General features: G+C 45.9%; 11 protein-coding genes across 19 annotated transcripts; 8 read left to right on the top strand and 3 right to left on the bottom strand.

The window, feature by feature from the left end:
* Nucleotides 1-3,712: 3,712 nt before the first annotated feature.
* On the top strand, nt 3,713-27,109 carry ELAVL3 (ELAV like RNA binding protein 3). Of its 7 annotated transcripts, none has more exons than XM_053464683.1 (8): nt 3,713-4,707; nt 15,209-15,416; nt 15,831-15,934; nt 19,503-19,656; nt 19,977-20,202; nt 20,798-20,821; nt 21,817-21,855; nt 24,056-27,109. In XM_053464683.1, exons 1-8 carry the CDS (start codon nt 4,699-4,701, stop codon nt 24,381-24,383), a joined length of 1,092 nt encoding a protein of 363 aa, XP_053320658.1. In that variant the 5' UTR covers nt 3,713-4,698; the 3' UTR covers nt 24,384-27,109. The 7 variants fall into 7 exon arrangements, with proteins under 7 accessions (XP_053320658.1, XP_053320659.1, XP_053320660.1 ...); XM_053464684.1 differs by having other exon boundaries at nt 15,212-15,416; XM_053464685.1 differs by lacking the exon at nt 21,817-21,855 and having other exon boundaries at nt 24,035-27,109.
* Nucleotides 27,110-29,255: 2,146 nt separating this feature from the next.
* PRKCSH (protein kinase C substrate 80K-H) lies at nt 29,256-38,033 on the bottom strand. Its single transcript, XM_053462274.1, has 17 exons — nt 37,894-38,033; nt 34,794-34,910; nt 34,516-34,611; nt 34,284-34,341; nt 34,067-34,184; nt 33,851-33,980; nt 33,682-33,766; nt 32,719-32,797; nt 32,488-32,574; nt 32,263-32,403; nt 31,953-32,028; nt 31,803-31,872; nt 31,111-31,200; nt 30,758-30,832; nt 30,333-30,432; nt 29,883-30,028; nt 29,256-29,567 (listed from the first exon to the last, which is right to left on the bottom strand). The coding sequence occupies exons 1-16, from the start codon at nt 37,976-37,978 to the stop codon at nt 29,891-29,893; spliced, it is 1,545 nt and encodes a 514-aa protein (XP_053318249.1). The 5' UTR covers nt 37,979-38,033; the 3' UTR covers nt 29,256-29,567; nt 29,883-29,890.
* A 1,658-nt stretch (nt 38,034-39,691) lies between these two features.
* On the top strand, nt 39,692-46,979 carry ODAD3 (outer dynein arm docking complex subunit 3). The gene is made up of 15 exons (XM_053463207.1): nt 39,692-39,981; nt 40,277-40,367; nt 42,158-42,279; nt 42,435-42,512; nt 42,756-42,932; nt 43,346-43,381; nt 43,674-43,775; nt 43,924-44,049; nt 44,200-44,322; nt 44,567-44,710; nt 44,918-45,078; nt 45,275-45,431; nt 45,534-45,689; nt 46,321-46,405; nt 46,786-46,979. Exons 2-15 carry the CDS (start codon nt 40,283-40,285, stop codon nt 46,914-46,916), a joined length of 1,683 nt encoding a protein of 560 aa, XP_053319182.1. The 5' UTR covers nt 39,692-39,981; nt 40,277-40,282; the 3' UTR covers nt 46,917-46,979.
* Nucleotides 46,980-48,494: 1,515 nt separating this feature from the next.
* RGL3 (ral guanine nucleotide dissociation stimulator like 3) lies at nt 48,495-63,976 on the top strand. Of its 3 annotated transcripts, XM_053464882.1 has the most exons (19): nt 48,495-48,590; nt 48,925-49,048; nt 55,609-55,707; nt 56,109-56,305; nt 56,682-56,756; nt 57,150-57,331; nt 57,411-57,526; nt 57,863-58,078; nt 58,466-58,569; nt 58,950-59,034; nt 59,186-59,269; nt 59,483-59,569; nt 59,878-59,910; nt 60,299-60,420; nt 60,819-60,908; nt 61,907-62,042; nt 62,131-62,319; nt 62,847-62,961; nt 63,586-63,976. In XM_053464882.1, exons 2-19 carry the CDS (start codon nt 48,929-48,931, stop codon nt 63,678-63,680), a joined length of 2,145 nt encoding a protein of 714 aa, XP_053320857.1. In that variant the 5' UTR covers nt 48,495-48,590; nt 48,925-48,928; the 3' UTR covers nt 63,681-63,976. The 3 variants fall into 3 exon arrangements, with proteins under 3 accessions (XP_053320857.1, XP_053320858.1, XP_053320859.1); XM_053464883.1 differs by lacking the exon at nt 48,495-48,590 and having other exon boundaries at nt 48,752-49,048; XM_053464884.1 differs by lacking the exons at nt 48,495-48,590; nt 48,925-49,048 and adding an exon at nt 51,486-51,754.
* A 2,692-nt stretch (nt 63,977-66,668) lies between these two features.
* SWSAP1 (SWIM-type zinc finger 7 associated protein 1) lies at nt 66,669-68,194 on the bottom strand. The gene is made up of 2 exons (XM_053464182.1): nt 67,734-68,194; nt 66,669-67,274 (listed from the first exon to the last, which is right to left on the bottom strand). The coding sequence occupies exons 1-2, from the start codon at nt 68,082-68,084 to the stop codon at nt 66,804-66,806; spliced, it is 822 nt and encodes a 273-aa protein (XP_053320157.1). The 5' UTR covers nt 68,085-68,194; the 3' UTR covers nt 66,669-66,803.
* Nucleotides 68,195-71,880: 3,686 nt separating this feature from the next.
* Nucleotides 71,881-77,888, top strand: EPOR (erythropoietin receptor). The gene is made up of 8 exons (XM_053464816.1): nt 71,881-72,350; nt 74,327-74,453; nt 75,270-75,451; nt 75,700-75,845; nt 75,985-76,135; nt 76,693-76,774; nt 76,862-76,949; nt 77,059-77,888. Exons 1-8 carry the CDS (start codon nt 72,233-72,235, stop codon nt 77,797-77,799), a joined length of 1,635 nt encoding a protein of 544 aa, XP_053320791.1. The 5' UTR covers nt 71,881-72,232; the 3' UTR covers nt 77,800-77,888.
* Nucleotides 77,889-79,402: 1,514 nt separating this feature from the next.
* PLPPR2 (phospholipid phosphatase related 2) lies at nt 79,403-85,251 on the bottom strand. Its single transcript, XM_053463543.1, has 8 exons — nt 85,092-85,251; nt 83,604-83,698; nt 81,886-82,074; nt 81,275-81,398; nt 80,934-81,184; nt 80,429-80,605; nt 79,891-80,015; nt 79,403-79,734 (listed from the first exon to the last, which is right to left on the bottom strand). The coding sequence occupies exons 1-8, from the start codon at nt 85,099-85,101 to the stop codon at nt 79,629-79,631; spliced, it is 1,077 nt and encodes a 358-aa protein (XP_053319518.1). The 5' UTR covers nt 85,102-85,251; the 3' UTR covers nt 79,403-79,628.
* A 1,744-nt stretch (nt 85,252-86,995) lies between these two features.
* On the top strand, nt 86,996-91,518 carry TMEM205 (transmembrane protein 205). Its single transcript, XM_053463135.1, has 4 exons — nt 86,996-87,048; nt 89,950-90,050; nt 90,406-90,569; nt 90,811-91,518. The coding sequence occupies exons 2-4, from the start codon at nt 89,951-89,953 to the stop codon at nt 91,111-91,113; spliced, it is 567 nt and encodes a 188-aa protein (XP_053319110.1). The 5' UTR covers nt 86,996-87,048; nt 89,950; the 3' UTR covers nt 91,114-91,518.
* A 2,306-nt stretch (nt 91,519-93,824) lies between these two features.
* Nucleotides 93,825-100,724, top strand: RAB3D (RAB3D, member RAS oncogene family). Its single transcript, XM_053463496.1, has 5 exons — nt 93,825-94,089; nt 97,792-98,019; nt 98,480-98,598; nt 99,101-99,225; nt 99,744-100,724. The coding sequence occupies exons 2-5, from the start codon at nt 97,792-97,794 to the stop codon at nt 99,920-99,922; spliced, it is 651 nt and encodes a 216-aa protein (XP_053319471.1). The 5' UTR covers nt 93,825-94,089; the 3' UTR covers nt 99,923-100,724.
* A 7,409-nt stretch (nt 100,725-108,133) lies between these two features.
* DNASE2 (deoxyribonuclease 2, lysosomal) lies at nt 108,134-111,551 on the top strand. Its single transcript, XM_053463495.1, has 6 exons — nt 108,134-108,309; nt 108,595-108,772; nt 108,981-109,053; nt 109,547-109,708; nt 109,797-109,994; nt 110,975-111,551. The coding sequence occupies exons 1-6, from the start codon at nt 108,218-108,220 to the stop codon at nt 111,310-111,312; spliced, it is 1,041 nt and encodes a 346-aa protein (XP_053319470.1). The 5' UTR covers nt 108,134-108,217; the 3' UTR covers nt 111,313-111,551.
* A 22,313-nt stretch (nt 111,552-133,864) lies between these two features.
* LOC128491549 (uncharacterized) lies at nt 133,865-134,884 on the top strand. Its single transcript, XM_053463868.1, has one exon. The coding sequence runs from the start codon at nt 133,865-133,867 to the stop codon at nt 134,882-134,884; it is 1,020 nt and encodes a 339-aa protein (XP_053319843.1).
* Nucleotides 134,885-142,701: the final 7,817 nt, after the last annotated feature.

The following is a 142,701-nucleotide window of genomic DNA, read 5'->3' on the forward strand; positions in this document are numbered from 1 at the left end:
CTCAGGGTAATAAGAAGTAATGACGAGGGAGCTGGTTATCTGCACAGATACAATAAGTCCTAATATTAGATCCATCGATAGTCATAGATCGATAGATGCAGAGTCTGAAGCCCCTGCTACAGTAGAGAAGGAAGGTTAATAACTTAATATAATATACCCCCCCCACACCCCTCCTGCCTGATTGAGATTCTCTGGGTGGTCAGATTGAAGAGGGTGTGTGGGGGGGGGTGACAGATGTATAGTCCTAGAGGTAATTAGTGGCATATGGTTCTAACCACAACCGTAGGAGGGTGGGAGGAAAGGACCCGACCATCTGATCCCCAAAAAAAAGAGAAAGCAGAGGAAACTGCAACTTGGTCAAAGTGTCAAATGAGTAAAGGTAGCCGGTTGCAGCGATGGCTGCCAGGAACATCTGTTTGATGGGGGGGGGGTTACACATACACGGGGTATATTCTAATATCATATCTCCATAACTATTCATTTTGCTGGACGTTCCATGCCGTCGACGTGATCTCTTACGGGCTGGATTCCTGATTCCCTGCTGGGATCTGCCCACCGGCTAACGAGCCATCCGCGGAAGCAAACACAATGTGGGGTTCAGCGGGCTTTGGCTTTTTTTGGCGCTTGGAAGAAAAAGATTGAAAACAAATGTAATAATTCAAGAAGAGTTACCTGCCCGGAGAGAAGATCAGAGGAACGGCTGTGGATTGAGCAGATCTGTTCCTTGAAAGTTTAATCTGCTGCATACAACATAGAAATCTGTACGTTTTCCTGCTGATATGGCAACAATACCTGTCAACGTACCAGTGCTCTCTTTTATGACCACAGGCCAGAATTCAGCATACCCTGAGAGAATAAGAAGGGGGCTGAGTATGAAAAGCTTAAATAACTCCCCCAGCGCTGTATAAAGTAATATAACCCCCAGCGCTGTATACAGTAATGACCCCCAGCGCTGTATACAGTAATATAACCCCCGGCGCTGTATACAGTAATATAACCCCCCAGCGCTGTATACAGTAATATAATCCCCAGCGCTGTATACAGTAATATAACCCCCAGCGCTGTATACAGTAATATAACCCCCCAGCGCTGTATATAGTAATATAACCCCCAGCGCTGTATACAGTAATATAACCCCCAGCGCTGTATACAGTAATATAACCCCCAGCGCTGTATACAGTAATATAACCCCCCAGCGCTGTATACAGTAATATAACCCCCAGCGCTGTATACAGTAATATAACCCCCAGCGCTGTATACAGTAATATACCCCCAGCACTGTATACAGTAATATAACCCCCAGTGCTGTATACAGTAATATAACCCCCAGCGCTGTATGCAGTAATATAACCCCCAGCGCTGTATACAGTAATATAACCCCCAGCACTGTATACAGTAATATAACCCCCAGCGCTGTATACAGTAATATAACCCCCCAGCACTGTATACAGTAATATAACCCCAGCGCTGTATACAGTAATACCCCCAGCGCTGTATACAGTAATATAACCCCCCAGCACTGTATACAGTAATATAACCCCCAGTGCTGTATACAGTAATATAACCCCCAGCGCTGTATACATTAATATAACCCCCCAGCGCTGTATACAGTAATATAACCCCCAGCACTGTATCCAGTAATATAACCCCCAGCGCTGTATACAGTAATATAACCCCCAGCACTGTATACAGTAATATAACCCCCAGCGCTGTATGCAGTAATATAACCCCCAGCACTGTATACAGTAATATAACCCCCAGCGCTGTATACAGTAATATAACCCCCAGCGCTGTATGCAGTAATGTCGGTCAGTGTCAAAAACCTGGTTTTACCTCATTTTCTTCCAATAAACTCCCTTTATCTGCAGACCTGGAGGCGGCCATTGCTGTCAGTCATGTGATATTTTGGGTGACTTTCCCACCTCAGACACCACACTGAGCCGATGCTTTATGGCGATGCTTGTTCCTCTACATACATTTCATCAGTCAGAGTGTCTGACTGGGTGATTAACACTGAGCCATTCTATTGTTTCCCCACAGGCAGTATGAGAAGGAGTCGGGATGTTTGTCTAGTAGATTTGGATCAGATAACTGATATGCAGCTGCCTGGAGTTCCTTTTTGGAACCTGACCATATAACTGTCTTCGGAGAAGTAAAAACACATTCAATAGAGAGAAGTTTAGTAAACGCAGTTGGGTTAAACAATGTTAGTTGAGGGTAACGGGTTCTCCGTGATTATTAGCCTCTATTGCAATATCATTTTTTTGATGGTACTGAATAAAGAAATTCTATAAAGAGTCCGTCGGTAGACGGCGTTTCAGTATAAATGTGATATTAGCCCTTTTAAGATTATCAAGGTCGAAAAAGCAACCGTGGGGAATCAAGCCTAACAAAAAAATGCAATCCATTGAACTTCAGATAGGGGTTTCTGGCATAAAATGAGAGTTCATTTCGTGTCGATCAGGCTCTTCCAGCGGAGCAGATGTTTCTCTGAACGGGCACCTGAAGGCTGGATCACCAGGACTTCTGAATGAGAAACGTGTGCGTAAATGGAATGGCCTTCCAGTAGATGAGACAATTCAGGAACTTGAAAACAGAGTGAAAACAAAATAAATATAATGTCCAAGGCAGAGAATTAATTAATTAGAGAAGAATGAATTCTTCAATCATGTAAGACTTTGCTTCATTTATCATTTTTGCCGGCAACCCTTATTTGTCACGTGACACAGAAAACAGGCACTGATAGGTTGTAGCCACGGAAAAGGCTTCTTAAAGGCTTCATTGTTGTTTTATGCGATTAATGGGAAATAATCAATCTGGTGAGGTTGTTGTGTTTTGTTTTTTTTTGCTCAGCATACACGAGAGGGGTCGATTAATGTTTTGTCTAAGTGGAACAGCAGCTATAAGACCCCATAACATTGTTAAAATGACCGCTAGGCGGGGGATGTGTTCCCCGTCATCATTCATACGCCCGAAAATATCTTGTCTTCTCGCCTTTTCCGCTCAGCGTGTGCCGATTTACTGCGATTTGCTATTTGGTTTAAAGTTAGCGGAGCCCTTTGAAGGAACTGAGTTGGTTTCTATGGGTTTTTTTGGGGCTAAATCTCAGCTTTTAAAGGATCTGCATTTGAATGATGAATGGGAATGAGGTGCATGCGAAGGAGAGGGGTGAGTGGCAGGTGTCTGCCAAGGGAGTTTATATTGGAGTGATACAGCTGGGGTATGAATGGGCTTCACCCCCATCCCTCCACGGCCAGTGCCCCCTATTGTGCGCAGTACAATGCTGAGCCTTCTGCGGGGAGTGTGTCTGCACGTGGGGGTTGGGGGGCCAAGTTGCAAAGCTCTGCATCTTTATGTATATCAATCAAAGTGAGCCGGCCGCGCCGGCCCGGAGAGCGCAGCCTTGCATAATAAGATGCCGCACTCTCAGGCGGCTCTGGAACCTTTACGTCTACTCCGCTGCTCTAAATTGAGTGTGCGAGAGCGGTACACACGGGACCACGGCCTCCCGTGTACACACAATTAGCGTGTTCCTGCCCTCCTCTTTCTTCTTCACTGACACCTTCTCCTTTGCATGCATCAACGGGAAAAACCGAGGTGCGGGCAAGGAGGCAGAAGAACAAGGGAGCGGAGGGTAAGGGACATCGCTGATGGATTAGAATAGAGCGAGGAGCGCAAGAAGGAGCGATGGTGACGAGGAAGGGGTGATGGGCTGAAGGGGTGATGGGCAGACAGATGAACAGTGGAAGAAGGCAGATGGGCAGAACGGGAACAAGACAGATAATTAATTATTGGAACAAAATATGGGGCGAGAGTGGAGAAGACGCAAAAGAGAAAGCGGATGCAAAGAATGCAGGATATTGGGAAGTAGGACCAAGAGATCCAGGATTTGGGGGCAGCTATATGGACGGGTCGTATATGGGAGATGGAGGGAGGCAGAATAAGATGTATAGAGGTATAAAAAGCTGGCTGGCAGGTGTGACAGACCCCCTCCTCTCCATCCCTCTTCTCAGGGGGCCTGGAGCAAAGAAAGGGAAAAAAAAATATATCACAAGAAAAGAGGAGGGAGAGATTTACCTCCTCCTACAACCCCCTCCTATCCTCGCACCCCCCCTTCTATTCTCAGCCAATGGCAGAATGAGCTGCACCATGCACAGGACCGTATATAAGACACGAGAGGGGGGACTGGGTCGTTCAGAAGCAGAGAGAGACCGAGGTGACACCACTTTGGGATAAAGACACTGGCAAACAATTAGGACCTCTCCCTTCTCCCTCTCTCTCACTCCCTATTTCCAAAATCTAGAACCCCCCCTCCTACTCTTTCCAGACAAAGACCCCCCTCCCACCGTACCACCACTACCTCTTCATCCTCGCCTCCGCGGCTTTCTGCACCATTCGCTTTTAGATGCGATTATAAATATATATTTCTATTTTTGGATATTTTTTATTTCACGGCTGATCCATTTTTTTGGAATTTGTTCCCCAATTTTTTCCTTTCCAATTTGAGGGAATATTTCGATATATATATTTTTTCATATTCCGGTTTCTTGTCTCGATCCCGTGACGGCCGCCGGGAGGGGGCAGGGGAGCGGCGGGGTGGGCAGGCGCACCTCGGACGCCAGAACGTTGAAGAAAGGGACACGGCGGCAAGAGAGGCGCAACCGAAAATCTACAGGGTCCAACCTGCGTTCCTTAAGCATGGTGACTGTAAGTGCCGCCATCTTTTTTTTTCTTCCATACCTACTGATTTCTTTTGATCTGTGTCTTTTTTGTGTAGTAGGGGGTTAAGAAGGAGGTTACAGAGGCTCTGCGCTAAAGGAGGAGGAAAGGGGGAAAAAAAAGAGGACAGAAGGGTGGAGGGAGGCAGGGAGAAATCCCAGGGGAGTCCCATTTGGGACTTGAATGCGTCTTACAATGCAGTAGAGGAAAAAGGACTGGTGTTGTAGTGGTGAGGGAGGTGGTGGTGGTGTGTGTGTGGGGGGAGACAAGAGGGATGAAGGAAGAGAGGGGGCCAGAGCTACAAGGATGCACAGCATGTCCTTGGTGGCACAGAAAAGAGCAGTGATACAGAATGATGGATTCGCATAGTGTGACCTTGCACACAGCTTATGGCTATAGCTATGCAGCTATGCGACTTCACATATCCCCGCCGATATACATACATTAGATATATATATGTGTAAATATATTATATGTATTGCTTTACTACGGGGGGAGGCATTATAATTTATTGATGGAATGCATAGATCGATGGAGAGAGACAGGTGGATGGATGGATGGACAAAGATTGATCTGGGTGTTTTCTGTAAATCTGAACGGGTCTCGATACACGTATGGCACACGTATGTGTTCGCATACACGTCTGTACTGCTGGAGGCGCAGGTGCTGGATGGGGAAGGCGGCTGGAACTGGGCAGATCCCGCAGATACCCTGCCCGTTACGGCTGGTACCCACAGGCGCATGGGGGGGGTGGTGGAGGAGAGGAGGAGAGAAGCTTCTTGAGAACAATAGAGGAGACATGGCAGGTCTTGGGCGTGTGCTTGAGCACGCGTGTGAGCACGCCTGTTTGGGGGAATCTATGATGGGTATGTGTCCTTTATGAAACACAAGCAATGAACATGCCATGGAGGCGTCTTGATGGGCTTGGTCTTTTAAAGCTTATATTTCTTCAGGCGTTCTTCTTGGTATTTCTGTCTGAATTGTATTAATTTTGTTTTATTTATTAAGCCCCAGGCAGACACCCTACTGGGGGGGGGGCTCCTCGTGGATCCTTGGACACTACTGCCCCATAGACAGACACACTGATAAACCATTGTACAGCGCTGCGGAATATCATGGCGCTATATAAAACAATAAATAATAATAATAAAGACCAATACATCAGAGCTTCCATGTTTCTCAATTAAAAACTGCAAGCGTAAGATTTGGGTTCCAAATATTTAAAGTGTCAGAGTCAGCGTCTTGTATTTAATATACGCCATTTTCGTGTATTAATTGTACAAATCTAGTCACTTGAATCTAAGACGACACCAAAGACTGATTAAGGTTTGGAGTTTTTACAGACTAGATGGCCGGAAGGTTCTGATCCGCCGTCACATTCTATGTCTTATGTTTATGGTTTGAACTTTCTAAATCTGAGTATGTACAGAGCAGTCAGACTATTCAGCCTTGGGTGGCCCATGCCTTACACTATTTGGCCTAGGCCGGCCTACCTTACATTATTTGTCCTAGGCTGGCCCATGCCTTACACTATTCAGCCTAGACTGGCCCATGCTTTACATTATTTGGCCTAGACTGGCCCATGCCTTACACTATTCAGCCTAGGCTGGCCCATGCCTTACACTATTTGGCCTAGGGTGGCCCATGCCTTACACTATTTGTCCTAGGGTGGCCCATGCTTTACATTATTTGGCCTAGGCTGGCCCATGCTTTACATTATTCAGCCTAGGCTGGCCCATGCCTTACACTATTTAGCCTAGGGTGACCCATGCCTTACATTATTTGGCCTAGGCTGGCCCATGTCACTCACTCTGACTCCCAGTTATGTATCACACGGTGTCTTCTACTGGTGATATACTACCCGGCAGGCAGCCCTGCGCCACACACAGCGCCCAAGGCAGTTTAAAGCACTCTGTGGCAGACACAACATACAAGTAGTTTGTAGCTCTACATATATATAGTAACAAAAAGCGAGTGGAGCCTTGTGCTGAGTGTGAACTAGTGCCAAGGGCAGTGGCTGTCACACCTGTCCTATGTGACACACGCTTCCTGTGTCACACTGACACTATGACTGTCACACACTTCCTGTGTCACACTGACACTATTACCGTTACACACTTCCTGTGTCACACTGACACTGACTGTCACACACTTCCTGTGTCACACTGACACTATTACAGTCACACACTTCCTGTGTTACACTGACACTATGGCTGTCACACACTTCCTGTGTCACACTGACACTATTACCGTCACACACTTCCTGTGTTACACTGACACTATGACACTTCCTGTGTCACACTGACAAAATGACACTTCCTGTGTGATATTTTGCACTCTCCCTGGAGTCATATTGTGTAACATACATTGTGTTTTATCTTGGGAGAGACTTTAATCCTTTAACTCTTGTGTTAATCAGGAATATCCATCTTTTTTGCACAATTATTTTACCTTTGGCTTCACATAGAAAAGAGAGCGAGACACACACAGTCGAAGCGAGAGAGTACGAGAGAGAGAGAGCGCTTCCACGGCTGTGTGCAGGAAAGGAGGTCTCGTGAAAAGCTGCAATGAGGAGGGAGGAGAGGAACGGCAGGAGATACAAATGGAGGGTGGATACTGAGAGGAAAAGCAAGCTGGATGGGGAGGTGGATGTGGAAACATCAAATGGAGGGTGGAAAGCTAAATGTAGGGAAAGGTGGATGTGGGGGTGAGGGATAATGATTAGAGGGAAGAAGAGAGATGGGGACCATTGACGAGGTGAGCGATGGATGGATGGAAAGGAAGCGTGTGGGGGATCTGTGGGTCCAGCAGGGAGTAGGGGAATAGTGTGTTTGATCGTGAGATATACGGAGAGAATGATGGGGGCTTTAACGAAGTGATGGAGCCTATTCTGATTCAGAGATGGCGAGAGGGGGAGGACCAAAGAGATCTGAGATACGAGATGCGGAGTGGATTGAGGAAAGAGGGGAATGGAGGGAAGATGGAGAAAAGGGAAGGAGGAATGGAGAGAAGATGGAGAGAAGGGAAGGAGGAATGGAGAGAAGATGGGGAAAAGGGAAGGAGGAATGGAGGGAAGATGGACGGAAGGGAAGGGGGAATGGAGAGAATATGGACAGGGAGGAGAAGGCTGGGAACTGCATGGGATACAGAGAACAAACTGTTCATGGTGAGCGATGGAACAATGGAATATTGGCAGCTAAAGACAGAGAGATGGAGGGAGGGGAGTGGCAGACAATGGGGTGGCAGAAAAATGGAGGGAGCATTGGGGTTGGGGAAGGAGGCAGAGATCGGCTATAATGCCGTAAATAACTGTAATGTGTGATTTGTCGGGGGTTCTGTACCCACACCAGCACGCTACAAACCTCACAACCATCATCATCAGCAATCAGAAGTAACAATGATCCTGTCCATGGCCCAGGCAGTAGCCAACCAGGATACAAGTCCACGTGTCAGGACTGCCCCCCAAAAACTGGACCCATTGGCAACTATGCATATCAATTGAAGTTCACCAATTTTTTGAGGCTGTTTCTATACCCAGTTATTATCAAATTCCTTCTTCCCCGTAAAATAGGAATTCTGGGTCCTCTTGGCACGGGTGTGTGGGGGGGTAATTTGTAATGCGGTGCGTTCGGTCCCTGCCTCCTCCGCTGTGCGCTTCTATGCTATGACTTCCTTAGAGATTTAATAGAACATCGGGGGAGGAAAAAGACGGAGATCGGGGACCGTCGGTGGTGAATAGGGATACATGTAAGAGCTCATTGCTCAAGATTCCACACAACGGCCAAGCAGTCTAATTAAACGGCGTAGCTTTGTTTAGATTAATTACCGTCATCATCCTCTCTGTGACAGAGAGCCGGCACAATGAGCTCCGCATGCTGAGAGTCTCTCAATAACACTTAACTGGAGCGCTGTGACCTCCGGAGGCCGCGCAGGATTATGTGCCGTGCGGTCGGTGGCTGATGGGGATCCTTCTCAATATATGTCACAACGTATCACGCAATATGGGAGAGGGGGAGTTCTGACCTCATACCCATGGAATATTAATATTAATAAAGCAGAATGATGGGCAGCTTCGTAGGGTCACACAGCCTCCAATACTCTTCCGGTTTAATGATCACAGCTGAAACCCCTGCTTGAACACAGGTGGCTTCATTCAGAAGCGAGTCGCTGCAGCAGAATCTTTGTGATGGACTTCAATACTTAAAAGAGTTTCAATGAAGAATGTTAGAGTCTTGAGAAAAGTCTCAGTTCCTGAAAATGTGTTTAATCTGAATAATGATTGGTTGTGGACTTTGACGCTGTCACCTTTGGTCAGGGTTAGCTGTCCATGCGCGAGGCATGTCCTCCGATGCTATAATCTGATCGTTTCCTACAATATTGCTCAATAAGGGGCTGCGTTGTCTTAATATCACGCCTGGTGGAGTAGATTTGGCCGTTGCCCCCTCCGTGGTATCTGTTCTTTCCGGATCTCTCTCTGCGTTCTCTGCCTCCTTTCTCTCGCACTAAAGCTTCCCTCGTCACCCTCCATTCCTTCTCTCTATTCTTAGGCTGCTCCGTTGAAGCGTAAAGAGGGAGCGTCTATTTTAGCGCGCCGGCTTTACACACAAGAGTTATTTTTATTCGCTTCTAATTCCAGCATTCACCTGGATAACGGAGACGGCGTAGACTCCGACGGAGCTAGCGCCCCGCCATATATATATACGGAGACACCGCCTACCCATCACACACGCTAACCCTACACAACATGACATATATATACGGATACACCGCCTACCCATCACACACGCTAACCCTCTGCAACCTGACATATATATACGGAGACACCGCCTACCCATCACACACGCTAACCCTACACAACATGACATATATATACGGATACACCGCCTACCCATCACACACGCTAACCCTCCGCAACCTGACATATATATACGGATACACCGCCTACCCATCACACACGCTAACCCTCTGCAACCTGACATATATATACGGATACAACGCCTACCCATCACACACGCTAACCCTCTGCAACCAGACATATATATACGGATACACCACCTACCCATCACACACGCTAACCCTACACAACATAACATATATATACGGATACACCACCTACCCATCACACACGCTAACCCTACACAACATTACATATAAATACGGATACACCGCCTACCCATCACACACGCTAACCCTACACAACATGACATATATATACGGATACACCACCTACCCATCACACACGCTAACCCTACACAACATTACATATAAATACGGATACACCGCCTACCCATCACACACGCTAACCCTCCGCAACCTGAAATATATATATGGATACACCGCCTACCCATCACACACGCTAACCCTCTGCAACCTGACATATATATACGGATACACCGCCCACCCATCACACACGCTAACCCTACACAACATGACATATATATACGGATACACCGCCTACCCATCACACACGCTAACCCTCCGCAACATGACATATATATACGGATACACCGCCTACCCATCACACACGCTAACCCTCCGCAACCTGACATATATATATGGATACACCGCCTACCCATCACACACGCTAACCCTACACAACATGACATATATATACGGATACACCGCCTACCCATCACACACGCTAACCCTACACAACATTACATATATATACGGATACACCGCGTACCCATCACACACGCTAACCCTCCGCAACCTGACATATATATATACGGATACACCGCCTACCCATCACACACGCTAACCCTACACAACATAACATATATATATGGATACACCGCCTACCCATCACACACGCTAACCCTCTGCAACCTGACATATATATACGGATACACCGCCTACCCATCACACACGCTAACCCTACAGAGCATGACATATATATACGGATACACCGCCTACCCATCACACACGCTAACCCTACAGAGCATGACATATATATACGGATACACCGCCTACCCATCACACATGCTAACCCTCTGCAACCTGACATATATATATACGGATACACCGCCTACCCATCACACACGCTAACCCTACACAACATAACATATATATATGGATACACCGCCTACCCATCACACACGCTAACCCTCTGCAACCTGACATATATATACGGATACACCGCCTACCCATCACACACGCTAACCCTACACAACATGACATATATATACGGATACACCGCCTACCCATCACACACGCTAACCCTCTGCAACCTGACATATATATATATATATATATATATATATAGACTGCCCTCTCGTAGGAGCCCAAAAGGACCAATCACAGTGCGTCGTGACATTTAACACTTTATTTCTCAAGGCTTTCATTTAATAATATACCCCCAACATTTCATCTGCCCTAGGAGGGGCAATTTTGTTTTAGGGGGTCGTTACTCTCCATATAACTAACGGCACTAAGTAAAGGCCGGATGTATTTTATTCGCGTAAAATGTATTTGTTAACCCATATCATGCTGTTTCTGTACACGTTATCGGGGCTTTTTGGGCTGTAGAACCCTGCGATACCCTCATACCCAGCAAACATTCCGAGCTCCTAGAAAAGAGGGGGATCAGGGGAGGAAAAAAGACCTCCGAACAGTGCAGGTAGGATGCAGGCAGCGCATGCACGCAGCGGGCCGTGGTAGTGCCAGTCTGCACGGCACACAGGGCAAGCTATTGTTGGCCCATACAGAGATGTACGATGATATCCGGCGCTGGTGTCAGGCGGCGAGACCTCTCTGACGTGAAAGACCCATTGTGGCCGTGGAATCTCCAGCACTCCTCTCCCCGTTCCATTTTCTTCTATTTTATTTTTCTCTTTTTTTCCACTTTTTGGCTCTGATAACCGTTTCCCCCATCCTCCGCCATTTTTTTTATTTATTTTTTTAGAAATAGCCGGTTAGGTCGATATACAAAAACGGAGACAAAAGAGAAGCTTCCGAAATGGAATTTTTTTTTTAACGATTCTTGGCCGCTCGGATCCTATAGCCCAACTATATAACCCAGTGATATAGATCCCCGCCCCCTATAAACACGTAACATAGACACGTATGGCCAGAAATGACATCCATGCAAACGGAAGGCAAACATATGATTTAACCTACGTTTCCAAACTTTGGTTTTAATCCCGGCATTTTTATTAAAACAGGCTGTATTTTATTTATTAACTTTAATTTATCAAGTTGAATGTTATGGTAATAGGGCTGAGACACTGTTTAGCTTCCATGCGTTAGATCCGTCAGCATGCGCCGCGCGCTGACAAGGAGGTTAGCAACTTGGGCGTATGGGAGCTCCGGCTCGTATCGGAGGATGCTCTGTTTCTATGGCAACGGGGCATTTCGGGCCAATGGAGGCAGATGTCAGTAAAGGAGTTGTACAAGTATAGGGGGAGGGAACCCTTTGGCTGCCGGAGGGAGTAAATATCACCTTGCAGGGTATCTGCAATATTTCTCCCCCCTCCCCGGGTATATTTCAGAGGCTCTCTGCTGTATATATATATATATATATATAGTTACCGGGAGCAACAGACGAAACCTCACAAAGTTTGCACAAAGTGCCTCGCACACCACACAGCTTTGTTGGAAGTTTGCGTACATCTGCCAGTGGGGTCGCTGGGGTAATTTCCGATCCCCTGCCCGGTACATCTGCCCTACTATTGTCTTTAAGGAACGTCTATCGCCCCCCCCCTTTCTTAATTATCCGTTAGCATAAAGGTATAGCGGTTTCCATGGGGCCGCACTTCCCCAAGTGGCTCAGTCAGCACTTGACATTATACAGGATGCTTAGAGATGACACAACGAGCTGCGGTAACCAGGGAAAGGCAAAGCCACCGAGAGGTTTATTGACAAGAGAAACGGTGCACGCAAAAAAATGCAATCCTTTATTTGGACAGCTATCTATATTAAATAAAACGATATTACTAAAAAAAACGTGCTCCGGAATGTTTGGATGTGGTTTAGAAGTGTAAGCGTGTATATGTGTGTGTGAGCCAGAAAATGTGACACTACGTCTCAGGGTATTTGCCCCAATCTCAGGATGAATGGGGTAAATTCTCAGGGTCACACAGTCTGCAGATGACTCCTTCCTATTCTACGCTGTTGTCATCATATATATATATAAAGATTCCCAACAGGTGCTTCCTGCTCCCAGTATATCATGGCCGATATCCCTGCTTGAATGCAGGTGACTCAGTGAAGTTTGTCTTTAAATAAGGAAGGTTTCCTAGAGGACTGGTGTTTGAGGCATAGGGGCGAGCCACTGCGTAGAACTTCAAGATGGGCCGTTAAAGGGTTAATATTTCTCAGGGTCAGCTCGTGGGGTACTCAGTTGACCCCCATGCGAAGGTGTGATTTAAATGAGCGCACGTATTAACCCACAGCATGCCGTCCTGACCCCGTGCTAAATGTGGATCAGAATCCAAATTCATTTTCCACCGTGTCAAGTATGGAAGCAGCTGAGGAATATCTCATACTCAGGGCTACCCCAAGATGCGCCGCAGCAGCCGAGGTCTTTCATTTCGACAAACGCTGCTTGGCAAGGCGCCTAATAATTTCCACTCTACTTGTAACGTGGGATGGCGTGATATCTGGGTCAGCGTGAAGACAAAAAGCCGCCTGTCTTCTCCCTTTAAGAGATTTTTTTTTTCTCCTTGAGATAATGAAGAAGGGTGGGGGTGGGGGGGTAGTTGATTTACTGTGGATCGGTTAACCCTTCACTTCCTGCAAAACAGAAGCTGAGCTGATAATGAGTTTAAGTATTTGATCTGCCCCCCCCCCCGATGCTCCGCGTAATCCCACCCGGGAAGATGAGAAGGGTCTTTAAGGCATAATGCAGCTAAAATCTCGTTAAAGATGTCCCTGCTTATTCCCGGCTGCCTTGCTAATTATAGGAGGCGGATGGAAGAAGACAGATGCTGTCGCCCCCTGTACCCCCCACCCCAAACTGTCTCCCACAATGCCTTGCTCCTGTCGTTTACCCACTCATAGAATTCCTGTATAATGTTATCACTATATAATAGATTGACAACGCACACATACACAAATACACACACACGCACGCACATACATACACACCTTCACACACACATATACACGCTTACACTACCATTTAAAAATTCCTGGCTGTAACATAATTTGCAAAAGGGCTTTCTAACAATCAATCAGCCTTGGATCAGCGAACACAACGTGCCAGTGGAACCCAGGAGTGATGGGAGTGAAAAGGGCCATTGGAACACAGGAGTGATGGGAGTGATAAAGGGCCATTGGAACACAGGAGTGATGGGAGTGATAAAGGGCCGTTGGAACACAGGAGTGATGGGAGTGATAAAGGGCCATTGGAACACAGGAGTGATGGGAGTGATAAAGGGCCATTGGAACACAGGAGTGATGGGAGTGATAATGGGCCATTGGAACACAGGAGTGATGGGAGTGATAATGGGCCATTGGAACACAGGAGTGATGGGAGTGATAATGGGCCATTGGAACACAGGAGTGATGGGAGTGATAAAGGGCCATTGGAACACAGGAGTGATGGGAGTGATAAAGGGCCATTGGAACACAGGAGTGATGGGAGTGATAAAGGGCCGTTGGAACACAGGAGTGATGGGAGTGATAAAGGGCCATTGGAACACATGAGTGATGGGAGTGATAAAGGGCCATTGGAACACAGGAGTGATGGGAGTGATAAAGGGCCTCTGTACGCCAATGAAGAGATTCCATTAAAAATCAGCCGTTTCTGGGTACAATAGTCATTTATAACATTAACCCCGTCTGCGCTGAATTTGCTTTTCTTTCAAAAACAAGGAATTTTCTATGTGACCCCAAACTTTTGAAGGGCCTAGATGTCTTGATTTGATTGGCTACCAGCAGGGCCCCCATCAGAAATCTTGGGGCCCTTTGTCCCATCCCACCACCGACACAGGCCGGCTATGGTCTTATCAGGTCTTATCAGTGATATTAGTATTTATTGTTTAATATAGCGCCACCATATTCCGTAGCGCCGTACAGGACATGTAGTTTATAACACAACAACTTGAGTTACAGAAACAACAGGTGAGGAGGGCGCGGCTCAAAGGAGCTTACACTCTAGAGAGTGTGCACTTTAAAGGTAAAGTGGGGCATCACACATGGTTAGATCGGGTATCAGTGCATTATGGCATATTTGAAGAGAAGGGTTCCTTGCCCAAAGAGCTTGCAATCCACCTGTATAGCTAGTGATCGTTAGAGGTTAATCACTATGTCAAGTGATGATTTGTTTGAGATGTTTTAAATTTAATCTTCTGAGCCTAAAGATGTAGATGACATCAGAATGCATCAAAGCCTTGGTTACCGGCAGTATGGATGACATCATACAGACCATATACTGGAAGTTCTATTGATTTGGCGATAGGAATGACCGATGACTCGGGATGATGGGTGAGAGGGATGTGTCCAGGCCGTGTGGATGAGACCTGACGTTCTGCTCTCTTCTCTCCAGCAGATAATCAGCACCATGGAGACCCAGGCCAGTAATGGGCCGGGAAGTGCCGGGATCCTGAACGGCACCAACGGAGCTGCCGACGACAGCAAAACCAACCTGATTGTTAACTACCTGCCGCAGAACATGACCCAAGAGGAATTCAAGAGCCTCTTCGGAAGCATCGGAGACATCGAGTCCTGCAAGCTGGTCAGGGACAAGATCACGGGTGCGTAAAAAAGGCATTTTAACACATGTTCCGGGGCCGAAATAGAGGGGGGGGGTGTGGAATTAGAAGAGAGAATCCAATTCCAATATTCGGTTTAAAGGGAAGGGACTGGGCTAACTCGATAGTGGTCAGCGTTCCTAAACCTGTCGCGAACTCGCCTTAACTTCTGCCTTAACTACAACCAATCAGTTTCCAGTGACTTAATGGGGAGGAAAAATCATTGTAAAAATGGTTTGCGATCGTGGCTATCATCAAATGATTTTAAGATGTATAGAAATGATGATTTTTGTCAGGCTGAAGACGTGCCATATCTAGTCCCGTATATACAGCATGTGTGACACAGCTCAGGATGAAGGCATTTGGGGGGGGTGCATATGACATCATCTGGTATTCACATAAACATGTCTTCTGCAGGTCAGAGTTTGGGATACGGGTTTGTAAATTACGTGGATCCCAACGACGCGGATAAAGCCATAAACACCCTGAACGGCCTGAAACTACAAACAAAGACCATCAAGGTGAGAGGCAGCCGGACCGCTACGCGGGGGTCTCGTTATAAGCATTTATAGTGTGATTTGGGACCTGTCACTGTCTGGAGTCACCTGCCCTGGGTACAGCCTCCCAGCGGAGGAGGTAGCTGGGCTATAACATAGCACTGAACACATATATCAGAGTTCCGGCGGTCTCAGTACCCTCCGTTAGTATACCGGTGCTTGGTGTTGGGACCCCCAGCTGCTTGGGGGGTTTCCTTATGGACGTGAGTTACTTTCACGCAGTCATTATAGGAATTTAAATTGGCTGCGATGACACCAACAGATTGTGCAGAGAAATCCTATACCTCCCCCCACCGTCACACGGAGTCAGATGCCCCGCAGCCGCCCCGCAGCCGCCCCCCACATACCCCTTCTCCGGAGGCAGCAGGTCAGAAGGAACGCAGGGGACATTTTTGGTGCTTTGTTGTCTTTTGTCATTGAAATGCATGCCCTTTGGGAAGACGGCCGAGATGAATAGGAGGGAGGAGGAAAGGCAGAAACAAAAGCACTCAGCCATCTGTCCTCTCCCTGGCTAATTATTGGGTATTTCCCCAGGAGAGTGAGAGGGGGCATGTTCCGGGGTAGCGGGGCAGCTGCTCTTATTAAATCCCAAATCAGATCCACACAAAGGAAAGTGAAAGTGCGGCCCCTGTGTAGCACCCATGTGTCCTAATCTCCCGTAATGGGCTAATGGGGACAGCACCAGCGGGGGCCGTATAACCCGATTACACTGACATGTTTAAAGAGACAATGGAAGGCAAGTAGGTTTTACTGGTTGATGAGTGGAACAGCCTCCCAGTGTAGAGGGTAATACAGTAAGGGGATTTAAACATGCATGGGATAGACACGGCGGACACTAGACGGGGGCCGATCTGACGGCAGATTCGGACACACTGACAGTCTGACCTTAGACCCTAGAACCTGGCGCCACTGGGGTCCCGTTACCATATATTCGATTTAAGAAATGCCGCAGGCAGCGGGCAACGCCGTGTGTTTCTGACATCCTTTGGCAGATGAAGGGTTAAGAACGGGGGCCACTCAGTGGCCCTCTATTGCAATTGACACAAATCTGTTATTAAATATAGTAATACAGTGTACCCGCGGGGCTAGACCTTCCACTGGGAGACTGTTTGGGCGCCTTCTGAATATAACTAATACACAGCAGAGTGGAACAGCCTCCCAGCAGAAGTGGTAGAGGGTAATACAGTGAGGGAATGTAAACATGTATGGGATAGACATGCGGATTGTGAATCTAAGATGAGACCAACGACTGATTAAGGTCTTAGCCTTATTAATAATAATAATAATAATAATAGTGCTGAAAATATGTTTTTTAAAGCGTTCGGTGAATCGGGCTCCATCTGCTGTGCCCTTAATGATGCTTGCGGATGGTGCAAAGGCTCATGGGAGAATCCCTGGAGGGCCCACACATTTCTAACCGCGTGCTGCGCATGATAAACAATCCTTCCTCTCCAGGGAGAAAGCCAGATTTAACCTCTTCCCTGCTGCCGATATATATATAAATATTAGACCCCGCTGCCAACACATTTTAAATTGAAAAAATTGGGCCCGCTCCACGCTCCCTAGCACTCCCTTCGCTCCCACCCCCAAAAAAGATATTTGCCACACTGAATCAGAATCAGACATACAAACCCTGTATTTGCAGGTATACAATAATAATGTATGGAAACGTAACATTGCAGGTATAGATCAACAGAACACACAAACGCAGCATTGCAGGTATAGATCAACTGGAAATCACATGTAAACTCAGCACTGGGGGTATAGATCAAATAAACACATGGAAACAGCACTCCAGGTATTGATCAACTGAATAAGACATACAAAGCAAACCCTGTATTTGCAGGTATACATAAATAATGTATGGAAACATAGCATAGCAGATATGGATCTACAGAATAACACACAAACCCAGCTGTGCAGGTATAGATCAATTGGAATTCACATAAAAACATGGCATTAAAGGTATAGACAAAACCCCCTAAATTACAGGCATAGATCACAGGTCGCACAACCCAAAGGCCAGCACTGCAGTCCACACTGCCTACATATAACCTGACCAGCACCCAGATAACACACATAGGACCTGCTATCTTTCTCCCCAAACAGCCCAGCATGAGTCAACTTTGTCTCCAAACTGCCCAGTCTTTGTCCCATAAACACCCTGCCTGTGCCATCCCCAAGGCTCAAAAACTCTGCTTGTGCCATCTTTGCCTTTCCACAAATCAATTATACATCTATGATACACACAAACACTTTTACAGTCACTCACTAATTCACACTTTAATTCACATAATTCATTCACACAATAATTTATTCTCTCACTCATTCACACAAATCATTTACACATATTCATGAATGCATTCTCACAAATTCATTAATTTATACTCTCACTCATTTAGACAATTCATCCACACATTCATTATTTCATTTTCTCACTCATTCACACAATGCATTCATGCATTATTTCATTCTCTCACTCATTCTCACTCTTTATTTCAATATTCTTACCACCCCCTTTCTCACTATCAACCCCTCTCCCCACCTTTTCACTATCTTCCTCCTCTCCATCCCTTCTCACTATTATCCCCCTTTTCACTATCTTCATAGATAAGGATTGGCACTCCTCTCTCTCCTACGGGTCAGAAAAAAAAGGTATTTCAATTCCGGGTCAATGCATTGTCCCGGATTGAGGCTGCCCGGGACCAGGGACTTAAAGTCCCATCTGGGACATGTGGTCACCCTACTCCAGCTGCCCCTTAAGCCGCTCTTCTTGATTGGCAGGTACCTGAAGGCATGTAGGATTTTATACTCAGTAATGATTGGCTGCGACTTATCACGTGGTGTCATGTGATGTCTAGGCTCCTCCTACTGGTGTGACAGTGATGATGTAATTTGCGCCCGCTATCCTGCCATGTGCTTTTCCTGGCTAAGCAATAGCTTTGTTATTCTTAAAAAAAAAAACGTTTTATTTGTGATAAAAATTGCATTTTTTTTAATCTGCGGTGCTTGAAAATAAGTAAAACTATGTATAAAAATGTATTGATAATGACCTAAATCGTTATATTTCAGAGCAGAGACCATGTGATGTTTTGATTATGGAATGATTATGTCCAACTACATGAACTAAAGTATTATTATGGTGTTTATAACTTTCTGGGAGAGGGTATTTAGAATGAAAATCGGGGGGGGGGGGGGGGCGAATATGACATCATATTTAAACGTCACCTATCCAAAGACACATTTTACCTAATGCCTAGCCTCTGGTAGATAAGCGGAACAGCCTTCCAGCAGAAGTGGTAGAAGGTAATCCAGCAAGGGAATTTAAACATGATTAAGGTTTGAGTCTTTACATCAGGACCAAATGGGTCTGATCTGCCCATTAAGAGGAAGTTTTGGTCACTGTGAGCTGGGGAGGAATAAAAAGGGAAATCCAATGGCTCATGAGCCTTTGTATGTAAAGGCGATCATATGACTACTCGTCTGTCCGTATGTAGCTAACGTGTTGATGCCATGTCTCCCGTCGGCGCAGGTATCGTATGCCCGTCCTAGTTCAGCCTCCATCAGAGATGCCAATCTGTACGTCAGCAGCCTCCCAAAAACCATGAACCAGAAGGAGATGGAGCAGCTGTTCTCCCAGTACGGCAGAATCATCACGTCCCGCATACTGGTGGATCAGGTCACTGGTACGTACCGCCGCTGATAATAATTAATAATAATAATTAATAATAATAAACAATAATAAATAATAATAATAATAATAATGAATAATAATAATGAATAATAATAAGTAATAATGAATAATAATAATACTTAATAATAATCAATATTTATTAAAAATAATACACAATGATTATTAATAATAATGAATAATATGACTTAATAATAAACAATATGAATTAATAATACTAACAATTAATAATTAATAATATTAAACAATAATAATCATTATCTCAGGGTTCCACTTTTTGTGCCCGGAACTGACTATCTTTTTCTCTTTTTTTAGGTGTCTCGAGGGGCGTGGGTTTTATTAGATTTGATAAAAGGATAGAGGCGGAGGAGGCCATTAAGGGCCTGAACGGACAGAAGCCCCTCGGTGCCAGCGAACCAATCACAGTGAAATTCGCCAACAATCCCAGCCAGAAAACAGGACAGGCGCTGCTCACCCACCTGTACCAGACCACAGCCAGGAGGTACACGGGACCCCTGCACCATCAGACGCAGAGATTCAGGTGAGTGGATTTCACTCCCCACTCCCCACTACCACGCGCTGCCCATTCCAGCCGCCATCCCATCTTCTTTAACGCGCCCCCCCCCGTGTGATGTCAGCTCGCCATTCTCGACCAAAATGTAACATTCTTACTCATTTCTGCCCTTTTCATGGTTATTCGCGTCACTAATGCGATCCTTTTTATGTATCAATATAACCGCAACTTTGTGATCACCCAGAGAAATGGTTAAACACTTGCTGGCGGATCAGGCCCATTCGGCCCCCATCTAGTTGCCTGTTTCTCCTGCTGTAAAGACTCAAGACCATAATCAGTCGTTGGTCTCGTCTTAGATTCAGGAGCCGTATGTCTGTCCCATGCATGTTTAAATCCCCTCACTGTATTACCCTCTACCACTTCTCATGGGAGGCTGTTCCACGTATCTACCAATCTCCCTGTAAGGGAACGTGTCACTTGCTAGACATTTGGCGTAGGACTGACCTTTTACATTACAAAACAATAAGTACACAGCTATCAAGCTTTATTTAACCCCTTCCTATCCCTTATTCTTACCCTCTATTCCTTTCCCTTCTCTGCCCACCCCTCCTGCTGGCTCCAGCACCCCTCCGGCCTCGTATACAAGGTAAGGGTACATCTCGCAGCCATCTTCTCCCACCCTTCATTTCTGGTTAATGCTCGGCTACCAAACAGGCTTTTTAATGAATAAAACGCTGACTTCAATCACATTCGCTGTCTCCGCGGTCATAGAGACAGGGAATTTTACAGCAGATCGGCCCCCATTCGGCCCCTGTCTAGTCTTCCCATTTCTCCTGCTGTAAAGACTCCGACCTTAATCAGTCGCCGGTCTCGTCTTAGATTGAGGAGCCGTATGACTATCCCATGCATGTTTAATACCCTCATTGTATTACCCTCTACCACTTCTGCTGGGAGACGGTACCACTTATCTACTATCCTATTAGTAAAATAAGGCTCTGACCTTCTAGTTTAAGCTTATGACCTCGATTATTTGGGATTTCCGTGACTAATGTGGACTGAGTGTCTATCTATCTATCTATCCATCCATCATCTATCTATCTATCTATCATCTATCATCTATCTATCTATCTATCTATCTATTAGATCTGTCACTCTATGTACTTTTCTATGTATATTTTGCTCTGTCTGTCTGTCTGTCTGTCTGGGTTTATTTCTGTGTATCTGTTTGCAGGTATTTGTGTAGTTGTGTAGTCGTGTTGTGTGTTGTCTGTACATACAGTTACATGTCATTTATTAATGTCTTCCATGTTTATTGCATGTTTCCATTACTAGCAAGAAAAATCCACGCATTCCTCGCCTGAAATGAATATAGAATTGCCCGGCCGCCCTGTATCTACTCTGCCGAGCCACAAACACGCATATCACACGGATAGACTATATATATATGTATATGTGTATATGTGTGTATATACATATATATGGTCTGCTTGACTACACCTTTCTAATCTATTAATAACCCTTTATTCCCACTAGTGCCCCCTCTCCCCACTCCCACTAGAGGATAGCACTGTGCCCCCCACCCTCCGCTATTCCTGCGCTATTACTAACACTCCGCTCCCTCTCCTGTCCCTTCTCTCGCAGGCTGGACTCTTTAATAAACATGGCGTACGGCGTCAAGAGGTAAACAAGAGCCCCCATCCCTATCTGCCCCAGACTACCCCCACCCGGCGCAGATCTTTAGTTTTGCGGTTTAATGCGCGGGGACGGGGAATAGTTCTATACGCCCCCCGCATCGTGGTATAGATACTTGGTGCCATTATACGGCATGGCATTGCGTCGCCTACAGAAAGCCCTGTGCTCTGCATCATTGTATAGATACTCGGCATCACTATATAGTTAATAGTGAACAGTGGTGTAGAACATGCAGCATAATCACACACTGCAATCTCCATGGAAACAAGCCAAAATCTCCTATTAGCGCCTTTAACCCCTGCTTTGACCATCAGCGCGTAGCTTCCCAGAGCCGGGAAATATACTCGGCACCATTATATGGCTGCTCGTGTTTACCGTCATCATATATGATTATGGCTTCCTGTATGGATTGTTAAAGTAATCGGCATCCCTGATTCTTCTTTAAAAGTCCCTTCCTGGAAACACTGGGCTGGGCTGCTACCCCTTTTCTCACTACACCATCCCAGCTTATATTATGATGCCACTAGGGGGAGCCGCGAGAGAAACTGTATTCTTAACCGAAATACTACCCCTATCACAGGGAGGCAGATCCCTGTATAGAAAGAATCTACCCCCTTAACACTATATAGAATAGCACTCTATATAAAACAGATGACAGAGGCTCCTTGATATTCACTATTACGCGGCCGCAGTATCGTTATACAATGATGCACGTGGAGTACAGATCTTTAAAAATATACCCCATTATTTTAATTCATGGGGCAAAATTCACTCTCCGGGCATTAAACCGAAGCTCCCTCGTACTTTTCCCCCCACTAGATTACTTTTATATATATTTTTGCACTTTTTTGGCTGTTTTTATTTTTTTTTTTATGTATATTTTTCGGTGGCCCTCGGGATTCTTCGTATTTTGTATTTTTCCCCCACTTTTTTGGTTATTCTTAATCTCGTTGTCGCTGTAGGCTGTGCGATGTAGTGCTGTCCACGTGGCACATTCTGGCCTAATCCACAGGGGGGTGATAGTCCCTGGAGGGCAGATTGCCCCTCGTGGGGAGATCATGCCCCTCGGCGCGCCTCTGCTCAATGGGCACAGAGCAGTAACAGGCTCCAAGTGGCTTTTAGACATGGAGGATCAGGATATGATGTCATATCCCAGCACTCAGCAGTGAGGATGGCGGCCATGGCTGGAAGTGCTGTATTAGAATGCATTGGGGTCCGTAGAGAATTGTTTCCAAAGATGCAGTGTATGAGAGAAGCTGCCATTTCCCGGCAGTATCTTTACCTCACTCAGGCAAGGTCACCTCAGCTTTTTTCTTGCCGAGGTAGACTCTTGCGGACCCCGCGGAGGCGAGAGAGACTCATATTTCCTTTATACTGGCCGGGTAACTTCTGTGCGTACATACTTCATTGTTTTATTGTTGTAGTTTATACACACTTAGCTTAACATTGACAGGACAGGAGGATTGTTTTGTTAGTTGCACTTTGTACTTCCTGTTTCACCACAGCTTTCTGCTCAGAGTGTTTTCGGGAAGTTCTCTTAAAGCAGGCACAAATAAATATAAAACTATTACTATTCTCACCTGCCAGCTTCAACACTGGCTTTTGCGACATATCCACAGCTACACCAAAGCAGAAATAATAGGCCGTGTCCACATACTGCCCTCTTTCCATTGTCCTCAACCTCTTCTGCTGCCTTCACTTTCTTCCTCATACACAGTGCACCCCGGCAGTGTCAAACTCCAGGCCTTGGGGGGCCATGATGACCAGGCCTGATTTTTCCGGATATCTCAGTATGGGAGCTGGCAGCCGAATCAAAATGGCGGGAATTGATTAAATATCTTGAGTTTAAAGCCAAGAAATGCTGAAAACCTGGTCTGTTTTGGCCCTCAGGGCCTGGACTTCCACGCCCCTGGTGTACGCCATTGTTTTCAATCCTACGGACCTAGTCCACCAAACGCAGGAGCTTCTCTTCAATCCTTCTTCTCCACGTGTTCTTATTTCACACAACTCCTTCTTCTTATCGTTATATATTCCACCTCTCACTTCCATCGTCTGTCTGGGCTGCCTCTTAGAGGACTTATCTCCATCTCTAGTGAAGTTCTATCCTTCTCCTTCCTTCTTCTCCTGATTTCCTCTCATGAAGACCTATTCCTCACACCCAATGTAGTCCGCTCTCCTTCCTCCCCAGGTTCTCTCCCATCACCATTGACAGTGTTACCAACCTTGCCGGCGTCAGCTTGACGGGTCCCACCTCCGCCGGTTGGTGCATCTTCGTCTACAACCTGTCCCCGGAGGCAGATGAGAGCGTGCTGTGGCAGCTGTTTGGCCCATTCGGAGCAGTCACGAATGTCAAAGTTATCCGGGACTTCACCACCAACAAGTGCAAAGGCTTCGGATTCGTCACCATGACAAACTACGATGAAGCCGCCATGGCGATCGCTAGCCTGAACGGATACCGGCTTGGCGACAGGGTGCTACAAGTGTCATTTAAAACCAGTAAACAACACAAAGCGTGAAGAAGAAAAAAGGGGCAGGAGCTAGGGTGGGAAAGAGGAGCTAGAGAGGGAGAAAGATGGAAGACAGCGGATGTTAGCATGGGGGTAGAAGGGGAACAGATCATGGAGAGAGCAAAAACGATATCGATACCACGTCTCCAGAGCTGATACAGAACGTATTTGGCTAGGACTTTTTATTGTGGGCACATCAAGAGCTTGATACGAAATATCAGGGGCAAAGTACCCAGGGTCCAATTTTTGGGATAAGGGATACAGAACAATATTTAGAACTTGGCCTGGTGAGACGTTACAGAAGAACGTAGGTAGATTGGCTTCCAAGCCACTGTAGAATATTCACAGACTGGTGCATTTGGAAAGTAAATGTATAATGATAAAAAAACAGCCTCTAGTGGTGGGGACAGGTACTGCAGGGAGGGTGATAAGACTAGAGCTAAAATGCCGACACAACATGGGAACGGACAAAGACTCTGGCACCTCTATGGCTGGCACAGGGGGGTACAGAACATTGTAGCCCTAGAGCAGGGCGCTGGTAGGGCCAATATCTACTGCGCTCTCTCACCAGCAGTGAACCGGTTAATATTCTACCAACGACAAAACAGAATCTTTAACCCTTTCACTGCTCCCAAACTCTCGCTCTCTACTCCCTCGCTTCTCCCTAAAGAAAGATAATAAACGAAGAAATGAGACGGGCGCAGAAATGAAAGAGATAACAAAACAAAAAAAAAAGAAAAAATATCTATTTTTATAAAAAAGGTGAAAAAAAAAATCCCGTGAGCAGTTTAAGCTTTTTCACACTTGTCCCAAAAAACAGCTTGTCCATTCATACTTTTAATTCCCTAATATGGGTCCCCAAATTACGAAATTCTATTTTTTTTAAAATAGACCAATAAAAAAATATGCCTAACCTCTCTTTTGTGAGTGGTTTTTAGAGGGGCAGTGTTACATTGTCTTATCCGTCAATACAAGTTAAAAAAAAAAGTCCCAGTTTGTGGGGTTCATTAAATGCCTTTTCATTCACATTAAGTCTTCATTTCTTTTACATAAAAAGTCCCTAATTTAGGGAATTAAAACCAATGGAAAAAAAATTAATATATATATATATATATACGTACGCATTTTAAACCCGAAAGAAAATCCAAAAATGGTGTATTTTTCTTAACGTTATTATGGAATTATGTACCAAGTTTGGGTAGTAAAAATGGCTGAAAGTTGGCGATTATAGCTTCAGCCCCACTTATCCGGGAATTTACTAAAAAATAAAATTACAATCAATTCTTCCAGTCGAACAAAAAAAAAAAAAAAAATGATATATTTTTGAGGGATTTGTTTCTTAAGTCTTGAAAAATATAATTTCATTTGAAAACCTGATATGTAAAAATCCCTAAGCAGATAATAGACAATGTATATATAAAAATTCTAATTTTTACAAGTTTCACGCCGGCTCTCGGCAGCAGACGGCATAAGATTTGGCAACTCTGCGATTGGCGATTTTTCGGGCCGAAATTGTGTTAGTGAATCTTTGCTCAAAGGGTCTTGAAAAGATTGAATATCCGAGTGGCTGGTTTAAGGGCTTAAATGTAAGATTTTGGAGTTTTTTGGAGTGCAATGAAACAGTTTGTCCACATATTTCTTGTTTAACAATGATGTCATTTCCCCTAAATGATTCTATAGGTTGGATTCGATTTAATGTCCAAAAAAAAAAAATTTTACTATTTTTTTTTTGTGTTTATTTCAAATAATAGGTGGTCTAAGCCAGGTTGTTTAAAAAAAAAAAGCCTTGAGCCGGCTCGCCAAAAATTTTTATGACAGCAGCAAAGGATTAAATTGTAACACGGAAAGTGGGACTGCAGCCTTAATTCAAAGCAGATATTCGTATACCATTCACGATTATAAGATTTGCGTTCATTTATTGTATACCAGAAAATACCTAGTAAAAAAAGAAAATTAGGTTGTTTTTAATTAAGTTTGCGTCTGTTCTATAAATCGTTTTCTCGTTTATTTTCGGTCCCCCTCCCCCGAAAAAAACAAAAACAAAAAAAACCCTCTTTTTTATTTTTTTTGGATGTTTTGATTTAAATATTATTTATAGGATTTTTTTTTTTGTGTTTCTTTTAAAAACATAACGTAGTTTGGGGAAGGGAAAGGGTAAAAAAAAACTTTCTCTTGTCCCTACAATTTTAGTTAGAGCTTTGTGTTCTAGTTTCTGTGTGGTTACTCTGGCTGTGTTTAGTAGAAAGTTGTAGGATCTCTTGCAAATTATTTAAAAAAATAAATAAAAATAAAAAGAAGAATCGACAGAGGTTTTAAAAAAAAAAAACTGAAAAAAAACTGAAGAAAAAAATATTATGAAAACCTGGCGAGATCTTTTGAATTGTTGTTTTTAACTTATTTCGAAGTATTTATTCTTTATTTGTGTGGGTATAAATATGTGCATAATTTATGTTCTTTCTGAGCCTAAACAAACAAGGATTCTTATTTCTTAAACCTTCCTCCTTCGGAGGAGACGGGTTTAATTTGGTCTCGAGGATAAGGTGATAATTTATTTAACGAACGGAAAAAAAGGGGGTTGAAACATTGTTTAAAAAAAAAACAAAATAAAATGTAAAAAAAAAAAAAAAAGAATAATGTGCATTTTTTTATAAGCTGGTTTGAAATCCAAGGAGCTGAGAGCACTGAATAATAAAAAAAAAGTATAAAAAAAGAAATAAAAAGATAATTATTAATAATTCATTGTTGCCTGTTTATTTATGATGGACTGGAAAAATGTTTCATGGGTTGCGACTGCAATATATTGCCCTGAGTGTTCATTGGATGTGTGAAGGGCCGACCTGGCAACGATGAGGCGGCCGTGGCACTTTAAGGCCGGTGGCCGCCTGATCACATAAGTGTGGCCAATGGCTGGCTATGTGCCAGATGGTCGGCAGGTTGGGTGACTGTGTGGCACGGTTGGCCAATGGCCCAGTGGTAATTAGCCCTGGTGTGCCAGATGGCCATTCCGGGCCCGTATATATATATATATATATATATATATATATATATATATATACATGCTTATTATAATCCCAGTGGTGAAATATTTTTTTATGAGATGGAAAAAGTTTTTGATTGGCTGTAAATCCATGTTCCGTATTTAAAATATGAATTTATCCGGCTCAAACAGAAAGTTTTGATGTATGGATAACGTATATATAATGACCAGCCAGTCCGGCATAAGCGTGTTGCAGGGAGTGGAGCTTTAGAATTCTTATGTGAGTTATTGACCTATTGATAACTTTTTTTTTTAGCAGAATATTTTATTTCCCCTGCTCTGTATACAGTAATACCCCCCCTGCTCTGTATACAGTAATAACCCCCAGAGCTATATACCATACTATAGCCCCCCCAGCACTGTTTACAGTAATAACCCCCCCCCAGCGCGGTATACAGTAATGTAGGTCAGCATTGACAGAAACTTGGTTTTTTCTCATTAGGTTCCCATAAACTCCCTACCTACAGACCTGGAGGCCGCCATTTTTACCTCCACTGAAGTTCAAACTCTTTGCAAGTGAGGCCTTTTTTTTAATTTATCTTCTAATTCATTCCCACACTTCTTATAATGGAGCTGAACATTCCATGCGAGGCCCAGCTAATTCATGAACGCTAATATTCTGTCCAGCAGCTACTCGCACTCATAAAGATAGCCTCGTTTGTCTATTCAGTGATGTGATTTAAGTTAAAAGTCTTTAAAAGGGAGGTGGGACCCAAAAGGTCAACCCGCCTCCCCACCCAAAAAGCTGAGTCTTCATGGACCCAGCCCCACTGGGGAATTTTGAGTGGGTGCAGGTTCTGTGAACTCAGGTAAATGGGGTGTCACACACGCACAATATGCCGTTAAAGCCCCAGCCCATGGCCAAGCGTGGAGGAATGGTCTGTGTATTTGCGCTGCTCTCACTGATCTTAAGGTGTTCCTCGTCACCTAAACACAATGCAAGTGCGGAGAGCCCAGGGAGACCTTACTCCCCATACGGACACCTTCCCTGCGTCCTCTGCCTTTATGCCATACGATGAAGCCTCCCCCTCGCGCAGGTACTCGCTTCATCTTGGTACTGCGAGGATTCGCTGTCTAAGTCACAAATAGGATTAAAGGGTCTAAATGTTCCGTGCAGTCTCACCATCAAAGACCACACGGAACTTTAAAGGGACCTCCCGACCATCACACGGTTAAGCATGGCTTCCAAAACGGGTTGATTCATCAAATTCCACAAGGGTTCTATCCCTGATAAAAAACATACAAATCTGTTCTGCTCTGTAGCACCGGCCTGATCACACGCACCGCACCGCAGAGCTTACACTTCACTAGCCTGGATTTACTGCACCGGAACGAGCGAGAACGGCCAAAGGTCAAACACAACAGGCCGTATAAACTCCTCGGGCGTCACGCTCTACGAGCACAAAGCCAACGGCTTAAATATTATACAGGAGGAGCGCAAAACAGCAGGCGCCGGGGGCAATATCCCCGTAATTCACTGACGGGACTATAGTCCGCCAGGAGTCTAGGAAGGGTTAAAATCTGTGATTGCACACCAGAGTAAGACAGATAAAGTTTATTTGCATAGTATGGCGACGTTTAACCCTTTGACTGCGGAGGTTAGGACACATTTTTTAACCCCGTGGGAGGCCAGGCCAACACGTTACCTGAACACACGCAGGACAGGTTAAGCTATTCACATACCCAGTTTAAAGAAAACCGCACCAACAGATAGTAAAAATAACAGAAACGAAGTCATTTTCTTTAAAGCCCCCACCTCAAATTGATTGTACATGAATAGACTGCACACGCAGCCCATGTAGGCGACAGGATAGGCAGGGTGGAGGACTAAATGAATCATAAGATTGGGAGAAGTGTCATTTAATTAATAAAATGCAACAACACACACTATTTCCAAAAAAATATATGTACAGCGGCAGAGAACGAGCAGCGAACGAGGAAGGGTCTGCTCGCGGATGGATGGATGGAATGTGTCTTCTGGTTGCCTGTGTCCTGGTTCTGTGAAGGGATCCAAGGAGAGTCTGGGGGGGGGATGGCGGTAATCAGTAGGGACGGATGCGGTCACTACAGGAGACGTTGGGACACCGGAGGGGCGAGGGTTCCATTCCACTGGTCACATTCCCGTGAAAAGCAACACCAAGTCCTAGAGGAGTTCTCTGTTGGAACACAAAGGACTTTAAACCACATGGGTCGATGTGCCGACATCCAAAGCCAGCACACCGGGAACGTTCAACGCTCCCGCAGTCTCCCAATCTCGTAAATACACTCATCAGACTTCTTTAGCGAGAGAAAACGCATTAAGGGTCTTACACGGGGACACTGCTGGAGGTCTAATGATAAGGTTGACAAGGTATGACATCATATCTCAGTATATCCCAGCACAACACGTCGATTTAAAAGGCGACACTCACTCACTCACTCATTAAGTGTAGCCACTCATTACTATTCTGTGTGGGTCTGTAAATACCTACATCAAAAATCACAGCTCGTCGTGGTCTCCTGTCTGGGCCTGAGGTGGGTGACAAGCTGCAGGGGTGAAGAATTCCATGAGGTACTCGCAGCGGCTTGGTTCAGACGTGGAGGTGACCGTCGTCTCCTTGCCACAAGACAGCTTTACCTAGAAGACAAAAGAACAGAAACCTGGAGCGTTAGCAGCAACCCACCCACACCTCTGGTCATCGTCAGATGCCAAGGATGAAGCTCCCGCTCCAACGCCAACGAAGCATCGCCATCTTCTAGGAAAGAGTCAATGTCCCGCAGCTTAGGCCGGTAAAGGACAAAACCACAGTCCACATCTCACAGACACCGCTCAGAACCACAATCAGGGGGTAAAAGCCCACGTTGCTCAGCTCAATCAGGTCGGGGTCATCCAATAACGCATGTGGGCCAAAGCCTAAGCCCTGCCGCAGGCCGTCACTCACCAGCGTAGAGCGGCTTGGACCCTGCCAGCATGACGTCCCTTGCTCGTACTTCATTGCGCTGAATTTATTATCTTCTGGTCCAGCCCAGGATCCCCAGGTGCTGTGGATGATAATAACAACGATCCGCGGTGTTACAGGGAAGTTCGTCTGCACGGATCTATACATTATTTAGTCCTGAAGGAACCAGGCACCGCAATATCGCCCTATTGCTTAGATGAGGTATATGAAGAACTACTTTATGCTATATGGTCATACTGTAAACTTGATTTAGTACCCAGCACTTTTGGGGTGGTCTTGGGAGGTCTAGTGTGAAGCAGGGACAGATCTCTCGTTTCCCTGCCTTGGAGACGCATGTTCCTATAGACGAAGTTCTCCAAACAGAAACCAGGCTCCTTCAGGTACGGCAACCTGGAAGAACGTCTTACCCAAGGTTAGTCTCTGAGCCTCCATGCTTGGGCTTCTGTGTCACGCGGTTAAACGGGCAGAGGCGATAAATATACCTGAAAGGGGAGAAAAAAAAAAAAGTAATGTATCTCTGTCCGTCCCGCTGCTATTCCCATATGAAGCATTCAACAGTCCAAGGCCACCGACTTTCTTACTACTCCACAAAGTGTCCATTAAAAAAACACTCAGTTACCCAGTTACCAACATAACACCAACTCCCGCTGGAAATCAGAGTTATCCGTACCGTGTCAGACAGCGTCCTGCATTCATACCCGAGCGCTTACGTCAATTTCAAAGCTACCACGCTCCATAAGTCTCCCTACCAACAACTTACTCGCTAGTTGAAAGTTCATAACATTGTCCATAGAGGTAGGAAAATTCCCCTTCTGGCCCAAAATCCAGAGAAATCTCCTTCTCTAGACTCCTGAAAGACAAGAATATGAAAGTGAGAGGCTACACTAAACTACAAAAAGACTGCAGTACAGAGTAATAAGGCACTCAGGGGCAGGGTTACTGTAATAAGAAGTTACAGGGGTAATAAGGCACTCAGGGGCCGGGTTACTGTAATAAGATGTTACAGGGGTAATAAGGCACTCAGGGGCCGGGTTACTGTAATAAGATGTTACAGGGGTAATAAGGCACTCAGGGGCCGGGTTACTGTAATAAGATGTTACAGGGGTAATAAGGCACTCAGGGGCCGGGTTACTGCAATAATATGTTACAGGGGTAATAAGGCAGTCAGGGGCCGGGTTACTGTAATAAGATGTTACAGGAGTAATAAGGCACTCAGGGGCCGGGTTACTGTAATAAGATGTTACAGGAGTAATAAGGCACTCAGGGGCCGGGTTACTGTAATAAGATGTTACAGGGGGTAATAAGGCACTCAGGGGCCGGGTTACTGTAATAAGATGTTACAGGGGTAATAAGGCACTCAGGGGCCGGGTTACTGTAATAAGATGTTACAGGGGTAATAAGGCACTCAGGGGCCGGGTTACTGTAATAACACGTTACGGGGAGACTACACACCTAATAGTGTCCTCCATTTCCCGCATGGACTTGGCAGCTTCCTCATACTGGGATCGAGCTTTTTCAGCAGCTGAGAAGAAAAAAAGATCCTCAGAAAAAGAGAATAAACTGGAAACATGGAGAGAGAGGCAGCTGGAAAGATCCTATTACCATCTATCAGTGCCTGGGTGGCTTCATCGTATGGTGGCATCTCGGTGTCCTCTCCATATGTCTTGGATGGCGGACCCTGGAAGAAAGAATAACGACAGTTTAGTTCCTCTGAATCCATGCGAGACCACGTCTAGGGGTCTAGGTTTAGGATACACGAGGGCTGTGGAACCCGAAAGCCCTGGATTACCCTAAAAACCGTACTATTTAGGTTGAGGTCCTCCAGGGTGTGGAAAGCTTGGATCGGCTGGCTGTGCCCCAGGGCAGCTTTGGAACAAAAGGGGATTGTAAGAAACATGAACTCTATCCTCACCCTGTGGTCTTCTTCCACCTGTTCATCATCATCATCTTCATCACCCTCTTCTACATCTTCATCCTCCTCCTCCGGGGAAAGTTCTGGATGAGGCGCGGTGCCTTCTTCTATGTGGGGAGGAGGTGGTGGTGGTGTTGCACTCTGGAAAATAACATGAAAACATAATCCTAGGCACCATCTGGTTCCTTGCACCCCAAAAGCCAGCCCAACCTTATAACTTCTTACCTCTGATTTGTATTTCTCACGGATTTGGGGCCAAACAGAGTCCTGGAAACTACTAACATCCAAAGAATATGACCCTCCCAGGATAGCCTGTTAATGGGAAGGGAAAAAGGAAAATGAACAACGTTATAGACTCTAGAATGAGTCTAGAGAATCCAGCATCGCTGAGGGAGTTCTCTGGTATTAACTTGCAGATCTGTACAGCATACTATACAGCTCTGGATAAAGCCTCACCAGCGCCTCTTCATTAGAGAAAGCACCGTCTCCGTCGGTATCCAACTCCGTGTGAGAGAGCATCTCCGGGGCGGACAGCCTGGGAGACAGATATCACATTTTGATTGACAGAATCTGTATGCTACATAATTCTCAATTCCACAAAACGTATCCATTAAGCCATTACAGGCTTATTGCTGATGTGTGTGCTGGCTGGGCAAACTCAAGCTACAGTCGTGTGAAAAAGAATCTTCGAATTCTATGGCCTTGCATATCAGCATGACAACCGTCTGTTCCTTAGCAGGTCTACAAATTAGGTAAATACAACCTCAGACGAATACATGACATATTACACTGTGTCACGGTTTATTCAACAAAAATAAAGCCAAAATGAAGAAGCCATGTGTGAAGTTCACCCTTACTGCCTCCGCAGGAATTAAGATGGGTGTAGTTTATTTTTCAGATGACTGTATGTAGCTTTGGTCGGGGGACAGCTCCTGTAAGCCTCTGACACATGCTAACCAGCTTAAGACAGAATAGCTTGGCCCGTAGATCACATGATTTAAGTGAGCAAAGGTCACAAAATCAGTTCAGAGTCGTGCAATGATTTAAAGGGACACACCGGTGTCCCAGGCAGCCCTTTAAACAAATACTGCATATTCATTTTTAAAAATATGCATTTTTTTTTTAAACCTGTAATACAAAAATAATTACTTACCTTTCAAACCTTACAGCCTCCATCGTGATCCGATTTGTGCCACTGACTCGCTGCTTAAAGCGTCCAATCAGTGGCAGGAAAGCGCTGACCCCGCGTCAGGAGATGTCTTCTGACATCTCCTGCATTGCAACTAGCAGGGGGGGGGGGTTGGATGAAGAGCAAGGGAGACAACACCTAAATGTAAAGGGACCACCAAGCTACGGCACGCATCAGAGAGGATGAAAATAACATGGTTGGCGATTGAAACGATCTATCTGCACACTCACATCCCGTCGGAGTCCAGGTCCAACTCAGTAAAAGCCTCCAGGGCCCTCTGCTTCTCCATCTCGGCTTTCTCTGCCTCCTGTCGCTCTGCAATGTACACACGCGTGTGTTATGCTCACATGCGCAGGTTAAGCGGCTGTAACGCGGCACCGTGCCGTGGACTCGGGTTACCTTCCCAGGCTTTCTTGTGCGCCTCCTTGGCCTCCTGCTCCGGCTTCTCGGCCTCCTCTTTCTCGGCCCGTAGAGCCTCCACCTGTTCCTGCAAACCCTGGCGCTTCTGCACCATGTCCTGCAGCTTCACCTGCGGCAGAAGGAACACGGAACGTAAGAGCGGCGCGATAAAGAAGAGCGTGTCCGGTCACTACATTAAAACAGTGTGATCAGCACCTGGTTCTCCTCCCGGCCCTTCTTGGCCTCTTCGATATACTGCTGCTTCAGACGGAAGCCTTCTGTGGCCACCTCTGCTTGCTTCTGGAGCTCCTCTCGCTCTTTCCTCCCCATCTCCCTAAGGAAGAAACAGAGAGGATCCTCCAATCACCTTCACCCTTCTTCCACGTGGCAACATAAAGCGCGATCCGACTGCGCAAAGCAAGGAGTATCTCACCTGCAGGTATTCTGGCAAACGGCTCCGCTGTTATACTCGTCCGTGGTGTCGCAGCAATCTACAGATGGAAAAAGAGTGTCAGCTCTGCAGGGCAGCCCCCTCGATAGAATACCACTCTTCCCAAACTAAACCTATTTCTACCTTACTTCCAGCTGCATGTCAGACTATAAAGTCATCAGACCTCTTTGCATCAGCATTAGAGTGTAAGCTCTGTGGAACAGAGTCCACTTACCACATATGCCGTCGTTGACCCGCGATGACGGGATGTACTGGGGCTTGAATCCGGCGTTAGTGCAGTGAAACCTCCCGTTGGAGCACGCCGCCGTGCCTGGAGCGGGGCAAAAACAGCGCACAGAAATAATACATTCCGGGGCCTTATTAACCCCACGTGAGATACCCCATAAGAGCGTTACCCGGGAAACGCTCAGACGGGAATGCAGGGATAAGCTTCATACATCGCCTGCTAAAGGCGTAGTCTATCCTTTTTCACCACGCCCAGCGTTCTCTTACCAGGTTCGTCGGTTCCATCCGAACAGTCACAGTAATCGTCGTTCACCCGATCGAACGGAATGGTGCGGGATCCGTCTAGACAGGTAAATGGCTTGGAATCGTCATAGAAACCGCGATCTGAAAAAGGAAGAAAGAAAACATTTGGAGATTTATAAAATAATCATAAAGAATACAGCTGTGGAGAAAACCAGGAACTCCGTGTGGATCTGAAAAATAAATATATATATATATATATATATATACATACACACAGCATATGGACAAAAGTATTGGGACACCTGACCATGACATCAGCAGGGACTTTGACGACATCACATTCTAAACACAAAGACATTATATGAAGTTGGTCCCCCCCTTTGCAGTTATAACGGCTTTCACTCATTTGAGAAGGATTTCCAGAGGTTCTTCCTCCACAAACCCATCCAGCCGTGTCTTTATAGCCCCAGACCATTATCCCTCCTCCATCAAACAGAGAAGCGGGATCCGTCACCCCGCAGAAGACGTTCCCTCTGCTCGGGAGTCCGGTGGCGACGTACTTTATGACACTCGATCCGACGCCCTGTGTTGTAGGTTTTTGTGCCGATATTAAAGCCGGTGGAAGTTTGGATCTCTTCAGCTATGGACCCAGCAGAGCGTTGGCGACTTCTACGCATCTCGACACTCGGGGACCCCGCTCTGTGACTTTACGGGGTCTTGTCACACGTCCTGTCACAGCACCCACACCCCCCCATCACAGCAAAGTCACAGAACTCTTCAGAACGCCCCTTTTTTTTCATAAATGTTTGTCAATACAGGCTGCAGGCGTGTGATTTTATACAACTGCGGCCGAGATTGAACTTTATAATGAATAGGTGCGTCCCAATACTTTTGTCCATATAGCGTATATACAGTAGGTTTCTAACACACATTATATATATATATATATATATATATATATATATATATATATATATATGAAACATTTTAGGTTACGGGCGTCAATATACATTATATACAACATACAGCGTGCATTACGAAGAGACAACACCAGGAAGTAACTTTCGGCAAGGAGGGCGGAATTGGCCCCGCGTAATGCATTATATTATATTATATACGGTATATACCTCCTGGAGGGACAGCTAGTACCCCCCGGTACAGGAGACGTATACATTCACAGAGAGGAAGGACTCGGAAAAAGCAGACAAGGCATTAAGGATCTCAATGTGTCCGGCGTGGAGAGAAGAGGGGGAGGGGACGGGATAGAAAGATTTAAATACTTAAAGGGATTTTTAACAAAGTGCAGGAGGGACGTTTATTCCAAAGAAGGAGAAATGTTACAACTAAAGTACCTGATCTTAAAATCGGAGGAAGTTTTACTTTATTAAGAGGTTGGTAGATAAGCAGAACAGCCTCCCCGCAGAGGTGGTAGATGCCAATATATAAATGCACGGTACAGGAATTGAAGACAAGACCAATTACTGATTAAGGTCGGAGTCTTTATATCCGGGGAAAATGGGCAGATCTGCTGTGGAATGTTATGTTTTTATTATAAAGGAAAGAGATATGGTATAGGAGGGTGCTATTGGATGATTAATGCTGTCATATACCATAGCAATGTATAGCGGCAGAATGATGGCCGGCGGTTGTGAATGACAGCCGCCTCGTACCTCAGTGCACATACATGTATCCGGCGCCGTGTGTCTCACCGTGCGCCCTGTCACATCGCAGCGAGACACGCGTGGGGGAATAAAGGGACGCGACATTTCTGTTTACTTTACTGTATACGGCCAGAGACAAGAGCCGATCTATAACGGGACGTCAGCCCCACATCAGTCAATAATAAAAACAACAAATAATCAGGCAACAATAATACAATATATAATAATCTACCCAGATGTGCAATTAACTCTTCTTGCACCATGCATATGACAGGCGATATATATATATATATATATATATATATATATATATATATATATATATATATAGGATCCAGATATTGTCGATCTGTGATTGACAGGTGCATGCGCAATACATTTTGAATACAGATGTTGTGCTTCCTGTATACTGGGATCACAGACATGCTTTCTGTTCCAACGCCTCTACTTGTAGCAAAATCACGCAATAATGTAGCAGTATTACAGAAACGGTTTTGAAATTATTATGATTTCCCTACATACTGGAATCATAAACACAGACGGACTGACGGGCAGAGAACACGGATCTAACTGAACCATCGGACGTTCACTCGCCAAACCGCCTGCAACACAAACACAGGACCTGCCGGCAGATCAGACCCCGTCAACTCGCTCGTTTCTCCTGCTGTAAAGACCTTAATCAGTCGTTGGTCCCGTCTTAGATTCAGGAGCCGTATGTCTATCCCATGCATGTTTAATACCCTCACTGTATTAGCCTCTACCCTCTTCTGCAGGGAGGCTGTTCCGCGTACCTACCAAGCTCTCAGTAAAGTACCATAAGCAGGCAACAACAAGGCACAAGAAACATGGATTAAGATAATAAAAATAAAAAAGAATATATGGCAACAGTAAGGTATTAGTAGCCTGGGGTAACCCAGTCCTGTTACTTGGCCTGCAGCAATCATCATGGCGGCAGAGGGGCTACCCCACACATAACGGGAAAAGCCATGACATATTCGATGGCCAAATCCTACAAGTGATCAGCGGCCGACAAGCGATCAGCAACCCAATCAAAAGCATGTATCTGGAGCACAGCCTGACGGAATACGGTATAAGTATGACCACTCTCCACCGTTTATTATTGGGGAGGGGACTTTATTATATGATTATTCATTTATTATAAGATCATTAGATATCCTGATCACAGATTACTCCTGATCTCTAGATTACGCGCTCGACCCTCTTTACCTAACATACAGCTTCATCTTAGTCTGTCAGTTCTAGTTCTGTCAGACCCTTTGAATGTAGGGACTGTAGGAAGCGCTGCGGGAACTGTTGGTGCTATATAAATAAAAGATAATGGCTTTATAAAAGGAAACTATTACAGTACACTTATAATAATTATAGAAATAGATTAATATATATAATATATATATGTTTTATGACCCTGTGCAGAGACTAATCGAAATGAAAGATGAACTCACTGGACAATGAAACCCCTCGGGGTCGGTTCACCTCCACGGCTTTGCACCCCAAAACCCCCAAGATCAGCAGCATGATGAGCCCCATGTTTCAGTGCACACGGATACCGGTAGAGACAGCAGTCAATGGACAGCCTATCTGATAACGCCAGCAGCAGCATTGGGCTAAGCGGACTCACTTCCGGTTTACGTCATATCCGTGCGGGCGTGTAAGGACGCCATCTCTGATGCGGCGAATAACCTTTTTTCGCTAGAAATGCCATCTGAAACAGCCTTCGCCGAGATAGAATGTCATTGAGGTCCCACGCTGCCGCTGTCGCGATGTGTAGTATAAGCACTCGATAATGTATCGCTGTTTGGGAAATTGTATAGTGGAGACGCCATCTTGTGGTTGGCACGAAGACACAAAGGAAGTTCCTGGTTTGCACTGCAGCCCAATTTTGTTTTATTGGGCAAAGGATTTAAAGTGGTTTTGATTTAATAACCTTGGTTTTCTGCAACCTCCCGAAACGTTTCTCTGAGAGTTGCTTTTTGGTGTTAAGCCCGCGGGTGGTGTGTCTACAAGCTTCCTGTGAGTGGGGATGCTTATGGAATATGTAGCCTTCTGGGGAAGCCGTACCCAAATAAAACAGGGTGCCGCAGGGTTCATGGAACAATTTTCTCCTTGAGCATAACCCCCCAGCTCTGTATTACCCCCCCCCCCCCGGCGCTGTATACAGACACCGAACTCATTCTTTATGGCAATGCTAATGAAGTCTGTTCCTCCATAGACTTTCATTGGTCACAATGTCCAGCTGGGCCCTTCTATTCATTACCGCAGGGAGTATGGTAAGGAGTCAGGGTGTCCGTCTAGCCAGCTTCTTAGCTGAAAGAGGATTATGGGAGATGTAGTCATGTGGCAGCTGGAGGGCCACACTTTGGAGACCCCTGGTTTAGTCCATTGCGGCTCAGATAACAGAACGAGAACTCTCTGCCCAATATGCAGCTGCCTGAAAATATCTTATGGGGCAAAAACAAGAACTGTAAAAAAAAAGAAGAAAGCAGCGCAATGTTTTAAAGTAATTCATTTTAATGATTTTACTATTTAATATGTTTCAACACTAAATAATAAAGCGCTCAGTGCCACGGACACTCGGGAGGGGATGATAGTTCTTATGTATCTTATTTGGGGTATAAACATGTTTCTCAATTAAATCTTGGAAGGATGTTGACAAATTGGTTCAGAAGGTTCAGAGGAGGGCGACTAAAATGGTTTGCAGGATAAAAATGATCAGGAAAGACTGAAAGATTCCAATATGCACGACTTGGAGAAAAAAAGAAAGAGAAATAAATCCTAGATATAATGTATCGATGTTTTATTTTAATCAGATGGTGGTAGATAAGTGGAACAGCCTCCCAGCAGAAGTGGCAGAGGGTAATACAGTGAGGGGATTTAAAAATGCATGGGATAGACATACGGCTCCTGAATCTAAGACGAGACCAACGACTGATTAAGGTCGGAGTCTTTCCAGCAGGAGAAACGGGCGAATAGACGCGCCGACGGGTCTGATCTGCCGGCACGTTCTGTGTTTCCGTTCTGGAATTGTGAAATGAAATACATTTTAGGACCTGATATAAAAAAGCAGCAGCATTATTTACCCATAGAAGGATATGTGACATACAGTACACAGGGTGCTATAACGAAACTATTGCCCCAAAGCCGCAAGATGGACAATCTATCCTCATCGCGGTCATAGAGCGGTAGAAGTTATGTGATATTAATATTTATAGGACGGGCCTAGTGGGGTAGCAGCATGGCGACAGTCTCCGCGCTTCTAGGGGAAGTAATATGGCTGACATCATGCGCTGAACAGCAACGGCTTCATGGGAGAAGCAAGATGGCCGCCGCACACGTTCTGCTGCAGACGCAGTGTCCGGGAGTAGTAATATGGCCGTCAATACAAAAAAAGGCACACGGCAGAGTAACCAATAAGCCGGCTTGTGTCCGGTATCCATGGAGACGGTTGCTTGGGGCTCATTGTAATCAAAAGTTGTGTAGAGCAGCAGAGGGCCGGAGTCTCCATTTACATTACACACGGGAAACCAGACAAGGTGGGTGAAACAGATCGTACAACAGCAAAATGATTGAAGCGTGCCTTCCAACTGTCCCTGTTTAGGCGCACCAGTCCCTCCTTTTCCTCCCCTGATGCCCCCCATGTTTGCTGGGTATGAGGGGATCGCAGGGTTCTAGGGACCTGCTATACGGCAGGAAATGGGTTAATATTTTTTTTGTTCTAAATAAAATACATTATTTTTCTTCTGTGTCTCACCCAAAAGCCATGTATTTTACACAGGAATACCGAGTTAACGTAAGGTTGGGGTTTAATCTTCTTGCCGTTTGCCGCAGGCGGCCATGCCGAGCACGGTGACCCTCGACGCCGTGAAGCCCCCGATACACGAGCAGATCGCAGAGCTTCAGAAGAAGATCCAGCTTCTGGGTGAGTCTGCCTTCCTGTAATACGGCCGCGTCCCCTGCAGAGCTGACACTTTTCATAGCTGCCAACAGTCCCGATTTGGTTGGGACAAATCTAACAGCGGTAAAAACAGTTTAAAAAAATATACAGTATCATTTTCTGTTTCAATCTTGAAATGCACTGTTTGTAGCAACTATATAGTTATGTGTCCTAGCTCTGTTATTTAGCCCAATAAATAATAATAATGATAATTTTAATAATAATAACCCCTGGGTCTGCTGCGCATGCACAGCATTCAGCGCTGCGCACGGGGCAGAGGCATTGGTGTATTTGTATGTATTGTCGGTGAAATTCACGAATGGATCAGGCTGGTGGACGCCGTGTGTCTGTTTTGGGGACGCTGCGTGTTGTAATGAAATGATCACGTGGGGGCGTCTTTACCAGCGAGAGGGGGGCGGAGAATAGACCCTGCAGGGAGCTGTCCGTCATCATCTCGTCATCATCAGCCTCTAACCTGAAAGAGCATTATGGGAGATGTAGTCCTGCAACAGACACCCTCAGTGCTTATCATACTGCCTGTGAGAAACAATAGAAGGGTGGAGCAGACTTCATTAGCATCGCCATAAAGCATCGGCTCGGTGTGGTGTTTGAGCAGGAAAGTCACCCAAAATATCACATGACTGATAACAATGGCCGCATCTAGGTCTGCAGATAGAGGGAGTTTATTGGAACAAAATTAGTTAAAACCAGCTTTATGTCAATGCTGACCTACATTACTGTATACAGCGCTGGGGGGTTATATTACTGTATACAGAGCTGGGGGGTTATATTACTGTATACAGAGCTGGGGGGTTATATTACTGTATACAGCGCTGGGGGTTATATTACTGTATACAGCGCTGGGGGGGTATATTACTGTATACAGCGCTGGGGGTTATATTACTGTATACAGCACTGGGGGTTATATTGCTGTATACAGTGCTGGGGGGTATATTACTGTATACAGCGCTGGGGGGGTATATTACTGTATACAGCGCTGGGGGGGTATATTACTGTATACAGCACTGGGGGGTATATTACTGTATACAGTGCTGGGGGGTTATATTACTGTATACAGCGCTGGGGGGTTATATTACTGTATACAGCACTGGGGGGTTATATTACTGTATACAGCACTGGGGGGTATATTACTGTATACAGCGCTGGGGGGTATATTACTGTATACAGCGCTGGGGGGGTATATTACTGTATACAGCGCTGGGGTTATATTACTGTATACAGCGCTGGGGGTTATATTACTGTATACAGCGCTGGGGGGTATATTACTGTATACAGCGCTGGGGGGGTATATTACTGTATACAGCACTGGGGTTATATTACTGTATACAGCGCTGGGGGTTATATTACTGTATACAGCGCTGGGGGTTATACTACTGTATACAGTGCAGGGGGTTATATTACTGTATACAGCACTGGGGGTTATATTACTGTATACAGCGCTGGGGGTTATATTACTGTATACAGCGCTGGGGGTTATATTACTGTATACAGCGCTGGGGGTTATATTACTGTATACAGCGCTGGGGGTTATATTACTGTATACAGCGCTGGGGGTTATATTACTGTATACAGCGCTGGGGGTTATATTACTGTATACAGTGCTGGGGGGTTAAGCTCAAGGAGAAACATTTTTTGAAGGATTTTACGTTCCTTTACTGTTTTGCACGCAAGATATGGAGGCGGGTGGGATTTCTATATTATAAAGGAAAATGTCTTTTCGTGGATTCCTTACAGGGTGTTTTCGTTTATTACAGATGGTGATCAAAAGGCCTACCGGGAGAGCGCATCATGGACCATCCAGAAGAACGGGGAGACGATTCAGTGGCTGCGTCAGGAGAACAAGAAATTGCATCAAAAATTAGCTGATGTGCTTGCGGTGAGTACCATTATTATTATTTATTATTATTATTTATTATTGTTTAAATAGCGCCATCTAATTCCGTAGCGCTGTACAGTGGGGAGACAGGACTAAAACAAACCATAAGTGAAAGCAATTGGAAGGTCTTTAGTTCATATTTTTGCATATCCCAGGGCGATGAGAAGGTGATAAAGGAGGCTTTCCAGAGTCGAGCGGTGGAGAGAGCTGCCATGAGGAGTAAGAGTGGCCAGGTAAGGCGCCTTTCCCAAATCCGTACACGAGATAAACCCATGTCCTATTATTTACAGCTTAAAATAAGCAATATATATATTAGAGATCCACCATTTTAATTTCTTGGTCTCAGGAGTTGCATGATTATTCCTCCCCATTAAGTTATATCTCCCTCTTCTGCTATTTTACATTCTATATTATTTTACACTACGGACACTGTTGATATCCACTTACACGTATATCTGTATGGACTTGGACTCTAGGCTGCAATTCAGGTGATGGACCAGAAGTTGTGCGACAAGGTGAAGCGTCTGAATGCTTTGCGCCACCAGACAGAGGTGAGGAGGAAGCGTCTTGAAGAGCTCCAGGCGGAGTACAAGCAGAGAGAACTTGTGGAGCAAGGCAAGCCGAGGAAAGAAGGGTCTATAGAGGAGGAACAGGTGAGGAGGAACCGGACCCAAGAATATCTTCTTCACAGTTATCCTCCATTCACACCCAATGCGCAAAGAGTCAGAGTACCAATGGGAGTCCCTGTCTGTGTCACCCTGCGGTGGGAGGGACAGACTCCGTGCCCCATAGCCCCCTCCTGTCTGTGTCACCCTGCGGTGGGAGGGACAGACTCCGTGCCCCATAGCCCCCTCCTGTCTGTGTCACCCTGCTGTGGGAGGGACAGACTCCGTGCCCCATAGCCCCCTCCTGTCTGTGTCACCCTGCGGTGGGAGGGACAGACTCCGTGCCCCGTAGCCCCCTCCGGTCTGTGTCGCCCTGCAGTGGGAGGGACAGACTCCGTGCCCCGTAGCTCCCTGTTGTCTCCGTGTCCAGCTTCCTTATTATTTACTTGTTTCATTCACAGAATGAAGTCAAAGAACAGGAGGAAATTCCTCATCAGGTTAAACATTTTACATTCCGACCAAATTGTGAACCCTCCAAAACACGCTGCTCCCCTTCTCTCTGTGACGCACTTTAACATCTGCAGTCTCTGCTTTTCATCATTCTCCAACTCAGAGCGCTCTATTCCTGTCCATCTATGACTTTCCGGGTGGCAGAAGCTGCATAATCTGGCTCAAAAGAATCCATAATTAATAAAGCTTTTTCTAATGTATTTTTCTTAGCGTTTTCTCCTCTCCTCTGACTTCCTACATTTTAACTTTTTTATATATATACTTCATTCGAATCTGCAGTCCCTTCGAGTTTTGGAAAACCGTCTGGAAAAAGCCCAGTTAAAATGGCAGGAATCTGAGCACATTTTCAACGTCTACCAGAAGCTGAAGGACCACATGCAGGTGCGTACTGTCTTTACGCTATATTAGATCGCTAGCTTTGTAGAACAGGATCTCCTTCTTCCAGCAGGTCCCTCCATTCCTATATACCCTGATCACCTCTATCTGGCTTGTATGGACCATGACAATAATGTCACCTCTCTCTCTACAGGAGGAAAGCCTGACCTTTCAATCTCAGCTGGATCTCTTGGAAGCTGAGATCCTTCGGCAGAGACAGGAGTTGAAGGAGCTTCAGACGATGAACAGGGACGCCGTGATGGCTCGGGACACGGCACGGGTATCATACTGGGGGCTTTTATCCCCTCTTTATACTCCTAATAAAGTCCTCCTACACAATACTCCCACTTTAGAAGTAATGTCTTCATTCTGTACGTGTAATCTTCATTACATTATATACGATACGACGCATTTTATTTTTTTTTTGCAGGCGGAACTTCAGCGTCAGGAGGAAGAGCTTCAACGGGAGCGTCGAGAACGGGAGAGGGTCCTGCAAGAGTACAAGAGGCAGGCGGAGGAGAGACGCATGCACGCCGAGAGGGCAGAGAGGAGGGTGAGGAGTCCCATATAATTCGCAAAGTTTACCACTGTGTCTCTTATGATATGCTTCTGCTCCAGACTAGCAATATCATATTAGGTGACCACCTGAGCGGCCATGGACCTCTGTGGCAGCCTGCCATGTGGATGAGGCTTGCTCCCCGGGCAGACAGCCTTCCAGAACATTTGTCAGTATGGCGGTAGGCCACTCAAGCATAAGACGATGCTTCTTATAGTGTCATAATTATTCCACCATACAGGCACAAAGGGTGGTGTTGCCAGGAGAAGATGCTCCGGTAGAAGCTCAGATGATCTCAAACGGACGAGAGGAAGAGAAAGTTATCCAGACTTATCAGGAGGCCTTTCAGAGGATTAAAGATGCCACTGGGGTTACTGACATTCAGGTGGGACCTCATTGTCTGTAGATGTTTTGATTAAATGAAGGACCAAGATACTGGTCGATAAAGCAGAGATAATACACGTATACAATTTGAGGGGTTGAGCCAATGGTCCAGTCATTCTACATGGGGCAGGGTCCTCGACTTTCAATGGAAGCCGAGTTAAAAAAGTTTTTTTTCCCATTTGTCTCTTCATATCATCTCCAATGACAGGAGGTGGTGAGCCGCTTCATAGCGCAGGGCGAGACACACCGGCACCTGGAGGAGCTGAAGGCTGAAAACGAGAAGAACCTGGTGAGGCTGAAAGAGGAGAAGGAGAGGCTTCAGGAGGCTTTTCAGGAACTCAAGTATTCTGGAGAGGCCAAGCTATCCAGGTACTAATGTCTCTCTCTGCATACAAGAAGAACGAGCTGCAACCTGACCTACCTGACCTACCATATCATATTCCTTCATCATTTCTGTGTCAGGTAGAAATGAGTTGCCTGCTGAATTTATCTCTTACGCAGGAGCCATGCTTTGTAAAAGACGTCCTTTAATTCTCTGCCCCCTTTCTTTGCGCTTTCCAAACAGCGGTCAGCAAGTTCTGGAGGAACTTCAGAATCACCTACAGATGGAAGAGAAAAGACGTGACAAGACGAAGGAAGATCTGGAGAGACTGTCCAAAATCTTTGGCGCGGCAAAATCAGGAGTGGAGCATCTAGGAAGCAAAGTGCAGCACATCAAGGTGGTAAGTGTCAGGGCAATGAGGCACTCAGGAGGATGGATACCGTTCTATTCACTGTAGGCTAGAAAGTGGCATGCCTGGAGACTGATAGATTTCCCTTCACAGCGTAGGAGCCGTTACCCTGCTTCGAATATCTCGCCCCTGTCGGATGAGTATGTTTTAGACCTTCTGTCCGTCACCGAGGAGAGGCTGCAGAAGCTCCTGGATGACTTGGAGGGACAGGACCTTGGAGAAGTCCTTAAGCAGATGGAGGAGGAGGAGGTGAGCTGAAAGAAGGGAGAATGGATGTATTTGCTCGAGCAGCTCTGTGTTAGAAGGAATTCCAATGAACTAACTGACCCCCCCCCCGCATCAGAACATATAATGGACTGATGGGAGGCTAGGAGATCCTATAATACATTATGTGGGTTGTGGTGTTAGGGTGTGTTTGCCTGGTTAATGCCATGGTACAGTTGGTGGTGTCCCCTTCTGTATGTGGGAGCTGGGAGGGGGTGGGGTACAGGATGGGTGTGGCTAGTAATGAGGTGGGATGGACTGGAGGGGTGTGGCTAGCAAAGAGATGAGGTGGGCTGGAGGGGGTGTGGCTTGCAAGGAAGTGAAGTGGACTGGAAGAGGTGCAGCTAGCAAGGAGGTAACGTGGGCTGGAGGGGGTGTGGCTTGCAAGGAAGTAGGGTTTACTGGAGTGGGTGTGACTAGCAAGGAGGTAGGGTGCACTGGAGAGGGTGTTGATGGTAAGCCCATGGAAAGGAGGGTTGTGTGGTTAGAGGAAGCAGTAAAAAGTGGGTGGAAACAGACAGTGGGCGGCATTAACTCCTCCCCTTACAGATCAAAAGGCAGCGCCACCGAGTTCCCAGGTATGCAGATAACTGACTTTTATTTTCATTTCCTGTAGTTCCAAGCGAGTATTGAGGGTAAACTCCCGGCGTACAATGTCCGGATCCCGCTGCCGGCTCCAGCCAAACAGGATATATATGGAGGTAAGTGAGTCCGCCACATGACTGACGCATCCAGAGGCATCGTCGCAGCCCCCGTAAGAGCCATTAAAGGCCATGGCAAAGCGCCAGCTGCTACACCAGTTCCGTTCGGTAAAGAAACATATAGCCTGGGATTGGTACAGGAATACTTGGTACCCTAGCCTGACGCATCTAGGGTTATATAGAGGATAAAGAGCCTGGGACCTCTAGGACTGGTGAAGGATTTCAGAGCTTGGAACCTCTAGGACTGATACAGATAGAAAACTCGGCACCTCTAGAATGAGTAAAAAAACCCAGAGCAGGGAGTAATATGACTGCATAAAATCAATAAATATTTTTAAAGCCTGACTTGACGGCTACCGTGTTTGTCTTCCTTCTAACAGACGACGAGGACAGCGGCGATGATGAAGGGGATGTCGTGACTCGCGCCGCATTAAAGAGGCAGTCCCAGCAAATCGTAGAATCAAAAACTAAGAGGAGAACCCGTCCCAAGAAGAAGAAGGGGAAGCAGTGAAGGCGAAGCCGATCCCTACTCAGCGGCACCCATCGAATGGCACCGCTTAGGGCGCTTTCGCCTACCTGTTCAGCTGATTAAATATGCTCCCCTATTTGCCCAACAGCTTGCCCCGCTGTACCTGTCCAGTTACTTTCTCTTCTCCACTCTACTATGTATTACGAAGGGCCAACCCCAGTAAACTCTTCCTGCACAAATGTTCCGGCCCTGCATGATGCATAGTTCAAAAAAAACCTACACCATTGGAATGGCTGAATCATGTGACTGTTCCTTTAAATCAAAGAGATGTCCTTCGTATTAACTATACATTGTACAAGGCCATCCCAGCCCTTCTTGCAGAAGAAGCTCGCTAGGGTTGGCTCTTCATAATGTATATTAAGTCAAGGAGCTGCGGTTTATTCGGTGTGGATATACGTTACCTTCTGTAAAAACGCCGCTATAATGTCTGTCTGTCACGCTGCCTTTCTCACGTCCTCCGTGCCTCTCTGTCCTTGCCCGTCCCTCGTTATTTGTGTCTGCCAACATCTTTACAGATTCACAGACAGGCCAGGGAGACCATGATAGGGGCCGCAGGGTCAGCCCCTGACACTTCATGACGTCGGAGAGATCGGGAGAGTTGTGGGAACATTCAGTGCTGACGTTGCCCATGCAGAGATGTTTTGTCGACCTTTTCTGTGTTCTGTTTTCTGTTACGGAAATAAAAATGATACAATAAACAGTTAAACCATAACTGAGTGCCTTATTGCCCCAGTAACATCTTATTACAGTAACCCGGCCCCTGAGTGCCTTATTACCCCTGTAACATCTTATTACAGTAACCCGGCCCCTGACTGCCTTATTACCCCTGTAACATCTTATTACAGTAACCCGGCCCCTGAGTGCCTTATTACCCCTGTAACATCTTATTACAGTAACCTGGCCCCTGAGTGCCTTAATACCCCTGTAACATCTTATTACAGTAACCCGGCCCCTGAGTGCCTTATTACCCCTGTAACATCTTATCACATTAACCCGGCCCCTGAGTGCCTTATTACCCCTGTAACATCTTATTACAGTAACCCGGCCCCTGAGTGCCTTATTACCCCTGTAACATCTTATTACAGTACCCGGCCCCTGAGTGCCTTATTACCCCTGTAACATCTTATTACAGTAACCCGGCCCCTGAGTGCCTTATTGCGCCAGTAACATCTTATTACAGTAACCCGGCCCCTGAGTGCCTTATTACCCCTGTAACATCTTATTACAGTAACCCGGCCCCTGAGTGCCTTATTACCCTGTAACATCTTATTACAGTAACCCGGCCCCTGAATGCCTTATTACCCCGTAACATCTTGTTACAGTAACCCGGCCCCTGAGTGCCTTATTACCCCTGTGACACCTTATTACAGTAACCCGGCCCCTGAGTGCCTTATTACCCCTTTTAACAGCACTGACTTGCTAATTGTCTGCTTGACCCTGTAACGGGTCTGACATTGAGAGCCGCGGAAGCTGTCCTTGTTTGTGTGTTTCTGGGAAAGCCGTGATGGGGCAGAGGAAGTGACCGTCTTCCCCACACCACCCTCTCCTGAGTCTGCAGAAAGCAGGGCAGGATGTGAGAGGTTCCTGGTGTTTGGGATGGTGGGATAGTCGCGGAGAGGAGAGAAGTAGCAGATTTCAGAAGTACGGAACGATCAGGTTATTTCCCCCGCTTAGAAAAGAACAATACGTTTACTTCTTATTCTGCGAGGTTATTGAGTAGATGAAGACAGGAAGGGGTTAAATAATTGTGCCCCGAAACTTATCATAGCGGATCCTTAGTACTGTAAAGAATACGACGGGTGGGGGAGGGGAATTTGGTGTGTTAGTACATTGTGTGTTTTTGTCTCTGTGGTTCTTTTTGTATCATGCCTATCATACACATTGTATCACACGCCTGCACTGTGTCGTGTGCTAATACACTGTACACGCGGGGTAATTCATGTCTGATTTATATACAATGAAAAATATATATATCTCTTTCCTTGGAAAGCACGATGTTTGGCGATACTGGATCACGGAACAGCCTGTCCTTAGATCTAGATATGAGTTGGGGTATTGTGCTTCGAGCATACCGCTGCCTGACGACTGAGGGAGAGGAGGATTCTGGGAGCAAGGTCAGTGCCTTATTACCCCTGTAACATCTTATTACAGTAACCCGGCCCCTGAGTGCCTTATTACCCTGTAACATCTTATTACAGTAACCCGGCCCCTGAGTGCCTTATTACCCCTGTAACATCTTATTACAGTAACCTGGCCCCTGAGTGCCTTATTACCCCTGTAACATCTTATTACAGTAACCCGGCCCCTGAGTGCCTTATTACCCCTGTAACATCTTATTACAGTAACCCAGCCCCTGAGTGCCTTATTACCCCTGTAACATCTTATTACAGTAACCCGGCTCCTGAGTGCCTTCTTACCCCTGTAACATCTTATTACAGTAACCCGGCTCCTGAGTGCCTTATTACCCCTGTAACATCTTATTACAGTAACCCGGCCCCTGAGTGCCTTATTACCCCTGTAACATCTTATTACAGTAACCCGGCCCCTGAGTGCCTTATTGCCCCTGTAACATCTTATTACAGTAACCCGGCCCCTGAGTGCCTTATTGCCCCTGTAACATCTTATTACAGTAACCCGGCCCCTGAGTGCCTTATTACCCCTGTAACATCTTATTACAGTAACCCGGCCCCTGAGTGCCTTATTACCCCTGTAACATCTTATTACAGTAGCCCAGCCCCTGAGTGCCTTATTACCCCTGTAACATCTTATTACAGTAACCCGGCCCCTGAGTGCCATATTGTCGCATGTTACCTCTGGAGTAAGTTAGACATTTCCCTGGCGTGACTCAGATTTCACTTCAGTTTTCTCTCTGTTTTGCAAACAAAGCCCCTGGTCTGTGTGTACACTGAAAATAATGAGAGTTTCGGCGCGGATAAAGGACGCTGCCATCCCCACAAGGACTGCTTCTTATAACAGGGTCAGAGGTTTCAGCCGGCGGCATCTCGGGGTTCTGGGTAACATCAGGGTCTTCTGCCACTTGACTCCTGTCTAGACGCTGTCTACGGGTCTTTCGGTCACACTTTGCCCTCTCGCTCCTTCCAGGCCGTCCCTTAGCTGCCTATTTCCCACAAGAACCCGTTAACCTTTCTGCGACCTTTCTCATATCAGCAAATTTCCCTCCTCCATGACTTCTCATTCCTCCTGTTTTTCCACTTTCTCCTCTCGGTTTTAACCCCAAGTCCTCCCAAACGTTTCCTACAGAACCGCTTTCCTAAATCCCCTCCTTTGATATTTTATCTCCTTCCGTGGTTCATCTTTCTATCTCTCATCTGCTTTCTTTCCTCGCTCTTTTTTCTTCATCCCTGTTAATTTAAAACTTCTTCTCTCCCTTGTTTTTCTCTCTCCCTCCTCCCTACTTCCCAGAGCTCCCCACCCCTCCTTGATCCCTCCTCCACCACCTCCTCTCCCTCTCCCTCTCTCTCTCTCTCTCTCTGGAGGGCTGGGATTTAATCCCTTGATGATATCAGACAGAAGTATTTCAAAAGAAAGAAAACTTTCCACAACAGGCTGACCACAGAGAGAAAGGATTATGAAGGACACAAGGAGAAGAGAAGTAAACAAAGAGTAGAGAGAGAGAGAGACACGCGAGCGAGGGTGTCAGAAGTGCATTTGCATAAGGGGGCAATAGTTGAGAGAATGTCAATATGACAAAGAGAACTGGATGAGAAAGGAACACGTTGGCGATGAAGGAGAGAATGGTGGAGGGATCAGGGATGAAGAGAATGTTGATTTGGAACGGAGAGTAAAATGTGGAATCTTTGGAAGGACACAAAGTCACGGCGTGGATCCCAGTCTAAAAGCGAGGGTTAACCGGAGAAAGGGTGAACCTCTTACTGGCTTGTAGGTATCACTGGAGACCATCCGTACCACCATGACCGGGTTGACACCAGATTGCTTCTGTGTTTAGGACCTCATTCCGAAAACGATCACTGGATTTAGAGAATCCATCCCGGAATTATCCAGGAATTAGAGAAATCATTAGGATTATCCTGGTTTTTTTATAGGTTGGATTGGCCACATTTTTCCGGGATTAACAGACTGGTGTTACACCGTTATCCTAGAATTCCCACCGGAATTCCAAAACCCTTCTTGACGGTCATTCCAGGATTATCCCGGGAATTATGGACTGCTATTCCAAGATTATTTCAGGGGTTCCTTCACCGCTGTCCTAGGACTATCATTTCAGGATTATCCTGTTATTTTTGTGCTGGGCTCCAGGATTTACACGTTCCCTATTCCAAGATCTATCCGATGGCAACCAGGGTTTATCCTACAGCGGCATCCCAAGATTCCATAAGGAACTTTGTAATGCGACGAGATATTTGAAGAAACCCAAGAATTCTCCAAGGATTGGCCATAAAATCGAAGACTTATTTTTTTTGGAAAGAACACTGGAAATCTCCAAGTATAAGAATCTTCCTTCTAACCCGGGATTATGGTTTGGACCTGGACCTTCTTGCACCCTTCTTGATCTTCTTGATCTACTTTTATCTTCACTCCGTTTCTGTCCTCGTCTGGTGGTTTCTTCTCCTCTTTCATCCATCCACCTGCCAACCTCTGTCCGTTCCTCCAGCCTCTGTATCCTCCATTGGCTTTTTTATGCCCTCGCCTTCAACTGGGAACATGTCAACGGAGCTGGTGGCCAGGAATATTCCCCTGTGACTCGTCATCCAGTTTGACCCCAACACAGGCAGATGTCAGACGAAGAGCAACCCCCGGGGGCCAAACCCTCTCGAGCCATGGGGAAGGAGATCACCATGGTACACGTTACGGATTTGTTATTTGAGTTAATTCATTGGATAATGGGAGTCTCTTGTGATGTCCATTCGACATTTAGAGATAGGGGGACACAGACCAGTGGAGATCTGCGTTGAGGAGCTTACACTCTAATGTACGTAGGTAGTGGTCAAGGTCAAGGCAAGTAGAATTTAATCTTATAGCCATAGCGCTCCGGGGGACAGAACATATGGTTTGTAGGATAGAAATGATTAGGGATCTCGGTTTGGAGGAGAGAAGAGAGAGAGGGGAAACATTTAAATACTTAAAGGGATTTAACAGAGTGCAGGAGGGACGTTTATTTCAATAGAGGCCATAATCTAGAAGGTTAGAGGCTTATATCGAATGTAACAAGTTTTACTTTACTGAGAGTGGGGTAGATAAGTGGAAAAGCCACCCAGCAGAAGTGGTAGAGGCTAATATAGATAAGACTTTGAGTCTTAAGGTTTCAGTCTTTACAGCCGGAAAAAACAGGCGACTAAAAGCACCGAACAGTCTCGAGTGCTAGGACAGGTTTATAACCAACAGAGCTTACACTCTAAAAGGCATGGCGACCAATATTTAAAGGTGCAGATCCACTTATTCTTTAACACTGTCAGAATTAAATGCAGATGTCATTTTTTTGTTTCTCGTACCGTTCAATTCCCAAACCTTCCCCAGAAATAACTCTTTAATCAGAATTTTTAGGGGGAATGCTAAATTGTCATGTGACACAAAAGCAGGTACGGTTGCTATAGAGACTGGGGGTTAGTAAATGCCTTTGTGTTGTTTTTATGTGATTAAACCTTTAGCGGAATGAATAAAATGACAGATCAGGGTCAGAGAGCTCGGCTGTGTAAGCGGAACAGGAAAAATGCCCTCTTACCCGGCACAGATTACAATTAAGTAACACGCAGTGGAGTCCTGGACCGCAGAGCTTACATTCTAAAAGGCAGGATTTTCCTAGTGTTGATAACAGGTCTCGGTTAGTAAATAACCTTCTGGGATTAATATTACACACGCGCCGGCTGTGAAAATTACCCACGTGTGACCTTACGTGACTCAGGGAAAGCAGTTAACTCTTTGAGTGCTTCGTTGTTACATTGAATGTTATCTGCCAAGGGATATGGGTGTAGGGAGGCAGGTTCCCACCAGGCTGCTCTGATTTCCTATTTTAGAAAGCCGTTACACCCTGTCTGGATCCTTTCTGTGTTCTTTTTGTGTGTTTTTTTTGGATTGGGTTGGGCGGTGGAGACGTTGTCTGTTAAATATGACTTGAGGGTCTGATGCAGACTGAAAATTGCCCTCCGCTAGGGCAAGGCGGAGATGTGAAGAAGAGGAACAGATGGGGGTAGTTGGAAGGTACAGAAGGGTTGTTGGGGTATTAGGAAAGGTCCAGAGGGGGCTAAAGGACAGAAAGCTGTAACAGGGGAGAGGCATGTGATGTTTTGGGGGTGTGGTTAGAGGTGTGGCCTGGGCGGGGCTTTACCAAGACTTTTAATGTCACTTTGTAACCAGATGAGAAGAATGTATTTTATTTACAAAGTTTTCTTTCTCAATCTATTTTTTCCTGCTGCTTCCATATTAATTATTATTATTATTATTATTATTATTATTGTGACTTGCAGGGCTGTAGAACCCTGTGACAGCCTCATACCCAGCAAACACCCCGCGCTCCTAGAAAAGAGGGGCATCAGGGGAGGAAAAAGTGGTACAGAGGGATTTGGGGCCAACAAGGGACTGGCTCTACTGAACAGGGGCACTTGGGAGGTATGGTAGAAATCTGAAGTAGTTAATGCCCGTGCCCTGTGGGACCCGCATGCGTTAGCCGTATCATTGCAGACTCAGCCATTCTCAGTGTGACTTTCACAATCTCTCGCTCTGTCTGAAAAGGGAATCGGGATTCTAAATGCCCCGTCTGGCTTGGCGGCATTTTTGGGAAGCGACCAGCAGCCCGTGGAAACCTCACACCAGTAAAACTGGATCAGGTGGCACCCGTACCCCTCCTCCCGCGATTACAAAACTAACTGCTTGACCCATCTAACCTGTAAATACCTTTTTCTGAATGACATCACCTGTGTTCAAGTATTTCAGCTGTGATGTAGCAGCGAGATAAACACTAGTGGGGCCGCTTATCATTACATCAGAGTGGAACCTGAAGGCGCCTACATTGGCCCTCTCAGCACTCATGTTCTTCACGGCCTGCAGGACCCAAGGAGCTGAGTGAGGGTCATTTCCAACCAAAAAAGCCATTCTCCATCGGAGGAAATCTCTGGGAGCGCGCAGGTTTTGCCCCTGAATCTCATCGTTTTACCCAATCTCAGGCTGAACGGGCGGATTCTCGGGTTCTACCGTCTGACTTCTCCATATTCTGCTCTGATTTAATGATGTCTGAGCTCCTCAACTGGTGCTTCTCTCACTGCTACATCACAGCTCAAACCCCTGCTTGAATACAGGTGACTTCACTCAGAATATCTTTACCTCCTGGCAATTTGTGGTTAGTAGAACCGTTTAGTTGCCACCATTAGCAAGCCAGTTGGGTAGAGGCTTTGTGATGGACGATTGAGGTGACCCTGGAGTCATCTTGATAAAAGTTTGGGCGAAATAGTACTTTTAATACCAGCTTGATCCGTTCCCCAGTATGTTCCGATTAGGGGAAGGAGGATTTTGGGTAACGTTCAGTTCGGGAAGGGTGTCAGAATGATTAGGGCGTCCGGGAACCTCTGTCGGGAGGGGGAGGGGGAGGGGATCTGGTTAAACCAGATCAGTGACTTTAGAAACTGCTGCCGCCGGATTTTCCATTTCACTTCATTAAAGGCCGGCTAAAACAGGGGTATCCGGGGGGCGAGAGCTTGTGGATGGACTACAATGCCCATGATCCCCATCAGCCCGTGGACGGATGAGGCGGGAGCGTCCTCCTCCTCTGACAGATATGCCGGAGGTTTCAGAATCGTCAGTTTTAGTTTTATTTCTATGTCGCTGATTTACTAAACTTTGTGAACCCCGAGCATCTTTAGGAGAATCCATCAGAAAGCTTCTCTTTTTAACCCTTTAAATCAAACCATTTCCTGGCATATGAGGCATTCATCGTATGCATCTCGAGTGTCATGCATAATCCTCTAGAGTGTAAGCTCTTTTGAGCAGGGCCCTCCTCGCCTCTTGTTTCTGTTAGTCGGATGGTATGTTATACACTACTTGTTACATCCCGTTTACCCTTTGTACAGCGCTCCAGCCTATGATGGTGCTATATAAAACAATAAATAATAATAATGTTGGGAGAAGAGAGAATTGTGGGAATCAGGACCCGCATAGGTTAATTAAGCCACCAGATAGTAGCTCTTTACATGAACTACAACTCCCATGATCCTTGGCTGTCCAAACCAACCAGTAGATAAGATACAATGTGTCGGAATGTCTCGAACTTTTCTTGGGGGGGTAAACAGATTGGGGACTTCTGGCTGTTCCTGTAGTAATTGGGGATAGGGGATTGCCCCCGCCGTCTCTCCTGGTTCTAACACCCATGCTGAGAATCATGGGAGTTGTGGTTCAGCAGCAGCTGGAGCGCTGCCCTTTGGCTTCCCCTGATCCATAGAGAGAGGGACAGGGCTTCTCCTGCGCGACGGCGTGAAAGTCTAGAAAAATCAGGCAGGAGCCAGCATCCCTACAAGTAGGAACAAGATCTAATCCGCCATTTAACCCTTTAGGTTCACTTAAAGGTGCTGGGGAGAGAAAATCGAGTCTTTAGTCAGAGTTGATACATTTTGCATCTCATGAGAGAGACCTCTGAGAGACCACGGGGTATGTATAGCAAACAAATAGAACGTTCCTTCCTGAACCGTGAACAACGTTTTCTTCCCAGAATCCACTGCAGGAGTGGGGAGAGGAGGTGGAAGACGGGGCAATTTACGGAGTGACCCTGAGGAGGGTGAGGACCGAAACCCCCGCTGGAGAAAGCCTGGTACGAGAAGAGGCTCATATATCTGTGTACTTTACAGTTTTCCTCTTGTAATCTTTTGTCCTTCGTACATCCAAGCTTGCTGTCCTCTTACGCTAACCTTCCATCAAGCCGCTTCTCCTTCACCTGTCCACATATACCTTCCCAACACCTCCTGTTCTCCTACCATCTGCCTGTCCTCTCCAAATCTAACCTGCAACATGCGACCACGGTCCATTATCTTTCTCATCTTCCATTATCTGTGGCCTTCATGCTTTGAAAGCCATCATCACCAATACCTGCTGCAGATCCGTCCTTCTATCCGGTGTTCTTCCGAGTCTCGTACTTCTTCATGTCCTTGTGCGCCATCTTTTCTCTTATTCTTATTTCTTCACCCGTACAACCCTATCCCCCTTTGCCCCTAGGCCGTACCTTGTTCTCCTGGTTATGTGCATTACAAGACCTGTAAGGTTCGAAGTCTCCGAGCTGGAACTCTGCAGAAGCTGGTGGAGAACCTACTGGTGGAATATCAGGGCAATGACTCTGGGTACGTGCCCATCTTCCTGAGCACATACCGGTCCTTCACCTCTTCTGAGAAGGTCCTGGAGCTTCTGCTGGACAGGTAGGGTAACGCTCTACTGTTATTTGCTCTCCATTGTTACAAAAAAAAACAAAACTCTTCCAGCCTTGACCTTGACAATCAATGATGCCATCTGGATAATCTTTAACTTTGTCTTTCACATCTGAGTTTACACAGAAACTTGTTACCCAACTCTTAAGTCGTGACTCATAGAATCTTGGCAGCCACGCGCCGGTGGTTCTGACCCACAATTAAGTGAATGATATTGTGCTTCTTGTCTAGTGGTCATGTAACCTTTATGGCCCTCCTCGGGCTACTTCTCCTCTGTGGAAATCGGTGGCTTCAATCAAATTAAGGTGGAGCAAAAGATGGGATTATCCTTCAGATAATCCATTGAAATTCTTTTTTTTCTCCATAGGCATCTGGAAAGAGTGGGTGATGAAGAAAGTCTTCCCCCAGGAAGCCCGGTACCGGACACTTTATCTGTCCAGAGGTCAGTATTGGAAAAGAAAATCTGGTTTCTATTCTCTTTGGTTGGGTGGGTCCATTGGTAGACCTTCCAAACCACCTACAGAAACAAACCTATAGGTGGGCCTATAAAACAGGCTATCATCTAATAACTTCTACCGGTTTCCTATGACAGCCCCCCCACCCAAAAAAAAAGGTACCAAGACAGCCTTACAGGGGAACTTGACCCACTTGGCTGGTGAGAAGGTTGTTGGTGGTCATTTAAAGACCCTGACTGGTGAGAAGGTTGTTGGTGGTCATTTAAAGACCCTGACTGGTGAGAAGGTTGTTGGATCCAATCTTCAGCAACGGTTGGCAAGAATTCTAAAATTCCAAAGTCACAACAATTGATCCTTCCTCTCGTGCCTTTTCTTCTCAGGGCCATCCGAGGTATTCTTCAAACCTGGTTAGAGAGACATCCTCAGGATTTCCGAGATGCCCCCGATTGCCTAGAATTGATCTCCGACTACCTGAGCCGTGACTGTCGAGAGACGCCCAGCCCTCTGGTCCGCCTTCTACAAAGTTTACAAGAAGAAGGCCAACAGACCCAAGCCCAGCAGGGTAACGACGGTTTAGATCCTGATCTTACCTTTGTGGTCTTCAGCCTGCGTGTACTAATTGAGGTTTCCTTTAAAACCAGAGTGTAAGCCCACCACCCCACCTGCAGAGGGAGACGCAGAGACCCCCGGAAACACCCCAACGTTACTGTCATATCCACCACAAGATGTAGCCGAACAACTTACCCTTATGGATGTGGTGAGTTAATATCTATCTATGGTATTTCTTCATGTTTATTTAATTTATGTCACTTTCCTCTCTTAACAATATGGAATTCCTGTTGTATGTAGCGTTTCAGGATTTGTACCTGAATTCCAGGGATTTTAGCCCAAACTGTGGATGAATGGGCATAGAAGAAAATGTTTTATATCCATTGGATCCTCAGTTGTCTTTGAGATTTAAATTCCCATGATGCTCTACTATCCGTTCCTCCCAGTTATACATTAAAGATATATATATATATGATACATACCGTATACACACGCTAAAAAGTGCATATTATCACATGTGAGTTTTTCTGTATGTCGGCGGCAGGATCTCTTCCAGAGGTTGCAGTCCTGTCACTGTCTCGGAAGCATATGGTCTCAGCGCGACAAAAAGGAGAACAGACACGTGGCCCCGAGTGTTAGGGCCACCGTGGCCCAGTTCAATGCGGTGACCGCGTGCGTGACGGCGTCTGTGCTGAGCGACATTCAGCTGAGGCCGCAGCAGAGGGCCAAGGTGCTGGAGAAATGGATCTGCATAGCACAGGTGTGATTATAATACTGCGCCTCCCAGCAGAGGGGGCTATGGGGCACAGAGTCTGCCCCTCCCACTACAGGGTGATAGACGGGAAGGAGCTATGGGGCACGGAGTCTGTCCCTCCCACCGCAGGGTGACACAGACAGGAGGGGGCTATGGGGCACGGAGTCTGTCCCTCCCACCGCAGGGTGACACAGACAGGAGGGGGCTATGGGGCACAGAGTCTGTCCCTCCCACCGCAGGGTGACAGACAGGAGGGGGCTATGGGGCACGGAGTCAGCAGTTGCGTTAGTGAAAAACATTGCTGATGGTTGATGTTGTCACCCGACGTCCACCGAGGGATAACACAAGAGGGAACTCTGCGCATGAATGTGACAATAACTTTTTCCTCCCCAGCACTGCCGGTTCCTGCGTAACTTCTCGTCTCTGAGAGCGATTTTGTCGGCTCTGCAGTCCAACTCAATCTACAGGCTGAAGAGATCGTGGGGATCAGTGAGCAGGTAAAGTCCCGCCGGCCGCCACGTCCGTCCCGCCGGCCCCCGCTATTACACCGCCATGGGTGCGGACTCCTAAACCCAGACCCCCAACACTTCACGTCACCACATCGAGCTCAGCCGCCGACCGTCGCAAGCTGGTCACAAGGGGTCTGCAATGGAGGTCTGGGCTTCGACCACCCAGACCTCCATTCTACCCCCCCTAGATATTAGGACATTGAGATAGTGTCCAAAACTCAGGACTGTCCCACCAAAAAGCGGGCTATTGGGAGGTATGCGCAGACCGTGGCATTTCCAGCCTCCGCATGCAGTATCTACTCCATTAATGATGTAAAAAGCTGTAAAGTGTGACTGACCGCGTCTCGCTTTGTGTTTTTAACCCCCAGGGATAATCTGAACGTCTTCCATAAATTATCCGCCATCTTCTCCGACGACAACAACCACGAAATGAGCAGAGAAATCCTGACCAAGGTATCCGGCCGGCGCTCTCCGTGCGTTATAATAGAGGATATGCTATAATACACACGCGGTTATATAATACGCGGTTATATCGCTAGAGTATATCTGTGTATAACGGTGCCGAGTATCCCTGATCGTATATTCCTTTCCCGTATGACGCCAGGACGAGATTCCCCTCCGCAGGACAAACAGCGCGCGGAATGAGCCACGTCCGCTCCAGCGCTCGGCGTCCCAGGTCCGCTCAACGGTAAGAAGATAACACGCTGCTACCTCCTAACTGACCCATTCGGCCCCCGTCTAGTTGCCCATTTACCCCGCTGTAAAGACCTTAATCAGTCTTAGATTCAGGAGCCGTATGCCTGTCCCGTGCATGTTTATATTCCCTCACTGTATTACCCTCTACCACTTCTGCTGGGAGGCTGTTCCACTTCTAGCTAACAGTCTCGTCTTCCCATCGCAGAGGCAGGCTCAGGGCACGGTCCCTTACCTCGGGACGTTTCTCACCGATCTCATCATGCTGGACACGGCGTTACCGGATTTCATCGAGGTGAGATTACACTCCGTCCCCTTCTCTGCGCCCCCCCATCCGAATGGAGTGATCGATATACGCCTCCCATTCCCGTGACCCCTTTATATGACTTAATATAAATAATTCAATGTGATAAATAATAATTTAATCAAACAAATAACTTCCTCTATTCCAGTCCTTCTTCTGTTGCCGATACAGCGTGTGTAAACTCCCTCACTGTATTAACCTCTACCGTTTCTGCTGGGAGGCTGTTCCATTTATCCACCACCCCCCTCGGTACAGGGTGCTCTTTCTCTTGACTCTCTCTCTCTTTCTTTATTTTGCAGGGAGGGCTCATAAACTTTGACAAGAGAAGGAAGGTGAGTTATAGTCTATTGTTATAAATCCCAGATCCATCGCTTCATACACACGAGCAGATTCTCAGGGTCACGCGGTCTGTCGCTGACCTGTCCATGTTCTACTCTTCAAGATATCTGAGCACCCCAACCAGCGCTTTTCTTACTGCCATTTCACAGCTAAAACCCCTGCTTGAACACAGGTGACTTCATATCTGCTTGAACACAGGTGAAGTCATGGTTTTCAGGGATGTTATTACAGCCAGTTGGTTGCCGCCATTAGAATGCACGTTCAGACGGTGAAACAGGTTTCTGAAAGGGTGTCCGATTAACAAGGTAGAGGGGGGTAACGCTGCACCCCACCCCCCATGTATGCTTTCCTTACCCCAAGAGCTTGCGCTCTTCTCTCTAGGAGTATGAGGTTTTGGCTAAGATCCAGAAACTGCAGCTGACCTGCCGCCACTACGTCCTGACGCCAAAGCCCGACATCCTGCAGGCGTTCTACACCCATCGGCAGCTGACGGAGGAACAGAGGTGACGGGGCGGGGCGGGGCGGGGCGGTTATAAAACGTTTAATTACGCAATCCGATGGCGCAATAACAAAAAAAAGAGATAAATAATAATAATAATAATAATAATGATTACAGGGTTTGGCTCTAAATTAGTTATCATTATAGGGCTGCGATTACATAGCAGTCACTACAGGCTGCTGTTATATGTGATTTATTATATATATAATATATATATTCTTGGTGTAATGGGGTTATTATTATGTTTTTAAACACGCTCTTAAATACCTATTTTTGGAAGGATTTTCTTTTAATTGAAATCATTTTTTTTCTTTTTTTACATTTTTTTTATTTTTTATGTAATAGATTTTAACGCCCGTTTCTTTAACGTAATTATAATCCACGATCTTCTTTTACCCGCAGTTACCGCATCTCCCGCACCATCGAGCCTCCCGCAGACTCGTGTCCCAACTCCCCCCGGATCCGGAGGAAACTGACGAAGAGGTTCAGCTCGTAGGTTCCCTGTCTTTGTTTCCATTACACAAACCTAGAACCCGCGGGCGGATCAGACCTATTCGGCCCGTTCTGGCCCCCCGTTTCCCCGCTGCAAAGACTCGGACCTCAATCAGTCGTTGGTCCCGTCTCAGATTCAGGAGCCGAATGCCTGTTAGAATTGCGAATTCGGATTCGTACGGATAATTGGATTAAATAATATATTTATTATATTATTTAATATATTTATTATTCCCTTCCCTGGGTCAAAGGTCATTCAAAACGTCCTTTTAGGACATGACTCGCTCCATTGAAATATACCGGTATCAGTAGCTAAAAATAAATAATAATCAAGAAAAAAAGAATAAATAGGTTTAAGAATTCCCACAATATTCTAATAATCATAATGACCAAAATAATGATTACATTTGATAATCGTAACGAGATGTTTGGTATCACCAATTTAACCCATTGAGTACACGCCAATCAATTGAGATACCCAGCGCTTCCCCGCTCCCTTCTGTTGGAAGGTTTATAGTCTCATGTGTTTATATCTCTGAATTCTCACAGGAAGCTCGGCAGGCTGTCGGGTGCTCAATGGGTTTATTATTATTTTTTTTTTGACGTTTTTAAATGACCTTGGACCCAGGGGAGGGAAGGACACCTGGGTAACCCCGCTAACCGTATAAGAGGCTGGTACGTTCACTTGGACAACGGCCTTTATAATTGTTTTTTGCCCTGACGAAGGCCTTGTATGGCCGAAACGTTGGCAAAACAAATAATATAATTATTTAATCTGATTTTGAATTATCGACCCATGCCAGGAAGCAAATATGACATCACACATGGGGTAGCATGACATCATATCATGTTCCTCCACTTTTCATAGACTCAGTCATTCTTTTTAATGTTTTATAACTGCCGCAGGACTCTAGGGAGAGGAAGTAAAATCTTTGTGTTCCGCGTTTTATAAGGAAATATATAAAAGTTTTATTGCCCCTCCGTTTTGTTTTTTTCAGATTGTTGCTCGGCTCCGAAGTTTTCGGCACCAAGATGAATGGGGATCGGCTGTCCCCCTCGGGGTCCTGCAGCAGCTGTGAGATGGACGAGGGTCTCATCGCGGCACTGTGCCCACCCGAATCTACTGCCAGCAAGGTAGTAAGACCCCCGAGGACTGTACCAAGGGGCAATAAGGCACTCGGGAGGAGGGTTACCGTAACACAGCGTCCTTTCTCTGTTACAGAATACGCCAGAACCTCTGACCCCGCCAGCTACCCTCCTGCGCGATGATTTATCTCGCTCTGCTTCATCTCCCCGCTCCCCCAGCTCTCCCTCCTGCTCCCTGCCCGTCTATAACCAGCAGATTTCCGATCTCTGTATTATCCGAGTCAGCATGGAGAACACTCACGGCAATCTATATAAGAGCATATTGGTGAGTGCTGCTCACGGCCTGCGGCCCTGATATATAATTATAATATATATTTACCATTAATGATATTAGCATAACCTATCAGCCACGATACAATATAGTAGAATTAACTTAATGGGGAGGAAAAAACATTCAGAGTCTAAGAAAGATAGTATAACACTCACACATTTTGTGATAATACTAATAAATAAATTAATAATAATAATAAAAGTAAGGGGGGGGATGTGTTGGAAGCGCGGGATGTCTTTTCTCGTTCTAGTTCAAGTTTTGGGTTTCTGTGCACCCCTCATGAGTTAAACCCTGAGTATCTTGAAATATTAACCCTTTAATAGCCTACTGCGAAGAGCCGATGTACAGACTCGCCCATTGCGTTATCCAAATGGCTCTAGTACCGGTCCTGGTGGAGATCTCGACTTTGCCATTATTTAAAGATACACTGGGGTCACCTGCGTTCAAGCAGGGGGGATCAAACATAACAAACGGGTAGCAAAAGGAACGCGCTGGGAACTTTTTCTCTCTCTCTTACGCAGCTCACCAGCCAAGACAAGTCCCGTGTCGTAATACAAAGAGCTTTGCATAAGCACAATATAGAGTCGTGGAGACCGGATGATTTCCAGCTGGTGCAGTTGTTATCAGAGGGTAGAGGTAAGTTTTGGGGAGGAAGAAAGAGTTTATGGCCAGACGCATTATTTCCTAGCTGCGTGTGTTTACATTCTGTTATTCTGCTAATATATTTCATGCGGTTCAGGATTTGTCTCGTACGAATGGACCACGAGTCTGTTGCAACGTTGGAAAAGTGGATTTATCACCATAGCAACCAACAGAATGGCTCGGTCTAGGAAGATCCCGTCGCCGTAAAACTGTTGCAGACGGAACCCCTTTTAATAAATCACCTCGTTGTATCGCGTGTATATATGATTAGACGTGAACGCATACCCAGCATGAGTACGTGTTAGTATATCAGTGCATGTTATTGTATGGTGTTAGCATGTGTGTATGTCAGCGTATGGTATTAGCGCGTCAGGGGAGGACTAGGGTTAGTAGCGCCTGGGGGAGGGGAACTGAGGACGAGAAGTAGAGGATAGAGAGATAGTAGGTGTGTGTGTGTCTAAGCGTGTGGGGCCTAGGACAAGCGAGTGTTAGAGCCAGTTTGTGTCTTTATTAGCTACAGGGTGTCTAACCCTAGGCCCACCCCTGGGTATTTACTAAAGTAAAGCAGATCTGAACCCCTGAACTAGAATAATTAAACACTTATTTCCTTCCCTACAGAACTGACCATCCCGGACTCGGCCAACGTCTATTACGCCATGAATACTTCGGCCAACTTTGACTTTGTTTTAAGACGAAGAGTGAAGGACAGCTGATATCCGCCGGCAGCGTCCTCGGCTCCGGGATCCCCCTGCGCATGCCCTGTCCAACAGCGAAGCTGCCTCTTAAACCCTTTTTAGTAATAAGGAAGATCGCCAATACCTCGTAAAACCACCCAGAACATCTCCAATTCCCTCCAAAGTTGACCAACGTCCACATTTACGTACCAAAGTGGAGCTTTACATTTATTGGTCAGAAAAAAAAAGACATTTATCTCTGTCCACTAAATGTCCTTTTTTGATAGATGCATTTTGATGTCTTCTGTATGTTCTACTAACATTTTTATGTTGATTCAGCATTTTAAGATCTTTTTAAGATTGGAACCTTCCGTGGCGTTCTAATGGAAGAACGTTCCATAAACCTTTCGCTCCTGCGCGGATTCCCGCTCCACTTACCCGATAACTTACAGCGACTTACTTAAGTGTGGATCAGCCAATCAGGAAGTGGGATTTGGCGCACTTACATATCCGGTATGCCAGCCCAGTGCTCTCCCCACTTGGGAACTGGAACGGGGGAGGGGAAAGCTTGGAAAATGGGCAAAACTATAGGTGGAGCTAATTAAATATTAGATATTTCTAATGAAAAGATGCCCCCCCCCATTTATACATCTAAATGGCCTTTTATAAGCTTTCACTTCTAGAGGCATTAAAAATACTGATGAACGGACCTTTATACATCATAAACGTATATGTTTAATAAAATATTTATTCATATTTCTTATTTTAGACAGGGTCTCGAGCAGCTCGGGCTTGAGGACGTATTTATTTTGTGAAAAAGTTTAGATTCTTGTCAATAAATGAACAGTTTGGAGCAGCCAATCAGCGGCGAGAAAGCTCTCCCTAAGATCCCCATTGGCATTGTTGGGTCACAATGACCGGGATTCCAATGATACTTCTGCTCTAATTGGGTTCAAACGTGTGAAAATGTCTCAAGCCCAGTTTAAGGGTTAAAACCGGGGGGCGCCTGGGCCCTTTTAATGGAAAAAAAAAAAAAAAACTTGAGAAGCACTTCTGTGGCTAATCTTTCTTCGTGTTTTGTTGAATCTACCGCTTCCATTACTTCTTCACATCTCCTATAAAAACGCTTCTTCATCCCAGTCTACATAATATTCGTTTTCTAGAGAAGCAGTAGGGGTTAATACAGAATAGACGGGGGCTGAATGGGGCCGGTCTGCCGGCATGTTTTTTCTATATTCCCATCCTGAGGACCAAGTTGCTTTGTCTAAGTCAGGCCCCGCGCCTTTCGCTCGTTCTGCTCTGTCGTTCTGAAGTTGAGGTGTTGAAAGGCCGAGCGCTTTCGCTACCTATGACACTTGAAAAGGAAGATTGGGGCTGAACAGCGGCACAGATCCGGCCATTCGGACAGGGTCTCACTTAGCGGGGTCACGATCAAACCTTACTCACCTTAGAAGGACCTCCGGTGTTCGACGTGGTAAGGATTTATTTAAAAATAGCAAATGTTTTTTAATAATGGTAATTTAGCTTGGCTGGCAGTGCATCATGGGAGATGTAGTCCAGGGCCGGTAAAAGACAAGCGGTGGCTCTCAGAGCACTATATTTTCTAACCCTGTAACGAGGTTAAATTTATTGTTATGATATAATGACCAACTAACCTGCCCCAGCCCCTATTATTATTATTATTTAAAAACTAACTAAAGGGGCCACTAAAGAGGCCGCAACTTAAGGACCAAATCCCGAGACCACTAACCAGATTGTGTATATGTGTTACTGGACAAACGATGTGACGACACCAACGCATGAGCCGTCCAATAAAAGGCACTTTAGTAAGAATTGTGTGTCTGCGTTTATATGACAAGGTGCCGCTGCACGCGTGTGCGATATATATTATATATACACATATTACACATACATGACGGTGTCGCTTTAACAGAGGGTCTTTGGACCAATCCAATGAGTGATTTGCCATTTTCATAGAAGGGTTAAATCAAAGTGCTGCTACTTTAAGGACCCAGTGATTACTTTTTAGCATGAAAAGTTAATGGTATTTGGTAACCCTAGAGAATCTACGATGCCTGTAGCGGGACAACGTGAGGCCTCGGCGGTATCTATTTCAGAAATCACAGCGGGTAGACACGAATACGCAGAGCTTGGTAAATGTATACGCGATCTGTCCGTATAAAGTGTTAATGCGACGTCACGGAGTTAAAGGTCGTTTGGCTACCGCTGGATAGAAGGGTTCGCAGCTGGGAAATCATGTAAAATGAGATTCATACTCGTGGAACCGCGCATGTTCTTCCGAAGTTTTGCTTAGAAAAGACTTGTAATTATGTACCTTGCGCTGCGCTTGGTTCTATACATGCGCAGAAAGTGCTCTGACTAATTTCGATTGCAGCATTTCGCTGCCACAGAGGGGCTGTTGCGCCGGAGCTTTAGCTTCTCCCAAAGGCGACTCCCCCCCCCAAAATTAAAAATACCGCATTTAGTGGATTATAAAACGAGCCCCCCCCCAATTTGAATACCGCTATTAATTTAGAGGGGGGAAAAAAAAGAAAAAGCCTGAATATAAGGCGGCGGACGCCTGCGCGATGCGCATACACAACCTCTACTTCCGCCGGGGATTCTATGACTGAGCACAGTGAGGTAACATCACGCCGGCGCTCCGTCATAGAAGCCCCAGCAGAGGGGCCGGGCAGCAGCGGAGGTTCTCTGTGGGTGTCGCGCAGGCGTTCACCGGCTGCCAGAGAGGAGGATTCCGGTCCCCTTATAGTCAGAACTCTGAGGTCAGATTATAAAACGACCTCAAAAATAAGACGAGGTCTAAAAAAAACTGAAAAAAAATATATAATTTCATTCCAGCTGCGGGGAATGAAAAGTTACTCATCGCACTTCCAGGAAGGACTTCTTTTTAACATAGAATTGAATGATGTAAGTGATTTCACGAAGCATTGCCGGCCCTGTACAGAGATGATGTAATAATTACCCCCGAGACATGGAAAGGGGGGGGTTGTTACCCACAGCGAGGGGGAGGGGGTAAGAAAGTACTGACTTTATTCACTCGATGGACAGCCCAGAGTTGTCAGAATCCATGGTCCCGTATATCTTACAGACCATAACTGTATCAACCATTAACCCCAGAGTGCCCAGTATGGGGTATTTACTTTAAACTGGAACTCCAGCTGGACTGGCGACGTCCGCTCGGCGACCTCCCGGTGATAATCCCTCCTGGGACTTTAAAGAGGCGAGTCTAAGAGATCCATCCTGTGGTATATGCAACATCCATTCGGGGCACAGGGGGTTAAAGGCCACACTATACCTCCTGTCCTCCACGTCCGATACCCCTTCAGGGTACAGCTGGCACTGGGCCGGGAAGTACCTCTCCACGGCCAGGAACGCCCCATCGGCTCGCTCAGCGGGACAGCCCGCGGACACCAAGAGACCGCAGCGGAGGTGAGAAGCAGAGTCCAGCAGAAGAGCGGACAGGAGAGCCCCGTCCTGGGGGCCACAAGCGGAAGTCAGGTATCTATCCAAGCCGTCCAGGAGGATGAGGGAAGGAGACGGGGGGGTGAGGTGGAGGGACGACAGGAGTCTCAGGAGCTCGTCCAGAGTGGGGGGGTATAAAAAGCGGATTTGCTAAAAAGGAGAAAAAAAGAGAAAAGGGGTTACAAATTATGCATGTCTGCTAAAAGATAATTACACGAGGTATGACATCACAGGGCTTCGCTCACAAACCGCTATACCTAATCCAAAAGTCAGAGTAACTAACCCCCCCAGAAATGCCCCTGTGCTGAAATATTCTGAGCAGGAGGTGAATATCTGTGTTCAAGGAATGTCCCAAATCTGCTAGAACTCAGGTAGAAAGGATGGGATACACCAGTCTCTGCTCCTCACACCACCTGTCTCCATCCACGGAACCAAAACTCCAGTCTATATAATATATGAGCCATCCTGTCCCATTCCCTGGTTGGCAGCAGGCACACGCCGGTTGGCAGCAGGCACGCGCCGGTTGGCAGCAGGCACGCGCCGGTTGGCAGCAGGCACGCGCCGGTTGGCAGCAGGCACGCGCCGGCTCTCTGCACTCTTTTCCAGTACCTTGAGTGTGAGTGGGTCTCTTGCCGTCCTCCCTCCCCAAGGCAGTCTCTGAAGAGGGTCCCTGGAGAGGAAAATCACAGGCCCCGCTCCCTCTTCAGCTGCCATCACCGCGGCCAGGAACAGGAGCCCCGTCTTCCCGGAATTTGGAGGTCCAAGGAGTAACAGTGGCGGCCCCTGGGGGCCACAGGTTGCGGAACAAACATAATCGGGCTCCTGAGGGCCAGTAACCGCAGAGGTTGCCCTCTCTGGGCCAGGACTTCCAGCTGCTCCAGAAACTGACAGCTCGCTGGGGTCACTCAGCTCGTAGAATACCCTGCGCAGCGCATTAGCCATAGCAACAGCGCAACACATGTGCGGGACAGCCTAGCCACACCCCCTGGAGACTATTGGCGGAGGCGGTAGAAGCATAAACTGTATTTACAATATTGTGCGTATCAAACCTCGGTGCCGGGACAGACACAATTGATTGACTAAGTTTACACGAGGGGGCGTGGCACACGCCAGACTGAGGCTTGAAACGCAGGGAAGTTCTCGGCGCTGTTTATTGTTGTTGCGCTACTATCGTGAATGAAAGAGAGAAGAAAAAAGTGAACATATGAGGGGGTGAAGAAAAAAAAAGGGAGACGTGGAGACAAGAAAGAAAGACCACTAACAAATAGAGGAGAAGAATGAAAGAAAGGGAAATATAAGGAAGGGGGGGTAAATGAGAAGGATTGAGAAGAGTGACAGAGAGGAAAGAGAGAGTCAGAGAAAAGGGGAAAAATATCAAGAGAAAAAAGATGAACAGAGTGAAATGAGAAAGAAAGGGTGAGATGAAAGAAGGTTAAAGGAAGGAAGGAAGAAGAAAGCTAGTGAGAAAGATGGAGAGACAAAAGAAATGGAATAAGATGGGATCTTTAGTTAAAGGAATAATGTTTGAAAGGTTCCCGGATATGATGCGTTTTCCATATGATTGGAGGTGACATAAAATATATAAATTGTGCAACTCCCGGCTTCTGTGTAAAAATGTTACTTAGTAGCCACAAAAGCCGATAATTTGCGCTTAGCTCGGCGCATGCATGAAAAATCGCACCAACGTGACTTTTCTACCCCGGGTTATTATTTTATGTAATAAATGGTGCTTCCAATGGTTAAACTCATTAAAAAATAATTGCGAATAAACAGGAGAGAGAATCAGCATCTTTCATCTTCAAGAGCCCACTGAGTCCTGCCACAAAGTATTCTAACTGGGTACATCTTATAAATTTAAAGGGACCTGCCAGCTGTCATGTGTATTAAAGTGCAAATGATGGCGGAACTGGCCCTTTAAATATATCTATATAAATAAAAATATTATATTGTTAGTCCAATAAAAAAGGTATTATCACAAGATACTTATTTCATCTGTTATTTGGATAAAAATATATAAGGCTTGTGGTCTGGGGCGAACTCACTTTCACCACTAGATGGCGCTGCACTATAACTACCATCTATATGCGGGTCTGTAAATGGCTTGTATTACAGGAGATGTGAATATTATTATTATTATTATTTATTGTTTTATGTAGCGCCATCAAATTCCGTAGTGCTGTACAGTGAATATTACAGAGATTTACCCCAGAAATCCAGTCCATTGACCTATAGCAGGGGCGTCCAACATGCGGCCCGCGGGCCAAATGCGGCCCGCGAGACCTCGAGGTGCGGCCCGCGTAAGATCGGCAGCCAGGGCAACCGATCTTACGCGAGCCGCACCTCAAGCCCTGCTACTTACTTGTGGTTGTGGGAGGGTCTTCTGGACTGCACACAGAGGAAGCGGAGTTCACGTGACATCCTACTTCCTCTGTGCTTTAGCAGAGAAGGCAGAGGGAGGCCGCGCCCCCTGCTGAAGTCTGTAAGCGGCATCGAGGAGCTGCCTTGCAGGTAAGGAGGTGGGGAGGGTGTTTGAATGAGTGTGTGTGATTGAGGGAATGAATCTGTGAATAAATGATTAAATGAATAAATGAGTGTGTGTGTGTGTGATAGCATGGATGTGTAAGTGCTGGAACCTAGGCATGATGGGACTGTGATTGCTGTTAGCAATCACACTCCTATCATGCCAAGTCAGCCAGTACATGCTGAAACCTGGCCAGCTGCCCCCCTTGTGTATTGATGCTGCCAGCAGTATGGGGTCTGCACTTACAGCCACCCTGTACCAGCATGTACTGGCTGACTTGGCATGATAGGAGTATGATTGCTAACAGCAATCACAGTCCCATAATGCCTAGGTTCCAGTATTTACTGGATGGATGTGTAAGTGCTGGAACCTAGGCATGATGGGACTGTGACTACTGTTAGCAATCACACTCCTATCATGCCAAGTCAGCCAGTACATGCTGAAACCTAGCTAGCTGCCCCCCTTGTGTAGTGATGCTGCCAGCAGTATGGGGTCTGCACATCACTTACAGCCACCCTGTACCAGCATGTACTGGCTGACTTGGCATGATAGGAGTGTGATTGCTAACAGCAATCACAGCGAGCACAGTCCCATCATGCCTAGGTACCAGCATTTACTGGTTGCCTGGGTTGCCAGCATTTACTGGTTGCCAAGTCATATTGCTAATTTTGTCCAGTTGTGTGTTACCTACTTTTATTAAAAATGTGAGTTTTTATTATTATTTTTAAAGGTGGGGGTCATTTTCGGTTTTGGCTAAGTGAACCCTGAATGTTTTGGTCCAGAATTTTCATTTTAGTTCATCCCTAGAATAAATCTAGGGAATCCTGAATTTGTAGTGGCAAAACTTTCTAGGCCCAGAAATCAGTGAGAGGAAGAGTAAAGGTTTTGTGTTATTTACTTTATTTTAATCTGCATATTTTATTAAAGGCCATATTTTTTGTCACAGTGAAAAATGAGTGCGGCCCGCGCACGTATACAATTCTGATGAAGTGGCCCACTGCAGAAAAAACTTGGACACCCCTGACCTATAGCAATGCTTACATCATAAATATGTTCTCTTCTGTTGTCATCACAAAACTGAATTAACCCTTTCGGTGCCAACTGCGTGTGCAATGGATGTGGTTGGCAAAAGGGAACTCATACATGGTGGCCCTCTAGGGTCCGATCGGCTGTTGCGTAAACCAATCTTGCCCCCCCCAAGATGGAAGTATTGCTTGTTTAACAAGATAGAAGCCATTAGAGCATATTTTGGGATCTAAGCTACGTTGAGCGTTCTATGGTTCCTGGGGCCTGGTTGGAAAAGATGGCTGAATGGGTTTCGGATCTTCGGATCAAAACGGGGACAATTCAACTCACCAAGGGCCTCGGCGTTTTGGAGCAAAGGCGGTTTTGTCTTTTACACCGTTTTTTTTCCCCCTCAGCACACATATGGTTAACAGTTAGTGGCGGGAAAAAATAGATCGTAGCTGTACATTGCGTTAGACGCTTGGGAGGGACAGTATGTGGTCCTATAGATAAGCAGGAGCAGAAGGTGACTGAAGGGTTTGTGGGGCAGTTCCTGCGCTTCCATGAATAAAAAAAACATAATTTTAATAAAAGCCTAACAGATACTCCCAAACGCCTGGTCGTGGACAACGGCCTCGTTCTACAGCCCGGTCACCGCGTCTCCATCATAACCCAGACGCCATCTCTAAAGTATCACAGATGCCACGTTTCTGTATCCGAGGGAACTTGGTTTCCTGGAGGGGCCATTTGCCCCCAAGTTCAAAAGACATCTTAATTGGTTTTTCACAGGAGAATTACCATAATTCTGTGCCAAGAGTCCTAATGCTGGCCCCCAAATGTGCCAGATGCATACTGCGTGACCTTCACTGTCATTGTTCCTACATTTGGGGGTCCCAGTAAAGTTCCAGGCCATGCGTGGTCCCAGCTTGGGGTTAAATAAGAAAAAAACTGCGTCCGATATACGCTGAACCTAAGAGAAGACTTTACATCAGGAGAAACGGGCAGACCAGACGGGCCAAGTTCTTATCTGATGTGGGGATTCTATGTTCCTAGGCTTCTAAATTCTATTTATCGAAACCATTTTTTTAATGACTCTTCCTATGTCAAAGTGTACGAGTTACAGTTACAGACAGAACCTCAAAAAACCAGTAGAGGCGTGAGGCTCCCTCTATAAGAAGAGAAGACTTCTGGTATTCTTGATCTGCTTGTGTACAAAGTGTTGTCGCTGTCTACTGTTTGCGGAGGCTTCTGTCTTATCTTATGTGGAACAGGTGGGAAAAGAACTCTCTCTCTCCACAGACGTTGGTAGGAATGAGGGAGAGAAAGCGTGTGCATGAGGTTGACCTGGAGAGGCGTGCGTGAATGAGATAGAGAGGGAAATGGGTGGTGGGTGGAGGAACGAGCGGAGTAAAGGCAGATAGACTCAAAAAGCACAGTAGGGAACAGAAGACGAGAGAAAATGGTGAAATACACAATGTGAGCTGGAATTGGAATCTTATATCTGCAAGGCGGCCCCCCGGGAGTAAAAAAAAGTGAATGAGAAAGTGGTATAGAAAGGGTGTCAGGAGGATCCCCCTACACCATGAGTGTACGCAGAACCAGGATGTCCAGGGACCTGTCCAGGCTGCTCCTAATCTTCCTGCTGGTCCTCCGAGGAAGTTTATCCAAAGAAATACAGACCCCGCAGTTTCTTCGCAGAGGTAAGTGCAGGCAGAGAACCCTATAACGTCTCACATTAATGTCCGAATGTCCGTTCTACCGGTTCTAGATCCGACAGAAGTCCCAGAGTCGGGTATATAAGGTTCTATGCGTTGTTTAAATCAGGGATCTCCAACTCGTAGATTGCGAGCTTCTTGTGATTTTCGAGCGGCTGGCACGAGTAAGGCGCTGTATGTATCTGTTCTGCCACGCTTAACCCTTTAAAGAAATGCAATTAAAAAAATAAACTCAAAACATTAAACAATAAGATAATGAAATGTTATCCTTAATTCCTGAAGTGCAATTCATTAAATCATTCAGTATAAGTAGCTCTCGTTCAATGTAAAGTTGGAGAGTCCATGTTTAAAGGAACAGCGAGCGGGGGCCACACAAGTTATTGGGAGTAGGGGAAGAAGAAGGGGGGAAAGGGAAAGAGAAAACAAATATGACATCACAAGGATTTGAGACAAAGCTGAAAAAAACATAGTATGGGGGGAAAAAACTGTAAAAAATGAGAAGGAAACAATAGGGAGAGACTAGAAAAAATAAGGAATTCAGGCAAATCTAGAGAAAAAATATATGTAATATATAAAAACGCCATCTAGATAAAATTGGAATTGTGAGAATATACGGAGGGGTTATAGGGTTAATAAAGTTACATGTCGTATGAAAAGGAGAGTTGCAGCCGCTCTTTGGCACTTAAAGTGTTAAACCTTGAATTTTGAAAGCTAAGTACATGTATTAGTAGTATGTATGCGGCTCTGGTCTAGGAAGCCACGTGGCCACCTATAGCAGAGCCACTCTTATCTATGATGCCAGATGGACGAAGGAGGGAGGGGTGTGTGTTTATGAACAGTGCGTGTACTATGTGCAAGCGCGGCATGACAGCGGCGTGACTGTAAACAACATGTGTTTGCTGCATGTCATCATGTGGGTTACTGTAATAAAATGCTATGTTACAGGGGTAATAAGGCACTCAGGGGCCGGGTTACTATAATAAGATGTTACAGGGGTAATAAGGCACTCAGGGGCCGGGTTACTGTAATAAGATGTTACAGGGGTAATAAGGCACTCAGGGGCCGGGTTACTGTAATAAGATGTTACAGGGGTAATAAGGCACTCAGGGGCCGGGTTACTGTAATAAGATGTTACAGTGGTAATAAGGCACTCAGGGGCCGGTTACTGTAATAAGATGTTATAGGGGTAATAAGGCACTCAGGGGCCGGGTTACTGTAATAAGAGGTTACAGGGGTAATAAGGCACTCAGGGGCCGGGTTACTGTAATAAGATGTTACAGGGTAATAAGGCACTCAGGGGCCGGGTTATTGTAATAAGATGTTACAGGGGTAATAAGGCACTCGGGGGCCGGGTTACTGTAATAAGATGTTACAGGGGTAATAAGGCACTCGGGGGCCGGGTTACTGTAATAAGATGTTACAGGGGTAATAAGGCACTCAGTGGCCGGGTTACTGTAATAAGATGTTACAGGGTAATGAGGCACTCAGGGGCCGGGTTACTGTAATAAGATGTTACAGGGTAATAAGGCACTCAGGGGCCGGGTTACTGTAATAAGATGTTACAGGGGTAATAAGGCACTCAGGGGCCGGGTTACTGTAATAAGATGTTACAGGGTAATAAGGCACTCAGGGGCCGGGTTACTGTAATAAGATGTTACAGGGGTAATAAGGCACTCAGGGGCCGGGTTACTGTAATAAGATGTTACAGGGTAATAAGGCACTCAGGGGCCGGGTTATTGTAATCGGACATAATGGAAGAAATAATACAGATATTGCTATTATTATTATTTAGACTGTAAGCTGCATGGGGCAGGGGGTAATGTATTCGTACCTATTGTATAGTGGTTCCCTTATTATAGGACGGAGTTACTGTATCTCATCTTCTGTTATACTGTAAACTATAAAGTGTTAAGTAAATTTGCGGTAACAGTGCATTACAACAGGCTTTTATTTCACCCCAGTGTATGAGGTCATCCACGTGAATTCCACTGCCCCGTACTGCTTCACAACGACTGGATCAGAACTGGTTTGCTTCTGGCAGAGCAGCGAAAAGGAAAACTCCAGCTATACCTTTGAATATCAGTCCCAGTGAGTACCATGGACCCCCCCATCCACAGATATTAAACACAAAAAAAGAAGAAAGAAAGGGATGGAGCCGATGTGTGGAGTGTTAGAGTATGACTAGAAATCTTAACGTAAAGAAGGGAACTCAGCTGAGTAGAGCAGAAATGGTGTGAGCAAGGGGGTAGGAATGAGGGGAGATTGGTTTAATAAAGTATGGGTGAATGAATGTAATGGTCAGGAGAGAGGGAGTGGAAATGGAGGAAAGGAATGATCAATAGAAGGGGAGCTGAACTGAAGGAGGAAACTTCGTGAGGAGTGGGAGAGCTAGACTGAAGAAGAGGAAAGAACTAGAAGGAGAGTGGAACTGAAGGAGAAAAAATAGGAGGAGAGAAAAAAATTAAACGAAGGAGAGAAAATGAAGACGAGAGGTAGAGGGAATAATGAGGAGAGGGGGAGTTGAACCAAAAGAGAGAAAATAATGAGGAGAGGGGAGGTCAATTGAAACGAAAGCAATGAGGAAAGGGTTAGCTAAACTGAAATGAAAGCAAATAATGGGATCTGAATGGGGAATGGAGGAAAGTAGGGGGCAGAGGGGGTCTAATAGACTTGAGAAAGGAAGGGCTTGGCTGAAGTGAAGGCTGCATATGAGGAAACTAAAGCGAAGAAAGAATGGGAAGGTTTACTCTGTCAGGACAGACGCAGCCGGGTAACGGGGTAACACTGACATCATGTAACTTTCACACCATCATCCATCCGTCTCTCTGTCCCCAGATAATGGGGGTCATGAAAGTCTCAAACTAAGTCTGTCCTCGGGGAATAACTCGGCTTCTGTATCTTTAGAGATCAACCCAGAAAGTCGTGCGCTCTGACGACAGAGGCGGACCCTGAAGATACCTGGTGGTACATTTGCAACTTCCCAGCCCTTGACGTGTTCTCCTTTGAGCCCATCAACATCACGCTGACCCGGCATCACCACGATGAGCTCACTCTGTACCAGAAAGTGTTCTACACCAACGATCTCGGTAAGACACGTCGTGCCAGCCACTTACATACACATAGAGGGGGTATGATTCTGTGATTCTGGCGTCTCCCACTTCACAGACCCGAGTGTTTCCATCAACCACATCCAGTTTCAGTGATGTTTTGCATATTTGTGTCAAGTTCTGCTTGTTGTCTATATCTATGACAAGGGCCGTCACTCTTTTTAATGAATTTTTTAATTTTAACACTCGATAAACATTTTTTTTTTTTCGTTCACCCCCCACACTAGTTTTCTTGGAACCTCCCCGAAACGTGACAGTGACAGAGAAGACTTTTGGAGGCTATCTGGTATCCTGGGAACCTCCATCCATGAGCTTTGAAGACAGCATCAAGTTTGAAGTAAAGTACTCCTCTTCAGAAGAAGACACGCACACGGTGAGTATTGATTTCACAAATAGAATACCAATTAACAAGCTCAATTAAATGGGCATCAATAGCCAATGTATAGATCAAGGTTAAACGGCCCCTTCACCAGATAACAATAGAGCAGGTGGTATCATTGCTTTCGTTTCAGGAGTCGGTGGATAAGGGGCTCAGTGTCCTCCTGATGGACCTTAAAGCTCTCACACAGTACACGGTCTATGTAAGAGCCAGACTGGACGGCATATCGTACAGCGGATACTGGAGTGAATGGACACCCCCCGTTATCATCGAGACAAGCATTGGTGAGACTCTAGGATGAACAACTGCACTCTTACATCTTGAGTTGACCTCAACTTCCTACTCATCATGTTCATGAGGTTGACAACTCCAAAACAAGTGGGAGGCTTGAGGGTTCCAGTATGTCCTAAGGGTACCGGATACTTTAGTCAACTATAACTGGGTCAACATAGAAAGTTCTAACGCTACATAGAGTCCCAGGACCTCAGAGGTCTCTTCTTCAGATAGAATCAACTTCAGGTCCCAAACATTCTGTGCTCCCAAAAGCTTATGTGATTTTATATATTTTCCTGTGTTGCCTAAACGCTAAGACGACTATTTTTTTTTCTAATGATATAGAACCTAAATGGAACTTGGCTTAGAATATCACCAGTATTATTATTCATACTGATTCCAGACATATAGGGTTGTCCACTTGCAAGAGATGAGGTCTTCTTGAACTTTCCCACTAGACCTTCAATTTACGGCAATGGGGGTTGTTCTGATGGCGAATACCCCTTAGATTCAGAATACTGACTGGATCTTGCGGTACTTACTCTGATCTGTATCTTTATTTTCTTAGATCCTCTTCAAATCATGCTGTATGTCTTTGGCTCCCTCCTGCTGGTTACCATACCCCTTCTGCTGATACTGAAATATATCAGGTAATCTACCTATAAAAGCGGCGCTGCCGTAGCGTGATAAATGTGCTGAGAACTTTTCCATAACGAGACACATTTTTAACATTTTAGCGTCATCAAGCACAAAGTTTGGCCACAGATCCCAACTCCTGACAGTCACTTTCGAGATCTCTACACCATCCATAAGGGGAATTTTAAGGTACGGCTAATTGTTCTTTTTTTTAATCTCATTTATTGGCAATTTTTTTCCCTAAAAGTTCAGAAACGCGTACCAGCTCTAACACTTCTTTGTGTGTCTTTGTGGACAGCTATGGCTTGGGCAAGCCGACTTCTACCGGGTTTGGACTTCCAGGCATACGTTCTATGACGACCCATATTCTGCTTTGGAGATACTATCTGAGCTTTCATCCACGGTAACATCGCCAAGATCCTCTGTCCAGCTGCCTGCCAAGGATAATTACGTGATATTGAATGAGAAAATTGTACCTCATCTCTCAGCAAGGGTGGCAATGGGGAGACACCAGACCGCGTGGATGGAACCGCAGAGAAGGAACTTCAATCATTTTAATGACCAATTTGAGGAACATGGCCCTGAGGAGACTTCAAAGAGGGAGGCCAGACTGGTAGCTTATGACTCATTGGAGACCCAGAGTACAGAGCTGAGCCAAGAAGAACCTGGCTTCGAAGAAGCTCCCATTCTGAAGATCGGTCATGGTGAAAGTTATGGACATGAGAATGACTTTTTGGAGGCTCCACAGATAGAAGATGACTGGCAAAACTCCGATGTCAACCACCTGCGTTCTAAGGAGGGGAAGCATAGTCCAGCCTCTAGCTTTGAGTACACTGTTGTGGAGACATGCGAGGGCCTCCTATCTCCCAAGCCACGTCCTCCACGTCCACCATGTCCACCATGTCCGCCACCTCCTTCTTCTCTCTCTTTGAAATACGCGTATCTTCTCATGTCTGGCTCTGGAGAGGAAAGTCGTCCCCCATCCCCTAATATTTACCAGAACGACCATCTTCTCCACCAGGTGTACTCACAGTGCTAAGTTTGTGGACAGAAATGAGTCGACTCAGCGAGAGGTGGAAGCGGGAAACTCCACAACGCATAAGGAGAAAGGGAAGCGGAATGTTTGTCGAGTGTGCGAGATCGGGATTCTAACTCTTAGTGAAGGCCAGCGCTTTGGGGGTGCCAGGGCTTTCTACACTTGGACATCTACGACACGTTTTCGTACAAGTTTACCTTTTATAGATATTAGAATTTTATATCTATATTTTAAAAGCTTAACACTGCCATGTATATAATTTTGTATATGATTTTTTTTCTATGATATTAAGACATCCTTATCTTGAAAAGCGTGAAATACCGTGGTGTCTACAAACAGCCAAAGGGTTAAATATCGGGTCATACTATTTAACATATTAAATGTTATCATTTATCTCCCTCTTCCTCCCTTAATATATATATTGTATAAAATAGAAATAGAATTTCAATCCTGGATCATGTAAAACCACATTAAAGCATAAAAAATAGATACTTAAACAAGAAATACCCCACGGGCATGAGGCGTGATTGAGGGTGAATGTAAAAATGGGGTGAAATAAGTTGGGGGTGAAAGAATAGAAGAGTTTGCTGGTGCGCATGAATACTCCGTATGCTGTAAAATATGTATGAATATATATTGTAGATTTTCGATGAGTGTTATTCATACCAGCGTTTTTTTATACATTTTGTAATAAATGTTTATATTTTACAGCTGTTTGGTAGCTCTTTGTTCTGATAAATGTGTGTTAATTAAGTGTAATGTAAGGTCTGCTGTTTCCGGAGAGGGAATCGAAGCGGTGGGACATGGCCGCTGCCTCCTCTATACTCCCTGCACTGAGCACACACTCACCTTCCGTGTGACCGCTATACCAATGAAGTCAACATGAAAGAAACTATTTTATCCTCGTTACATGATGTTGAACTAACGGACAGTAAGGGGTGTATCTGGTTATGGGATTTAGAAAAACACTAGACTATCACTAGAATACACAACATTATTTTTATTAATTTATTGAAGGGATTTATAAAACAATACAATAATCCCAGTTTGGGCAAAGGGATCACCATCCTAAGTGTACTTCACGATGGGGCAATCCTAGAAGGGGGACATTCACCCAAAGTCATTCACCATTTCATAACAGAATGACATAAAGGGAGGAAATAATGGAATAAAAGAATGTTGGTCCCTTTGGGGCACGGAGTCTGCCCCTCCCACCGCAGGGTGACACAGACAGGAGGGGGCTAAGGGGCACGGAGTCTGTCCCTCCCACCGCAGGGCGACACAGACAGGAGGGGCTATGGGGCACGGAGTCTGTCATTCCCACCGCAGGGTGACGCAGGCAGGAGGGGGCTATGGGGCACAGAGTCTGTCCCTCCCACCGCAGGGTGACACAGACAGGAGGGGCTATGGGGCACGGAGTCTGTCCCTCCCACCGCGGGGCGACACAGACAGGAGGGGGCTATGGGGCACGAAGTCTGTCCCTCCCACCGCGGGGCGACACAGACAGGAGGGGGCTATGGGGCACGGAGTCTGTCCCTCCCACCGCGGGGCGACACAGACAGGAGGGGGCTATGGGGCACGGAGTTCGCATTTCAAGAATTCGCATTTCTTGACTTCATGTACTGGGGTTTCAAACCAATTATGAATGTGATGTGACAGGTATTGTAGACAAGCGCTGAGTGGGACTGTTTCTTAATAATTCCTATTTGATGTACAGTACTTTACTCCCACAGTCTCTGTTATCCTGCGATACTAGGTTTAGGGTGAAGTTGAGGATCTCCATGCAGTGGTGTTCCTCCATCTTGGAACCCGCTGTTGATTGTCAGAAGGTGTTACACTTGGCTGGTCATACAGTTGGAGGGTATTAAGACGTCAGGAGTCACAGGAACAAGGCACGGCGGTGGATCAGGTGACATCTGGAGGTACATCTTGGAGACCCTGTTGTGGGGAGAGATACTTCAGCTGTTAGACCCGCATGCTTGTCCAAAACAGTTTTGCCCAAAACTACTGGCGTTACTGATCTCTGAATTCAAAGGGGATTTGGTGTGATTGGCATTATAATGCCCCCCCCCCATTACCTGTACCATACTTAACTTTTCATGGTGTGTTTTGGGCGGGTGCAGCTCCGGAGCGATATTTTCATCTAATTCGTCTGGGGGCCGCTCTTCCTCGACACACTTGGATTCTGAGCTCCCGAAATTATTCAAAACACAAGTCACCTGATATTGAAGAAGCCAATCACAGAAAGCATGAGATTAATTAGATTTCATACCAGCAGACTCAAAGAACTCGGAGAAGGCACAGGGGTCTTGGTGTGTGACCACGCTGTTTTTGGAAAGGTATTTGAACCCCCTTTGACCTTCTCTTACAAACTAATAGATTGTAAGCTCCTAAGACCAAGGGTCTCTTCTCCTTCTGCACCCATATGTTTGTTCATAGTATTGTTAGGTTTGTATTAATTGCCATTGTTAAGGCAGAGCTGGGACATGACCACTCACCTACCTTGCTACTTTATGATGTATTGAAGCAGAATGATGCCATATGATGTCATATTGCAGCACTGTGATTTAATACCCTAGCTTTCACCTCCCATCCTCAATCATGACAGTCCTTGTAAGTATTTATCTCTCACCAGGAAGACTGCAATGGCCGATCCGGTGATGGTGCCGGCAAGCACGTCTCTCCAGTGGTTCCGATATTCAGCCACGCGGAGGACGGACAGAAGCCAGGAGGGAGAGAGGAGAGCCAGACACAGGGAGGGCTTCACCAGCCTGGAACCCTTCACCCGCAGAACCAGAGTGATGTACATCTGAAAAATGAGAGAAGATGGCACTGTTAACCACTAAACGTCTTTTCAGTTTGCATGGCGGCAGCCTATCAGTGACTGCTTTCGTGTCACATGATAATTGAGCATTCCCTGAAAAATTCTGAATAAAGCAAAATTTTGTTTGATGAAGGAGTTTTGTCATAAGGGTTTATAACATCTAGTTCTGGACCTCTTCTTGTTTATTAAAAACATTTATTCCCTCTTGGACGTTCCTGAAGCCCGTGACATATTTCCATAAAACAGCCCATAGGCGAATTCTTGGAATTTGCTCCATTGCTGGGTATACAGTGTAGTGTCCCACGTGTCTCACCGTAGTGTAAACCGCTGCGTATGCCCCCAGAGCTGCGGGTTTTGATGGGAAGGCTTTCCGAGCCTCGGTAACAAGGTCAGGGTCACCCGTGCAGGCGTGTGGCGATGACACGTACTGAACATGCGACACGCAGCCCAGAGCCGTGTAGTTTGGACGGCACACCGTTAGGAAGTGGGGGGTCTGGTTACCAGTGACCGTCTGGACGGCACCAGCAAAAATGACCGTGCAGAAGAGCCCAAAACAAAAGAGACCTAAGAGAGGGGTGACAAAAAGGAATAACGTCAGCCGAAGAGAAATCGCATTCCACTTCATGCTGGGATATTGCCTTCCTGGGTTCTCACCTAGGATCCTGACCACACGTCGCAGTAAAGGGTTGAAGAAGCAGCAGTCCCCGCAGGAGATCACTCTCTCTTTGCTCCGCCATCTTGGATTTATCAGGACGGAGGAGACTTCTCCAAGGAGGATCTGTAGGAAGAAGGGGCATAGAACCCGTTATTGTTTCCCCCCCTATCACCCATCTGCCCTACTCCATCAAGCAGGTTATGAGAAAGCCCTCCTACGGTCAATGTGCCTACAGGCATTCTTTGGTAGACCAAGGCGTCTACTTGGCTCTGTAGAGCATAGGTGGGGATTAGACATAAACCAAGGCCAAGACTTTGTTTTGGTCAATTTCTGGTTTAATCTAGGTGGTCATTGAAGAAGTCACTGTTCTAATCTTGCACCGTGGCTTCACCCACCATCAGAATTATGATTTACGGTGTTATTTTATACTCTAAAGACTGAGACCTTTAAATCCCGACCTTTCGTCAGGTCGTTGTTCTTCAAGGCTTTCCTGTGTATAACAGTAGAGTAGATACCTTCCCTACACTCGATAGACTCGGTATCTTACTGTCCCCACATCCCACCCTCGAGTTATTAAACATAATACCCCATACAGACAGTATTCGGTTACCGTGAGGATGGGCAGCACAGTGATCAGCGGATATAAGAGACGCGGTGGTGCCTGGCTGGTGCTCTCAGGTCCTGGATAAGGCTTGGACAGAGATGTATCGTAGCAGAAGAATCCCTGGGAGTGGACGGGGAACGTGTCGGTGTATTCAAAGTGGTACGAGAGGATCACGGTACCAGCCATGAGAACCAGCTGGAAATAGAGCATCCTGTGAGGTGAGGGGGAGGGATAAATTGATGGGTCTAAAGGGCGATTCACAAAGGGTCCAGGACGGTAGAAAGGGAATGGTGGGTGGAAAAGGAAAGAGAGAGTCAAAGAAGGCAGAAATGGAAAAAAGTGAAGTGCTAAAACGTATATGTGGGGGAAAAGGCGATGAAGAAGAGAAATGAGTAGAAGGTGGAGAGTGAATGCAAAGGAGGACGAAAGGAAATATATGTGTGAGTGAAAGAGGAAGGAGGATATGGATCCAATGGCAGCAGGGTGTGAGAAGGGGAAAGGTGATTTAAATAGAAGAAAGAGCCAGCAAAGAGATGAATGAATGAATGGAAGAATGAATGAGTGGAAGGATGGAGGTTTGGTGGAGATGGTAAGTAACAAAAAAGGTAAAAGAAAAGCGAAAAGAAAAAAGAGAAAAGGAAGCTGAGAAATAAAGAGAATCGGACTCAAATCCCAAATGAAAGAGAAAGCAAAGGATGCCGAAGAGGAATTTGTTCGTGGAGGTTGGAGAGAGTGAGAGATCCCTGAAGCAATCACAGATCACTTCTTATCATGTCACTCGAATGATTCTCCCTTCTGCTGGTGCTCCCTGCCAACCCACTGTCACCCTTTCATCGATTCTTCTCATTCACTCGAATGCCCGCGTTTCTAATCCTTTATGTTACTCACTTCTACTTTAATGTAAAATCACTCAACCAATTTGTTTAAAGTAAACTGTATGTTTAAGCCTGTGTATGCATGTTATCACGTGTACATTTAGTGTTAGTGTGTTTATGTATTTGTGCCAGAGTGTATGTTACAAGGAGCAAAGAAGGCAAGCTGTTTGGCAATGGTGGCACAGACCAGCTGCAATGATGGCACAGACAAGATTTTTGGGGGCAATGACAGCACAGACAACCTTTTTGGGGGCAATGTTAGCACATTATGATGAGAGTAATGATGGCACGGATCAGCGGTTTGGGAAAAGATGGCACAGGCAGAGTGTTTAAGGGTGAGGATGTCACTGATAAGAGGCAAAAGTGGCACTCACAAGCTGTTTGGGGGCACTGTGGGACATGTTGCTTGGTGAAGTTGGGGACCCCAGGGCAATTTTTACGACGGGGTCCTGTGGTTTCTAGTAACGCCCCTGCCATGGACCAAGTAAGGTTCGGGTCTTTGCATAAAGAAAAACTGTCAGGGTAGATGGGCCGAATGAGTTTAATCTTCCACTGAATTCTGTGTTATTCCCTCGCCTGCCACCTCCTCCATTTCTCACTCCCTTACTGTCAGTCTCATTTGATCTGTTCATTCTCTGAGGTTTCTCTCCACCTCCTCCACCTAATTTCACATTTCCTCTACACTGGCTTTTTATGCTCTAATAAACAATTTATAGCAGCAAAATAACCATCCAGCATGATGTATGAAAAGAAAAGTGCTAGTGAGTGAACCGGAAGGAGAAATCAAGTTAGTAGGAGAATAAAGACGTATAATTACTGAGGGGAGGCAGATATGGGGTTAATCAATACCTCTACAAACAGGAAACATGGGATGATAGAGGCGCTGCTCTTTATCTCTGCCTCATGGGCAGCCATGTGTGACGCACAACGTCCTCCAGCTGGACCTACAAGAGAGTTGAAGCAAAATCACCACAGTATATTACAGAGGCAATAAGGCACTCAGGGGCTGGGTTACTGTAATAAGATGTTACAGGGGTAATAAGGCACTCAGGGGCCGGGTTACTGTAATAAGATGTTACAGAGGCAATAAGGCACTCAGGGGCCGGGTTACTGTAATAAGATGTTACAGGGGTAATAAGGCACTCAGGGGCCGGGTTACTGTAATAAGATGTTACAGAGGCAATAAGGCACTCAGGGGCCGGGTTACTGTAATAAGATGTTACAGGGGTAATAAGGCACTCAGGGGCCGGGTTACTGTAATAAGATGTTACAGGGGTAATAAGGCACTCAGGGGCCGGGTTACTGTAATAATATGTTACAGGGGTAATAAGGCACTCAGGGGTTGGGTTACTGTAATAAGATGTTACAGGGGTAATAAGGCACTTAGGGGCCGGGTTACTGTAATAAGATGTTACAGGGGTAATAAGGCACTCAGGGGCCGGGTTACTGTAATAATATGTTACAGGAGTAATAAGGCACTCAGGGGCCTGGTTACTGTAATAAGATGTTACAGGGGTAATAAGGCACTCAGGAGCCGGGTTACTGTAATAAGATGTTACAGGGGTAATAAGGCACTCAGGAGCCAGGTTACTGTATCAAGATGTTACAGGGGTAATAAGGCACTCGGGGGCCGGGGATACTGTAATAAGATGTTACAGGGGTAATAAGGCACTCAGGGGCCGGGTTACTGTAATAAGATGTTACAGGGTAATAAGGCACTCAGGGGCCGGGTTACTGTAATAAGATGTTACAGGGGTAATAAGGCACTCAGGGGCCGGGTTACTGTAATAAGATGTTACAGGGGTAATAAGGCAGTCAGGGCCGGGTTACTGTAATAAGATGTTACAGGGGTAATGAGGCACTCAGGGGCCGGGTTACTGTAATAAGATGTTACAGGGGGTAATAAGGCACTCGGGGGCCGGGGTTACTGTAATAAGATGTTACAGGGGTAATAAGGCAGTCAGGGCCGGGTTACTGTAATAAGATGTTACAGGGGTAATGAGGCACTCATGTGCTGGGTTACTGTAATAAGATGTTGAAGGGGGTAATAAGGTACTCATGCGCTGGGTTACTGTGATGTGGTGTTAATGGGTAATAAGGCACTCATGCTCTTGTTTATTATGATTTTACCGCAGTACTAAAGAGATTTTACGTTTTTATAAGTAAAATGGTTATAAGGAACCCTAAATATTTATAATATTAATAAGAAGAATACAGTGTGAAGATGTAGCAGTGGTAATAAGGCACTCAGGAGCCGGGTTACTATAAGGTGATACTAACTGAACCATGTATAAGAGGGATAATGATGAATAATGGGACCCCCCCAGTCTTACAGACCTGCAGGCATTGTCCAGATTTCCTACCCCCTATGACGGTCCCTGGAATCAGCTCAGAGGGAGGAGAGACTGCTGGCAGACATTTCGGTCCCCTCCCTGAACACAGCCTGGAAGGATGGTGGGGGGGGGGACGGGGAGAAGAAAAAGGATAAATGGGAAGAAAGGAGGAAATAAGAATTCGGCAGCTAAAAAAAGAATGGAGGAAAAAAAAAAGGGAACCAATGCAACAAAAGACAGCTGAGACTGAAAAATGGTGGGAGAAAGAGGAGAGAGAAGCCAAGTACAGGGAGAGGAGAGAACAAAAGGAGAACGGACAGGGAATGAAAGACACACGAGATGGAGAATGAGGAGAGAACATGAATGATAAACAGAAATGGAATGAAAAGCTGAGAGATTTGCTGCAAGGAAGATGGGGAAATATTGGGAGCCCTAATGAAAAAAACGATGGAGGAATTGCAGAGGAGGGAGGCAGCTGCTCATTAGTAGGCTGACGGCATATGCCGAGCGATACGGACACCCACCTATACCTGAGCTCTGCCGATAAGGGTGTAACATCACCTCCCCCGTACAAGAGCCACATCTAAACACCAAACACGGACCCCCTCATGGGGAATCCAGTGCCATCATTTGCCCCCACATATAGGGTATCCTTGAAATAAATACTGTCCCCATTTTGGGTATCCATAAGCTTTCACTACCTATGGCGTATCACTGGAATGAGCAGTAAATGGTTAAACGGTAGTCTATACCGAGGTCGAGTTATCAGTATACCATATGTTATGTTACATACGTGTCACCCACCCCATATGTAATAAATAAAGGTTTATTAGAATACTATGAGAACGTGCGCTAGTCAGGCTCATGGCTTGGCTAATATCCAGCTTAATGAAGACTTTGTGTCTCGTGTCACCAACAGAGCCCATGGTCATCTATCCTCCTGGGCGGGGGAGCGGCGCTGCGGCACACCCCACTCAAACACACCCCGGGGAATGCATGCCGCGCACACACAGAAATGCGTGCATGCACAATAGCGCTGATGGTTTGAGCGACACTCTACCTCCAAAGCTCCACCCCCTCAGCATCCTGATTCGTCGGGGGTAGGCGTTGGGAAGTACTTATACCTTGGAACTCTCGTTTCACCCGGAGTCTCCAGGTGAAGCGGCGCTTCTCCAGTTTACTACAGGGAAACTCCAGCTTGCGGGAGCAGCTCACACCCCACTTCTCCTCCAACAATGGCGTGTGTCCCACCAACACCAGCGGGACCTCCTGCAAGGGGGGCCCGGGTATCCGGAGCCAGAAAGATCCCATATATGGAAGTATGATGTTCCCAGTTTGGCAAATCAGGTCACCTGTGTTGAGGGGGTGTGGCAAGGGGTGGATACAGCACCAGAGGTGGGATGGGCCTCCCACCTGCTCGCCTTATAGGAAGAGCCACCTTGTGGTGCTCAGCTTTAGAGAGTTGCGAGGTGGCCGTGTGGGAGCTCCAACAGAGTGTCTGTGCGTCTTACCACCGAAGAACGCCTCATGAGGTCACTCTATTCAGCTGCCGCCATTACAGAGTCACTACAACCGAAACTTTGTGATGGACCGTTAATGGGTTAATATTTAAAGAAGCCTCTTGTCCGACCATTTGAAGGCTTCCCTGGTAACAGCTGATGGAAGAAGTAACAAAAATGCCTTCCATTGGACAAGCACACCTCACAGCCACCCTGAATCAAAGCTTTCATTTGTGGCTGAATTCCCATATCTTTATTCTCAGACTTCGCAAAAACACGCACTTTGCCTGCAATGAGCTCCTGTAGACAATGGTCGCTAGGCAACCAGTCTAGCGCTTTTGATTGGTGTTAGAAGTTGATAAGTGAAATGACTTGATGAAAGGGGGATAGGCTTGTAAGGGCACCCGGAAGTAGCTGTCAGTTGCTGAGCTGCTCTCGCACTGTGAAGCTTCCTGGAGCCAGGTACATGTTCCGGCTGCCATAACAGCAGAGGCATAGAGACAAGACAGTCCGGGTGTCCTGATTTTATATATATATATATATATATAATATATAATATATAATATTTTGCAGCATTTAATAACATGTCTAGCCCTGAGAGTTCTGTAACGTCACAGCATATAACTTGACGTTGCTTTTGGGTTTAGGTGTGGGCTCGTAAAGTTGTTGCACAGAAGGCTAGTGCATTATATATACGGTATATACATACATATACAATTATGTATATTACTCCTGGGTCTCTCCCCCTCCAGACTGGCGCATGGCAACCAGTCTGTTGTTGCACAGAAGGCTAGTGCATTATATATACGGTATATACATACATATACAATTATGGACGTTTAACTTTACCGAGAGGGTGGTAGATTAGTGGAACAGTCTCCCAGCAGAAATGGTAGAGGCTAAACATGCATGGGATAGACATATGGCTCCTGAATCTAAGACGAGACCAACGACTGATTAAGGTCGGCGTCTTTACAGCAGGAGAAACGGGCGACTAGACGGGCGAATGTGTCTGATCTTGTGTAAAATTCTATGACATATATAAGAATGTATAAGGAATTGTTCTTGTTAAACGATGTATTCTGCACCCCCTGGGGGAAGGAATCTGCCAGTCTGTGTGTTTTGGTCACATCTGTGCTTTCTGCATTCCTTCCATTTATTTTACAGCACCGCTAATAATCATGTGCAATATTTTTAATATATATATATATATATATATATATTTTATGTGCAATTATCTTTTTCCAAAAGAAAACAGGTCCTCTGTGGAACTCCTGGGTCTCTCCCCCTCCAGACTGGCGCATTGGTGACCCGTTGGGCTTCATGTATATGTGAACATGTCAGCAGTACATGTCATATATGAAGTCCACTGTGTGTCATGTGACCTCTGCGAATAGTTCCATCAAGTTTGCTGGTGTGTGTGTGTGTATATATATATATATATTATAATGTATACGGTATATAAAGGGTGTATGGGTGCAAACCATGCTGGTATTATGAGCTGAGTATCAGTCCTGGTCTCTGGGTGAGGGCAGTGCCTTTTACCTCCCATCCTTTACTAGCTTCATCTACCCAGGACTAACCCCCCCCCCTTCTTTAACTCCGATCTTCACGATACACGAAAGTTTTACTGAATAAATCAACGGGACTTTTGTTTCCAGCATTAGGTTGATTTATGGCTATTGAGTAACAAGTCAAGCAGTCAAAGTCTTTGTGTAAAATGTTCATAGTTAAATATTAATTGTTCCTGTGAGCACAGAGGCATTCAGCGCAGAATAAAAACATTTTCTACTTTTTTTTTGCCATGATTATCTCAAATTGTCTTGCAGACCAGTTTTATTATTAATAATAATAAAAAAAAAATAGAGACCCCCGCCTGCTGGCTCTACGGCACTGTGTATGTGTGCCTAGGGTAACCGGCCCGCCCCTGAGGAGCAGGAAGTTTATACATTATGCTTAGTCCAGGGCTGTCATATTCTGTGGCAGGAATACACTGGTTTGGTTTAACCCTTTTAATGTCTAAGGGGTTTTGTACTTCTAGGCTCAGTTCAGTATGTATAGATTGTAAGCTCCCAAGAGCAGGGCCATCTTCTCCTTCTGTACCAGTATGTTTAACAGCGCTACAGAATCTGCTGGCGCTATATAAATAAATGTACCGGTAATTATGTAATCTATAGAGCAAGTGTATCCCTGCCTCCCCCGCACACAAGAGTCACTCTCCCTGCAAATCAGGGTGGATATGTTTTCCTCGGACTTCATCTACTGACAGGTTTTCTAAACATGAACATGGGAGTGACCCTGCAGAGCAAGACTGGGGGTCTGTGTATGATAATAAGCCCCCCTCCCCCCCGGGGCCGGGTTACTGTAATAAGATGTTACAGGGGTAATAAGGCACTCAGGAGCCGGGTTACTGTAATAAGATGTTACAGGGGTAATAAGGCACTCAGGGGCCAGGTTACTGTAATAAGGTGTTACAGGGGTAATAAGGCACTCAGGAGCCGGGTTACTGTAATAAGATGTTACGGGGGTAATAAGGCACTCAGGAGCCGGGTTACTGTAATAATATGTTACAGGGGTAATAAGGCACTCAGGAGCCGGGTTACTGTAATAAGATGTTACAGGGGTAATAAGGCACTCAGGGGCCGGGTTAAATCTACGTGTTATTGTTAAAGATACATTCTCATTACTGTATCACAGCAGGCGTCTCATCGTTGCAGATGGTGGATACATTTTATGGAACTTGTTTATTCCCCTATATTACAGCTTATTTTAAATAGTAAGCTTTTTATTCCCAAATGTACGGGATCTCTTAGTCCGTCAGTTCTAGTTCTGTCAGACCCTTTGGATGTATGGCGTGTAAGCAGCGGGGCCGATAAGTAAGAGATAGTAAGTCATTTCTTTCTGTGTCTCTGGTTGCGGTGGAACGCATTGCTGGCTGTAACCCTGGAATTGGTCAGAAAGTTCATTGTTTTGTTATCAAAAAGTAAAAAAAAAAAAATGGAATGGTGAAAAGATGATAATAATAATAGGGTTGTGTCCCAGTTTGACAACATACATGTTTGTTGCCTAAGATGTACGTGTTTATGAGACAGATAAGGCTTTATCTTGCGCATGTTTTCTGTAAAGTTGTCCACTCGAAAGCCTTTTATGAGTTTTTACCACCAGGGGGCGCGTGTGCGGCGCTGGCATCGACAGGTCTGTCTGTAATTCACATCCGTGTACTAGAAGGTACAGGAGTCATATTCTCTAAACTGTTTTATATCGGCGCCGTCGCGTCTCCAGTAATATTGGAAGAGGACTATAAAATATACCTAGGGCCCTGGCAGCTCGAAGGTTAATTCTCCGACCCGTTTCTCTCTGCAGGATGGTGGCGGAAGGCGAGCCGGGGAGCCTCGTGAAGGTCGGGTATCTCCTGATTCTCTCCACGTCCTGGGGCATGCAGTTCTGGATGACTTTTATAGCGGGTAAGAGTCGCCGTGCAGGACGGGCTCCGTGCTGTCGCCGGGTTAACCTATATTAGAGCGTAAGCTCTTCAGGACAGTCTTCCTCCTGTATAAAATGCTTCCCCTCCCTGGACTGCATTTGTGTCTCAGCAGAGTTTACAATCTGATGTTTCCATTATTTCTGCTTTGTAATACTTTGTAAGTAAAAGAGTGTAAGCTCTGCAGGATACAGTCCCTTTGTTAGTGAAAAGAGCTTCTCGGTGCCATCTCATTATGTAATATGTCTGTCTCTTTGTATAATTAGACTGTAAGCTCTGCGTTTTACAGACCCCGGCTGTGTATATATAATCCTCTCTATCCCTTTATCTCTCCGTAGGATTCGTGCTGATTAGGGGGGTGCCCCGGCACACCTTTGGCTTAGTACAGAGTAAGCTGTTCCCGTTTTACGGCCATGCCGTCCTGTTGTGCTCCTTCTTGAACCTGGCGGTGTATGCGGCTTACCATCCCCGTGACCTGCTGTCACCCAGCGAGAGTGTACAGGTGACACGTGTCATGATGCCCCCCCCCGACGCCTGTCATTCCTCATTCTTGCGCTGTAATACCCCTCCCCCACCCTTTCTAACGTTTAACTTTTTAATTCTTAATTTTCTGATCCCTGGCATTAACCTTTGAGGTTCTGCTGCTGGTGTCTGATTTCTTCTCATTCTCACGCCTCACTGTTCATTCCTCCACTTCCTTTGCTTTTTTTTTTTTAAGCTTATCAAACTTGTTTTCTTGACAGATTTCGCTCTTCTTTGGTTCCCTCATTTTATCTGCCCTGAACGCTCGCTGGTTCTCTCCGGCCACGTCCAAGTCCATGTTTAAGATGCAGGCTATTGAACGAGAGCACGGCCTCGGAGGAGAAGTAGGGCTAAAGGCCAACGCGGAAGGTTATAAGCTTCTCCGAGAGCAGGATCCCAAATACCAGGCCCTGCGGAAGCGTTTTATGCGTTACCATGGAATCTCGTCGCTCTGCAATCTCGTGTGTCTGCTCTGCAACGGAGCCAACCTGGTCTACACGGCTCTGCTGCTGCCCACCCTGTAGGGGCTCCGCAGGATAGGGCTCTAAAGTTGGTCCTCAGGTGTGTCTGGGATGTCCAACATGAGCCCAGGTGGCTAATTGATTGCCGTAAATGGAGGCCGGTGATCTTATGAAGACTTGTTGGAAACCAAGAAACGCAAGAAAAGAAGCCTCTTAAGTCCCCCCAAAAAGATGATGTGACTACAAATCTCATGACAATCAGCCAGCTGGATCTTGAGAGTTGTTTCGTTGCACCCTGGCTCTTCGCAGGTAGAGGGCAGCAGGGCCTTGTCTGAACTACCCCATAAATGTGAGGGTCAGACCCCAAAAATGGCAATCAATTCTGATATTTTTGTTTTCTATAATTGAACTATAATCTCCCAGAAATAATATCCGGGTGAATGTAATAAATTTTATATTTACATGTAATATTTACTGTGGGCCCTGTGGTATGTAATATCTATAACCTATGTGCTCAACAGCCTATTGCCTTTGGAACCATGAAGCCATCGGGAGTCCTCACATTTAGAAGTTCTTTAATATAATTTTAAATAGTTATTATTTATAATTTAATATCATTTTACTTAGAAAGATTTGCTGGCAGCCCCGTTCGGCCCCCGTCTAGTCACCCGTTTTTCCTGCGGTAAAGACTGCGGTGGATCTTAAACAGTCGTTGGTTAGATTCGGGAGCCGTATATCTATCCCATGCATATTTAAATCCCCTCACTGTATTACCCTCTACCACTTCTACTGGGAGGCAGTCCCACTTATCAACCACCCCCACAGTAAAGTAAAACTTTCTTACGTTATATATCTGACCCTAGACACACCCCAGAAATAGGTTTGCCTTATTAGTCGTTTACGGCAGGAACAGTGAATCGACATGTGATAGAGAAGCAGGCTCTGATTGGCTGCTGAAATAGGATAATTTTTTCCCCCTTTCTCTGTAGGCATTTAATGTTAATGGGGAACCTCCATCAAATTATGTATTAATAATACCTGATAAATATATATTTATGGGAATCCTAATGAAGTCCGTTCCTCTGTAGTCAGAGGGCCCAGCTGGGTGATTAAGACTGAGCCATTCTATCACCTCCCACTGGGCAGCATGATAAGAAGTCGGGGTGTTTCTCTAGTGAATTGGGGCTCATCGCACGGCTGCTGTACCGTGTCCCAACCGATCTCAACCCTTATTCTCCAACCGAGACTTAAAGGGACAGTAAAGCCGCGCGCTAACCCCGGTATCACACGGAAAAAGGGCCGGGTCGCTGCTCTTCAGGATGTTTGTTAGAGAATTAACGTGTTTTTTCATCCTGTTTCAGAAGGTAAACGGTTAAGTTGGCGAGCAGACAGTCTATCGCTTTAAGGCAGAAGCCGCAATGTTCAAGCGGTTAAATACAGAATCACGTGCTTTCGTGCATTAATCTCTGCTATAACGTGCCCCAGGGAAGGGAACGCAAAGGGTTAAGCATCCCGGCTAATTTATTATCAATTAAGTGTAAGCAGACGGATCAGTGCCGGCAGTTTATAGCTGGTGTTTTGCCACAACTCCCATCAAGCCCATCCAGCATGTGCCCCAGCCGCGCAGAAGACCGGAAAGGCCGCTGTTGCCCAAGGCTGGGATACGGAACGGAGCGACCAGATGTCTTCTTTAACTCCGTAACGCCTGTGGAAAACATATACCGCGGGGCTGCATTGAAATACTGGCTGCCCTGTGGATGCACTGGTAGCTCACCTATATATATATATATATATATATAGATTACATATACGCCTTACAGCGTGGCTGCGCATGACCCGGGTGCCGAATTCAGTTGCCGGTCTACCTCTGCTTGTCATTCAGGAATAACGAGCGGCGTGAGTTGCTAGAAACCAGTAGCGATCCTCCTGTACAAGCAGAACCAGGCGGAGGACTGGAACTACCCCGCCATATATAATTCACCCCAACGTACCCAGTAGTCCCGGGACCTCCTGCCCCTGCTATATACCCTTGCCCTCTCACACACTTTTTAAGCCCAAAATCCTTCCAGAGCGGCAAAAACGCGCTCTTTCAAATCCAACACAACGGGCACGTTAGCGATACGCTCGCCTACTTATGAAAAAGAAATGACATTTTTAATTAAGGAAAACTCAGCCCAAATTTATAAAGGCGGCTGGCGCTTTAAGGCCAGCGGCCGCTGAATGAGGTCCGTCCATGGGGATCGGTCCCGGCTCCGCGCATTTAAAGGGACGCTCCAGCCATCATGTGCACCTAAATGCTGTGCCGTCCTTTGAAAAAAATGATGTATTTGGGTTGATTTTGGGCTATTTTGGCAAAAACCAACAAAAGCAATTAATTTCAACTTTCGCAGGCGGCTGGGGCTGCATCAATATTACTCTGTCAGTTATAGTCGTGCATTTTAGAGGTGACTGTTCCAAGCCATCAGGGTAGCCCAGGGGGCAACTACTGGGCCCTAATTGCTAAATACAGCGCCAGATCCCGTGCGTGATGTGTATCGGTAGTCGTGGCGCCAGCCGGATCCTCCCCAGGGCAGTAACTTATTACAGCATGAAATATATCTATATTCTTATTAACGCGGATAAAGATATGGAGGAGAAATATTATTATATGGGAGCCCAGGGAGGCTGCAGTAATACAGGAAGGGATAGCCCTGCAGGGAGGGGGCTGGGGGAGGGGGAGAGCATGGGCTGGCAGAGGGAGGGAAGGGACAATGCAGAGGAAGGAGACACACCTCAGTTTAGAGAAGGGAGAGCTACCTGCAAACACACAGATCCGGGTGGAAAAAACCCACCCACAGCTGACGGAGGAGAGACGGAGAGCGGCGGGGGGCAAAACAGACAGGAGAGTCAGAGCTGAAGTGCCAACCGCGCAGGAGGGAAGGAGAAGCGAGAGGTGGTCGAGGCGGGGGGGCCACCAACATATGGAGAAAGTTCTATAGGTGAATAAAAGAGATCCGGCAACAGGTGCAGCGAGAAGAGGACAGACAGACGCAGGACAAGGTACGGATACCGCAAGCCCCCCTTTTTTTTAAATTTTTTAATTGAGCTCCAGTGCAGCTATTAAGTGAAAAAAGGTAATTTGTGTCAAAGTGTCCAGTAGGGGCCACAATGTAACACCGGACCCCCGGTATCTCTTATCTTCATCTTCCCAAGTGGATATGCGACCCCTTCCTTCCCTCCCTGACCTCCAAAGAGAGAGAGAGACCACCGGACTCTTCATCGGCAGGCAGCGTAACCCATCCCCTCCGCCAGTAGCCAAACCTTTGGGGGATCCGGCCCCACCGTGGCCGCTTTCCTTATCCGTGGGGCCGGGTACGCTAAGCATGCCGCCAGCTGCTGGCTCCCAGGGACACGTCTCCCTACGGATGGGTGTGTGCCGGTCCGTAATTATGTGTCAAGCCGGCATTAGCTGGCTCTACTTCTAGATGCATTATCTTAAGGTGTATATTTGGGTTAATTAACCCCTTTCCTTCCCTATTTTCTTTTCCTACTGCCACTCCCAGCAACCTTAACCAAAGGATGACAAATTCCGCTGGGAGTTGGCTGTAGGAGATCTGTATGCATCTTAATTTCCTCTTGTATATTATATTATTTATTCTGTTAAAACACCCAAATCGCCCTCTGTGTATATAGGGGGGGGGGTCTGATTTAATGATATCTAAGCGTCCCGACAGGTGCTTTCCTCACTGCTATTTCACAGCTAAAACCCCTGCATGAGCACAGGTGCCTCCATTCATCTTTACCTCCTGATAGGTCGTCGGCTCCACAATAGAATCTTTGCAGTGAACTATTAAAGGGATAATGTATCAGAATTCTAAGGGTCAGTTGATTTAGAAACTTCCCCTGTATGGGCGTGAAGACCAAACAAATAAATGTATATAATCAAATTGGTTCAAGAGTCTTGAACGTAATACCTTTTAATGGCCCAACATAGAAAAAATGTCTTTCTGGACCTCAGTGGTCTCTTCTTCAGATGAAAATATATTACGCACTTACTAGTTACTATATTTTATTGGACATTACGCTTTAATATATCACAATTATTTTAGTAAAATATATGCTTAAGCTTAGTTAATTAATGCGGGCAGAGCATTGGGGTGCTGCATCCACGAAGCAGCCAATCAGTGGCCAGATCAGATCGCGTTTAAATTGGAGCGCTTTCCACGGAGCGTTTGCTGAGCCAGCGCTCGAGTGACTCGGTCAACGCTTTAAATGCTGCGTACAAGGTTTTTAGTAGAAGTACCCGCTGTGCAGCGCTACGGCATATGATGGCGCTATATAAAACAATAAATAATAATAAGTCCCACGCAGCCCCACCGACAAAGTATGCGTTTAGGACAACTACTCCGGCGTGACGTTAGTCCTACTGCATGGAGCTGAAACCTGGAGGACAATCAAAAAAACCATCAGGAAGGTCCAGAGCATCTTCCGATCCGCCGACCAGACACCGCCAGCAACATTCCGCATTCTTATTGGTGCGCAAAAGTCTTGCAGCATAAACTCAATATTCCAGTCGGCCTTCATTCCCTACCAGGATTTAGTAACCCTTTAAGCAGCAGAAACAACGTCATTCTAATCCTATAGAATCCCAGCAGCGTGAAAACTCTACCGCGAGCGGGAAAACTGATCCCATGGGGGTCTATTCACTAACACGTTGCCCCCCCCGAGCTCCTCTGAAGTCCCAGGAGCCTGTATCCCTCCTTAACGGTCAGCTTCCGGGATGGAACCTCATCCAAAGTCCTGCTTCATTGTAACAAAGGATGTATCGGCGTATCGTTGAGGGTTCTGGAAGAGCTGATGCTCCGTCACCCCATTGTCCGTCCATCGCTTAGCGTTGTGTAGGCTAAGGATGTCCGTGTGCCCCGACGTCTCGTGCCTGCGCAGGAGCGCCTGGGAATGTCCAGCTGGGTTGAAGATCATGATTGCCTACCAGGAGCCGTAGGTTGTCCCCTGGAATGCCCCGTCTGAAGCCCGCTTGAGGTCTCTGGTTTGCCTGTGACATGAGTGGCATCTAGAGAGGACTCCATGGAGTACAAAGAGCCTGCGTTTCAGGCGTCCACATCGGGATACTTCTGTTAGGTGGGGATCACTAGAGGAAGGGATGGAGAGGTGCAGAGGTAGTTGGGCAGGGGTTGGAAGCAGGGCTGGGATGGGACCTCAGATGATGACCTTTTTTGGAGCCCCCAACCGCAGAGCATTGGTAGCCATGCGGGAGTTGTGATGGAGGTTTGTGCTGCAACAGCGCAGACCTCCATTCATTTTACAGCTTCCTGGGCCGATCAGGAGACATCAGAGACCTTTCCCAACCAGCCTACAGTTCCCTTTGCCTGCAAAATCAGGACAGTGGGGCTTATTGGTAGGAGAGCGAAACAAAATCACATTAACACAGGTCTTTGTACACAAAGAGTAGTGAGTGCAAGGAATAGCTTTCCAGCAGAGGTCACGGACGCCGTAATATAAGGCTTTCCTGATAAGGAAATACGTTCAGATTAAGAATAAGCTCGTTCAGTAAGGGTACGGCAGACGGAGCCCCCGTTTCATGGAAACGTTCCTAGGAGTGGTTTTGTGTGCACAGAACGGATTGCGCTGCTGGTTTGTTTATATAGGGTGGGAACGGCCAGAGACCCATCACGGTGTAAAAAAAAAAAAAAGGCTGGGCAGCCCTTGGCTGACTACAACTCCTATCACCCTCAGCCAGCTGATTGAGGCGTTGTAGTATAAACACAGCGGTGTTTTGGGCTCTATTACTGTATAATGTGATTATGCTGCTGCTTGGGACCCTGTCTGAGCATAAAGGGAGGGAAAGCTTGCTGCTGTAAACCGGAATTCTGATACAACTTCTGATTCGGTTCTTATGACGACGTCCAAGAGATCCCTAAAGAGTCCTCTGAGAACAGCACAAAAAATAAAACCAAAAATAATTACAAGAAAAAGGCCCTTATATCCCATTGCCCTACATGTAAAAACTATAAACCCCCTCCCCCGTTCACTACCCCCCAAATCCTTTAAGCCAGAAGTATTTAAAATGGGGGGTGCCCACCGACGTCAGTCCCAGGTATGAGCGTTGTCCCTCTCCCTGCCGCTCTCCCGCTTTTGGTTCCTATATGGAGGCAGAGAGGGGAGAGCACTGGGGGAGCCGTTCTTCGATGTACCCAGGTATATTCACAAGGTCAGGTAGGTCATTCCATCAGTGGCCACCCCTGAGTCACCCCCATGCTAACCTACAAAGCACCGGTACTAGACTTTTACTTTCAGCGATGACCGTATAATGTCAGTAAAATCCTATCCATGCGCGTCCCGACTAGTGAACTTCTAAATGTTCATCACAACTAAAACTCCTGCTTGAATACAGATGAGGGTATTCAGACGGGTCTATTACCTCCTGACGAGTGTGTATTATTTTATTCCCAATACACATAATATTTTGTAGGTAACTGACATTACACCTTGTCCAAATCCTTCTCATTTAAGGGACTCTACTGTATAAGTACCTGCTGTGTTTCTAGCTTATTTACTAAATGCATAACTTTACATTTATTTGTGTTGAATTCCGTCTGGGTTCTCCCACAGTAGTTGCTCGTTGTAACATTTGCTGTGGATCATCTATGAAGATAAGTTTAGCCCCAAACTTACAGTGCACTAACTTTTAACCCGCTTCCCACCCAAAGATGAGTAAATAATGAATGATTTCTTAACCCGCAGATGGCATCTGCCAACGATACCCGTCAGACCCAGAAAGATGCCGCTGACCAGAGCTTTGATTACATGTTCAAACTCCTGATCATCGGAAACAGCAGCGTGGGCAAAACGTCGTTCCTGTTCCGCTACGCCGACGACTCCTTCACGTCCGCCTTCGTCAGCACCGTGGGGATAGACTTTAAGGTCAAGACGGTCTACAGGAACGAGAAGCGGGTCAAGCTGCAGATCTGGGTGAGGAATTCCAGCTCAAATCATGAAGGGAGTAGATGAAGGGATGAAAGAGTTTAAACATTCATGGGATGGGCATATAGGGTTTGAGATCGATGGACTGAGGAGTTGGTACTTGCCAACAAGCGCCATGGTTGGGTCATTGGGGTCAGTCCCATCGTGGTTTCCAAGTGACCTAACCATATAGTGACATGTTTAATGGACTAAAGGCTCTACCGCAATGGGAAGCACAGTGACCCATCGTCAATGACATGTATTATTAGCGATGTCGATGGCTGGGAAGAACCAGTTGGCCCATCTTGGGTACCTTGTTGAGTCGCTTTTTAGTTATTCTTTACTAGGCCCGTCCCGAGCTTCCTTGCACTTAAGCGCGATTATTTTATGAAGATCGGTTCTTCGTAGGACCAAACTGATTTCATCTCAGTCATCGCCTAATTTATCCACTGGGGTGTTTTCCATGCAGGACACGGCTGGACAAGAGCGCTACCGCACGATCACCACAGCCTATTACCGCGGTGCCATGGGCTTCCTGCTCATGTACGACATTTCAAACCCGGAGTCCTTCAACGCCGTGCAAGACTGGTAACCGAAGCATGGGGACGGGAGCGATAAACCCATAGACGTAGCCTGGGATAGAACTCTCTACGGGGTAGAAAGTTGCAGGTTGGGAAGGAATTGGTTAAAAGGTTTGGGCAGCATAGGGGTAATTATTCTTTATTTGGATTGGTGACTCACCTGTCTTCTCTCTGGGTGGAGAAAGTGACATGGCTGTGATATATCGCTGCTTGCGGATGACCTGGGCTTGAGTTCATAGTTTTGATGTAATGCAAGTTTCACTTCACTGAGGGTGGTAAACACATAGAACAGCCTTCCAGCAAAGGTGGTAGAGGTTAATAATGTGATTATATTTAAACATGCATGGTGTAAGCATAAGGGTATACACAATAAAGCACAAGGCAAAGGGCCTAAAATGTGTAGACTGGATGTGCCGAGTAGATTCTATGTGTGGAAACTTTAGGAGGACCATTTTTGCAGGACATTGCCCAGGCGTAATGTAAAGCTATGAAAAATCTTTTCCCCTCAGGGCGACACAGATTAAAACCTATTCCTGGGACAATGCACAGGTCTTACTGGTTGGGAACAAGTGCGACCTGGAAGATGATAGAGTGATCCCCGCTGAAGATGGGCGCCGTCTGGCAGAGGAATTGGGTACGTTCGTCTAAGGGGAAAAACATAACAACCAGTCCTGGGCACTGGATTGGTGATCAAGACGAGTTATGTTGATGTGACTATGGTGTAAGATAAGGTATAACGTTAGGACAATGTAGCTGCTGGTCTTAGTCTTCCGCGAGCTCGCGTATCAAGGTCAAGAGAGACGGTAAAGACCAGGGTCAGGATGAGAATTTACCCGCTAGTGACATATTTAGCCACACGGTCCAATGACTTAAATTTAGAACGCTCAATTTTTAATAGGACTCTTGACAGACCGGGGCAATGAATACAACAATAGAAGGGCCATAGAGAGGTTCTGTGCCAGTTAGATTTTGCTTACGGAGCTGGCAACAAATAATCACCGCTGCCCCAAGTGGCCAGGCGTGGCATTGCATTTTTAAAATATACTTTTAACTATTTTTATTTCATGTCTCCATGATTGTCTGAAAAAGACGTACAGAGGTGTCGGTTGTTGTGATGTTGAATGACGCGTATCTTTATTTCTTTATATTTAGGGTTTGAGTTTTTTGAGGCCAGCGCTAAGGAGAACATCAACGTGAAACAAGTTTTCGAGCGCCTGGTCGATGTCATTTGCGAGAAGATGAACGAAAGCCTGGAGAATGGACCCGTGCCGAGCGGGACTGCCCAGCTCAGCGAGAACGCCCCCAAAGAACACAGCAACTGCTCCTGTTAGATGCCTATCTTACCACAACTGCCGACCTGGGGCATAGCTCCTGTTCTATGCCATGCTCATAGCCTGCTCTCGGAAGCCAGGTCCCACAGGAGCTCCTTTCTAGACGTGAATCTGAGCGTGAACGTTCCTCCGTGAGATATCATGAGCATGGCACTGTTACAACAACTATTCCCTAGAGATTTAATTGTTACATGGACACTTAGAACCTGCCCCACACCAGAGATAGGAGAAGACCGCAAGCGTGCGGAGCGAACGGAGACTGTCCATAGCTCTCCGAGGGGTATCTCTGCACCTTGCGTTACCACGTTAATAGTGCCACGGGAGAGTCTTCCTACCACGAAGTGCCAAATTCAAGCCCACTGTGTCCTTAACACGTTAGCGCTCCGCTTACCTGGTTGGGGGCCACGCACAGCTTTGCTCTGCATGCCGTTAGAAAGCTCTGCATGTCCCCCCTAAGGAGGTTCTATGGATGAGAATAATGACGAGTAGGGGGCCACGCTATGGCTGTGTACACGCGGGCGCCTCGTTTATACCGGGGAGGGAAAAGGGTTACAGTGGTGTCATAATGTCAGGTATGCCCCTTCTCTTCATGGCTTTAAAATAATGAAACTGTTTACATTTTTAATAAAAGGAATTCTCCTTTTATTACATCAAGTTATTCTGCTTCTATTACGAGAACATGTATGTCCTAATGCCTTTGTATTGGAAGGCGCTGAATGTTACGTGTCTTGATGTCTGTGTATTAAGGGGGGTTAAGGGGGTTGGGCGTTTTGGGGTCTGTCTATTAAAGCATGGCAACAGGTGTGTGTCCTGATATCTGTGTATTAGGAGGAGGTGGTATCTGCGTATTAGGAGGAGGTGGTATCTGTGTATTAGGAGGAGGTGGTATCTGCGTATTAGGAGGAGGTGGTATCTGTGTATTAGGAGGAGGTGGTATCTGTGTATTAGGAGGAGGTGGTATCTGTGTATTAGGAGGAGGTGGTATCTGTGTATTAGGAGGAGGTGGTATCTGTGTATTAGGAGGGGTTAGCAGGTCAGTAATGATGATGTCGGGCTGAGTTACACACCCGCATTCTAAATACTCTACGTACTTTCTGCAAAAGGTTCTCGTGTTGGACAAATGCAGGCCGCATGGCAACGTGCCACAAAGCCTCTAGATCAGGGGTGTCCAGCCTGCGGCCCTCCAGCTGCTGCAGGACTACATCTCCCATCCTCCTCAGCCAGCCCCTTTAGCTGAAAGAGCATTATGGGAGATGTAGTCCTGCAGCAGCTGGAGGGCCGCAGGTTGGACGCCCCTGCTCTAGATTGTATTATCACACGATAAGCTCTCAGCGGATGTTGGGGTCAGTTGAGGTCATTAACATGATGGATTCTTCTAACCGTGTCTCGCGTGATATTACCTGTCCGTGGATCGCTCTTCATACTCTCTCCCATGTGGTCCTCCATGCTTATTGTTCCCCGGGTCACAATTCTTCACAAAGGTCCACGGAAACCCGGCTCAACTCCCCAACCTGATGGTTTCCACGGGGGGTCTCCACACTGCAAAAACTCCTACTTCTCACCACGTTTCAGAGGCTAATCGCAGGCCCCTCGTTTGACCACCGGAACAGGGTTTTGGCCACGAATCTGCATCATCAATTCTTTTGACGTCTCTCTCCATTATTTCTGTTCTTATTCTCCTGTCCTTCACGCTCTCTGTTTACGAAGCTCAGTCACCTGCTTTAAAATATTTACCTTGCTGTGTTGATTTTCCGATTGAAAACCGAAAGACCGATCCACGTCACAACTGTTTTCAAAGAGGGCCACGTATGTGTCTGTATATATACATACATACATACATACATACATGCAATGTCCATCATGTGTGAAAGTGGAAACTAAAAGGTCGTGTTTCACATCAGTTGTTTGGGCCACGGAAGCTCGTAGATAGGGCATGGTCTGGCCACCGCTTGGTGCATATAATTATATTGGTACATCTTGGCCCATGGGTACAATAACCTCCAGATGGTTCTGGTTATGTGATGAAACTGATGAAGATAAGTGGACCAGCCTCCCAGCAGAAGAGGTAGAGGGTAATACAGTGAGGGGATTGAAACATACATGGGATATACATACGTCTCCTGAATCTAAGACGAGACCAGCGACTGATTAAGGTCGGAGTCTTTACAGCAGGAGAAACGGGCGACTTGATGGCCGAATGGGTCTTATCTACCTAAAGCTAACCCAACCGAATTAATTCCCCGCCAACTAACCGCCGCCACACTAACTACCCGATAAACATTAAAAAAGCACATCTATAAAGTATTGGGTTCTGTGTTTTTCTGGGTGTTTTGCTATCAGGCTGGGACGGCTCCCAAAAGCCCGGTGGGCCGCTGGCCATTGGCGGCAGATCGGGTGCTGCGGATGTGTCCAGACGCTGGATATATACGCGAACATAAAAATATATCATATGCAGCTGCACAAAATCATCCGTCGGCCTCAGCTACGCCATCAGGCGGCTGCTGGTCTTAAAGTGCCGGCGCCGCCTCGTGATCTCCAGTCTGGCCCCGGCTGCCATTTTCAACCTATAATGAAATGGCCTACAAAATAGGCCACAATGCGTATTGGACACTCTAAAGCAGGACTACGGCCCACGTGCAACAGTCCACACTGTGAAGAACCTACGGCTGTTGTTGGTCTCCTCACAAAGCTTTTATTAATCATACCGGCTACAGTCAGGCAATCAATACTTCAGCGCTGGCTGAATGCCGATCCAACATCAACGGCCCTTTTTAAAGCTAAATTATTTTACGCCTTTCTCGTGGTTTTGCTGGAATGCACTAACACTAAAGAATGTACAACTAAGAACCTGAGATGACATCATCCTTCAACATATTCATTTTACGTTCCAATACACATCATGGTACACAGGGGAAGCAGGACCCAGCCTAGGGTCACCGACGCCGGGGTGCAAGAATATGTTTGGCGCCCTGGGTGGGTGCTGCTATATTGCTAACTCTTCCCCCTAAAAAACATAATATTTCTAAACACACCCGATTTTCATAGCAACCATTCCACCTCTTTGAGCCCCCCGGTTTCAGCAGTTAACATATCATCCACTTCCCACAGTGCCAGCTTTGCCCCTAAACAGCTTGTCACTGCCATCTGCGCCTCTAAACAGCTTGTCAGTGCCATCTGTCAACCCCAAACAGCATATGAGTGCCATACTTGTCCCCAAATAGCTTGTCTGTGCCACATGTGTGCCCAAACAGCTTGTCAGTGCCATCTTCGCCTCTAAACAGCTTATCAGTGCTATCTTTGCCTCTAAACACCATATGCCATCGTTCAACCGCAAACAGCATATGAGTGCCATATTGTGGTTTAAGGGGACGTGGGCGTTGAGAGGGGTGTGCTGCCACGCTGCTCCCACGACCCGTGAGTTTCTTCCTGGTGCCTATAATATATTCAGACATGGGGGTCTCGCAGACGGAGCCCATGTAAGTTGGTGGTCTCTGGGCCTAACTCTTTTGGTTCAACGGGCCTCTTGGCAGCTACGTTGCTGATACTGTACAGTGCTTGCCATTTTCGAAGACTTATGATTCCCAAACACTTTTGTTGTATTGTGAAAGCAGCTTTCACGGGGGGGGGGGGCGGGGTACTCGTGTAATGGCGAATAATGTCATTTCAAACCCGGAAATAAAGACGCAAGCAAACATATACATTATATACGTACAGTATATACAGCCGTATAGTAAATGGTTGAGTGAGATGGTTTATTCTTCATACCCCGCGTTCCCATTACCCCGTCACATTCCGCAGCCGCAGGAATTCTGGCATTCGTTTCCGTGATTCTCTTGGCTACTGGTTTTTCTGGTTTAACTGGTTTTGTAGGCTCGGCTTTGGAATTCTGTATTTAGGTCGCTGGGGTGGCCTCTTTGCCTCGCAAACACAAAAAAAACAAAAGGTAATGTATGTCTGGCAGTGAATGGGTTAAACCAGTTTGAGAAATACCTTTAGAGACTGGACCAGATCCTCGGTTTGAATGCAGTCATGGTAATCTAAAATTGTCAAAAATAACAAAATCTGGTGGCTTTTCTTTGTCAATCAGCTCAAATGTTTCAGAAATATGTTATTTTAAACCAGTTTCGAAGAAGCTGAGCTCTGTAATGAGGATCACTCAGTCCACCCAATTCTGAACCAATCAACAACAATCAGCAACTTAAAGATAGGGGAGCTAAATGGGGAGGAATAATCATACGTATCACAAGAGCAGGATTCTCCGTGAACCATACTTCCGCAGGGGCGGTGCCTCTGAGCACATCCCCCACCCCCGATTGGAGTAACGAGGGAGAGGCTGTCTCTGTGGCTCCGCCCATTTCCCCGAGAGGCGAGAATAACGGAGACAGTTTTGCAGAGAAAGAGAGAGAGACGGAGAAACGCTTCTCTTATCCCGCAAATCTGTCAACATTATTCTGATTTCTGCGAGTACTTCCACAAGATTGGAGAAATAAATCTGGGACGCGGGACAGAGTGGGAAAAATCAGGAATGTCCCGCTCAGAGCAGGACAGTTGGGAGGCATGGAACACTGTTCTACCCTCATACTCAGCAAACATTCTGAGCCTTTAGAAAAGAGGGGCAAAAGAGGGACTGTTCCACCTAAAGAGGGACACTTGGGTGACATGGCAAGGCCTACTCGGTAATACCTCTTTAAATCCTTAACCATTTAATGATTTAGATAATGAGTGGATGGATTACCATTTATCTGAAAATGTAGGTTTTTGGGTAATTTAGTGGATTTGTTAACTCCGGCATCTCCAAATCCTTCTTAGCTGACTGCTAATTGCAGTAATTCATGAAGCCTTTTATAATAATATTAATGGTTCCTACGGGACCACGAGACCCTATGAAAGGGGCTAACAGCAGGGAGACCACCCTATTCCTTTAAGGGGGAACCTGGTAAGGGTAGAGGATAGAGTCCAGTGTGGTCCTCGGCATGTCTGAGACCCGGGAACACGCGAGACATGCAGGGACAAGCGGGGGACCCGTCCCGTGTATCAGTTATTGTTCTGTTTGTCGATTCCATGCTTTGCTGCGGTCACACTTATCGGTGCAGAGGGTTTAATGCCAGGCGCCGGGGGGAATACCCCCTAACATTTCAGGTGTCCAAACCTGGACAATGTGTAGCTAGAGGCAGTGAGGGTACGTCACCAGACCTGGAACGGGCAAAAGCGGGACAGTTGGGCAGCTATGTGGGGCGGTGCCTGGAAATAATGACTGCCGTCCGATACACAGGACACACGGGAGATATGCAACGGGTTATTGCCGGCTGACAACATGCTGGGACTTGTGATCCAAATCTGCTATGAGGACGAGGCATGCTTCATTACATCCATTACATTTATTCGTATAGCGCCAGCAGATTCTGTAGTGTTGCTCTAGATTCTCTATTTCAGCGATAAAGAGCTTTTGTTTGTAATGCGGATTCATTGATCCGAATCCCGGGGATCAAATACGCTGTCGGCGGTAGCTGACGGGAACGAAGGCTGAGGGTGATGGGAGTTGTAGTCCACAAGTTGTAGTGTGTGCGTGTGGTCGTCTGCTCCTGACCGTAGGAATACAGAGGGCAGTCAGCTACCCCATGGGGTTAAAAGAGCTCTTTCAATGGCCCCAGCAGCGGGACAGACGGACCGCCTCCTCTCGGTGACATAATCGGGCTCTCTTTTTCCAGGAAGTTAAAGGGATCTTTTTTGTTCAGCTGCTGCGAGGCACAGGAAGGTAAATACACCGCACGTACCTGCCGGAGAAACAACAAACGAGGGGTTAACCCATTACATCCACGCCAAACTGTTCTGGGGCGGAAAACCACGCGGGGTATAGAATGGAATCTCCCGTGGCATTCTGTGGCAGCCGGGGGGGGCAGACAGGTTACAAAGCATTGCAAAGAACAACAGTAATATCTGTGACTCTATTACTGATTTAAATAGCACCGCTGCATTCTGTAGCGCTGTACAACAGTTACACAGGACAGCAGCGCATCCCATAAAGGATTAACCCTTTAATAGCTGAACAATTTCACTTGCAGATGTCCGAACCTTTTTTAATAGACGTTGAAGTCGTGTGAAAGAGTTAAACTGTTATTTCACTGTGTGATTTGCGGGCCAGGGGTGGCCCTATTTTTTGGGGGAGCCCCCCAAACAAAACTTTCAGATAGGGCTTCTGTATGTAAAAAAAAGCAGTGCCGGCACACCTGGGAACTTCCTGGGGTACGCTACCTAAAGACCCCCCCTTTCTGGGGGAGTGGTTACATCAAAGGGGCAGGGCTAACCACACAGAGGGGAGGGGCTAGCCCATGTTAGCTTTTAGTGGGTAGAAAGTAGGCAGCACATGGGCGGCATCCAAAGTTTCTGGCAGGAACGGTGGGCTTTTGGGGGTCCTGCTCGGGAGCTTACAATCTAAAGGAGTAGTATGGATAATTGAGGCAAATGAGGGGTGAAAGGAGTAGAAAAACATGTTTGAAGTAAAAAGGAGGTATGGCTGTAGGAGGCCGGGGGGGGGGATCATGACAAAAGAGCGTGCAAAAAAAGGCAAATACCAACAATTGGCTAAAAAAGAAACAATCTCCCCAAAATACATATTTGGTACATACAGGAAAACATGCATAATTATACAAAATATGAGATGATTTTTAAAAAAAGCTAACCTTTGGCGCTTCAGTTGTTAACTTTCCCCCTACGTAACAGACTAAGAGCCATAAGACGTGTAACTAACCCCGGCTATATATATATATATATATTCTCTGCCCGGGCGGGGGCTCTGTGCCGCTACAGTATGTGGAACAGTGTTGAAAATCTTGACTGCCCCCCACCCAAAAAAACCCCCAAAAAGCATAGGATGAGTGCATGCATTCTAATCAATTCTTAGAATGAAATAGAATTTATAATAAAGGCAAAAACATAAAATGATTAAAATATTTCCAGTTCTTAAAATCCCATCTTCTTCATGATTCGTTATCATTAGAGGAAAGGTTGGGGATTCTATGTGTTAATAATGCTAATACTGCTAAGGTCATTCTTAAGCAAAACTCCCCCTGGTGGCTATGTGTGGAACTGCACATAATGGAGCTTCGTAATGTATAGTCAAAGTGTGGACGCCTTTCTCCTAATAATCTATTGAACTATGCATTATGCAGGGCCAGGTGAGTCCTTTAGTGCAAACTCCAGCCTTAGTGCATAAACCCCTAATTCATGTTTTTTTTTTATTGCTCTTATCATTGATTCTGCTGTACTGCAGCTTTATGATTACTAATGACATTATCAGGGGCTCTGCTAGCCTGCCAGAGATCCACAATTTGTCCCGCTGTGGTTTGTGCCTTTCGTTAAATGCTTATGAAGCACAAAGTTTAAATAATCGCTTCTGTTTTCGAGAAAAGGAAGTGATTTAGGAAAAAGAGAAGTGAGTGACTCAAATGTCCAGATACCAGATTGTCTCGTGATCTGCTCTAGAAGACAGTGTGCATTCCCCGGCGTTGGACACCTGTACGAAACAACCGTGAGTTACTCTTTGTTTTGTATTCTAGCGTCCCTGTTTGTATTTTTTGTTTTTAGGTTATAGTGACTACACGGCTGCAGATACCCCAACGTGCAAAGAGAACAGGACTACAAGTCCCAGAATGCACCACAAACCTTAAACAATGGTTTGGCAAGGGGTGAAATTAGCCTGGTGACATCGAGGTTCTGGACTGTATGTGCTGAGGGTGTTTGGGGTAACACCACCGCTGAGATCACTTAATGTATCTTAAACCCCATAGAATTAGGGCTGTAGAACCCTTTTGTTTGTGGTCCACGCCATGGCCGGGGTTGAATTGTTTTCCAAAAGCATAAGGTGATAGAGAATGTGAGGGGTAGGGTTGGAGAGGGTCCTCTGGTCGTGCCTGCGCAGTGTGTGTGTCTTATCTCTGTAGGTGTGTATACGTTTACACAAGTTGTGCTTGTACTTCTTATTATCGCAGAAGTAGTCATCGGTGGTGACGAGGTGCGGAAAAACCAAACAGTAATCATGGTTCTGTCTATCGTGGGATTTTTCTATCTCGTTTATCTTACGTTTCCATGTTTGTTGGACTCCCCTTCTTCCTCTTTCACTTTCTCCCTCCGGTATATTTTGGGCTTTCATCTGCTCAGCCCTCCCAATTATTTACTCAAAGTCCCGCTTTTCCAGTCTTTTAGCTGTTTGTTTTTTTATATCTTCCATTCCGTCGCTGTCCCTGTTTATTGCGTTTGTGTCTTGTGACCGTTTAGGTGAGTTCAGCCCGACAGAAGATGCCTCTCTGGAGCTTCATGGTCCTCCTTTTCCATATCAGCAGTTCGGCAGCCATCTCTTGCTATGGGGACAGCGGCCAAGCCGTGGATTGGTAAATGAATATCATTAGCCACATTTGCTTTCCGGTGGCCCTGACCGTTTGGTCCATTAAACATGACACTTTAATGTGATTATTGTGCTTTCCAGTGGAACCGACCCTTTAACCCATTCAAAATGTAAAAGTAGACCGATTTGACCCATTAAAGACGCCATTCTCACTGACAATTTAACCCATTAAATATGTGTTATCACCTTTAACCCACTAATCATGTGACAGCCGTTAAGTCGGTGTGGGCCGCAATGTAACGGGACCCTGTTATGTTATCGCTGGCTCTAGGTTTATTGTATACAAATTGCCCAAGGTTCCTTGGAGCAAGAGTCCCGATGAGGGCATGAAGTACATGTATCAAGACGCTCAGAGCGGAGGATGGCTGCCAGGGAAGTCCTTAATGAACAACACAGCCAGCGCGGTGGGACGGACCCTCAGCCAGCTCTATGGCTCCTCCAAGGCAAAGGTGAGGAGCCATTCATGTAAAAGGAGTCCACGTCTGCCATTACAACTCGACCGTCCTAATTCACAAACATCACCGGGGGAGGGGGTGTCCTGCACTGATATAATGTAACAAATCCAAAGATCCGTCTCCTGTTGATACATTTGGATTCACCGAATGACATGCCCCCCCGGAAATGTATTTTAATCCTTACCCCTTTTTCGTCTCGTAGGATGTAGCCTATGTGCTGTACAACGACCAAGCTCCTACGGGCAATGCCGACGCCATCCGCGGCCACACCAAGGGTGAGGAGCAGAGGGAGTCATTGCCACAGCCCTGTAGGATGACCCTGTATATTGAATAATCTCAGGCATAATAATGGAAGGAACCTGGTTGAACACCGAAAAAAAAAATATTCTCTTTTGGAACGTCAAAGGCCCGATAAAACGTATCAACATCAAGATTCTTTAAACCTTCTAATCTAATCATTGATGGAATATTGAAGGTGGCTCATCCTAATAGGCTGGTTAAACTTTGATTTTTTTGTATGAAATAGTATGTTTTGGACATCTAAGCAATAGAAATGTTTATGAAAACAAGTAGAAACTTGGACATTTGTCACATGACCTCATCTATAATGGACTGCCTCGTCCCAAGCGGAATTTGGCAAACTATTTTAGATCAGGAGCTAACAATCTATCGACGATACCCAGAATGGATGAAGTGTGTTTTGTATTTTGGGGTGGGATCCATCTATTCAGTTCCTGAGCCTTTCCAACATGTTATTTCTTTCTCTAGGTGTTGTTCTTCTGGATAAGACCCAGGGGTTTTGGTTGGTGCATAGTACCCCACATTTCCCTCTTCCTGTAGAGCAGAAGTACGGCTGGCCACACAATGCGCTTCACAACGGCCAGTCCTTCCTTTGCGTTACTTACCCTTACAGCCAATTCAAAGACATCGGTGAGGAGATCAATCAAGCGCGGTCTGAAAAAGACATAGCGGCTGACCGTTGGAATTCTGTAACAGATGTTTGTGTCTCTCTTCCCAGGCACGCAGCTCCTATATAATACCATCACGGCGTACAATTCATCCATCCCCGATGACTTTTCTCAAGACCTTCCTGACTTGAAAGCTGCATCACAGAAGAAATATGTGAGCAAACCGCCATGGAACCGGCAAGTGACGCTGACCTCAGCCGGCGGGAAGAATTTTACCAGCTTCTCCAAAAACATGAGATTTGGAGATGGTGAGGCATAACCTGAACACTGATGTAATATTAACAACGGTAGCAGAGGGGTAATAAGGCACTCAGGGGCCGGGTTACTGTAATATGATGTCACAGGGGTAATAAGGCACTCAGGGGCCGGGTTACTGTAATATGATGTCACAGGCGTAATAAGGCACTCAGGGGCCGGGTTACTGTAATAAGATGTTACAGGGGTAATAAGGCACTCAGGGGCCGGGTTACTGTAATAAGATGTTACAGGGGTAATAAGGCACTCAGGGGCCGGGTTATTGTAATAAGATGTTACAGGGGTAATAAGGCACTCAGGGGCCGGGTTACTGTAATAAGATGTTACAGGGGGAATAAGGCACTCAGGGGCCGGGTTAGTGTAATAAGATGTTACAGGGGTAATAAGGCACTCAGGGGCCGGGTTACTGTAATAAGGTGTTTCAGGGGTAATAAGGCACTCAAGGGCCGGGTTACGGTAATAAGATGTTACAGGGGTAATAAGGCACTTAGGAGCCTGGTTACTGTAATAAGATGTTACGAATTGACTTTTTATTTGTATGCCATATGTTTTGTATGTATACTTGCCTCAATAAACGGAGATTTGGATAAAAAAAGATGTTACAGGGGTAATAAGGCACTCAGGGGCCGGGTTACTGTAATAACATGTTACAGGGGTAATAAGGCACTCAGGGGCCTGGTTACTGTAATAAGATGTTACAGGGGTAATAAGGCACTCAGGGGCCGGGTTACTGTAATAAGATGTTACAGGGGTAGTAAGGCACTCAGGGCCGGGTTACTGTAATAAGATGTTACAGGGGTAATAAGGCACTCAGGGCCAGGTTACTGTAATAAGATGTTACAGGGGTAATAAGGCACTCAGGGGCCGGGTTACTGTAATAAGGTGTTAATGGGGTGATAAGGCACTCAGGAGTATTTTGTACTGTAATAAGAGGGGTTATTAAGCACTATTACCCTTTGCTCCATTCCCTCAGATCTGTACTCTGGATGGGTGTCGCAGGTGCTGAAGTCGGACGTGTACGTGCAGTTTTGGTTGAACTCGCATGGAACTCTCTTGTCCAACTGTTCTCTGGATTATCATACGTATGATATTCGGGCCATTCGCTTCACCTCAACTCTAAATTTCAGCTCCCACATCGACCACTCCAAATGGTGCGTCACGGGCCCCGAGGTCCCTGGCTGGACCTGCATTGGGGATATGAACCGCAACCTACAGGAGGAGCATAGAGGGGGTGGCACAGTGTGCGTCATGGACCCCGTTGTCTGGAAATCCTTCTACTCCCTTGTGTCTAATTATAGCATTTGTGCCTGATTAATGTCCAGGAGTGGGGAAAGCGCAGCGTGGAAAGATACGCTTTGGGTTTTGGCTGTTAAGTTAGGATTCATCCATTCGGCCATCAATCACAGCCATAACCATCACATTCCCTACCGCTTTACCTCAACCACGAGCGCCTAAATGGCTTGAAATGGCCCCAAAACAGCTCATAATGCTTAAATCTGGCAATGAATGGACGAATCCTAACGAAATTTGGGCACTTTTGCCGTTCGTCTCTCGGCTTCGTTTTCGGAGATTCGTAACTTTGTACGAATCTGATTGCACAAATCTACTATGCAAATGGGTGGTGGTTATTATCGGTGTCCCGGTACCTTTTTATTTCGGGAAGATCAGCCCCAGTCAGCATAGGAAGTATTATACATCTATTATCTATTCTTTGGGAGCTCTCCTTGTTTCTCCCGGAGACTCTGGGTAAAGCCCCGCTTCTCTGGGTCGCAGGAGTGGTGTTAAGGCCCTCCTCTTTCCCCACCCACTTCCCCTCCTACCAGTTAAGTTTTTATGTGTTTGGGGCTAGCCCCGCCCACTGACACCAGCGAGATCGCCCACAGATGGGCGTGGACCCGCCCACCTGCATACCAGGTAGCCAGAATTAAATCCCAGTCGGAATTCAATCGACAACCGATTAACCGAATCATGTTCCCTCAGCAAAGAATCCATCGGAATCCCGCTTGTCTGCCCAAACAGGAAGTTGTAAAACACTTCCTGGACGTGACCCGCATTGACTACAGCCTGGTCATAAATATATCGGGGTTAGGTAGAAATCTCTACTGTGGAATGGTGTTACAGGCCACAATGTATAGTATCTGCATACACTGGAATTATATATATATATTGAATTATTTCATTCTTACCTACAGTTCAGTGAATAAAGCCAATTTAATATATCTCTGTTTTCTCTGAATTATGTCCGAACTGACCAACATCTCAAATTTTGGAAAACCTTGGAAAAAAACTTAACCGAGTACCACCTACTCTGTTGAATTTTAACACTTTTATATGTAAATTCACCATTAGAAGCAGCATTCCCGGTACATTTCAACGCCCAAAACTTTCCTAGAAATAATTATTTCATCTTTCAACTTGTTCAGATTTTATTGGGGGGGGGGGCATTTGGTCATGTGACACAAATGCAGGCAGTAATAGGTTGTTGCTGTAGACACTGAAAAAGCTTCTTAAATGTTCCAGTGGGGTTAATTTGCTGTTGCGAGCCGGGCTCTCTCCACCTAATGTATCGGTCTGTCTTAGTCTGTCGATTCTCGTCTTGTCAGATCCCTCGAATATATGTAGTGTATGAAGCATAGAGTACAGCTGCAATTACTTATACATCCACTTGGGGGCGATCAAACGCCATTTTGAATTTTGACTTAAAATTAACCTTGTTTCATCTATTGGGCAAAAGTGTGAAAGTGTTTTAAAATGTTTATAAATAAAGCACAGTTTTTTTAGAATAAAAAAAAAGTCAACAAAAAGACTTTGGGTATGCTTAGGTGTGAACCAAATATGATTTAGGCAGGGGAGGATCACACACACTGACATACCCACACACACTGACACAGTACTCACACTAACACACATGCACACAGACATTCACACTAACAAACATACCTGGATGCCAACATTTCAATGGCCAAAGAGCAACTCTTTTGTTTTAAGGGGCGTGGTTAGAGGTGTGTGCGGGGTTGCGGTGTTGTAGTACAGCTGTATAGCAGGGGATGCGGTGTTGTAGTACGGCTGTATAGCAGGGGGTGCAGTGTTGTAGTACAACTGTATAGCAGGGGGTGCGGCATTGTAGTACAGCTGTATAGCGGGGGTTGCGGTGTTGTAGTACGGCTGTATAGCGGGGGTTGCGGTGTTGTAGTACAGCTGTATAGCAGGGGTTGCGGTGTTGTAGTACAGCTGTATAGCAGGGGGTGCAGTTTTGTAGTACGGCTGTATAGCAGGGGATGCGGTGTTGTAGTACGGCTGTATAGCAGGGGGTGCGGTGTTGTAGTACAGCTGTATAGCAGGGGGTGCAGTGTTGTAGTACGACTGTATAGCAGAGGGTGCAGTGTTGTAGTACAGCTGTATAGCAGGGGGTGCGGTATTGTAGTACAGCTGTATAGCTGGGGTTGCGGTGTTGTAGTACGGCTGTATAGCGGGGGTTGCGGTGTTGTAGTACAGCTGTATAGCAGGGGGTGCAGTGTTGTAGTACAGCTGTATAGCAGGGGATGCGGTGTTGTAGTACAGCTGTATAGCAGGGGTTGCGGTGTTGTAGTACGGCTGTATAGCAGGGGGTGCAGTGTTGTAGTACAGCTGTATAGCGGGGGTTGCGGTGTTGTAGTACGGCTGTATAGTAGGGGATGTGGTGTTGTAGTACAGCTGTATAGCAGGGGTTGCGGTGTTGTAGTACGGCTGTATAGCAGGGGGTGCAGTGTTGTAGTACAGCTGTATAGCGGGGGTTGCGGTGTTGTAGTACGGCTGTATAGCAGGGGATGCGGTGTTGTAGTACAGCTGTATAGCAGGGGTTGCGGTGTTGTAGTACAGCTGTATAGCAGGGGATGCGGTGTTGTAGTACGGCTGTATAGCAGGGGGTGCAGTGTTGTAGTACAGCTGTATAGCAGGGGATGCGGTGTTGTAGTACAGCTGTATAGCAGGGGGTGCAGTGTTGTAGTACAGCTGTATAGCGGGGGTTGCGGTGTTGTAGTACGGCTGTATAGCGGGGGTTGCGGTGTTGTAGTACGGCTGTATAGCAGGGGATGCGGTGTTGTAGTACGGCTGTATAGCGGGGGTTGCGGTGTTGTAGTACGGCTGTATAGCAGGGGATGCGGTGTTGTAGTACAGCTGTATAGCAGGGGTTGTGGTGTTGTAGTACAGCTGTATAGCAGGGGGTGCAGTGTTGTAGTACGACTGTATAGCAGGGGGTGCAGTGTTGTAGTACAGCTGTATAGCAGGGGGTGCGGTATTGTAGTACAGCTGTATAGCTGGGGTTGCGGTGTTGTAGTACGGCTGTATAGCGGGGGTTGCGGTGTTGTAGTACAGCTGTATAGCAGGGGGTGCAGTGTTGTAGTACAGCTGTATAGCAGGGGATGCGGTGTTGTAGTACAGCTGTATAGCAGGGGTTGCGGTGTTGTAGTACGGCTGTATAGCAGGGGGTGCAGTGTTGTAGTACAGCTGTATAGCGGGGGTTGCGGTGTTGTAGTACGGCTGTATAGTAGGGGATGTGGTGTTGTAGTACAGCTGTATAGCAGGGGTTGCGGTGTTGTAGTACGGCTGTATAGCAGGGGGTGCAGTGTTGTAGTACAGCTGTATAGCGGGGGTTGCGGTGTTGTAGTACGGCTGTATAGCAGGGGATGCGGTGTTGTAGTACAGCTGTATAGCAGGGGGTGCAGTGCTGTACTGTTTGCCGATGTGTCTGCAGACAGCTACGTGCAGACTGTCAGTTGTACATTAACAGGCTCCGGGCCGTGGGCCAGACGGGCGTTTGAGGACACATGTACGAGGAAGCGGCCGTCCCCTGGTGTAGCGTGTTCCCTGCCAGTTGTTACTGTCTGTCTGGGTCCCTCTCCGTGTGTCTGTATTCCCTGCACCTCTCTGCACGGCTGGTAGATCCGTGCCCGGTGTATGTATATGTGGGTACCGTGTCCAGTGCGTGTTATTTATATCCGTGTGCGCTGTGTGTGGAATAGCAGCTGTTTATTTGTATGTATGTCGCTGCATCTATAAACGGCGGTGTCATATTTTCCATTTACACGTATGTATCTGCATACGGTATTTCTCCGCGTGAGTCTCGCCGTCTCTGTGTCTTTATACAGCATATGTCTGGGTTTTGCATGTATGTTATACATCATTATACTGCCCAAGTGTCCCCGTTTATTACGTCCAGTCCCTCTGAATAAATGTTAGTGATGAACAGAGGTATAATAAATATTTGATGGTCTCAGTGATTGCAGAATGACGATAAACACAATTACCGACTTTTATATGGATTCTTCTTATTTTTGTGCAAAAAGCCAACAAATATTTAAATCTGATCATACCTGGTAACTTCCCATGGTAGGCTACGGGAACATCCTTTTAAGAGACAGGGCTAGTCACGTGTGGGTTGGGCTAGCCCTTAGTGGCCAGGAAGTAAGCAATAGCTGGCAAGGGGGAGGGCAGGAAGTAGGGGAAATTGGGCAGGTAGCCGACAGGAAGTAGGCAATAGTGGACCGAGAGTGGACAGGAAGTTGGTAATAGCGGGCAGGGAGTACGCAGGAAGTATGGAAAAGTTGTAAGGGAGCGGACACGAAGTTGATAATAGTGGGCAGGGAGTACGCAGGAAGTAGGGAAAAGTTGTAAGGGAGTGGACAGGAAGTTGGTAATAGTTGGCAGGAAGTAGGCAAAAGTGGGCAGGAAGTAGGCAAAAGTGGGCAGGAAGTAGGCAAAATTGGGCAGGAAGTGGGGCCGACAGTTGGGTATTCCGGCCAGCACCCTGGAAATCGAGGGAGTATCGGCATGTCGGTCACTGCCGGTGTGCCAGATGGGCATGAGGATTACAATCAGTATTTAGGGCAAAAATGGTTGGCTGGACAACCGACATCCAACCCTTAGAATTACGCTGAGTTTATTTTCAGTTTATCCTCTAGATAAACCCTAGACTGTCCAGTCCGTCCAGTCTCTGTCCTCTATAATCCTAGACGTCACGTGTGCGAGATGTCACCTGCAGACTGCCCCAGACACCAGACGCCTGCTGTAACTCGGATTAGAGGGACAGATTATTTTCACCTCTCTTTAGAATATAATCAGAGGTCGCTGCGGTTCAGATAATACCCCCTGGCTCCATTAGACAGAATTCCATCATATTTTACTCCTGTTTACCCATTGTACGGCGCCGCGGAATATGGTGGCGCTACATAAAACCATAAATATTAATATACACTTAAGGATAAAGAAACTTGTAAACAATGTGACTGCATTTCTATCAACATTAAAGGGGGGGGGGACACCTGTAATCAGAAAGTTGGTAGTTGTGACATGAGTTGTCGGGAGTGCCCTAGCAATTTCAGGACAGCTGGCAGTTACATTGCGGATCCCAAACGCCAGTCTTTTACCCTGTTTTTTTTTTATTAACCCCTTAAGGACAATGGGCGGTCCCTTAACCCATTGTAAACAATGCATTTTGAGACCATATATGTAGGGGCTTTGTCATTAAGGGGTTAAATCTATCTATTACCTACCACCTCGTCCGCACCCGGATATAGATTATCCATGGTCACGTCCAAACCCTGCCAACACCGGGAGGATTTATTATATAGTAATAAGGCTATAGTATAATTTTAAAATCTTGTAATTTTTTTTTAATCATTTTAACCCCTTGAACCACTGTGGAATGTAGAGGATATCACCACAGGGTGATGCCCTGCTCCATCATTCTCCACCTCGAGCAGCGGAGTCTGGAATAGGACGAAGACAAGCGCAAGACAAGCAGCGATGCTCTTCAAGGATCTTTCTTTTCTTCTAGTTTCCGTGCATACCTTTAAATCTTTGAGCCACCTGTGGGAAATTCATCATTTTATGGCGCACCTTGAGAATGTCACGGCATTTGGAACCAGACCTTGACCTAGAATCTTGTACCAAGTCCCTGCATCTCTGGACATCCCAGGACAGGGCACTGAGCTGATGAGATGTTAGCACTCAACTCAGAAAGGTAATTGGGACAGTGAGCCAGGTCATGACAGGGTGGTAAACGGGAATACTATTAAATGTAGATATTCTCTGAATGGAGTCACCTGTATTCAAGCAGGGATTTCATCTGTGATATCATTAATGCTCACATATCATGAAATCAGTGTGGCATACGAAGGAGTTGCATCCAGAATGTGTGACATCTGTCCCGAGACCCTGAGATTGTGGGAAAAAATCCTCAGGAGACTACGGGGCAAACCCTGGTGGGAGCATGAATGGCGAACTCCATGTCAAGATGGCATGATATATGGTGGGCAAAGTGGCCCCAGAAGCCAATCGTATATGCCGGATGTGGTGGAACTGCAGGGTCCGCTCTCCCCAAGTGATCACGGAGAAAATGTTTCTTTAGGGCTCCTGACGGGCCGGCAGCTATCATCCCGGGTCCCAGAGGAAGTCTGGGCTTTGGTTAAAGAGGAAACATTAAACCCGCTGGCTTCCTCTGAGCGCATTAGCCATATATAAAATAAAAACATAAAACTACGTGCCAATGGCTGCTCTCGTGGTAACAGACACTCTGATCATATACACGTATATTTAAAGGTGCAGTTCCACCTATAGCACCTTTCATTGTACCCTTAAATAATTAGTTAATTAATGCCCGGTATAAGAGGGGTTAAATAAAACAAGGGTTAAGGAAGTAACGCGCTGCGACGGGTTTTGTTAACAGAGAGAGGGTTCATTGCGGGATGTGCTGCAGGATTTTAACGAGGGAGGGATTAGTTAGAATATAAAAGGTTTGCTGTCACCATATGCCGTGTCCTTAAATACCCTACACCCCTCCCTATAGCCTCGGATATGTTTTTTCTAAGAAAAGCAAGACATTAAGGGCAGGCTGTTTGATAAACGAAAGGAGGGAGGGGGTGCAGAGGAGGGCCGCACAGTAAGTAGGGAGGAATGGGACAAATGGGGGGGGGATTATTATAAGCGGATTCAGTTGCTACCGCGTCCCGATATAACCTCTCTTTACATTACCTAATATTATTACACATCCAGCCATATAACCTTTTACTAACGCACACTTCTAATATGACACTGAATACCCCTCCCCCGTCACTATATGCATAACTCCTCCTACTACTCTATATGACCAATCCTCATAGCTCCTCCTATTACTCTATAAGACCCTTTCTTATAGAACCTCCTATAACTCCATAGAACCCCACCCTGTAACTCCTCCTATTTTTCTATATAGTCCCTCCTTATAACTCCTCCTATTACTCTATATCAGGCATGTCCAAACTTTTTTCGAAGAGTGCCAGATTTGATGAGGTGAACATGTGCGAGGGCCGACCATTTTGCCTGACATTTTCTGAACCATTAAAATGAAATGCAAATTAACTATTTTATGCAACGTTTATTGAAAACGGCATACCACATCTATCCCTTTCTCACTCTCCTTTTTCAGCAACCGCTCAGCACCCCTTGGGCCCCCCTGACTGGCAGAACTCCAGGGCCCGGTCGCAGTCGCGACCCCGGTAGTTCCGCCACTGCCTACAATTTCTTCATCAGATGCCCTTGTGGCTGTGTGTGCCGGCGCAGGGAGAAGGAAAGCCCAAATCTAGCGACGTCCGAGATCGCAAGATTTGGGCTTTCCTTCTCCCTGCGCCGGCACACACAGCCACAAGGGCATCTGATGAAGAAATTGTGTAGGGGAGGGCAGGGGCGTACCTAGAGTATTTGGCACCCAGGGCGGATCCTGTATGTGGCACCCCCCCCACACACACTTTAAAACTACCTGGCCGAAACTGAATATGACCCCCCACACACACCATAAAAAAAAGTAAGTAACACACCAAAATAGGACAAAACAATTAAATAACAATATATATATATAATTTTTTTATATATAATAATTTAATTATATAAATATAATTGTTAACAGCAATCACATTCCTATCATGCCCAGGCATACCCAGATTCCAGGAGGCAGTCGCAGACTTGGCATGATAGGAGTATGATTGCCTTATCTACCCCTTCTCGCTCCCTTCTGCCCTATCTACCCCTTCTCACTCCCTTCTCCCTATCTACCCCTCCTAACTATCTACCCTCTCCCTCTTTGAAGTTCACTTACCTTTCAGGAGTCCTGCGGTGGGGGTGCAAGGCCTCTGTCTCCCAGCTCTGCCACTGTATAGAACAGTATAGAGTGATGGGAGTTATGATGTACTTTAGAGCATAATTATATAATGAAAAATACATTGGAAATGGTACAGCATAACACCCATCACTCTCACACATTTACCAATCCACACGCATACCAATCCACACGCATACCAATCCACACGCATACACCAATCCACACACATACACCAATCCACACACATACACCAATCCACACACATACACCAATCCACACACACATACCAATCCACACACACATACCAATCCACACACACATACCAATCCACACACACATACCAATCCACACACACACACCAATCCACACACATACACCAATCCACACACATACACCAATCCACACACATACACCAATCCACACACATACACCAATCCACACACACACCAATCCACACACATACCAATCCACACGCATACCAATCCACACACACACCAATCCACACATATACTAATCCACACACATACACCAATCCACACACACATACCAATCCACACACACATACCAATCCACACACATACCAATCCACACACATACCAATCCACACACATACCAATCCACACACATACACCAATCCACACACATACACCAATCCACACACATACACCAATCCAGACACACACACCAATCCAGACACACATACCAATCCACACACATACACCAATCCACACGCATACCAATCCACACGCATACCAATCCACACGCATACCAATCCACACGCATACCAATCCACACGCATACCAATCCACACACATACACCAATCCACACACACATACCAATCCACACACACACACCAATCCACACACACACACCAATCCACACACACACACCAATCCACACACACACACCAATCCACACACACACACCAATCCACACACATACACCAATCCACACACATACACCAATCCACACACACACACCAATCCACACACACACACCAATCCACACACACATACACCAATCCACACACACATACACCAATCCACACACACATACACCAATCCACACACACATACACCAATCCACACACATACCAATCCACACGCATACACCAATCCACACACACACCAATCCACACGCATACCAATCCACACGCATACCAATCCACACGCATACCAATCCACACACATACACCAATCCACACACATACACCAATCCACACACATACACCAATCCACACACATACACCAATCCACACACATACACCAATCCACACATATACCAATCCACACGCATACCAATCCACACGCATACCAATCCACACACACACACCAATCCACACATATACTAATCCACACACATACACCAATCCACACACATACACCAATCCACACATTCCAATCCACACATACCAATCCACACACATACACTAATCCACACATATATACCAATCCACACATATATACCAATCCACACATATATACCAATCCACACATATATACCAATCCACACATATATACCAATCCACACATATATACCAATCCACACACATACCAATCCACACACATACCAATCCACACACATACCAATCCACACATATACACTAATCCACACATATACACCAATCCACACATACACACCAATCCACACACATACACCAATCCACACACACACATCCACACATATACCAATCCACACACATACACCAATCCACACACATACACCAATCCACTCTCACTGTATGCTTTCCTACCTTTCCTCTTTTCTCCTTACAGCTCCTTTTCCTGCTCTTCGCTCCACTTCTTCTTCAGTTCTTCCTTCTTCTTCCGAGGCCACGGGGTTCAGAGGGCACGGACAGCGGTGGGCGCGGCTTCAGTGTTGTGCGCCGGTTTCTGACAACAAACCCCGGCGCACAACAGCTGTTGCCGAGCGGATCGCAAGGGAGCAGTATCGGAGGTCTTTACCGGACATCCGGCTCCCTTGAGTGATTTTAAGCCGGATGTCCGGTAAATACCTCCGATACTGCTCCCTTGCGATCCGCGCGGCAACAGCTGTTGTGCGCCGGGGTTTGTTGTCAGATCCCGGCACACAACACTGAAGCCGCGCCCACCGCTGTGTGGCTGTGTGTGCCGGCGCAGGGAGAAGGAAAGCCCAGATCTCGCGCTTTCCTTCTCCCTGCGCCGGCTGATGACGCCAAGTCCCGTGGCTCAATTGGGGGCCGCATCAGTCCGGAACGCGGGCCGCAATTGGCCCGCGGGCCGGACTTTGGACATGCCTGCTCTATATAATATATCCATGTAATACGCCTCTATAACCCCTGCTATAACCCAGGCCTGGACTGGCCATCGGGCAAACCGAGCAGATGCCTGGTGGGGCAGTGCACGACGGCGTCTCTCGCGTCCCATCATTTAGCGCGCTGCCAGCGGCTCGATACACGTGGCCACATACTGTAAGCGTGTAGCACGCGGCCGCGTGTATCCGCCGGGCAGTCAATTGAACCTCATTTGTCGACCTCTGGTCTTAAAGCGCCACGAATGCCTTTATATAACGTCTTCTTATAAAACCTCCCTATTACCCAATATAACCCCTGCTTGTACGTCCTCCTATTACTCCGCATACCTTTGCCCGCTGCTTACCCCATAACAACGCTTACATTGCTCGGGCTCTCTCCCCTCTCTACTTTTATCCATCCCTCCCATCTCTCCCCTCCCTCGCTTGCTCTCTCACACCAGAATCGCTCCTGTCCCTGAGAATTCTATTAATAGCTTTTGTCAAAGTACATTCTGTTCTCCTCCTCGTTACACAAGTCTGTTTACTCCCCTGCAGTGATGGAGCGAGGGGTGGGGAGAACAGACCTCAAATCCCCTTTCACACCAGTGACCCCGTAACATCTTATAACTGTACAAAAACATCCAAACCGGGCACGCTCAGATTTCTCCTGTGTGCATTTACAGTAACCACTGCCTTATTACCCCTGTATTACCCCTGTAGCCTCTTATTACTTCTGTAACGTCTTATAACCCCCATATCTTATTACAGTAACCCGGCCCCTGAGTGCCTTATTACCCCCATAACATATTATTACAGTAACCCGGCCCCTGAGTGCCTTATTACCCCTGTAACATCTTATTACAGTAACCCGGCCCCTGAGTGCCTTATTACCCCCATAACATATTATTACAGTAACCTGGCCCCTGAGTGCCTTATTACCCCTGTAACACCTTATTACAGTAACCCGGCCCCTGAGTGCCTTATTACCCCTGTAACATCTTATTACAGTAACCCGGCTCCTGAGTGCCTTATTACCCCTGTAACGTATTATTAGAGTAACCCGGCCCCTGAGTGCCATATTACCCCTGTAACGTATTATTAGAGTAACCCGGCCCCTGAGTGCCATATTACCCCTGTAACATCTTATTACAGTAACCCGGCCCCTGAGTGCCTTATTACCCCTGTAACATCTTATTACAGTAACCCTGCCCCTGAGTGCCTTATTACCCCTGTAACACCTTATTACAGTAACCCGGCCCCTGAGTGCCTTATTACCCCTGTAACATCTTATTACACTAACCCGGCTCCTGAGTGCCTTATTACCCCTGTAACATCTTATTAGAGTAACCCGGCCCCTGAGTGCCTTATTACCCCTGTAACATCTTATTGCAGTAACCCGGCCCCTGAGTGCCTTATAACCCCTGTAACATCTTATTACAGTAACCCGGCCCCTGAGTGCCTCATTACCCCTGTAACATCTTCTTACAGAAACCCGGGCCCCTGAGTGCCTTATTACCCCTGTAACATCTTATTACAGTAACCCGGGCCCCTGAGTGCCTTATTACCCCTGTAACATCTTTTTACAGTAACCCGGCCCCTGAGTGCCTCATTACCCCTGTAACATCTTCTTACAGAAACCCGGGCCCCTGAGTGCCTTATTACCCCTGTAACATCTTTTTACAGTAACCCGGCCCCTGAGTGCCTTATTACCCCTGTAACATCTTATTACAGTAACCCGGCCCCCGAGTGCCTTATTACCCCTGTAACCTCTTATTACAGTAACCCGGCCCCTGAGTGCCTTATTACCCCTGTAACCTCTTATAACAGTAACCCGGCCCCTGAGTGCCTTATTACCCCTGTAACATCTTATTACAGTAACCCGGCCCCTGAGTGCCTTATTACCCCTGTAACATCTTATTACAGTAACCCGGCCCCTGAGTGCCTTATTACCCCTGTAACATCTTATTACAGTAACCCGGCCCCGAGTGCCCTCTTACCCCTGCAACATCTTATTACAGTAACCCGGCCCCTGAGTGCCTTATTACCCCTGTAACCTCTTATTACAGTAACCCGGCCCCTGAGTGCCTTATTACCCCTGTAACATCTTATTACAGTAACCCGGCCCCTGAGTGCCTTATTACCCCTGTAACATCTTATTACAGTAACCCGGCCCCTGAGTGCCTTATTACCCCTGTAACACCTTATTACAGTACCCCGGCCCCTGAGTGCCTTATTACCCCTGTAACATCTTATTACAGTAACCCGGCCCCGAGTGCCTTATTACCCCTGTAACATCTTATTACAGTAACCCGGCCACTGAGTGCCTTATTACCGCTGTAACATCTTATTACAGTAACCCGGCCCCTGAGTGCCTTATTACCCCTGTAACATCTTATTACAGTAACCCGGCCCCTGAGTGCCTTATTACCCCTGTAACATCTTATTACAGTAACCCGGCCCCTGAGTGCCTTATTACCCCTGTAACATCTTATTACAGTAACCCGGCCCCTGAGTGCCTTATTACCCCTGTAACACCTTATTACAGTAACCCGGCCCCTGAGTGCCTTATTACCCCTGTAACATCTTATTACAGTAACCCGGCCCCCGAGTGCCTTAGTTGCCCTTTAAGCCCTAAGTGCCCAGCAGTTCTGTGATCCTGGCAGCGCCGGTCCTGGCTCCTGCAGCACGGAGAAGGAAGACGTCCGGGGTCCCCGCTCGCTCTCTTTTGCTTTTGCCAACTTGGCTGCCAGGCGGAGAGCAGCATAACTGTTATGTAATAGACTGGAAGGGACGGGGAGGGCTCAGAAGGCTCCATGGGAGGAGATGTTTACGGCGAGATGCTTCAATTCCTTTTAATTTTCCAGTCCTGTATTCTAAACATTGTAACCGCCTCGATATTAGTAATTCCTTAATCTCTTGATCCTCCTTCTCTTCTCACCCTACTTTCCTGCCAATCTCTTCTTTCTCAGCATCTCCTCTTTTTGTCTTAGCGCACGTTTTGTCATCTGATGTCATATTTTATTGGTAATATTACAACAAAAACGATACATTATCCAATAAAACCACATTATTATCATCTTATGTAATCATAAGCAGCCAGGGCCGGCCGAAGACTTAACGCCGCCTGGGGCGAAGTTTAAAACGCTGCCCCCCCCTCCCGCCGACGCCGGGGGGGGGCGGCATTTTAAACTTCGCCGACGCCATTATCTACCCCCCCCGGTACTTACCTTTTAAACAGTCCTGCGGCGAGTCTCCCTGCTCTGCCACGGTGCCGGCTTGTAATGCTGAGCGCCGGAAATTGACGTCACTTCCGGCGCTCTGCATTACAAGCCGGCACCGGGACCGAACAGGGAGACTCGCCGCAGAGGAGAGAGAAAGAGGGGCGCCCAGCGGGTAAGCGAAAACCACTCGGTGCCCCTCTCTCTCTCCTCCGCTTCAAAAAAAAAACAAAAAAAAAGCGCTTGGGGCGGCAAAGTGCCGCCCCTTCTAAAGTGCCGCCTGGGGCAATTGCCCCAGTCTGCCCCATTATAGGGCCGGCCCTGTAAGCAGCAGAGAAACGATATCGCACAGTAACAGAGTAACTTACTACTTTAGGATGAAAACAAGACAAGCGTCCATCAAGTTCAACCCCGCTGTTGATCCAGAAGAAGGCAAAGTCCACACATTTGGCCCAGATGGATGAACAAGCTTTCGTGAATTACCCCTTATTACCCCTTATACCCTAAAAAAAACAAAGAACCCATATTTAAAGGAATAAATAGAATCTCTGTGGGTTGTGGATTCCGCATATTTATTGCAATCACTGTGAAGAAGCCTTTTTGGCTGCTTTAGGTAAAGTTCTGTTCCGTATTAAGACCCTTGGGGCCCCTAGGCAATCACACATACACATAAACTAATGTGTAAAAACCCTCACTAATACCTACTTCCGGCTTCGTTAGCCGGTGCCATTAATGAACCAGGGCCTCTAGAGCTCTAGGGACACTAGGCATGTGCCTAGTGTACCTAATAGTTAATCCACCACTGCTCAGGTCTCAGTGGGCCACCTCTTGTTCTTCGTAAAGTAACAGAACCACCTCATATTATAAATTCCCGGGAAGGGGACCACCCAACTCTAGAAATGCCCCAAGATAACTTTATTATCCATATGGCAGGGAAAGACCCCCAAACAATGCGGCAGCTGTCGTGTGGATTAAAGGAAAATGATTTAACCAAAAAAAAGTTAGAATGTGGGAAGAGTTTAGCAAAACTGTGACATGGGGCAAAACGAAATAAAAATAGTACAAAATAAATAAAAAAATAAATAAATAATAATATAAAATAAATAAAAAAACAATAATTATTAATAATTCAAAATGAATAAACACAATAAATAAAAATAATAAAAATAATAATTATTATTATTATTATAAAAAAGAAATATATATATAAAGTTATTGCTAGCTTCAGCCCTTAAAGTACCCTGCAGGACCGCGCATGACAGAAATATATAAAACCCGCTGCGTGTTTTCTGAAACATTACTCAGAAGGAGGAATTTAAATGAAATGACACCTGGGGTCTCTTCACAGAACGGATCTGCATTCCTGGCTTCCACCTTTGTGTTTAAACATTTGGAAGGCAGATAAGAAATATTCGGCCCGTCTAGCCTGCCTGGTTTTTAGTGCAGGGACTTTAATCAGTCGTCGGTCTCGTCATAGATTCAGGAGCCGTATGCCTGTCCCCTGTTTGTTTATATCCCCCTCACTGTATTACCCTCTACCACTTCTGCTGGGAGGTGGTTCCACTTATCTATCACCCTCTCACTATCACCCTGTGTAGGTCCCCTGTCCCCTCTCTACCAACTGCTGCTAAGGAGACGCTTTTTGTCCCCGAGGTTCATCGCTCCGTCACCCTCTGCAGGGAGCAGACGCGCTCAGTACGGCCGCACTCGGTGTTATGTAAGTTCCCCTCAGGCTCCTCTCCAGAGTAGAGCTAACATTACCGCATGTTACAGAAGCAGCCCGGCGTGACCTCATTACTGACATACACAGAGCCCAGCCGATAACACGCCGCGCTGTATAATAACACCGAGTATCTGCACGCGGATACTCAACACGCCGCGCTGTATAATAATACCGAGTATCTATACACTGATAATGAACCCCGCGCTGTATAATAATACCGAGTATCTATACACTGATAATGAACCCCGCGCTGTATAATAATACCGAGTATCTATACACTGATAATGAACGCCCCGCGCTGTATAATAATACCGAGTATCTATACACTGATAATGAACCCCGCGCTGTATAATAATACCAAGTATCTATACACTGATAATGAACGCCCCGCGCTGTATAATAATACCGAGTATCTATACACTGATAATGAACGCCCCGCGCTGTATAATAATACCGAGTATCTATACACTGATAATGAACCCCCGCGCTGTATAATAATACCGAGTATCTATACACTGATAATGAACCCCGCGCTGTATAATAATACCAAGTATCTATACACCGATAATGAACGCCCCGCGCTGTATAATAATACCGAGTATCTATACACTGATAATGAACGCCCCGCGCTGTATAATAATAACGAGTATCTATACACTGATAATGAACGCCCCGCGCTGTATAATAATACCGAGTATCTATACACTGATAATGAACCCCCCGCGCTGTATAATAATACCGAGTATCTATACACTGATAATGAACCCCCGCGCTGTATAATAATACCGAGTATCTATACACTGATAATGAACGCCCCGCGCTGTATAATAATACCGAGTATCTATACACTGATAATGAACTCCCCGCGCTGTATAATAATACCGAGTATCTATACACTGATAATGAACCCCCCGCGCTGTATAATAATACCGAGTATCTATACACTGATAATGAACGCCCCGCGCTGTATAATGATACCGAGTATCTATACACTGATAATGAACCCCGCGCTGTATAATGATACCGAGTATCTATACACTGATAATGAACCCCGCGCTTTATAATACCGAGTATCTATACACTGATAATGAACCCCGCGCTGTATAATAATACCGAGTATCTATACACTGATAATGAACCCCCCGCACTGTATAATAATACCGAGTATCTATACACCGATAATGAACCCCGCGCTGTATAATACCGAGTATCTATACACTGATAATGAACCCCGCGCTGTATAATAATACCGAGTATCTATACACTGATAATGATCGCCCCGCGCTGTATAATAATACCGAGTATCTATACACTGATAATGAATGCCTCGCTGTATAATAATACCGAGTATCTATACACTGATAATGAACCCTGCGCTGTATAATAATACCGAGTATCTATACACTGATAATGAACCCCGCGCTGTATAATAATACCGAGTATCTATACACCGATAATGAACGCCCCGCGCTGTATAATAATACCGAGTATCTATACAGTGATAATGAACGCCCCGCGCTGTATAATAATACCGAGTATCTATACACTGATAATGAACGCCCCGCGCTGTATAATAATACCGAGTATCTATACACTGATAATGAACGCCCCGCGCTGTATAATAATACCGAGTATCTATACACTGATAATGAACCCCCCGCGCTGTATAATAATACCGAGTATCTATACACTGATAATGAACCCCCCCGCGCTGTATAATAATACCGAGTATCTATACACTGATAATGAACCCCGCGCTGTATAATAATACCGAGTATCTATACACTGATAATGAACGCCCCGCGCTGTATAATAATACCGAGTATCTATACACTGATAATGAACCCCGCGCTGTATAATAATACCGAGTATCTATACACCGATAATGAACGCCCTGCGCTGTATAATAATACCGAGTATCTATACACTGATAATGAACGCCCCGCGCTGTATAATAATACCGAGTATCTATACACTAATAATGACCCCCCCGCGCTGTATAATAATACCGAGTATCTATACACTGATAATGAACGCCCCGCGCTGTATAATAATACCGAGTATCTATACACTGATAATGAACGCCCCGCGCTGTATAATAATACCGAGTATCTATACACTGATAATGAACCCCGCGCTGTATAATAATACCGAGTATCTATACACTGATAATGAACGCCCCGCGCTGTATAATAATACCGAGTATCTATACACTGATAATGAACGCCCCGCGCTGTATAATAATACCGAGTATCTATACACTGATAATGAACCCCGCGCTGTATAATAATACCGAGTATCTATACACTGATAATGAACCCCCGCGCTGTATAATAATACCGAGTATCTATACACTGATAATGAACGCCCCGCGCTGTATAATAATACCAAGTATCTATACACTGATAATGAACGCCCCGCGCTGTATAATAATACCGAGTATCTATACACTGATAATGAACCCCGCGCTGTATAATAATACCGAGTATCTATACACTGATAATGAACCCCCCCGCGCTGTATAATAATACCGAGTATCTATACACTGATAATGAACCCCCCCGCGCTGTATAATAATACCGAGTATCTATACACTGATAATGAACCCCCCCGCGCTGTATAATAATACCGAGTATCTATACACTGATAATGAACCCCGCGCTGTATAATAATACCGAGTATCTATACACTGATAATGAACGCCCCGCGCTGTATAATAATACCGAGTATCTATACACTGATAATGAACCCCGCGCTGTATAATAATACCGAGTATCTATACACTGATAATGTACGCCCCGCGCTGTATAATACCGAGTATCTATACACTGATAATGAACGCCCCGCGCTGTATAATAATACCGAGTATCTATACACCGATAATGAACCCCCCGCGCTGTATAATAATACCGAGTATCTATACACTGATAATGAACGCCCCGCGCTGTATAATAATACCGAGTATCTATACACTGATAATGAACCCCCCCGCGCTGTATAATAATACCGAGTATCTATACACTGATAATGAACCCCCCCGCGCTGTATAATAATACCAAGTATCTATACAGTTGCATCCAAACATGCTGCCCTATACTTTTGTAGAATATAATCATGCCGGGTACCTCCAGCCCAATACATTAATAATGGACATGATGTATTGAATTATGAAAAAAACATATTTGAAAATTCTGTAACTGTGCAATAATGCTCAGCGTGCAGGATGATAAAGATATTAAGACAATATATATATATACTGTATATACCGTGTAATATATATATATATGTATACTGTATATACCGTGTAATATATATATATATATATATACTGTATATACTGTGTAATATATATATATGTATACTGTATATACCGTGTAATATATATATATATATATACTGTATATACCGTGTAATATATATATACTGTATATACCGTGTAATATATATATATGTATACTGTATATACCGTGTAATATATATATATGTATACTGTATATATCGTGTAATATATATATATATATATACTGTATATACCGTGTAATATATATATATGTATACTGTATATACCGTGTAATATATATATACTGTATATACCGTGTAATATATATATATGTATACTGTATATACCGTGTAATATATATATATATATATACTGTATATACCGTGTAATATATATGTATACTGTATATACCGTGTAATATATATATACTGTATATACCGTGTAATATATATATATGTATATACTGTATATACCGTGTAATATATATATATGTATATACTGTATATACCGTGTAATATATATATATATATATATATATATATATATACTGTATATATCGTGTAATATATATATATATACTGTATATACCGTGTAATATATATATATATATACTGTATATACCGTGTAATATATATATATATACTGTATATACCGTGTAATATATATATATATATATATACTGTATATACCGTGTAATATATATATATGTATACTGTATATACCGTGTAATATATATATACTGTATATACCGTGTAATATATATATATGTATATACTGTATATACCGTGTAATATATATATATATATATATACTGTATATACCGTGTAATATATATATATATGTCACAGTGATAGTAATGTTAGAATGTTGCATTGTATAATGCTGATGAGTATCCATCCACAGATCATTGCGCTGTAGGTTATTATATGGCGTGTATTGTTTCGGTTAGGTAGGTGGGTGAGAGGGGTACATGGGGTGCTGTATAGGAGACAAAGAATGAGGAAGGGACAGAATGAGCGAGAGGAGGGGAGAGGCTGGCACATTCTCACAGGACGCACTAGGGTTAAGTAAGGTAAATGCTCAGCCTCATATGAACTCTGTAGGGCAGGGAAAGAAAGACACACACTGTGTATATACAGAGAGATAGGGAGAGGGGGCCAGCAGCGAGCAGGAGCTGTGTGACTGCACAGAGAGGGAGAGAGAGAGGGAGAGACAGACAGAGAGAGAAAGAGAAGGAGGGAGAGAGCGAGGGAGAGACAAAGAGAGAGAAGAAGGGAGAGAGAAAGAGAAAGGGAGGCATAATGAGATAGAGAAGAGAGACAATAAGAAAGAGGCAGGAGGAGAGGTTGGGAGAGGGTAACAGACTGACATTAGACAGACAGACAGACAGCAGGGAAGAGAACAACAGAAAGAGTCAGGAATTCAGCAAACAGAAGATCTGAAGCTGCCAGGTACTGTATGATCCAAACTCTCATTTTTGTATAAATTATTATTATTTTCATTTTCATTATTATTATTATTATTATTGTAAATAATGCTACTCTACACACACAGAATAAGAATCATTCATAGTCAGCACCAAGCTAAATGCACACTGCCAATAGAGAGGAACCTTCCTGCCCTGCAGAGCTTACACTCTACTACACCCAGGGGCACAGGCAGAGAGCCTGGGGAGAATAATACTGCAATGAGAACTTATTCCTCCTCTAATATACAGAATAATGGATACACGGTGGGGGTGGGGGTGTGAGATATGCCATCATTACAGGTATAATACAGGGAGAATACAGTCTGTCCCATAAAGCTTACAATTTAAAATACATTTATGAAGCTGCAGCACATTTTAGAGGAAATCTGATATTCTGTAGATTTTGTGCTCCAATACCCAGAATTACTGTCCCCAAAAGCTAGCACTTTAATACACAGAGAGCTACATATGCTACATATAAGTGGGGAGGAAAAATAACATTAGCTGATGAATGATTTGGTCCAACTAGGTTTATCCTACACAGTGAAATACACAGTACTATACACAGTGCTATACACAGTACTGTACACAGTGCTATACACAATACTGTGCACACTGCTATACACAGTACCGTACACAGTGCTATACACAGTGCTATACACAGTGCTATACACAATGCTATACACAGTGCTATACACAATGCTATACACAGTACTGTACACAGTGCTATACACAATACTATACACAGTGCTATACCCAGTGCTATACACAATGCTATACACAGTAACAGAGCTGTACAAAAGGCAACTAACCCATACAGAAACCTGTGAGAGGGGAGAGCTGACCCACAGAGCTTACACTCAGATGTAACTAGAGGCAAAGATATAACTTTTTATACCAGTTGTGACAAGAGGGTCCTGAACTCCAGAGCTTACAATCAAATACACAGAGGGGTGCATATTTATCACAAACTACACAAATTTGCCACAATGGAACACTATCCCGCAGAGCTTACACTCACACATACAGAGATGAATATATAGCATTGCTTGGAGACTTGAGGCAACAAAGCATTCCCAACAGAGACAGATTTTTTTTTTCTTTACTGCACAATCTATGACAAGGAATCCCTAACCTGCAGAGCTTACAATCAGAAACGTAGACAAACATGGAATACACAAGAATGATGATTCCTGTATTCCTGCCCCGCAGAGCTTACACTCAAATACACCGAGAAAATTATAGACAACTTGAGTCCTGCCCCAGAGTATAAAGAAACACGGAATCATTCAGGACACCAGCTACCAGCTGTTTCATGACATCCCTAACCCAAAGAGCTTACACTCAGATTTAGAGACACATACTTATTACCAATGATACCAGCTGTTTCATGACATCCCTTACCCAAAGAGCTTACGCTCAGATTTACAGAGACACAAACATATATATATAACCATTGGTACCAGCTGTGACACGGCATCCCTAACCCACAGTATGTTGAAATATGCATGTATTTTGGTTATTTTATCACAGTGTGTGTGTTTAATTGTGTTTTTTATAGCGTGTAACAGGAGATAAGATTCATTTTGTCCGCTTTCGTTTAAATCCGTCCCTCCGTTTGTCGGGTTTTCGTGGGTTTTGCGTAACTCTGTATGCGAGGCACGCCCAGGCACTTTTTTCGCTTTCATAAGATGATTGTTTGTGTTCTCGCTTTCCAAGAACTGATTACACAACTATGAGCAGGGGATAGAGTACACGCGCACACACGCACACACACACACAAACAGACACACACACAAACACACAAACACACACACACACACAGGAGGGGGGCCGCGCCTCGGTGCCCCCGCGCTGTTTATATTAATAATGTCCCTCTGTGCCTACGCTACTGTGTGCTGCCGTTTGGCAGCGTTAGAGTGTATCTGTGTAACCGCGTGTCGGTATCACTCTGTATGAGTAACTGTGTTGTTACCGTGTATCCGGGCCTGACCGGCCATTTGGCAAACCAGGCACGGGGTGCTTACCTTTCCTGCTGCTTACACAGCACCTCTGGGCCTGGAATGTGCGGCCGCAGGATGGATACGCTAGGCCGCACGTGGCCACGCGGATCCAGCCAGCAGCCGCGCGTGTGGCATTTAGCGGCCGGCGGCCTTAAAGGGCCAGCGCCGATTTAAATCCGCTTTATAGCTCTGATACCTCCAGTTGCACCGGTTCAAACGAGGGCCCCAAAAAACTTTTAAGAACGAGCCAATTTGCACAGAAACGAGCGGAAATTCTTTTGTGTCTCTGCGGGCAGACAGAATGATCTTTGGATCGCCAATTTTTCAATGCTGATGAATCCCCCCCTCCCCCTATCGGCGGTGTCTCCTAATGCAGGTTGTAATAAATGCTATGCATGTGGGCGCTCCCTCCCACACCCCTGTACGCCATAGAGCATCATGGGATATACCGGAGGAGTCTTGGCAGCAGGACCTTATTAAAAAAAAAAAAAGAGTTTAGAGGGTGTCTTGTGTAACCGACAGGTGCAGGGAGGAGCCGGCCCACACACCTGTGCCTAGGGGCATCACAGGTAACATTATCATTAATTGCTCTATTTGCAGATTGCGTTCGTGTCTTGACTCAAACCATTATTTTATACCCATACGGTAAGTGTGATTTTGTTTGCGATGCCCCGAAGTTCTTCTCTCTAATCCCTTCCTTGTTTGTTTTTCTACAGAACTTCCTTCTTGCGCAATCCTGGCTCAGCTCCCTGATCCTTCTCCTCCTGCCCTCTCCCCAATCCCTGCCATGGACGGCGCCGCTCTCTGTTCCAACCCTGACGATCCGCCGCCCCACCCGACCCCACCGACGCTGGAGCCCTACGTCTCTCCCTCGCAGAGCCATCTCGCAGAGGATTCCTCTGCCTCCGGCTCCCTCCTCTCAGGTTCCGGGCTGCTCCTTGCCCGATCACTCCTTGGACGGCGCAGCTCTTCTTCCTCCCCTTCCACCTCGCCCTCACCCACCTCCTGCTCCCTTCGACGACGTCGCGAGTTCACTCCAGATGAGAAGAAAGATGATAGTTATTGGGACAAGAGGCGCAAGAACAATGAGGCTGCGAAACGGTCGAGGGAGAAGCGCCGGGCGGGCGACCTTGCCCTGGAGAATCGAGTTATCGCTCTTCTTGAGGAGAACGCCCGTCTACGCGCTGAGCTTCTAGCCCTCCGCTTTCGCTTTGGCCTTGTACGAGATCCTTGTGAAGAAAGTAGGGCAAACTACCCACCTCCGTGTGGGCCACACGAACCATCCCCTCCAAGCGCTCCGCCACCTCTGCCTCATTCTGAAGACTCCGGGTTTTCGACGCCTAGTGTGGGCAGCCCCGTTTTCTTTGAAGACCGGGTCCCTGAGCCAGAGCCGCAGCCACTGGCGCCTTCTAACATGCCTTATTATGGAAACGTTGGAGGGGAAACCGTGGAGAGTCCCCGGCTCAGGATAGAAACCCTAGGCGAGAACTTTAAGAGCCTTCCACACAAGTTAAGGTTCAAGGCTTGTGCGCCTGGAGACGAAGGAACACACGCTACAACACCAGTGACCCGAGAAAATACCAGTTTTGCCCCTGAAGCCAGTCCCGGATTCTCCCAGCAGCCTATGATCTGCCCCCAAAGACGGTGGGGTCCTCAAGGCCAGGACGCCGCAACCGCCCCAGCCTCCGATAACCCCGACCTCCGATCCCAGCTGGCCTCGCTGTCAGCGGAGGTGGCCCAGCTAAAGAAGATCTTCTCGGACCAGCTGGTGACGCGCGGCGGCCCGGACTCCGCATTAGGATCCTGATGCCTCCGGGTTGGAGATACCACTGCGTAGTGGATTACTTACAACACTTGAGAGACAATCCCGTTCCCGAAACATTACAGAACAATTCTACCTGATGCCACCCTGAAAGGGGGGGGCGACTGTAAGGGTCCACGCAAGGAGCCATTTTGACTTGTTTGGTGCTAAGACATAAAGGCTATAGATGTAGCATCACGATCCCGATTCCCTGTCACGTACTGTACTGACTGCTGTGAAATCACTTTCTGCCAGGGAGTATTCGTTTTTTGGGTTTTTTTTGTTGTTTTTTTTAAAGGAAAAACAAAAACAGCACATGTAACCTCAATGCCATGATGTCATAACACATTACTGACAATATTTCCTGTTTCACTACAACGATATAGCCTCATGATGACATCACATGATGTCTAACAATATTAAGGTTACCGCGGCTTCACATTTTGGGCCGGGAACCGAATGTTGATCTCGGTGCAAGAAACTTCACTTTCTGTTTGACTTTATCACATATTTTTACCATGACATGACTGTACTTCTTGTGATTATCCTCTGCCTTCCCCCTTCTGACCCCATATCAGAGGATGCCTTTATATGCGTGTGTGATATATATATATATATATATATATATATATATATACATACACTACCATTCAAAAGTTTGGGGTCACTTGGAAATGCCCTTGTTATTTAAAGAAAACCAGATTTTGTCCGTTAAAATAACATGATAATGGATCTGAAATTCAGCGCGGGCGGGGTTAATGTTGGAATCTCTTCATACGCGTGCAGAGGCCCTCTATCACTCCCATCACTCCTGCGTTCCAGTGGCGAGTCGTGTTCGCTGATCTAAGTTTAACTTTGAAAGGTTCGTTGATTGTTGGAACGTTGATTGTTGCTAGGGTTATGTTACACGGCCGTTTTTCGGGGAAAACAAGAACATTTCTTGCTAAGTGGCCCGAAACCTTTGAATGGCGGTATATATATACATATATGTATGTGTGTGTGTTAACATGGGTTAATAGGGTTAATAGGTGTCTGTGTCATATACACACATAAATATGTACCATATAGGGGTGTGATATATGTCATGTAATTAATAATTAATTAACGGGTTCTGCCCTGCCTACTTTTTTCCATTTGCTTGCGTGTCAGATTAATCAACCAATCCAATCTCTGGAGCCTTTTTTTCTTTCACTCTCTCTTGTTTGATTTTCATTCAGACATAATTTAAGAGATGTTTTGTCTTCGATCCTCGTACTCTCATTATCTATCATCGGCCACTATCACTGTTCCTTAAATCTCTATACATTCACCATTAGTGCTGCCTGGATCCTGTATGTTTCCCGGGGTTCAGGTGCCTTTGTTTCCCTCCCAGCTCGTCTGCCATGCCCAGTTAATGTGCCTTTCTTTGCCTTTCTTTGCATCTCTGGCTTTCAACAAGCACTGGGCGGAACCAGAACATCACCAGAACCAGGGTACACCAGAGACATCCAAACACAAACACCCAAGCATAACATGTTCAGTGAAGACACCCCACATTGAGCCAACCTGCCCACCAACCAATGTCTTCACAGATGCCGATTTGTTACAGTGGATCCATACACCATCCACCTCCATTCTCAACCCGCCACCACCACCGATCTCCATTCTCAACCCGCCACCCATATCCATTCTCAACCCGCCACCACCACCAATCTCCATTCTCAACCCGCCACCACCACCGATCTCCATTCTCAACCCGCCACCACCACCGATCTCCATTCTCAACCCTCCACCACCACCGATCTCCATTCTCAACCCGCCAACACCACCGATCTCCATTCTCAACCCGCCACCACCACCGATCTCCATTCTCAACTCGCCACCACCACCCACCTCCATTCTCAAGCAGCCACCACCACCGATCTCCATTCTCAACTCGCCACCACCACCCACCTCCATTCTCAAGCAGCCACCACCACCGATCTCCATTCTCAACCCACCACCATCACCGATCTCCATTCTCAACCTAGCCACCACCACCGATGTCCATTCTCAACCCACCACCACCACCGATCTTCATTCTCAACCCACCACACCGATCTCCATTCTCAACCCGCCACCACCACCGATGTCCATTCTCAACCCGCCACCACCACCGATGTCCATTCTCAACCCACCACACCGATGTCCATTCTCAACCCACCACACCGATCTCCATTCTCAACCTGCCACCACCACCGATCTCCATTCACAACCGCCACCATTACCGATCGCCACCACCCATCACCATTTCCATCCCCGTCCTCTGCTAATGCTTTGGTGAAAAACCCCAATTTGTTGCCTTCCCGAGCCTTCAAATAACTCCTAAACACTGGAGAGGCTGTCTGATGTCAGCAGTGATGCACATTTTTCTCATAGTCTATTAATCACAGTTGCTATTTCTGATTTTGAAAATGATCTTTGTAAATAAAGAAATCAATCAATGCCCAAGAACTCCTTATTGACATTATGATTGCAGTAGGAGGGTGGGAGGCATTATGTACTTATATGGTATGCGGGGCAAAGAAATGAGGGTTCCAATTGAAACCTATATATGAAATTCATTGAGAGATTAAAACTAATTTTGGTGATCAATGTGCTTTTATCTACAGCAAATGTCTGTCCCATGTATGTTTGCATTCCTACACTTTTTTAGCCTCTACCACTTCTGCCAGGAGGGTGTTCCACTCATCTACCACCTTGAACAGCCAGAAGGTCAAGTAATCCATTCTCATAACAGCCCTGCTGACATTTTTTATATTAAAAGTATATATATATATATATATATATATATTCTTTTTTAAATATATATATATTATATATATATATATATATTTAGATATTTATAATCACCTACTACTTGAACTGAACAATTTAATGATGATCTAATCACTTAGTGTTACTCTACTAACACCATTCCAATAAGATATTTCCGGGATTGTACCAGTTACATTAAACTGATAACATAGTTACACCAACCTGCTACCTGCGTTTAACGAAGCGCCTGTTACATATCCTCAGCCAGCAAAAGCTATAATTACCCGCTTCCCTATAGCGAGGCATGCGCGGAATTATAATCGCATATTATCTGGAGTCACACAATCCACACCCCATTACCTGTCGTAAGAAGGTGATAGGAGTTCCTGATTAGCACGGTTATAGTTACCCAATAGCCACTGGGAATAGTGCATTTGGTAACTAAAGTATAATAGATTGCAAGCTTTTGAGGCTAGGTCTAGGTCTACTAGGTCTCTTCAACATTTTAGGCAAAGCAGCGGAACTGATGGTCAGAGCACATTACGCAATATATTTCATTTAAATGACCGCAGCCGATTAAACACTGTACCCCCGGTCATTTCTACAGGAGACGGTAGGTCAAGAGCTTATCCCATTTTTATCACTTTTTCTGCTTACACGATTTCAGTTTATATCAGCTATTCCTGGAACACGATGTAGGCGTGAGGACAAAAGTCATTCGAAGTCCTCGCTCTTCTATTTGCTTTTATTGACTAAAAGAAAAATACAGTGTTATACGGTTACTTGTGATAATAAAGATATATTACCAGCTCACGGGAGTAATAAAGACTGGGGTGTATGTGTAACAGTATACAGTAGCAGTAGTTATTGGTATATGTCATATAATAATTCTAGTGAGCGATTATTAGACCATAAGCGATTCACAAAGTGACCAGCAGAGGGAGCTCTAACCTTACGCATTGGGTATTATTATTTATTGATTTCTATAGTGCCGTCATATTCAGCAGCGCTGTACAATGGTTTTATCGGGCTGTTAAAACAATTGAGAACAATAAGAATTAAAAAACAATTGAATCTAGCCCAATGTCCCCCCCACATTCTGGGCCTCAAGGATCGGCTGTTGCGGGTCCCTAAAGTAAGGCTACCCTGGAAACTATTAACTATTACCTATTTTTTAACTGTTGGATTAGATTGGATACCTCACAGTACTAGCCTCTACCACTTCTGCTTGGAGCCTGTTCCACTTATCTACCACCCTCAAAGTAAAGTAAAATTTCCTTACATTCCATTTAAGTCTCTGACCCTCCATAGTTTTAAATTAGGGCCATAGTTAAGTGAGGGAGCTGAAACTACAACCCTCCTGTAAACACTCTTGTTAACTTTCCCTATAGTGCATAAACCCCGAAACATGTATAGTACAAACAAGCCCCACTTATCCAGAAAAAATAACCCTATTCCTTGGTGCCTTGTTGCAGTGACGGCCATTGGCCACTAGAGGGCCCAGAGGGTCTATGAAAGCAGATGCATTTATTCATAATATTTGATTAAATTAATATGATTAAAAACATTAAAAGATTTTTGGAACATTCCCAATTCACAGAAAATGTTAAAAAAATAAATTAAATAAAAAATCATCCCTTCATGAAGACAGGGGCAGAAAACTCCAAATCATACGCGTTCACTCCATTCCCAATCTCCAAGGTCGAGCCAAGATTGATCAAAATAAAGGGAAAAAAGTAATGTATAATCAATTTTCCTGCAGTAGAGGAAATAATTCTGTAATTGTTCCATAAGTGAACCCAAAAAATGTGATTCTTCTCAGAAGAACAAAACAGCATGCGGTGACTGTTTGTTCATCAAAAATGGGAGATGTTTGGCTGGAAGCTGCATATCAGCCATTTCATTATCTGACCTCAATCTACTAGATAAACACCCGACTCCCAATCATACTGCCTGGGGGAACAGATGAACGACTCGGTCTTAATCACCCAACCAGCCCCTCTGCCTAATGAAGGAACAAGCACTGCCATAAAGCATCAGCTCATATCACATGACTGACAACAATGGCGGCCTCCAGGTAAAGGGAGATTACTGGAGCAAAATGACATAAAACCAGGTTTCTGTCAATGCCAACCGACATTACTGTATACAGCGCTGGGAATTATTACTTTATACAGTGGCAGGGGTTATTACTGTATACAGCACTGGGGGTTATTACTGTATACAGTGCTGGGGGTTATTAGTTATTACTGTATACAGCGCTGGGGGTTATATTACTGTATACAGTGCTGGGGGTTATATTACTGTATACAGCGCTGGGGGGTTATATTACTGTATACAGCACTGGGGGTATATTACTGTATACAGCACTGGGGGGTTATATTACTGTATACAGCACTGGGGGGTTATATTACTGTATACAGCACTGGGGGGTTATATTACTGTATACAGCGCTGGGGGTTATTACTGTATACAGCGCTGGGGGTTATTACTGTATACAGCACTGGGGGTTATTACTGTATACAGCACTGGGGTTATTACTGTATACAGCACTGGGGGTTATATTACTGTATACAGCACTGGGGTTATTACTGTATACAGCACTGGGGGGTATATTACTGTATACAGCACTGGGGGGTTATATTACTGTATACAGCACTGGGGGTTATATTACTGTATGCAGCGCTGGGGGGGTTATATTACTGTATACAGCGCTGGGGGGTTATATTACTGTATACAGCACTGGGGGTTATTGCTGTATACAGCACTGAGGGGTTTTTACTGTATACAGCGCTGGGGGTTATTACTGTATACAGCGCTGGGGGTTATTACTGTATACAGCACTGGGGGCAGGGGCATAACTTGAAACTTGAATGCCATGAATGCCATCATTGCCCCCAAACAACCTTGCCGTCTTTGCCCCTTGCTCGCCTTCCAACATACATTCTGGCACACATATCTAAACATGCTTACACAAATTACACACGCTTACTCATACTCACTAACACATACGTACACATTCATTCTAACACACATCTCATCTCCATGCTCACACAATTACCCATCCATGCTCTCACAATACACACAATCACACATTCATTCTAACACACACTACATCTCACCTCACTTATACATCCATGCTCTCACACACACACACACACACACACACACACACAATTGCACATCCATACTCACACAAACAAACACACAATTACCCATCCATGCTCTCACAATACACACAATCACACATTCATTCTAACACACACTACATCTCACCTCACTTATACATCCCTGCGCTCACACACACACACACACACACACACACACACAATTGCACATCCATACTCACACAAACAAACACACAATTACCCATCCATGCTCTCACAATACACACAATCACACATTCATTCTAACACACACTACATCTCACCTCACTTATACATCCATGCTCTCACACACACACACAATTACACATCCACGCTCACACACACAATTACACATCCATGTTGACACGCACACATATATACAAACACATATAACTAGCTCCCATGGTGGTGATGTATTTAGCAGGCATAGAAACGGTCCCTTTAAAGTTATGATGTCATAGAACAAGGCAGTATTGTCTGATATAGGTTGCGGTGTAATCTGTGCATCTCCGTCTATTTTTGAATGGCGTATATAATCCCTCCGGCCGTTCTCTGGTCCCGGAATCCAGGTCATGCAAGCTGCATGTGAAAGAAAGCTCACATGTAACAAGCGCAGACACGTAACCGGGGGCTGACACACATAATACTCCGGAATGTAAGCTCTGCGGGTCAGGAAGGCCATTTCCAGGTTCTTGCTCGCTGTACTGGACAGTGGGTCAGGAGGGCAATTGAACGCCGTTCTGATATGGAGAAAAAACCTTTTTTCTCCTTTTTTTGTATTTTTAATCACAATTCCACCAGAGTAACAAGAGCTGATATTATTTATTTATAGTTTTATATAGCACCGTCATGTTCGGCAGCGCAGTACAAAGGGTGCACTCAGACATAAAGAAACACGAGGGTCCCCCTCTAAGGGGGTTATAATCTAAAACATTTACATTGACTGGATCCATTCTGTGCTCCTTGGATGGATTTTCTAGGCTGCCTCTGTTCACCGGGTTTACATATTTTGGGCTTCTCCGTCCTGGGCTAGTTGCACGGGGTTATCTCCTCTGCCCTTCTCAGAGTGCTTTTTCTATTTGTGCCCCCGGCCAGCCAGGACTGGATAAACCAACATGGGCTTAAGATGGGCTGAAACCCACACCTGCCTAGAGGAATTTCCATGCACGGAGGGTGAGTCTGTGATATGCCACTGGCCCACTTACCCACCACTAGCCAGGACACATTTAAAAGCCGCGTTTATAGCTCTCTAGGCAAACTTCGCTCCCTGCCTCATTCACTTGGCAAGAGGTAGATACATGAAACAGCCTGCCAGCAGAAGTGGTAGAGGGTAATACAGTGAGAAGCGTTAAACATGCATGGGGTAGACATATGGCTCCTGAATCTAAGACGAGACCGACGACCGATTTCAGCCTTTACAGCAGGAAAAACGGGCGACTAGTTGGCCGCTTCCTATACTTCTGCCCGTGCTTCTGTGTATTAGAGTGCTAGCTTTGCAGGGAAGGGCTTAGTTCTCCAAACCTGCGCTACTCCACCTGGACGTTAATAAATAGTGGATTTTAACCCTCGGCAGGTCAGGATTCCCCGTCGCCCCATCTCCTGCTCTACGCTCCATCTGCTTTCCATACGATATTAGAGTGTGCGTGTAATATAGCTGCAGCTCCCCCCCAACCCCCTGACCTTTCCACCCCAACCCCCTGACCCTTCCACCCCTATCCTCGTCTTTCCCCATCATTTCTTCCTTTCCTCTGCATTTTTCTCTCCTTCCCTCTCTCCCTCCTGTTCCTTTCTCTCCCTCCCTTTCCCCCTTCTCGCTCAGACACACACAGATTGTGACGTCTGGTTATGCAATGTCTGACCCACTAACACACATTCTCAAAGAGAGCGAGAGAGAGAGACGGG

Source organism: Spea bombifrons, chromosome 4 (assembly GCF_027358695.1).
Source record: "Spea bombifrons isolate aSpeBom1 chromosome 4, aSpeBom1.2.pri, whole genome shotgun sequence".
Classification (NCBI taxonomy): Eukaryota; Metazoa; Chordata; class Amphibia; order Anura; family Pelobatidae; genus Spea; species Spea bombifrons.

Coding starts and splice junctions, on each gene's coding strand:
- ELAVL3 (XM_053464683.1), top strand. Junction 20,822..21,816: donor CCTCCGGCCTCGTATACAAG/GTAAGGGTACAT, acceptor CTTCTCTCGCAG/GCTGGACTCTTTAATAAACA. Junction 21,856..24,055: donor ATGGCGTACGGCGTCAAGAG/GTAAACAAGAGC, acceptor CTTCCTCCCCAG/GTTCTCTCCCATCACCATTG.
- RAB3D (XM_053463496.1), top strand. CDS start 97,792: ATGGCATCTGCCAACGATACCCGTCAGACCCAGAAAGATGCCGCTGAC. Junction 98,020..98,479: donor GGGTCAAGCTGCAGATCTGG/GTGAGGAATTCC, acceptor TTTTCCATGCAG/GACACGGCTGGACAAGAGCG. Junction 99,226..99,743: donor CCGTCTGGCAGAGGAATTGG/GTACGTTCGTCT, acceptor CTTTATATTTAG/GGTTTGAGTTTTTTGAGGCC.
- PRKCSH (XM_053462274.1), bottom strand. CDS start 37,978: ATGGGGCTCATCATGCTGCTGATCTTGGGGGTTTTGGGGTGCAAAGCC. Junction 34,342..34,515: donor GGTCAACGACGGCATATGTG/GTAAGTGGACTC, acceptor TTCCATCTGTAG/ATTGCTGCGACACCACGGAC. Junction 32,575..32,718: donor TCTCTAATGAAGAGGCGCTG/GTGAGGCTTTAT, acceptor TCCCATTAACAG/GCTATCCTGGGAGGGTCATA.
- SWSAP1 (XM_053464182.1), bottom strand. CDS start 68,084: ATGTGTTGCGCTGTTGCTATGGCTAATGCGCTGCGCAGGGTATTCTAC. Junction 67,275..67,733: donor GAGACCCACTCACACTCAAG/GTACTGGAAAAG, acceptor TCTCCTTTTTAG/CAAATCCGCTTTTTATACCC.
- RGL3 (XM_053464882.1), top strand. CDS start 48,929: ATGTTTGGCGATACTGGATCACGGAACAGCCTGTCCTTAGATCTAGAT. Junction 49,049..55,608: donor AGGAGGATTCTGGGAGCAAG/GTCAGTGCCTTA, acceptor TTTTCTTCCCAG/AATCCACTGCAGGAGTGGGG. Junction 59,035..59,185: donor GCAGAGAAATCCTGACCAAG/GTATCCGGCCGG, acceptor GTATGACGCCAG/GACGAGATTCCCCTCCGCAG.
- PLPPR2 (XM_053463543.1), bottom strand. Junction 80,606..80,933: donor ACGCAGCGGTTTACACTACG/GTGAGACACGTG, acceptor CTCATTTTTCAG/ATGTACATCACTCTGGTTCT. Junction 80,016..80,428: donor CGGCCATTGCAGTCTTCCTG/GTGAGAGATAAA, acceptor CTTCAATATCAG/GTGACTTGTGTTTTGAATAA.
- TMEM205 (XM_053463135.1), top strand. CDS start 89,951: ATGGTGGCGGAAGGCGAGCCGGGGAGCCTCGTGAAGGTCGGGTATCTC. Junction 90,051..90,405: donor CTGGATGACTTTTATAGCGG/GTAAGAGTCGCC, acceptor ATCTCTCCGTAG/GATTCGTGCTGATTAGGGGG. Junction 90,570..90,810: donor CACCCAGCGAGAGTGTACAG/GTGACACGTGTC, acceptor TTTTCTTGACAG/ATTTCGCTCTTCTTTGGTTC.
- LOC128491549 (XM_053463868.1), top strand. CDS start 133,865: ATGGACGGCGCCGCTCTCTGTTCCAACCCTGACGATCCGCCGCCCCAC.
- DNASE2 (XM_053463495.1), top strand. CDS start 108,218: ATGCCTCTCTGGAGCTTCATGGTCCTCCTTTTCCATATCAGCAGTTCG. Junction 109,709..109,796: donor CAGCCAATTCAAAGACATCG/GTGAGGAGATCA, acceptor CTCTCTTCCCAG/GCACGCAGCTCCTATATAAT. Junction 109,995..110,974: donor AAACATGAGATTTGGAGATG/GTGAGGCATAAC, acceptor CCATTCCCTCAG/ATCTGTACTCTGGATGGGTG.
- ODAD3 (XM_053463207.1), top strand. CDS start 40,283: ATGCCGAGCACGGTGACCCTCGACGCCGTGAAGCCCCCGATACACGAG. Junction 40,368..42,157: donor GAAGAAGATCCAGCTTCTGG/GTGAGTCTGCCT, acceptor CGTTTATTACAG/ATGGTGATCAAAAGGCCTAC. Junction 43,776..43,923: donor AGCTGAAGGACCACATGCAG/GTGCGTACTGTC, acceptor CTCTCTCTACAG/GAGGAAAGCCTGACCTTTCA.
- EPOR (XM_053464816.1), top strand. CDS start 72,233: ATGAGTGTACGCAGAACCAGGATGTCCAGGGACCTGTCCAGGCTGCTC. Junction 74,454..75,269: donor ACCTTTGAATATCAGTCCCA/GTGAGTACCATG, acceptor CTGTATCTTTAG/AGATCAACCCAGAAAGTCGT. Junction 75,452..75,699: donor GTTCTACACCAACGATCTCG/GTAAGACACGTC, acceptor CCCCCACACTAG/TTTTCTTGGAACCTCCCCGA.